Source organism: Eretmochelys imbricata, chromosome 24 (assembly GCF_965152235.1).
Source record: "Eretmochelys imbricata isolate rEreImb1 chromosome 24, rEreImb1.hap1, whole genome shotgun sequence".
Taxonomy (NCBI): Eukaryota; Metazoa; Chordata; order Testudines; family Cheloniidae; genus Eretmochelys; species Eretmochelys imbricata.
In genome coordinates, this window is record NC_135595.1 from 17,371,179 (window position 1) to 17,498,055 (window position 126,877).

General features: G+C 60.9%; 5 protein-coding genes across 8 annotated transcripts; 4 read left to right on the plus strand and 1 right to left on the minus strand.

Moving 5' to 3' along the window:
- The first annotated feature begins 8,510 nt into the window (after window positions 1-8,510).
- Window positions 8,511-11,482, plus strand: LOC144279660 (protein NKG7-like). 2 transcript variants are annotated; one of them, XM_077841245.1, is made up of 5 exons: window positions 8,511-8,652; window positions 9,608-9,825; window positions 10,270-10,416; window positions 10,700-10,834; window positions 11,210-11,482. In XM_077841245.1, the coding sequence occupies exons 2-5, from the start codon at window positions 9,651-9,653 to the stop codon at window positions 11,260-11,262; spliced, it is 510 nt and encodes a 169-aa protein (XP_077697371.1). In that variant the 5' UTR covers window positions 8,511-8,652; window positions 9,608-9,650; the 3' UTR covers window positions 11,263-11,482. The 2 variants fall into 2 exon arrangements, with proteins under 2 accessions (XP_077697371.1, XP_077697370.1); XM_077841244.1 differs by lacking the exon at window positions 8,511-8,652 and having other exon boundaries at window positions 9,559-9,825.
- Window positions 11,483-14,990: 3,508 nt separating this feature from the next.
- ETFB (electron transfer flavoprotein subunit beta) lies at window positions 14,991-24,121 on the plus strand. Of its 3 annotated transcripts, none has more exons than XM_077841298.1 (7): window positions 14,991-15,086; window positions 15,745-15,900; window positions 16,850-17,008; window positions 21,570-21,632; window positions 21,905-22,063; window positions 23,415-23,596; window positions 23,927-24,121. In XM_077841298.1, the coding sequence occupies exons 1-6, from the start codon at window positions 15,030-15,032 to the stop codon at window positions 23,583-23,585; spliced, it is 765 nt and encodes a 254-aa protein (XP_077697424.1). In that variant the 5' UTR covers window positions 14,991-15,029; the 3' UTR covers window positions 23,586-23,596; window positions 23,927-24,121. The 3 variants fall into 3 exon arrangements, with proteins under 3 accessions (XP_077697424.1, XP_077697426.1, XP_077697425.1); XM_077841300.1 differs by lacking the exon at window positions 14,991-15,086 and adding an exon at window positions 19,863-19,995 and having other exon boundaries at window positions 15,763-15,900; XM_077841299.1 differs by lacking the exons at window positions 14,991-15,086; window positions 15,745-15,900; window positions 16,850-17,008 and adding an exon at window positions 17,197-19,995.
- A 7,017-nt stretch (window positions 24,122-31,138) lies between these two features.
- Window positions 31,139-36,645, plus strand: VSIG10L (V-set and immunoglobulin domain containing 10 like). Its single transcript, XM_077841680.1, is given in 11 exon segments — window positions 31,139-31,340; window positions 31,714-31,977; window positions 32,132-32,199; window positions 32,201-32,417; window positions 33,046-33,300; window positions 33,841-34,113; window positions 34,271-34,559; window positions 34,756-34,869; window positions 35,664-35,725; window positions 35,854-35,998; window positions 36,299-36,645. Coding segments are annotated over 11 exon segments (2,037 nt in total). The 3' UTR covers window positions 36,447-36,645.
- Window positions 36,646-54,395: 17,750 nt separating this feature from the next.
- On the minus strand, window positions 54,396-68,575 carry IGLON5 (IgLON family member 5). The gene is made up of 7 exons (XM_077841681.1): window positions 68,391-68,575; window positions 62,358-62,590; window positions 59,920-60,039; window positions 59,003-59,134; window positions 58,721-58,841; window positions 54,964-55,115; window positions 54,396-54,496 (listed from the first exon to the last, which is right to left on the minus strand). The coding sequence occupies exons 1-7, from the start codon at window positions 68,573-68,575 to the stop codon at window positions 54,396-54,398; spliced, it is 1,044 nt and encodes a 347-aa protein (XP_077697807.1).
- Window positions 68,576-97,308: 28,733 nt separating this feature from the next.
- Window positions 97,309-98,412, plus strand: LOC144280007 (putative G-protein coupled receptor 33). The gene has a single exon (XM_077841698.1). It carries the CDS (start codon window positions 97,318-97,320, stop codon window positions 98,410-98,412), a length of 1,095 nt encoding a protein of 364 aa, XP_077697824.1. The 5' UTR covers window positions 97,309-97,317.
- The last annotated feature ends 28,465 nt before the right edge of the window (window positions 98,413-126,877 follow it).

The window sequence follows — 126,877 nt, forward strand, 5'->3', positions numbered from 1 at the left end:
GCACCCGCCGGGTCCCTCCTGTGCCCGCCGGGTCCCTCTGCTGCCAGGCTGCACCTGCCAGGTCCCTTCTGTGCTCGCCGGGTCCCTCCTGTGCCCGCCGGGTCCCTCTGCTGCCAGGCTGCACCTGCCAGGTCCCTTCTGTGCCCGCCGGGTCCCTCTTGTGCCCGCCGGGTCCCTCTGCTGCCAGGCTGCGCCCGCCGGGTCCCTCCTGCACCCGCCAGGTCCTTCCTGCGCCCGCTGCCACCTGGCCTTTGTGCCCAAGGCTGGCAGTTTGGGGGGGCAACACCCGCTCTGCGTGGGCATGGCCCCCCCCAGCTTCCCCTGTCCTGGCGCTCCTGGGCTCCCAGGTGGCGGGGGGGAAGAAATGTTCTCTGTGCCCAGGGCCCCTATAAATCTTTATCCACCTTTGCCCCCACCATCCCTCCACCCTGGGGGTCAGACCGGAGGGGGTGAGCCCTGCCCCCCCAGCTGGGGGGCTTCTGCCATCTAACCCTTTCCTCTCCCCCACAGGGATCCTGTCTCTGTTTGTCCACAGCTGCCCCCCGGTGCTGAGCCCCCGCGTGGGACCCTGGGGCCAGCCCAGCCAGGACCTCGGGGAGACGCTAGCCCAGGGGGAACTGGAGGGGGGGCCGGGGGCAGAGCCCCTCCCGCTGGGGCAGGTGACGCTGGTCCACTGGGGGCTGGAGGGGGGGCCGGGGGCAGAGCCCCTCCTGCTGGGGCAGGTGACGCTGGTCCACTGGGGGCTGGAGGGGGGGCCGGGGGCAGAATCCCTCCCACTGGGGCAGGTGACACCAGCCAAGGGGGAACTGGAGGGGGGGCCGGGGGCAGAGCCCCTCCCACTGGGGCAGGTGACACCAGCCAAGGGGGAACTGGAGGGGGGGCCGGGGGCAGAGCCCCTCCCACTGGGGCAGGTGACACCAGCCAAGGGGGAACTGGAGGGGGGGCCGGGCAGAGCCCCTCCCGCCGGGGCAGGTGACGCCGGCCCAGGAGGGCCTGGACGGGGGGGCCGGGGGCAGAGCCCCTCCTGCTGGGGCAGGTGACGCCGGCCCAGGAGGGGCTGGACGGGGGGGCTGGGGGCAGAGCCCCTCCTGCTGGGGCAGGAGGGGGCAGCCCAGGAGCCCGAGGGCGAGTTCAAAGGGGGTGTTTTGCCATAAGCCCCTTTGGAGCCAATTAGCCCCAGGGTGCAAAGCGGGCACTGGGCGGGGTGCACTTGTGGGTGTGAGATGGGGCGATTGTGTGATTGCGTGGGGGGGGGGAGGTGGGAGATTGTGGGGTTGTGTTGCTGGGGGCGAGTGTGTGTGTGTGACTGGGGTTTGCTGCCCGGCGTTGCCCGAAGCCGGCGAATCACCCCCGGGACGCACGTGGCCCCGTTGTCTGACCGGAGAGGCCGTTTCTCCTTATTCCTAATTATTGCGATTCATTCGTTCTCAATCACTCAGATGAAGGCTCCGTTTGCGACACAAGTGGCCCCTGAGCTTTGTGCGGGGGGGAACCGACGCCAAATTGGGTGTCCTGGGTGGGACCCGCTCCCCAGAGGGATTTGGGTGCCCAACTCCCCTGGGCACCCTCGCTGAAAACGTCACCCCATTGCGCCGTGGCGGCCGACTGGGCTGCAGGAGAGTTGGGAGCCGTTGGGCCAGGGAGCGAGAAGGAGGCAGAAAAGGCCGGAGCGCGGCTCCCTAAAGCCAGGGTCCACCCGCCCCCGGGACACGGCGCCGATCGGGCCGGCCCAGCGCCAGAGAGAGACCTTAGAAATGGAAAAGGGGCAGAAAGGGGCAAAGGCCGAGCCCGGGTGCTGGGCGGCTTCCATGTGGAAAGAGCCGGTAAAGCCGGTGCGGGTCAGCGTAGGAACGAGATGGCGAAGGGGAAAGGTGACGGAGGGCGAGAAAACCATGCAGGGGCTGGAGGGTGGCCAGAGAAATGCGCCTGACCCATCCCATGGGACGAAAGCAGGGGCTGCCCGATGATGTAAGCAGGCGGTTGGTGTTGTCCAATGAGATGGAAGCACCGTTAACCTGGGGAATGCCTCGCTGGAGGACGCCGCGAGGGCCAACGGGGTTCACAAAGGAATCAGATGAGCTCAGGGAGGAGCAGCCCATCGATGGGTGTTAGCCAGGGTGGGCAGAGACACAACCCCAGGCTCCAGCGCCCCTCAACCTCCGATGGTGGGGTGGGGACACAGACCTACGCAAGCTCACCACAGTGTTCTCCTGCAGCTGTCTTGAGATCCTGGGGGGTTGCTGTTCCCAGGGGAGGAGCGGACGAGGGGGTGTCCTACCCATTCCCATCTCCAGGGCCCATCTCCAGGGCCCTCGTAGGAAACCCAATTTGCAGGGGTGGCTCCCCTAACTCCTTTGCTGGCCCGAATCCTTCCAAGAGTGTGTGGGAGCCGGTCCCCAGGACAGGGACAGAGCTACCGTGTCGCACTAAGCCCCCCCCCATCGCCTTCATAATGGCCCGCCCCCAAAGAGATGAACCCCAACGCGCGGCTGCCCGGGGCCAGCAAAATTCCTTGGGCTGGTGTCAGGCCGGCGCCCATGAGTCCGTGGAAGGAAAAGACCTAAAGGGGATGGGAACCCACCGCCAGGGCCTGGAGGAGATTGAGGACGTCGAGGGTGGGGTGCTGGCAGAACCGCCCCCCCAGCCACTAGGGGATGTGACCAGGGACTGGGCGCTGGCAGAACCCCCCCAGCCACTAGGGGGTGTGACAAGAGACTGGGCGCCGGCAGAACCCCCCCTCCCCGCCACTAGGGGGCGTCACCAGGGACTGGGCGCCAGTAGAACCCCCCATCCAGCCACTAGGGGGCGTGACCGGGAACTGGGCACCGGCAGAACCCCCCCCCCCCGAGCCACTAGGGGGCGTGACCGGGAACTGGGCACCGGCAGAACCCCCCCCCGAGCCACTAGGGGGCGTGACTGGGGACTGGGCGCCAGTAGAACCCCCTCCCCCAGCCACTAGGGGGCCTGACTCGGGACTGGGCGCCGGCAGAACCCCCCCCCCAGCCACTACGGGGCGTGACCGGGAACTGGGCGCTGGCAGAACCCCCCCCTCAGCCACTAGGGGGCGTGACCGGGAACTGGGCGCCGGCAGAACCCCCCCCCGAGCCACTAGGGGGCGTGACTGGGGACTGGGCGCCAGTAGAACCCCCCCCAGCCACTAGGGGGCGTGACTGGGGACTGGGCGCCAGTAGAAACCCCCCCCAGCCACTAGGGGGCGTGACCGGGAACTGGGCGCCGGCAGAACCCCCCCCAGCCACTAGGGGGCGTGACCGGGGACTGGGCGCCGGCAGAACCCCCCCCAGCCACTAGGGGGCCTGACTCGGGACTGGGCGCCAGTAGAACCCCCCCCGCCAGCCACTAGGGGGCGTGACCGGGGACTGGGCGCCGGCAGAACCCCCCCCCCCCCAGCCACTAGGGGGCCTGACTCGGGACTGGGCGCCAGTAGAACCCCCCCCCCCCAGCCACTAGGGGGCGTGACCGGGCAGGCCCCCCGCACACTCCGGCGTGACTCCGACTCAGCCCCGCTGCGGAGGGCTCTTGCGTTGGGTGCGGGACGGGCTCCCGCGGCGCTGAGACGCACCATGTCCGGGGCGGGTCGGCTGGGGACCAGCCGCACATAACCCCGCCCGGGGCAGCTCACCGGGGCAGGGATGCACCCACCTCTGGGGCGGGGCAGCTGGGCCCTGCCCCACAGCGATGCCGCCCGCGCCCTGCAGTGCGGGGCCCCCTGGTGGGGGACGGTTCCCTGGCAGTGGGGGGCAGCTGCGGGGGGGGGGGGTCTGTGCGCAGCGGGGGCTCCTGGGAAGGGAGTTTGGGGAGATCGGGGTGAAGACCCCAGATCCTGCTGCCGCCCTAAGAGGCCCCGGGGTCCCCACAGCGTGTGGGGCGGGGGCCACGCCCAGGCTCCCCCGTGGCGCCCCCATGTGGCTGACAGGGACGTCGCCCTACAGAGCCGTCAGCAGGTTCTCTGCCTGCCTCAGTTTCCTGCTGCTCTCGGCCGCCCTGCTGGGCCCCAGCTGGCGGGACGGGGGCCACCCCCAGGACGCCGGGGTCCTCGCCGGGCTGTGCACCAAGCCAGCCTGTGGGAACAGGAGACAGGCCGGCGGTAAGGGGGGGAGGCGCCCCTCACTCCCGACCCGCAGCCCCCCGCCAGCCCAGCCCTGGGTCCACCCCCCAGCTCCACCGGTGCCCCTCACTCCCGACCCACAGCCCCCCGCCAGCCCAGCCCTGGGCTCCCCCTCCCCAGCTCTGCCGGTGCCCCTCACTCCCGACCCGCAGCCCCTGCCAGCCCAGCCCTGGGTCCACCCCCCAGCTCCACCGGCGCCCCTCACTCCCGACCCGCAGCCCCCTGCCAGCCCAGCCCTGGGCTCCCCCCTCCCCAGCCCTGCCGGTGCCCCCCACTCCCGACCCGCAGCCCCCTGCCAGCCCTGGGCTCCCCCCTCCCCAGCTCTGCCGGTGCCCCTCACTCCTGACCCGCAGCCCCCCGCCAGCCCAGCCCTGGGCTCCCCCTCCCCAGCCCTGCCGGTGCCCCCCACTCCCGACCCGCAGCCCCCTGCCAGCCCTGGGCTCCCCCCGCCCCAGCTCTGCCGGTGCCCCTCACTCCTGACCCGCAGCCCCCCGCCAGCCCAGCCCTGGGCTCCCCCTCCCCAGCTCCACCAGTGCCCCTCGCTCCCGACCTGCAGCCCCCACTAGCCCAGCCCTGGCACCCCTCTCGCCCACAGGGACTGGGCAGGATGGTGGGTCTTTAGCCCCACGTTGCCCTTGGTGTCCCCCTAGATCTCCTGGGGGCCGCTGGCATTTGCCTGACCTTCGCCGCTCTCGCTGGCTTCGTTCTCAGCTGCTGCTCCAGGCTCGCCTGCGACCTGCTGATCTCCGCAGCAGCCAGCTTCACGGCAGGTAGCCCCGCGTCTCCTCCCTGCCCGGTGCTGGCACGCAGACGGATGTGGGGCGGGGCGTGGGGCTGGTTATACAGGGACCCCTCGCCGGCGCTGAGATGCGGCTGCCTCTGGGGCGGGGCGTGGGGCTGGTTCTATAGGGACCCCTTGGCCAGCGCTGAGATGCGGCTGCCTCTGGGGCGGGGCTGGTTATACAGGGACCCCTCACTGACGCTGAGATGCGGCTGCCTCTGGGGCGGGGCTGGTTATACAGGGACCCCTCACTGGCGCTGAGATGCCTCTGGGGTGGGTGCGGGGGCTGGCTGAAAAGCAGGTCCCTGGGGACGGCCCTAGGCAGTTGTAATTCTGCCCCACTTGGCTCTAGGGCTGTCTGGTTTAACTGCCATGGTGCTGTATACGCTGGCTGAGCCCGGCCATGCGGCCACGCTGAATATCACCTGGACCTTCTGCCTGGCCAGTTCACGCTGTCCACAGTGAATGGTGAGGGAGGGAGCGGGGGGTTGGGGGGGGCAGGCCATGGGGGCAGGGCTCCCTCATCTGTCATCTCTACAGCGGAGCACCTTCCCAGGGCTGGGGTATCTCCCTCTCCAGCCTCCAAAGCACCTTGGGGGCTGGTTATCCAGGGATCGTTCACTGAGCACTGAGATGCGGCTGCCTCTGGGGTGGGGCATGGGGGCGGGTTATCCAGGGACCCCTTGCCCGGTGCTGAGCTGTGTTCTTTTCTCTCATCTATTCAGGTGTTTTCAGCTTGCTCATGCATGTCCTGTACCCCGAGCCGGGGCCCCAGCGCTGCCCATGCCCCGTCCCCGGCGGGCGAAGCCAGTGACCGGCCTGGAGATGGACCCTGGGCGGGGGGCGGGGGGCGGGGTGGGGTGTGTGTGTCCCTGCCGCCCCCTGCTCGCCCTGCTCTATGTGTGTGCGACCCCTCCGCTCCCAGGGCCCCGGCTCAAGGGGGACCCTGCAAAAATAAATCACTGGCAGCGACCTGCAACTCCGGGCCGCTAACAGCCCCCTGGGGCAGCAGGGCTCAGGCCGGCTTCATGCCCTGGCCCCACGCTGCTCCCCGAAGCGGCCGGCTGCTGGCACGTCTCTGTGGCCCCCGGCACCGTCCCCGGTGGTGCTTGTGGGCACAGGCAGCGTCCCCCCCCGGCAGAGGCAGGGCCAGGGCAGGCAGCCGGCTGAGCCCTGCTGCACCACCGGCCGGGAGCCACCTGTGATAAGCACCTCCCGGCCCGAGTCTGCACCTCGCACCCCAACCCCGGCCCCAGGGTCAGCATCCCCCTCCTGCACCCAACTCCCTCCAAGAGCCCACACCCCCTCCTGCACCCCGGCCCCAGCCCGGAGCCCCCTCCTGCACCCAAATCCCTCCCAGAGCCCGCACCCCCTCCTGCACCCCAACCCCGGCCCCAACCCGGAGCCCCCTCCTGCACCCAAATCCCTCCCAGAGCCCACACCCCCTCCTGCACCCCAGCCCCGGCCCCAACCCAGAGCCCCCTCCTGCACCCAACTCCCTCCCAGAGCCTGCACCCCCTCCTGCACCCCAGCCCCAGCCCGGAGCCCCCTCCTGCACCCAACTCCCTCCCAGAGCCCGCACCCCCTCCTGCACCCCAACCCCGGCCCCAACCCGGAGCCCCCTCCTGCACCCAACTCCCTCCCAGAGCCCGCACCCCCTACTGCACCCCAACCCTGGCCCCAGCCCGGAGCCCCCTCCTGCACCCAACTCCCTCCCAGAGCCCGCACCCCCTACTGCACCCCAACCCCGGCCCCAACCCAGAGCCCCCTCCTGCACCCAACTCCCTCCCAGAGCCCACACCCCCTCCTGCACCCCAACCCCGGCCCCAACCCAGAGCCCCCTCCTGCACCCAACTCCCTCCCAGAGCCCGCACCCCCTCCTGCACCCCGGCCCCAGCCCGGAGCCCCCTCCTGCACCCAACTCCCTCCCAGAGCCCGCACCCCCTCCTGCACCCCGGCCCCAGCCCGGAGCCCCCTCCTGCACCCAACTCCCTCCCAGAGCCCGCACCCCCTACTGCACCCCAACCCCGGCCCCAACCCAGAGCCCCCTCCTGCACCCAACTCCCTCCCAGAGCCCGCACCCCCTCCTGCACCCCAGCCCCAGCCCGGAGCCCCCTCCTGCACCCAACTCCCTCCCAGAGCCTGCACCCCCTCGTGCACCCCAACCCCTGCCCAAAGCCTCCTCCTGCACCAAGCTCCGTCCCAGAGCCTGCACCCCTCACCTGCACCCCAACCCCCTGCCCCAGCCCGGAGCCCCCTCCTGCACCAAGCTCCCTACCAGGAAAGACTTGTACACAGGGGCCTCACCAAATCTCATCACCCCTGGCCCACGGGACAGTTAATCCGGCCCTGTCCATCCCGGCCGGCGACTGGGCCCTACGACACCCAAGGTGCTGCGCTGGGCCCACCCGGTCTCTCGGCCCTTGGGGGGAGGCTTTGGCTCCACTTCCCGGCGGTGACGTGTCTCCCTCGCTTTGGCAATTTTCTCACCCTCCCCACCTTGGAAACGTGTATTAGCCACAGAACAGCAGCGGCGGCTCCGGCTGGTGTCACCCAAACACCCCCCCAGGAGACCCCACTCCCTGCCCAGGGAGAGAACCCAGGAGTCCTGGCTCCCAGCCTCCCCTGCTCTAACTACCCAACCCAACTCCCCTCCCAGAGTGAGGAGAGAACCCAGGAGTCCTGGCTGCCAGCCCAGAAGCAGCCATCATCCCATTGAAGCCAGAGTGGGGGGGTGGGGGGGATTTCTTGTCCCCTTGTAACTGGCGAGTCACTGAGCTGTTTCTGCGAAGCCCCCCCAAGAATCACAGAGACAGGAAGTGGGGGGAGGCGGCCGGGTGCAGAGAGAGAAACAGCTCAGAGAGCCAGCGAGAGAAAGGGCGGGGTGTGAGAATGGACAGATGGGTATGGGGGGGGGGGAATAGGTTGATAAAGAGGGTGTCTGGGGAAGGATAGATATGGGGTACTCAGGGATGGATGGAGTACAAAGGGATCAGGGTACACAGGGATGGATGGATGGGGTACACAGGGATCAGGGTACACAGGGATGGTTAGAGGGATGGATGGGGGTACACAGGGATTGGGGTACACAGGGATGGTTGGAGGGATGGATGGGGTACACAGGGATTGGGGTACACAGGGATGGATGGATGGGGGTACACAGGGATCGGGGTACACAGGGATGGTTGGAGGGATGGATGGGGTACACAGGGATTGGGGTACACAGGGATGGTTGGAGGGATGGATGGGGGTACACAGGGATAAGGGTACACAGGGATGGATGGATGGGGGTACACAGGGATCAAGGTACACAGGGATGGATGGATGGGGGTACACAGGGATCGGGGTACACAGGGATGGTTGGAGGGATGGATGGGGTACACAGGGATCAGGGTACACAGGGATGGTTGGAGGGATGGATGGGGTACACAGGGATTGGGGTACACGGGGATGGTTGGAGGGATGGATGGGGTACACAGGGATTGGGGTACACGGGGATGGTTGGAGGGATGGATGGGGGTACACAGGGATCAGGGTACACAGGGATGGATGGATGGGGGTACACAGGGATCGGGGTACACAGGGATGGACACATACTGCCTCCTCGGACACTCACTCTCCTCACCCAGCCCCACAAGTTGCTTCCTGCTACATATCAGCCCCGCCCCCGTGACCCCACCCGCCGGGGAGGGACAGCCAGGACGTGGGTGCAGCCGCACAGACTGTGCAGGGGACACCCAGGAAGGTAAGGACACATCACGCTCTGCTCCCCCCAGCCCCTGCCATCAGCTACGCTCTGGGACCCTCTACACTACAGATGCCTGCAACCATTAGACCCCGCTCCCCTTCCAGAGCCAGGGAGAGCACCCAGGAGTCCTGGCTCCCAGCCCCCTACTCTAACCACTAGACCCAACTCCCCTCCCAGAGCTGGGGACACAACCCAGGAGTCCTGAGCCCTGTGGGTCATGTGGTGGGTCCCCAGTAGCGGAGAGGGGCTGGGGGGGGAGAGTCCATGGGGTGGTCATCCGGGGCAATGTGAGGAAGAGGGATGAGGAGCCAGATACTGGGCTAGGGGGGTCCATGGGGCTGAGCCGGGGCAGCAGGGAGGGGGCGGAGTGGGATACCAGGCTAGGAGGGTCCATGGAGCTGATCTGGGGCGGCAGCGAGTGGGCGGGATACCGGGCTAAGAGGGTCCATGGGGCTGATCCCCAGGGCGGGGGCCGCAAGCTGGCTGAGGGGGGCTGGGTTTGCGTGGGTCCCAGGCTGACAGGAAGGTGTAAGAACAGCTCGGGGAAGTGGCTGGGGTGTGAAAAGCAGTTGCGGAGAGCTATGCTAACCACTAGAGAACACTCCTCCCTGCCCCCACTGGGGCTAGAGAGAGACCCAGGCGTCCTGGTTTCCAGCCCCCCTCACTCCCTCTAGCTGCTAGGCCTCACTCCCGTCCCAGAGCCAGGGAGAGAACCCAGGAGTCCTGGCTTCCAGCCTCCCTCCCTCTAACCACTGGCCCCCACTCCCCTCCCAGAGCTGGGGATAGAACCCAGGAGTCCTGGCTCCCAGCCCCCACACTGCAGCAGTTTGACTCAGCGGGGCCCAGCTGGGATGCTGGGCTGGGGGGTGGGGAAGGGGCTATGACAGCAAAGGGGCAGGGGGTGTCCCCCGATGCCAGGGCTCATGCGCCCAGCTCGGGGTTCCTCTTGCAGGTCCGGTAGCCAGGACGCTGCCCGGTGGCCCGGCTCGCGGGAGATGCAGGCCTGCGGCGTGGGGAGCTGCCTCCTGGCCACGCTCAGCCTGGTGCTGCTCTGCGTGGCTCTGTCCACCGACTACTGGCTCGTGGCCTACGGCCCCGGGGGCACAGCCCACAGCGGGCTCTGGCAGAAGTGCGTGGCCGATGTGTGCGGGAGCCCAGACCGCATCACCGGTGAGGAGACGGCCGGGGCTGGGAGACGGCCGGGGCTGGGGTGTGGCGTGGGGGGCTGATTTTCCAGGGGCCTCTCACCCAGCGCTGGGATGCGGCCACCTCTGGGGTGTGGCGCGGGGGGTGTTTATATGGGATCCCAGGCCTGGCGCTGAGACATGGCCATCACTGGGGTCAGGAAGGGGGCTGGTTTTCCAGGGGCCCCTACCCAGCTCTGGGATGCGTCCCCCTCTGGGCTGGGGCGGGGGGGCTGGTTACAAAAGGACCCCTCACTGGGCGCTGAGTTGTGGCCCCTCTGGAATGGGGCTTGGGGGCTGGTTACACAGGGGCCCCTTGCCCAATCCTGGAGCGTACACAGACAGCTCTGCCGATGCCCCTCACTCCCGACCCGCAGCCCCCCGCGCTCCGCCCCCCTCGTTAACCCTTCGTGTCCCTGCCCCCCCACAGGGTATATACAAGCCACACGGGCCTTCCTGATCCTGGCCACGCTGGCCACCGCCGCGTCCGTCCTGTTCCTCCTGGTCTCCCTCACGTCCTGCATCCACAGCCCTGTGAGCACCTACCTCCTGGCTGCCATCACTGGCTTCGCCGCCGGTAGGGACTGGGCTCGGGGCCTGTCCCCTGGGGGAGGCGGGGGCTGGTCCGGCCACAGGGCGGGAGGGGGGTTGGCCCGGGGGTGGGGGCAGGGAATGGGGCACGGGACCTGTCCCCTCTAGGGGGTGCCAGCTCCCATCCGGCCTCAGGGTGGGGGACTGGCTGTCTCAGGGGGTCTGATCTGGCCCCACTGGGGGAAGGGGTGCTGTCTCAGGGGGTCCGATCTGGCCCCATGGGGGGGAGACCGGCCGGCTCGGGGGCTCTAACCCCTCCCCCCTCGCAGGCAGCTGCACCCTCATTGCCATGGGGGTGTTCAGCGGCGAATCGTGGCACAAGAACCCGGACAGGATGATCCAGCTGACCTTCGAATGGTCCTTCTACCTGGGCTGGGCCGCCCTACCGCTGCTGGGCCTGGGCGGTGAGCGCCGGGCCGGGGAGGGGGCGCTGTGGGGAGCGGGGTGCTAGGGGGCATGGTGGGAGGGGGCGCCCTGGGAAGCCAGGGCAGGGAGTCACGGCAGGGCAGGGTGCTGGGGGGAAAGGCCAGGGGATGGGGTGCTGTGGGGAGCGGGGCAGGAAGCCATGGGGGAGCAGGCGGCGGGGGAAACTGGGGTAGTGGGGGGCAGGGGTGCCGTGTTGGGGGGAGGAGGCTGGGGGGCTGCAGGGAGGGGATGCTGCGCAGGGCGAGGGGAGGAAATCGGGGGAGGGGGCGGCACTGTGAGGGCAGGGCGCTGTGGGGCAGGGGGTACTGGAGGGGGCTGGGGGGCTGTCTCCAATCTCCCCCATCTCCCCCCAGGTGCCTTCGCCCTTGTGGCCCACAAGCGCCACTCGGGGTACGAGAGTGTGTGACCGGAGACCCGGAGATATGGGGGACTGGATAGACCCCCCCAAAAGGCCGCTGCTGTCCCCTGCTGGAACGGAGCCGGCAGCCCTAGAGGGGAAAGGCCCCGTGCCCCAGTCCCTGCCCCAGCCAGTCCCCACCCGCTGCCGTGGGGCTGGAGGGCTCCCGTCCGTTGTTTTAGGGTCTGTTCTTCCTCGGGCCTTTTCCTGCTTTGAAATAAATTGTACCTCTGCATCCAAACCCCGTCTCCCCCCACTTACTGGCCCCAGAGCGGGGATCGGGCCGGGCGGGCCCCGGGGCTGATCGGGGGGCAGCCTGGAGCACGGGGGTTCCAGAATCTTGGGGTTACCATGGGAGTCAAGATGTGATTAGAGCCAGGGGAGGGGGAGCCTGGCTCTTTGGCTCTAACGATTAGGACAGACCCCGAGGGATACCTGTCCAGTGCCCAGCGGTGGGGAGTCCCGGGGGTTAACCCCCCACAATGCCCAGTGGCAGGGAGTCCCGGGGGTTAACCCCGCCAGTGCCCAGCGGCAGGGAGTCCTGGGGGTTAACCCCACCAATGCCCCGTGGTGGGCAGTCCTGGGGGTTAACCCCGCCAATGCCCCACGGTGAGCAGTTTTGGGGGTTAACCCCGCCAGTGCCCAGCGGCAGGGAGTCCTGGGGGTTAACCCCGCCAATGCCCAGCGGCGGGCAGTCCTGGGGGTTAACCCCGCCAATGGCCCGCGGTGGGCAGTCCTGGGGGTTAACCTCGCCAATGCCCCATGGCAGGGAGTCCTGGGGGTTAACCCCGCCAATGCCCAGCGGCGGGCAGTCCTGGGGGTTAACCCCACCAATGGCCCGCGGTGGGCAGTCCTGGGGGTTAACCCCGCCAATGCCCCATGGCAGGGAGTCCCGGGGGTTAACCCCGCCAATGACCAGGGGCAGAGAGTCCCGGGGGTTAACCCTACAGGTTTTTCAGCGTTTCTGTGCCTGGTCTCCCCTGTCTATGATGGGCTCCAAGCTGGGGGCGGCCGGGCTCTGTTTCTCCTGCGTGGCGACCGTCCTGCTGGCGGTATCCGCTGCCACCGAGTCCTGGCTCCGGCTCTGGGTCCTGGGCATCATCATTCACCGGGGTCTGTGGAGGGAGTGTCAGCTGGAGGCCTGCACCCCCCTCCAGGGCCAGCGAGGTAGGGACATCGGGTTAACCCTGCTCTTATCCAGTGGCAGGGAGTCCCACTGGTTAAACATGCTCTTATCCAGTGGCATGGAGTCCCACGGGTTAACCCAGCTCTTACTTAGTGGCAGGCCGTGACCCGGCTTAACCCTGCCAATTTAAGGCCCAGTGGTGGGGAGTCCCGCATGCTCCATCATCAGGGAGTAGCTGCATGGGGAAGCTGACTGAAGGAAGAGTGGGGGGCTCAGCTCTGCCCCCAAGGAGCAAGCCCTGGGTTCGGGGCGGGGCAGCTCCCCCTTTTCCTCCCCACTTTGCTGCTGTCAATGCCCCGTGCATGGAGTGTTGGGGCCATCCACATGGGGACAGGGCAGGGCATGGGGAATAGTCCTGGGGGCTGGGTCGAACCCGGACAGGTGCGGCGGGACCCCAGGGCAGGAGTTGGGGGGGGCCCCGGGGTGTACAGACGGGTGGGGGTGACAGGGCGAGCTCTCACTGACCCCCTCCATTTCTGCTCCCCCCCGCCCGCAGCATATGTGGGAATATCACGGGGCTGCCTGGTTCTGGCCGTCGTGGCCAGCTACCTCTCCGTGCTGTGTGGGGCCCTGGCGCTCGCCCCCCGCCCGGCCCCCAAGAGACTCGACTGGGCCCGGGGGGCTGCTGCTCTCTGCTTCCTCACAGGTAAGGGGAACCCCCCAAATCCCTCTCCTGCCCTCTGACCCCCAAACTGCCTCCCCCCTTCCCAGCCCTCCTGACCCCCAACATCTTGCTTTAAGATTAAACTCGATAAGTTTATGGAGGAGATGGTATGATGGGATAACATGGTTTTGGTAATTAAATATTCACGGTAAATAGGCCCAATGGCCCAATGGCCTGTGATGGGTTTTAGATGGGGTAAGATCCAAGTTACCTGGGAAAGAATTTTCTGGGAAAGAATTTTCTGTAGTATCTGGCTGATGAATCTTGCCCATATGCTCAGGGTTTAGCTGATCGCCATATTTGGGGTCGGGAAGGAATTTTCCTCCAGGGCAGATTGGAAAAGGCCCTGGAGGTTTTTCGCCTTCCTCTGTAGCATGGGGCACGGGTCACTTGCTGGAGGATTCTCTGCTCCTTGAGGTCTTTAAACTACAATTTGAGGACTTCAATAGCACAGATATAGGTGTGAGGTTTTTTTTGTAGGAGTGGTGGGTGAAATTCTGTGGCCTGCGTTGTGCAGGAGGTCAGACTAGATGATCATAATGGTCCCTTCTGACCTAAATATCTATGAATCTATGAATCTTTCTACCCCCCCACCCTCTGACCCCAACTCCTCCCCTGCCCCATCCCCTCTTTCCACACTCCTGATCCCCACCCTCCTGCCATCTGACCCCCCCCCCCCCAGTTTCTCCAGTTCCCCCCACCTTGACTTCCCACCCCCCAGTTCTCCCCAGCCCCACATCTTGTGTCTCGCAGGCACCTTGGCCGTGGTGGCTCTGGGCTGTTTCATGGGCGGATCGGCCGGGGAAGCTGGTGGCAGCTGGGCCTGGTCGCTGGCCGTGGGCTGGGCAGCGGTGCCCGCGGCCGGGGTGGCAGGTGAGCGCCCGGGGGCCCGGGGGGGCGAGGTTGTGGGGGGCACGGAGGAGAAGCGTCTTTCAGCCACGCTGACCCCCGCGATCTGTTCCAGGCACCTGCCACTGCCAGGCCCGGCGCAGGGAGCCACGCTGGCACAGCGGCCCGAGAGGATCGCCGGGCTCGGCGTGATGCCCCCCAAGGCGCTGGGTCCCCCCGTCTGGCCCCGCAAGCGGAGCTATTAAACCCCGTCTGCCGGCCAGAGGCGCCCCGCGGGACTCGGACCGATTCGGCGCCGCTGGCGGTGGGATGCAGCCACCTCTGGGGCGGGGCAGCTGGGGAACGGCCGCGTAGAACGGGCACGGGGGGGTCGATTGCCCGGCGCTGGGGTGAACCCGGGGGCAGCAAACGGACCCGGCTTGGCGGGGGGGCCGGGGGGGCAGGAACCCGGAGGGGGGAGGAGCAAACAGCCCGGACGCCTGGGTTCCCTCCCGAGGGGGCGGGGCTCCAGGGCTCAGGCAGGGTCCCGCCCCGTCAATCTTCAGCCGGGGGCGGCAGAGGCCCGCCCCTCGTGAGTGGCCGCTGGCGCCTGCGTCACGCCGCGCGGCCCGGCGCGTCACGAGGTCAGGCAGCCATTGAGCGGCCGGGGCCCATGCTGCACGCCGATTGGCCGGTGGGTTGAGGCCCGCCCACGGGGCACGGTGATTGGTTTTGTGAGAGGCTCTGCCCCCTTCGGGATTGGTCAGAAGTTTAAGGCCCGGTCTGGCCGCCCCGATTGGCTGTTTTCGAACCTGTAAACGTTCTGATTGGTCGGCTTCGCTCCATCCACCCAATGATAGCGCGGATTGGATTCTTTCTCCTGATTGGACTACCGCGCGGCCTGGCTGCGACTGGCTGAACGCCCCACATGCCGCGTTCCCATTGGCGGAGCCTGAGGTCGCGCCTCCGATTGGATCGCTGGGCTGCCTGCCCTTCAGCCTATTGGCCGGAGTTCTCCAGCCCCGCCCCGGCTCAGGACCCCGCGCCCTGATTGGCTCAGATCCCAAAAGGGGGCGTGGCCAGACGCGGAGCGGGGCAATGGCGGCGTTGCGGGCGCTGGTTGGGGTGAAGCGGGTCATAGACTATGCCGTGAAGGTGGGCGGGGCTCGGATGCCTGGGTCCCCGTCTCGGGGGTGGCACTCGGACGGCTGGGTCCCTGTCTCGGCCCCTGTCTCGGGCGGGGGGGCGCTCGGACGCCTGGGTCCCTGTCTCGGGCGGGGGGGCTCTGGGACGCCTGGGTCCCTGTCTCTTGCGGGGGCGCTCGAACGCCTGGGTCCCTGTCTCGGCCCCTGTCTCGTGCGGGGGAGGGGGGTCGCTCGGACGCCTGGGTCCCTGTCTCGGTCCCTGTCTCGGGCGGGGAGGGGGTGGGCGCTCGGACGCCTGGGTCCCTGTCTCGGCCACTGTCTCGGGCGGGGGGGGGGGGGGGGCGCTCGGACGCCTGGGTCCCTGTCTCGGCCCCTGTCTCGGGCGCTCGGACGCCTGGGTCCCTGTCTCGGCCCCTGTCTCGGGCGGGGAGGGTGGGGGCGCTCGGACGCCTGGGTCCCTGTCTGGGCCCCTGTCTCGGGCGGAGGGGGGGGGCGCTCGGACGCCTGGGTCCCTGTCTCGGGCCGGGGGGGGCGCTCGGACGCCTGGGTCCCTGTCTCAGGCGGGGAGGGGGGGGGCGCCCGGACGCCTGGGTCCCTCCCTCGGCCCCTGTCTCGGGGGCGGGGGCGCTCGGACGCCTGGGTCCGCGCGGTGACGCTCTGCCCCCCAGGTGCGGGTGCGGCCGGGCGGCGGGGTGGTGACGGATGGGGTGAAACACTCCATGAACCCCTTCTGCGAGATCGCGCTGGAGGAGGCCGTGCGGCTGCGGGAGCGGCGCCTGCTGCAGGAGATCGTGGTGGTCAGCTGCGGGCCCCCCCAATGTCAGGTACCCCCCCGCCCCCTCCCGGTGCTTCCTGCCCCCCCTGCCCCCCCGGTGCCAGGTACCCCCGCCCCCCCGATGCTTCCTGAGCCCCCCGTACCCCCCCGCCAGGTACCCCCCCAGTGCCTCCTGCCCTCCCAGTGCCAGGTTCCCCCCGCCCCCCCAGTGCTTCCTGACCCCCTGTCCGTCCCCCCAGTGCCAGGTACCCCCCTGCCCCCTCCCGGTGCTTCCTGACCCACTCCCGGCCCCCCCCGGTGCCAGGTACCCCCTGGCCCCCCAGTGCTTCCTGATCCCCTTCCAGCCGCTCCCCAGTGCTTTCAGACCCCCTACACCCCTCAGTGCCAGGTACCCCCCCCGTGCTTCCTGACCCCCCCCCGCTCCTATAGACCCCCCCATTCTTCTACAGTCTCCCCCTCCGGCCCCCCCAGTTCCAGGTACTGACCCCCTTATCCTATAGAACCCCCCCCACACACATCCTTTTACAGCCTCCCACTCCCAGTGCCAGGTACCAGCCCCCCTAGTGCCTTCTGAACCCTCCTCCACCTTCTCTGGGCAATGTACCCCCCCAGTGTCTCCTGACCCCCCTCCATCACTCCCAGTGCCAGGTACCCTCCTCTTCCCCCCCACCTGCCAAGTACTGGTCCACCTCTTGCTCTTCCTGACCCCCCAGTTCCAAGTACCAGCCCCCACCCCCTGCCCTACTACAGTCTCCCCCCTGCCCTCCCCCCTGATGCCAGGTACTGGCTCTCCCCCCACACCCACCGCATCAGCCCCATTTGCACAAGGACAGGCATTGACCAGCCAGAGGGGGCAGAGAGGCCAAGGGCTGGGCAGGCCCTGGGGAGACAGCCCCCGTTCTGGGGTCGGGGGTTACATTATGGGGACCATATGTTGGGTGGGTCAGGATCCAGGGGCTGCCTGGCCTCCCCCTGAATTCTAACTCCGCCCCCTTCAGGAGACCATCCGGACCGCGCTGGCCATGGGGGCTGACCGGGGGCTGCACGTGGAGATCCCAGCCCCCGAGTATGAGAGCCTCGGCCCCTTCCAGGTGGCCAAGATCCTGGCGGCGCTGGCCAAGAAAGAGGGGGTCAATCTGGTGCTACTGGGCAAGCAGGTGAGTTCCCTTCCCCCACTCAGCCCCATGGGTCCATCTACCCCAGTATCCCACCTCCTTAGTTGAAACAATAGTAAAGAATGAAATTGTCAGACACATAGAAGAACATAAATTGTTGTGCAAAAGTCAACATGGTTTCTGTAAAGGGAGATCAAGTCTTACTAATCTATTAGAGTTCTTTGGGGTGGGGGGGGGGGGTCAACAAACGTGGACAAGGGGGATCCAGTGGACATAGTGTACTTAGATTTCCAGAAAGCCTTTGACAAGGTCCCTCACCAAAGGCTCTTACGTAAATTCAAGTGTCATGGACTGAAGATAAAAAATCCATTGCAATCGACATACTACACTGGCGAGGGTAAGAGACTGTGCCACACACACTCAAAGAAACTGAGGGACCACCTGATCAGCATCCGGTACAGCAGACAGGAGAAGATCAAGAAGGAGCTCTCAAAACTGGAGTGTCTCATACAAAACCAACCTTCCACACACACTTCCACAAGGCTGGACTTTACAAAAATGAGACAAGCCATTTACAACACAGATGTCACTTCTCTACAGGGGAAAAAGGACAGTAAACTATCTAAACTCCTACATGCCACAGGGGGCTACAACAGTGGTACCCTCAACTCATTTAACAATACTGTTAATCTGTCCAATCACACGCTTAGCCCGGCAGAAGAGTCTGTCCTATCTCAGGGACTCTCTCTCTGCCCCACTACCCCCACGAACATGATACAGTTCTGCGGTGATCTGGAAGCCTACTTTCATCGTCTCCGACTTAAGGAATATTTTCAACAGTGCACTGACCCACAGGAACCCTCCTACCAGCACTACAAGAAGAAGAATTCTGCGTGGACTCCTCCTGACGGTTGAAATGACAGATTGGACTTCTACATAGAGTGCTTCCGCCGATGTGCACAGGCTGAAATTGTGAATAAACGGCATCACTTGCCCCATAACCTCAGCCGTACAGAACGCAATGCCATCTACAGCCTCAGAAACAACTCTGACATTATAATCAAAGGAGGTGCTGTCGTATAATGAACAGGTCGGACTAGGAACAGGAGGCTGCCAGGCAACTCTCCCACACCACATTCCACAGGCCACTATCCTCTGACCCCACTGAGGGTTACCAAAAGAAACTACACCGTCTGCTCAAGAAACTCCCTGCTATAGCACAGAAACAAATCTACATGGACACACCCCTAGAGCCCCGACCAGGGGTATTCTATCTGCTACCCAAGATCCATAAACCTGGAAACCCTGGACGCCCCATCATTTCAGGCATCGGCACTCTTACAGCAGGATTGTCTGGCTATGTAGACTCCCTCCTCAAACCCTATTATACCAGCACTCCCAGCTATCTTCGAGTCACCCTCAACTTCCTGAAGAAACTACAATGCGTTGGCTGTAAAGGGTCCTGTGGCACCTTATAGACTAACAGACGTATTGGAGCATAAGCTTTCGTGGGTGAATCCCCACTTCGTCAGATGCATGTCATTGCATCGGTGACCTTTCTGAAAACACCGTCCTGGCCACCATGGATGTAGAAGCTCTTTATATCAATATTCCACATGAGGATGGACTACAAGCTGTCAAGAATAGTATCCCTGATGAGGCCACAGCACACCTGGTGGCTGAGCTTTGTGACTTTGTCCGCACCCACAACCATTTCAGATTTGGGGACAACTTGTACCTTCAAGTCAGCGGCACTGCTGTGAGTACCCACATGGCCCCACAGGATGCCAACATTTTTATGGCTGACCTAGAACAACGCTTCCTCAGCTCTTGTCCCCTCCTTTACTCGCGCTACATTGATGACATCTTCATCATATGGACCCACAGGAAGGAGGCCCTTGAAGATTTCCACCTGGATTTCAACAGTTTCCACCCCACCATCAACCTCAGCCTGGACCAGTCCACACAAGAGATCCACTTCCTGGACACTACAGTGCAAATAAGGGATGGTCACATAAACACCACTCTATACCGGAAAACTCCTTCCCACTATACTTACCTACATGCCTCCAGCTTCCATCCAGGACACATCACATGATCCATTGTGTACAGCCGAGCCCTAAGATACAACCGAATTGTCTCCAATCCCTCAGACAGAAACCAACACCTACGAGATCTTTATCGAGCATTCATAAAACTACAACACCCACCTGGAGAAGTGAGGAAACAGACTGACAGAGCAAGATGGGTATCTAGAAATCACCTACTACAGGACAGGCCCAACAAGAAAAATAACAGAACTCCACTGGCCAGCACGTACAACCCCCAGCTAAAACCTCTCCAACGCATCATCAACGATCTACAACCTATCCTGGAAAACGATCCCTCGCTCTCCCAGACCTTGGGAGACAGGCCAGTCCCTGCTTACAGACAGCCCACCAACCTGAAGCAAATACTCACCAGCAACTACACACCACAGAAACACCAACCCAGGAACCAATCCTTGTAGCAAACCTCGTTGCCTACTCTGTCCCCATCTCTACTCTGGCAACACCATCAGAGGGCCCAACCACATCAGCCACGCCATCAGAGGCTCATTCACCTGCACATCTACCAATGTGATCTATGCCATCCTGTGCCAGCAATGCCCCTCTGCCATGTACATCAGCCAAACCGGACAGTCCCTACGTAAAAGAATAAATGGACACAAATCAGACATCGGGAATGGTAACATGCAAAAGCCGGTAGGAGAACACTTCAGTCTTCCTGGACATTCGTTAACAGATTTGAAAGTAACTCTATTTGAACAAAAAAACGTCAGAAACAGAGTTCAAAGAGAAACAGCAGAACTAAAAATCATTTGCAAACTTAACACCATTAATTTGGGCTTGATTAGGGGCTGGGAGTGGCTGACTTATTACAAAAGCAGCTTTGCGTCTCCTGGAATCGACACCTCATCTATTACTGGGAGTGGACGACATCCACCCGGATCGAATTGGCCCTGTCAGCACTGGTTCTCCACTTGTGAGGTAACTCCCTTCCCTTCATGTGTCGTTACATTTATGTCGGCATCTGTAATTTTCCCTCCATGCATCTGAAGAAGTGGGGTTTTTACCCACAAAAGCTTATGCTCAAATAAATCTGTTAGTCTTTAAGGTGCCACCAGACTCCTTGTTGTTTTTGTGGATACAGACTAACACGGCTACCCCCTGATACATGAGATAAGAGGGAAGATCCTTTCATGGATTGAGAACTGGTTAAAAGACAGGGAACAAAGGGTAGGAATAAATGGTAAATTTTCAGAATGGAGAGGGGTAACTAGTGGTGTTCCCCAAGGGTCAGTCCTAGGACCAATCCTATTCAATTTATTCATAAATGATCTGGAGAAAGGGGTAAACAATGAGGTGGCAAAGTTTGCAGATGATACTAAACTGCTCAAGATAGTTAAGACCAAAGCAGACTGTGAAGAACTTCAAAAAGATCTCACCAAATTAAGTGATTGGGCAACAAAATGGCAAATGAAATTTAATGTGGATAAATGTAAAGTAATGCACATTGGGAAAAATAACCCCAACTACACATACAATATGAAGGGGGCTAATTTAGCTACAACTAATCAGGAGAACGATCTTGGAGTCATGATGGATAGTTCTCTGAAGATGCACACACAGTATGCAGCAGCTGTCAAAAAAGCAAACAGGATGTTAGGAATCATTAAAAAGGGATAGAGGAGAAGACGGAGAATATCTTATGGCCCTTCTATAGATCCATGGTACAGCCACATCTTGAGTACTGCGTGCAGATGTGGTCTCCTCATCTCAATGATGATATACTGGCATTAGAAAAGGTTCAGAGAAGGGCAACTAAAATGATTAGGGGTTTGGAACAGTCCCCATATGAGGAGAGATTAAAGAGGCTAGGACTTTTCAGTTTGGAAAAGAGGAGACTAAGGGGGGACATGATAGAGGTCTATAAAATCATGAGTGGTGTGGAGAAAGTGAATAAGGAAAGGTTATTTACTTGTTCCCAGAATATAAGAACTAGGGGCCACCAAATGAAATAAATGGGCAGCAGATTTGAAACAAATAAAAGGAAGTTCTTCTTCACACAGCGCAGTCAACCTGTGGAACTCCTTGCCTTAGGAGGTTGTGAAGGCTAGGACTATAAGAGGGTTTAAAAGAGAACTGGATAAATTCATGGAGGCTAAGTCCATTAATGGCTATTTGCCAGGATGGGTAAGGAATGGTGGCCCTAGCCTGTTTGTCAGAGGGTGGAGATGGATGGCAGGGGAGAGATCACTTGATCATTACCTGTTAGGTTCACTCCGGGGCACCTGGCATTGGCCACTGTTGGTAGAGAGGACACTGGGCTGGATGGACCTTTGGTCTGACCCAGTATGGCCATTCTTATGTTATGTTCTCCCCGCTCAGCCCCATGGGCCCATCTACCCCAGTATCCTGCCTCCTCCCTGCTCAGTCCCATGGGGCCATCCACCCTGGTATCTCGCCTGCTGTGCCATCCTGGCTTGTGACAGTGCTGCCTGCAGTGGTGGGAAGGGGCCCAAGGAGCCCGTCCAGGGTGTGACTCTTTTTCTCCTTCCCAGGCCATCGACGACGACTGCAACCAGACAGGGCAGATGACGGCTGCGCTGCTGGACTGGCCCCAGGTGCCTGCCCCCATGGAGGGAGGGGGGACAGTGTCCCAGCAGCAGGGGGCTCTGGAAGCTGGTGTGGGGGCTCTTGGCAGCAGGGGGCTCTGGAAGCTGCGGGGGGGCGGGTCCCGGCAGCAGGGGGCTCTGGAAGCTGCGGGGGGGCGGGTCCCGGCAGTGTAGGATAGTAAGGGCTGGGGGCGAAGGATCCTGGGCCTGTGGGGGCGAGCGGGGGGGGGGGGGTCCTGGGTGGGGGGCGCTAACACCCACCTCCTCCCTGTGCCCTGCAGGGGACCTTCGCCTCTGCGCTGACGCTGGAGGGGGAGCTGCTGACGGTGGAGCGGGAGGTGGACGGGGGGCTGGAGAACATCCGGCTCAGGCTGCCGGCCGTGGTGACGGCCGACCTGCGCCTCAACGAGCCCCGTTACGCCACCCTGCCCAACATCATGGTGAGGGGAGGCCACTTCTGGGGTGGGACGGGGGGCTGTTTATGCAGGGACCCTTCCCCTGGCACGGAGATGCAGCCACTTCTGGGGTGCAATAGCCAGGTAACTGTGACAGGATCCCCGGGGTGCAACCTGGAAATAGCTTTCGGCTGACCCCCTTTCACTCTCCGGCCTGGGCTCTCTCTCAATGCTTCGCTAGTGACAAGCCCCAAACCCCTCCGGGCCCTGGCGCCCCCCACCCAGCTAGGTCGCGGGAATGCTCCCAGAACCGCTCACCCAGGGCAAGGCCCCGCCTGGCCCCCCACAGCTGTACCCTCCCACCCTGCGTAGCCACCTGGCCCGTGTAAGTTCGTTACCCAACCGGCCCCTCCCTCGATGTGGCGAGGACATGCACCAGCCTTTGCAAAGCGAGCTGCAGGTTCCCGAGCGCCCCGTTTGAGGGACGAACCCCCGAGAGCTGGATGGTACGGGACTGTAAGTGCTCACCATCAAAGGGCAGAGAGCAAAGAAACGGGAAGCTAAAGGCCCAATGTCCATCTGACACCGTCTCACCCTGGGCAGAGTTGAGATCTGCCACTTTCTCACCCCGCTGCACGTTCCCGGCCGTAACGCGCCGGTTTCCCTCCGAGACCAGGGCCAGGCTCCTTGGTGGAAGTTGTCTCTTCCCTGCGCCCTGGGTGCTGCCAACGTTGGCGGGGAGGAGAAAGGCCGAGGCAAGGTGCCACCGTCCACTGTTGTGTCCCCTCAGTCCGTGTGCCCAGCAGACACAGGCCCAGATGCGGCCTGAGCGGTCCCCCGGTGGGGTCGCGTCCACCTGAGCCATGGGGTGGGTCCGTCCCCATTGAGCTAAATCCCTTGACTGCAGCTCCCCGGCTGAGCAGGGGTCGGTGAGCGGCCTCCTGGGTGGGGGTCCCGTGTGTGTCACCAGCGTATTTCACGCAGTAAAATCCCATAACCCCCCTACCCTGGGGGTTGGAGGGGGGCGTTTGGACAGAATAGCAGGTTTCAGCAGGTCGGACAATACCGTACCCGGCCCGCTCCCTGTGGAACATCCCAGCCACGCTTGAGCGGTGAATACGGGGGTCAGCAGGGGGCATGTCACCAGGGCAGCCACATGACACCAGACCACAATATCGGAGTTTGCTGTGCGGGAAATGTCAGGAACTGGATCCTGATGGGACTCCTGGGTTCTATCCCTGGCTCTGGGAGGGGAGTGGGGGGCAGCTGGGAGCCAGGACTGCTGGGTTCTGTCCCCAGCCGTGGAGGGGGGTGGGGGGGGGGGTGGGATCTAGTGGCTAGAGCAGGGGGGCTGGGAGCCAGGACTCCTGGGTTCCACGCCTGGCTCTCTCCCCAGAAAGCCAAGAAGAAGAAGATCGAGGTGCTGAAGGCGTCGGACCTGGGGGTCGATCTCTCCTCCCGGGTGGCCATGCAGCGTGTGGAAGAGCCGCCCCAGCGCCAGGCCGGCGTCAAGGTGGAGACCGTGGACGACCTCGTGGGCAAGCTGAAGGAGGGGGGCCTGATCTGAGCCCCCGGCCGGTGAGTGCAGCCCCTTCCCCGGCAGGGCTGGGCGCGTTCTCCCCTTGCAGATACCGACAGTCCTGGGGAGAGAACCCAGGAGTCCTGGCTCTCTGCCCCACCCCCCGCTCTAACTACTAGACCCCACTCCACTTCCGGAGCTGAGAGATCATCCCAGGAGTCTGGGCTCTCAGCCCACCCCTGCTCTAACCACAAGAGCCCACTCCCCTCCTAGAGCCAGGGGTAGAACCCAGGAGTCCTGGCCCCTCCCTTCCCTCCCCCCCCCCCCACCCCCCCGCCCCTGGAGTCGTTCCCCCAACTCTGGCACTGATCTCTCTGTTTCTCTTCCAGCCCCTCCTGGAGCCACTGCACCCGGCTCTCCTGCTGCTGTGACGGGCGGTGCCTTGGGGGTCCCCATCCCCGCGACCTGGCACTGCCCCCCATGATTGTAACCGTGCTGCCTTCCGGCCCTGCCGGCTGTCCCCCGAGCCGCTGCTCCGTCAGCCCTGTGCTCGGGAACCATAAACCCCCCTGGGTCTTCGGAGAGTCGCTGTCCGTCTGTCCTGCATCCACCCCCCTCTTCTGCCCCAGCCGTGCCTGGGGAGGGGCCTTGGCTTTGGGGTCCCCCCAGGCCCAGAGGGGGGACTGAGGGTGGGTTTTGTGGAATAAAGGTGGGGTGTAAGGGACTGGGGGTGGGATTATGGGCAATTATGGGGGTGGGGTTTATTGTAGAATGGGCGTGGCTTGGGAAGACAAGGTCAGGCTGCAGGGGGAAGAGGTGCAGATTATGGGGGGGAGTGGTAGGGGTGGGGCTTATTGGAGGATTGGGGGTGGGATGCCTGGGGGTGGGGCTTATTGGAGGAATGATGCCCAGGAGCTGGTGCAGGCCCCCCAGGGAGGCACGGACGGGGGCCCCTCACCAGAGCTGGGAACAATCCCTGGGTGGTTTGGCCAGGTGCCTCCTCCCCTCGCTCGCAACCCAGGATCTGGGGCCATTGGAGGAAAAGCAAAGGAGGCGGATCTTGCTGTTCCCCTGTGGAACTCCCTGCCACTGTGAATGTTCATCCTCCTGCAGGGCTCCACGTGCTGGGCGTAGCAGAGCCCCTGGGGGCGGCAGCCCGGCTCCCACCTCTTCCTCTGCCACAGTTGGCCCAGGTCAGTGCCCATCCTGCATGAGATGGGCCTCAGCTCACCCCGGCTCCGGGGCCCTGCCTGCTGCAGCCAGCTCCGGGCTGAATTCGTGGGGGGGGGGAGAGCACTTTAAAAATGGGTCCATCAAATCAGTGCTCAGGAGGGGAGGATCCCCCCAAATCCAGTGTGAAAAGGGGGGTTGCAGAGTGTCCTGGCAAGCAGGGGCTGGCCTGGGGGGGGTCCCCAGGGGGCCATGGGGGGAGCCCTGCAGGGCAAAGGAGGGGGGGAAGAGGTTTTGGCTGAACTCAGTGCTAGGGCAGGGGGGTGAACGGCTGCCATGGCCCCTTGAACGGGCCCCCTGCTGGGGGGGGGGGGCTGAGTCCATCTGCTTCCAAGCCGAAGAGGCTGATCACCCCCCCCACACGCACACAGGTTTCCCTGCCCTGCATGTGGCTGCTGGGGGGGCTCGGGTGAGCTTGGCTGACGCACGGATGCAGCCACCTCTGGGCTGGAGCAGCCACATACAACGCTGCGGGGACGGCTTGCCCAGCGCTGAGCTGCTGCGGGGGGGGGCAGCTGGGGAGCGGGGCAGAGAGATGCTGCTGGTTGCTAATTACAGCAGCTGCCGCCTGCGCCGGTGGGGGCTGGTCCCCCCCGACAGAGGAACAACGCCCCCCCCCCGAACCTATTGCTAGAAAGGGCTCGACCCCTCCCCAGCAGCCTCCTTCCGCCCTCCCAGCCCCCCCGCCTATGCCCGGCCCTCTGCCCCACCCGTCCCCGGCCCCCCCGCCCGTGCTCCGCTCCCTGCCCCTCCCACTGCCCAGCCTCTCCCAACCCCCCGTTCCCCGCACCCTGTCCCCCCCGCATCCTGCCCCTCCCACTGCCCAGCCTCTCCCAACCCCCCGTGCCCCGCTCCCTGCCCTCCGACCCCCCGCCCCTCCCGCCCCCCGCCTCTGTTCCGCACCCTGCCCCTCCCACTGCCCAGCCTCTCCCAACCCCCCGTGCCCCGCATCCTGCCCCTCCCACTGCCCAGCCTCTCCCAACCCCCCGTGCCCCGCACCCTGTCCCCCCCGCATCCTGCCCCTCCCACTGCCCAGCCTCTCCCAACCCCCCGTGCCCCGCACCCTGTCCCCTCCCACTGCCCAGCCTCTCCCAACCCCCCGTGCCCCGCACCCTGTCCCCCCCCGCAACCTGCCTCTCCCACTGCCCAGCCTCTCCCAACCCCCCGTGCCCTGCACCCTGTCCCCCCCCGCAACCTGCCTCTCCCAACCCCCCGTTCCCCGCACCCTGTCCCCCTCCGCACCCTGCCCCTCCCACTGCCCAGCCTCTCCCAACCCCCCGTGCCCCGCACCCTGTCCCCTCCCACTGCCCAGCCTCTCCCAACCCCCCGTGCCCCGCACCCTGTCCCCCCCCGCAACCTGCCCCTCCCACTGCCCAGCCTCTCCCAACCCCCCGTGCCCCGCACCCTGTCCCCTCCCACTGCCCAGCCTCTCCCAACCCCCCGTGCCCCGCACCCTGTCCCCCCCCGCAACCTGCCTCTCCCAACCCCCCGTTCCCCGCACCCTGTCCCCCCCCGCAACCTGCCTCTCCCAACCCCCCGTTCCCCGCACCCTGTCCCCCTCCGCACCCTGCCCCTCCCACTGCCCAGCCTCTCCCGCCCCTGCCTCTGCTCCGCACCCTCCCCCCCGCTCCCTGCCTCTCCCAACCCCCCCCATGCTCCTCACCCTGTCGTCCCCCCCGCCCCTCCCACCCCGCCGGCTTAACCGGTTCCCCGCCTGCAGCGCCGGGAGAGCTGAGCCTTTGTCCGCCCCCCCCCAGGTGTTTGTGTCTCGGCCCCACTGCCCCTCCCCGCGCCCGGCCAGGTCCCCCCCCCGCCCCTGTCATGGCTGGCGCCGCCCGGCTCCTGCTGCTGCTGGGTGAGTGTGGGGGGGGGGCCCGAGCTAAGGAGGGTCCTGCGGGGTGAGGGGTGAATGGGGGCCTGGCCCCTCCCCCCGGACCTACGCGGGGGGAGACACGGTCCCGGAAACGTCAACACGGGACAGAATCGCTCAGGGAAGATTCACCGGAGCCTCCAGGGCTCCCCGGGACCTGCCCCCCCCCGCCCCGTACTGATCCCCCCACGGGCGAGGGATTCGGTGCCCACGGAATTGGGCTGGGGGAGGAAAAGGTGCGGGAGAGAACCCAGGAGTCCTGGCTCCCAGCCCGCCCACCGCCCAGAGAACCCAGGAGTCCTGGCTCCCTGCCTCCCCCACCAGCCCCCCATTCCAGAGAACCCAGGAGGGCTCCCTGCCTCCCCCCCCCAGCCCCCATTCCAGAGAACCCAGGAGTCCTGGCTCCCTGCCTCCCCCCCCTCCCCGCCCCAGCCCTCATTCCAGAGAACCCAGGAGTCCTGGGTCCCAGTCCCCCCCCAACCACTAACACCACTCCCCTCCCACATCAGCAGGCCCCATTTGACCCCCAGGGACCGGATGAATCAGAGCCATGGCTCGCTGCGAGGGCCCCCCATCGCTGCCCCCCAGCCCCGGCTCGGCCTGACGCAGCCTCTGGCCCCAGGCCCAGCCCACGGCCAGGCTGCAATAGACTGGGGCTGTTTCCAGGGGATTGGGGGGGGGGGGGGCTCATCCAGCACAGAGCTGCAGCTGCTTCTGGGGTGGGGCAGCTGGGGAACAGCCACACATAACGCCTCACGGGGACGGCTCGCTAGAGATGAGAGCGGGAAGGAAGAAGGATCCTGTGTCAAATCCAGCCACAGGAGGGATCAGGCAGCAGGAAATCCCCCTCCTTGGCTATTGCCAAATAACCAGGGCCAATGCACGGGGGCCTGATGGCCACGAAGGAGCCGGGGGCTGCGGGTCGGGAGTGAGGGGCACCGGCAGGGCTGGGGGGTGGACCTGGGGCTGGGCTGGCAGGGGGCTGCGGGTCGGGAGTGAGGGGCACCGGCAGGGCTGGGGTGTGGACCCGGGGCTGGGCTGGCAGGGGGCTGCGGGTCGGGAGTGAGGGGCACCGGCAGGGCTGGGGTGTGGACCCGGGGCTGGGCTGGCAGGGGGCTGCGGGTCGGGAGTGAGGGGCACCGGCAGGGCTGGGGGGTGGACCCGGGGCTGGGCTGGCAGGGGGCTGCGGGTCGGGAGTGAGGGGCACCGGCAGGGCTGGGGGGTGGACCCGGGGCTGGGCTGGCAGGGGGCTGCGGGTCGGGAGTGAGGGGCACCGGCAGGGCTGGGGGGTGGACCCGGGGCTGGGCTGGCAGGGGGCTGCGGGTCGGGAGTGAGGGGCACCGGCAGGGCTGGGGGGTGGACCCGGGGCTGGGCTGGCAGGGGGCTGCGGGTCGGGAGTGAGGGGCACCGGCAGCGCTGGGGGGTGGACCCGGGGCTGGGCTGGCAGGGGGCTGGGGTCGGGAGTGAGGGGCACCGGCAGGGCTGGGGGGTGGACCCGGGGCTGGGCTGGCAGGGGGCTGCGGGTCGGGAGTGAGGGGCACCGGCAGCGCTGGGGGGTGGACCCGGGGCTGGGCTGGCAGGGGGCTGGGGTCGGGAGTGAGGGGCACCGGCAGGGCTGGGGGGTGGACCCGGGGCTGGGCTGGCAGGGGGCTGCGGGTCGGGAGTGAGGGGCACCGGCAGCGCTGACCTTCTGCCAGGTTTCTCTCCGCATTGATCTATTTTGGGACGAGGCAGCTGCTCCCATCAAGGCTCCTTCTCCCCCCGTCCCCGGGCCGCTGGGTCCCTGACTCATCCAGAGGTGGGTGGGGAGGAGATCTGAGGCTGGGGGCTCTGCAGGGAGCTGAGGGGGCCAACGGGGAGGAGGGGGCCAGGATGGAGGCTGCAGAATCCAGGCCAAGAACCGGCTGCCAAGGTCATCGCCCTGGAAAACGGCCTAGATAGAGCTTAGCCCGTGCCCCTCACTCCCGACCCGCAGCCCCCTGCCCGCCCAGCCCAGCCCCCCCTCTGCTCTGCCGGTGCCCCTCACTCCCGACCCGCAGCCCCCTGCCCGCCCAGCCCAGCCCCCCTCTGCTCTGCCGGTGCCCCTCACTCCCGACCCGCAGCCCCCTGCCCGCCCAGCCCAGCCCCCCCTCTGCTCTGCCGGTGCCCCTCACTCCCGACCCGCAGCCCCCTGCCCGCCCAGCCCAGCCCCCCCTCTGCTCTGCCGGTGCCCCTCACTCCCGACCCGCAGCCCCCTGCCCGCCCAGCCCAGCCCCCCTCTGCTCTGCCGGTGCCCCTCACTCCCGACCCGCAGCCCCCTGCCCGCCCAGCCCAGCCCCCCTCTGCTCTGCCGGTGCCCCTCACTCCCGACCCGCAGCCCCCTGCCCGCCCAGCCCAGCCCCCCCTCTGCTCTGCCGGTGCCCCTCACTCCCGACCCGCAGCCCCCTGCCCGCCCAGCCCAGCCCCCGCTCTGCTCTGCCGGTGCCCCTCACTCCCGACCCGCAGCCCCCTGCCCGCCCAGCCCAGCCCCCCTCTGCTCTGCCGGTGCCCCTCACTCCCGACCCGCAGCCCCCTGCCCGCCCAGCCCAGCCCAGCCCCCCTCTGCTCTGCCGGTGCCCCTCACTCCCGACCCGCAGCCCCCTGCCCGCCCAGCCCAGCCCCCGCTCTGCTCTGCCGGTGCCCCTCAGTCCTGACCCGCAGCCCCCTGCTAAACCAGCTGCCCTGCCCCACACTGTTCTGCCGATACCTGTCAGGTCTAGCTCTGGGTGGGGAGTGGCGTCTAGTGGTCAGAGCACAGGGGGCTGGGAGCCAGGACTCCTGGGTTCCATCCCCAGCTCCAGGAGGGGAGTGGGGTCCAGTTGTTTTTGCTGGGGGGAGCTGGGAGCCCGGACTCCTGGGTTCTATTCCATCCATTCTGTGGATGAAGGGAAAGCAGTGGATGTATTGTTTCTTGACTTTAGCAAAGCTTTTGACACGGTCTCCCACAGTATTCTTGTCAGCAAGTTAAGGAAGTACGGGCTGGATGAATGCACTATAAGGTGGGTAGAAAGCTGGCTAGATTGTCAGGCTCAACGGGTAGTGATCAATGGCTCCATGTCTAGTTGGCAGCCGGTATCGAGTGGAGTGCCCCAGGGGTCGGTCCTGGGGCCGGTTTTGTTCAATATCTTCATAAATGATCTGGAGGATGGTGTGGATTGCACTCTCAGCAAATTTGCGGATGATACTAAACTGGGAGGAGTGGTAGATACGCTGGAGGGCAGGGATAGGATACAGAGGGACCTAGACAAATTGGAGGATTGGGCCAAAAGAAATCTGATGAGGTTCAATAAGGATAAGTGCAGAGTCCTGCACTTAGGATGGAAGAATCCAATGCACCGCTACAGACTAGGGACCGAATGGCTCGGCAGCAGTTCTGCGGAAAAGGACCTAGGGGTGACAGTGGACGAGAAGCTGGATATGAGTCAGCAGTGTGCCCTTGTTGACAAGAAGGCCAATGGCATTTTGGGATGTATAAGTAGGGGCATAGCGAGCAGATCTAGGGACAGGACTGTACCCCTCTATTCGGCATTGGTGAGGCCTCATCTGGAGAACTGTGTCCAGGTTTGGGCCCCACACTACAAGAAGGATGTGGAAAAATTAGAGAGTCCAGCGAAGGGGAACAAAAATGATTAGGGGTCTAGAACACATGACTTATGAGGAGAGGCTGAGGGAGCTGGGATTGTTTAGTCTGCAGGAGAGAAGAATGAGGGGGGATTTGATAGCTGCTTTCAACTACCTGAAAGGGGGTTTCAAAGAGGATGGATCTAGACTGTTCTCAGTGGTAGCAGATGACAGAACGAGGAGTAATGGTCTCAAGTTGCAGTGGGGGAGGTTTAGGTTGGATATTAGGAAAAACTTTTTCACTAGGAGGGTGGTGAAACACTGGAATGCGTTACCTAGGGAGGTGGTGGAATCTCCTTCCTTGGAAGTTTTTAAGGTCAGGCTTGACAAAGCCCTGGCTGGGATGATTTAACTGGGAATTGGTCCTGCTTCGAGCAGGGGGTTGGACTAGATGACCTTCAGGGGTCCCTTCCAACCCTGATATTCTATGATTCTATGATTCTATGATTCATTGCCACTGGCTGCCCATAGCTGGCACGGGGGGTGGGCTATGGGTGGGGATCTGAGCGGCTACTTAGCCTGTCTGGGGGGCTACAGCGGATGGGGGGTGACTGGCAGAGGAGAGGATTCAGTCTCCATGTTGGGGGTGGGGGGAGCTGGACCTGCCCATTGGACAGGCGGCGGGGGAGGGGGAGGGCAAAGACTCCCTGGGACCCCTGGCCGGGGGGGGGGGGGAAGGGGGGTGGAACCGAGCCCGGAACTAACCAGCCTCCCTCTCTCTCCCCCCCAGGCACCGCGCTCCCCTTCCCCCTCCAGCTGCCCCCTGGCCCCCCTGGCGGTGCTGCTGGGGGGGAACCTCTCGATCCCACTCTCCTACCCCCCGGCCCAGCCGCCCCCCCGAATCGTGTGGCAGAGGAACCAGATGGCGCTGGCGGACGGACACCTGGGTCCCAACGGCTCGGTGGCCGTGGCCCAGGTGTACCAGGGCCGGCTCAGCGTGGACCCCCAAGGGGGGGCGCTCACCATCACCCCCGTGGCCCTCCAGGACACCGGCATCTACACGGTCGAGGTCTTCCCACTGGGGGGCCAGGTGTGGCGGGGAGACGTCCAGGTGGAGGTGTATGGTAAGCGAGGACGGCCCGGATGCCTGGGTTCTATGCCGAGCCCTGGGAGGGGAATGGGTTTCAGTGTTGTGGGGGGGAGCTCGGAGCCAGGACACCTGGGTTCTCTCCCCCCTCTGGGAGGGGAGCGGGGGTCTAGGGGATAGAGAAGAAGGGGGAGGGGCTGGGAGTCAGGACACCTGGGTTCTCTCCCCCCTCTGGGAGGGGATTGTGGTCTAGTGGATAGAGAAGAGGGGGGAGGGGCTGGGAGTCAGGACACCTGGGTTCTCTCCCCCCTCTGGGAGGGGATTGTGGTCTAGTGGATAGAGAAGAGGGGGGGAGGGGTTGGGAGGCAGGACACCTGGGTTCTCTCCCCATGCCTGTTTCCTTCCCGCAGAGCTGGTAGGGAAGGTCTCTGTGACGCCCCCTTCCCTGGAGGTGACCGAAGGCGCCAGGTTGGCGGTTCTCACCTGCACCCCCATGCGGGGCACCATCACCTGGACCAAGGATGGGCAAAGCCTGGACCAGGACCCCCGGTTCCGGGTCTCGGCCGGGACCCTCCAGATCAGCTGGCCCGAGCGGAACGACACCGGCAGCTACGACTGCACCGTGTCCAACCCCTTCAGCAACGGCATCGGCATCGCCCAGATCCGGGTCTATTGTGAGCGCAGGCCGGACGCCGGGGTAGATGGGCCTGAGCCGGGGGGCGGGCGGGCTGGGCCCCTCCGGGGCGGGGATCCCGGGCTGCCTGGGCCAAGGGGGCAGCAGGGGAGACCAGACTCGCTCCCCCGGTTCTGACTCAGTTCCCTTCCCAGACGGGCCGGACCCCCCCACGATCCACATCTCGTCGGACCGTGACCCGGAGCCCCAGCGCTACGTCCGGGGTGAACAGCACGGTGGGGCTCTCCTGCCGGGCCCCGTCGGACCCCCCCGCCCAGATCTACTGGAGCCTGGCCGACGCCAGCGACCCCCTGGTCCCGGCCCAGCCGGACCTGACGCTGCCCCGGGTCCAGCTCAGCCAGGCCGGGCCCTACTCCTGCCTCGCCAGCAACCCGCACACCCAGCACCGGCTCCGCACCACCGTGACCCTCACCGTCACCCGTGAGTGCCCTGGGCCCTTCCCCTCCAGGGGGCGCCAGCCCCCATCTGTCCCCAGGGCGGGGGCAGGCTGGCTCAGGGGGGCGGGGAATGGGGCACGGGGCCTTTCTTCTCCAGGGGGCACCAGCCCCCATCTGTCCCCAGGGCGGGGGCAGGCTGGCTCAGGGGGGCGGGGAATGGGGCACTGGGCCTTTCTTCTCCAGGGGGCACCAGCCCCCATCTGTCCCCAGGGCGGGGGCAGGCTGGCTCAGGGGGGCGGGGAATGGGGCACGGGGACTTTCTTCTCCAGGGGGCACCAGCCCCCATCTGTCCCCAGGGCGGGGGGCAGGCTGGCTCAGGGGGGCGGGGAATGGGGCACTGGGCCTTTCTTCTCCAGGGGGCACCAGCCCCCATCTGTCCCCAGGGCGGGGGCAGGCTGGCTCAGGGGGCAGGGAATGGGGGACGGGGTCTTTCCCCTCCAGGGGGCACCAGCCCCCATCTGTCCCTGGGGCGGGGAATGGGGCACAGGGCCTGTCCCTTCCAGGGGGCACCAGGTTCCCAGCCAGCCCCGGGGCAGGGGATTGGCTGGCTCGGGGGCGGGGGAGGGGTTATGGGGCTGATCTGTTTCTCTCTCTCTCCCCCCCCGCCCCAGAGATCCCCCCCGGTTCCCCCTCCTGCTCCCTGGACTCCGTGGCCAATGGCACGGCCCTTCGCTTCCGCTGCTCCTGGCCGGGGGGCTCCCCGGCTCCCAGCCTCAGTCTGCAGGGGCTGCCGGGGGGTGGGGAGCAGGGCGTCGGCCCCGCCCTCGAGCGAACCCTGAGCTCCCTCCTGCCGGCCCTGAGTGGTACCCGGGTCACCTGCCTGGGGAGACACCTCGCCGCCGAGGGGACCTGCAGCATGACTCCTGGTGAGACCCCAGCCCCAACGCCGGGGGGCAGTACCGGCTTCGGCCACCGGGGGCAGCACCGGGCTTGGGCCCGATGGGTAGGGAGCACGGACCCTGACCCTAACTCTAGGGAGGGGCTGGCACCCCCTGGGGGGAGGGGCAGGGGGTCCCTGCCACATGGGTGGGGCGTGGGCCGTGTCGGCAGCGTTGGGGTCCATGGATGGGGGGATGGGAGGAGTGAATGTCCAGTGGGTGGGGCTAGCATCCAGTGGGTGTGGCCTGGAGTGTGAGGGTGGAGCTAAAGTCCAGCTGGTGGGGGGGCCCGGGCCAGGATACTATGGGCGGGGCTAGCATCCAGGGGGAGGGGCCAGATGCGACGGGTGGGGCTAGCATTCAGGGGGAGGGGCCAGGATTCTGTGGGTGGGGTTAGCATCCAGGGGGAGGGGCCAGGATGCTATGGGAGGAGCTAGCTCCAGGGGGGAAGGACCTGGAACGATGGGGCGGAGTTAACGCCTGGCAACTCCACCCAAATCAACCCCGCAACCCTCCCCCTCCCCCCAGAAGCCCCCTCTGGGGTCTCTCTCTCATTCCAGGCCTCCCTGGACCCCGGGGGCACCGTCCTGCTGGATCTGCAGTGCCAGGGCACCTACCGGCCTGTGGAGATCACCTGGGCCCGGCACGGGGAGCCGCTGGGCCCGGGTGGGCGGTACCGGGTCAGCGCCGGCGGGGCCCGACTCACCATCAGCAACTTCACGGCCCCGCAGGACCTGGGGGGCTACTCGGTGCGGTGCCAAAACCCACTGGGCTCGCAGGAGAGTAACCTCACGCTGACGGGTGAGAACCCAGGAGTCCTGGCTCCCTACCCCCCTCCGCCACTGCTGTAACCGCTAGACCCCGCTCCCTTCCCCGAGCTGCGGATGGAACCCAGGAGTCCTGTCCACACAGATCAGGGGCACAGGCCCCTCCCTCTAACCCTCCCTCCTCTGTGCAGGTCCCTCCATCTCCGGCTGGAGCCTGGCGCGTGGTTCGGAGCCCGGCTCGGCCCGGCTGAGCTGGGTGGTGCCGGAGGGCTCCGTGGTCACTGGGTTTTGGATCCAGGTCCAGGGGCCCCCCGGGGGGCCGGGCGGCTGGGGAGTGGCAGACGCTGCAGACACTAGGGGGCGCCACTCGCTCCAGCACCGTGGTGGGGCTCCAACCCCAAACCCCCTATTCCTTCCGGCTGCTGCCTCTGCTGGGAGACCAGGCTGGGGAGCCCAGCCACACGCAGACGCTCCCATCAGGTGAGTATGGGGGGGCTGGGAGCCAGGACTCCTGGGTTCTCTCCCTGGCTTTGGGAGGGGAGCGGGATCTAGTGGTCAGAGCAGGGGGGGCTGGGAGCCGGGACTCTGGGAGGGGAATGGGGTCTAGTGGGTTAGAGCAGGGGGGGCTGGGAGCCCGGACTCCTGGGTTCTCTCCCTGTCTCCTCTCTCCCTGCAGCCTCTACCCTGGGCCCCGGCGCCATTGCAGGCATCGTGTTGGGGTCGATCCTGGGCATGATCCTGCTCCTTGCCCTCCTCGTGCTCCTGATCTGGTTCCTCCGGGCGCGATGGGGTGAGTCCGAAGCCGGGGTCCCCCCACCCCCAGAGCATCCCAGGAAGGAGGTCTGGGGGCAGGATACACTGCTCTCGGCCAATCAGATGCAAGGGTAGAATTGCTACCCTGCTCCTAGCCAATGGGAGGGAGGGCTGGTTTTATCCAATCAGATGCAAAGATTGGAATCACTGCTATGCCCGCGGCCAATCAGAAGACAAGTGGGGGTGGGGTTGCTTAGGTATGTGCTGACCAATCAGATGCAGGGATGGACATTGAGCTGTTTCTAGCCAGTCAGATGCAAGGGGTGAGATTTTTCCCCAGCTTTGGCCAATCACACGGCAAGGGGGAGTCACTGTTTGTTGGGCCAATCAGTTGCAAGGGGGCAGTGTCAATTAGATGTTGTCCAATCACAGCCAAAAGGCAGAATTATTCTCCTGTTCTCAGCCAATCAGATGCCAGGATGGGCTTAGTGGCCTTCTACTGCCCAATCAGGAAGAAGGGGCCATTGTCATTGGCCAATGAGCACCAGCCATTGTCCAATCCAAATGCACTGGCTCTGGCATTATCCAATTGGAATTTGGGGGGAGACACAGGCCTTCGGGCACCAGCCAGTCGGAATTCACTGTTTCAGTTGGGGTGGGGGAGAGGGAGCTGGTACTGGCCAATCGAAATTCAGGGAGATGGGAAGGACGGGGGGGTGCCTTGGCACCAGCCAATGAAAAGAAAGGGAATCAGTCAGTGGTCTTACCACCAGCCAATGAGAATTGAGTGTTCCTGGCACCAGCCAATGGGGCTCCTTTTCTCTATCCTAGGAAAGCAGGAGAAGATGCCCCTGACCCCACCCGGGACCCACCAGCATTACCTTCCCCGTCAGGTGAGAGTGAGGGGGCGGGGCCAGCTGGGGGGCAGGGCCTAGAGCTGGGTTCTGCAGATGATGACTTGCCCGTGCCTCAGTTTCCCCATCCTGAAGTGGGACGCTGACGGCGGGTTGCTCTGTTCCAGTTCCCGAACGGGGAGAGAGTCTGACCCTGTCGAGCCCCCAGCACCCCCCTCCGGGGCATCTTTGCGCTGCTCCTGGGGGGATGGCAACCTGTCCTTCATCAGCTACGAGGACCATCTGCGCATCCACGGCCCCCCCGCCTCCGGGGTAAGTGCCCCCCCCCCGCAGCATGGCAAAAATCTACTGAGTCCCCACCCCACCCCCATTCAACCCTCGCCCATCCCCCCAGCACAGCGCCCCCTGCTGAGCCCCCATCCTGCCCCCTGAAGCACGGCGCCCCCTGCTGAACCCTCGCCCATCCACCCAGCACCCTGTTGTCCCCCCCTTGCAGCACAGCGCCCCCTGCTGTGCCCCCTAGCGCTGCTCGGGGGCATCGGGCAGGCCCTGACTGCTAGGGGAGAGCCCCCACCCTGCCAGTACGTCTCTCATTCACCTTCCTCTTCCCAGCCCGGGTGTCCGGGAGACGGCCGGGGCCCCGGGCTCCCATCTCTGGCCAGTGGGCAGGGCCCCAGGACAGCACGCAGCGCCACGCGGGTGTGACAGGCCCAGGAGGGAGATCCGGCGTGGGAGCCAGGCGTCCAGGAGAGCCTTATAGGGGCTGAGTGCCAGCAATGAACCCAGGCGTCCGGGAGGCACCTATAGAATGGACTGAGCCTGCATAGGACGAGGCTCCGTGGGCACGGTCTGGGCTCCCTGGAGTGTCCCCTGGCCCTGTGCTGGCCCCCCAACCTCCCCAGAACAGACTATGGGACTAGGAGGGATCCACAGGCCTCGACTGGGAGAAAGGGACTGGCCTGGAGGGGGGCGGGACTTCCTGTCTTTCTTGATGTGCTTGGGAAGAGGGTGGGACTTCCTGTTTTTGCAAATTATCTCAGGTTATACATAGCTCTGATTAGATCTCTGGAGAGAGAGAGAGAGAGAGAGAGAGAGAGAGAATTACGACTGTCTGTGCCTGCATCCCCCATCCCCATCCGTACCCCTCTGTCCACTCATCCCTCCATCCGCGTCCTTCCTTCCATCTCCATCCACCCGTCCCTCCATCCGCATCCATCCATCTCCATCCCCATCCGTACCCCTCCGTCCACTCATCCCTCCATCCGCGTCCTTCCTTCCATCTCCATCCACCCGTCCCTCCATCCGCATCCATCCATCTCCATCCCCATCCGTACCCCTCTGTCCACTTCTCCCTCCATCCGCATCCATCCATCTCCATCCCCATCCGTACCCCTCCGTCCACTCATCCCTCCATCCGCATCCATCCATCTCCATCCCCATCCATACACCTCTGTCCACTCATCCCTCCATCCGCGTCCTTCCTTCCATCTCCATCCACCCGTCCCTCCATCCGCATCCATCCATCTCCATCCCCATCCGTACCCCTCTGTCCACTTCTCCCTCCATCCGCATCCATCCATCTCCATCCCCATCCGTACCCCTCTGTCCACTCATCCCTCCATCCGCGTCCTTCCTTCCATCTCCATCCACCCGTCCCTCCATCCGCATCCATCCATCTCCATCCCCATCCGTACCCCTCTGTCCACTCATCCCTCCATCCGCATCCTTCCTTCCATCTCCATCCACCCGTCCCTCCATCCGCATCCATCCATCTCCATCCCCATCCGTACCCCTCCGTCCACTCATCGCTCCATCCGCATCCTTCCTTCCATCTCCATCCACCCGTCCCTCCATCCACATCCATCCTTCCCATCTCCATCCCCATCCATACACCTCTGTCCACTCATCCCTCCATCCGCATCCTTCCTTCCATCTCCATGCATCCATCCATCTCCATCCTCATCCTCCCACATCCCTCCCCCCATAACACCCCATCCATGCCCCCCCCCAGCTGTGACACCGTTGCAGACTCCTGGTTTGGCGGGGGGGGGGGGGCGGGAGGTTGACGGCGGGAGCTCGTTTCGGCGGCGGGTGCCGCTGTCACAGGGGTTGATCTATTTTGCGCGTAACAGCCATTTCTATTTTTAACAACATGATTTTGGAACTTTTCTTGCCCATCAAGCCCCTCCCTCCGGCGGGCGCGGTGGAGGCTGGTGTCTGTTGACTCCCTAGAGCAGCCTGAATCCACAGGGAAAGACTTGCCACTGAGGCACGTTTTCTTTTAAACACGATTAACCTGTGGAACTCCCTCCCACATGATATGAAGGCCAGGAAGAGCCTGAAAGGACAGGAGGTGCCCCCTCCTCGGGGCGGGAACGAGCCCTTCTGTGTGTGTTTTCCTAGCTGCAGCCCACGCTGACCCCCCCTCTCAGCACCTCCCCACAGGGTCCCCCAAACTCTAGCTCGCTGCACCCCCCTCCTGCACGGACAATCCGTCCCCTCCAGACTGACGGACCCTGGCTTTGAATCATGACCCCAGCGTGGAGGGTCGGGGCGGGGGGCAGCCCCCAGACTGGCTGATCCATGGGGCAGAAGGGAGTGTAACAAACAAGGGCAGGATGGAGGGGCTAATTCATTTAACCCCTTGGCTTCAGAGAGAAAGGAGGGGGGACCGACGCCAGAGCAACGCAGTTAGGAGAGATGAAGGGGAAATAAGAGAGACCCTGAAGTTGGAGCGGGGGGCTGCGGGTTGGGATTGAGGGACACCAGCAAAGGGGTGGGGGGCAGGACTGGGATATGGGTTATGGGATCTCTGCACATAGAAACAGGTGCAAACAACCAATAATAGAGCCCCAGAGTCCTGGCTCCCCCCCCCCCCCCGCCTCCCTCCACCACACTGGACCCCACTCCCCTCCCAGAGCCAGGGATGGAACCCAGGAGTCCTGGGGGTGGGGGGCTGGGCGAAGGGGGGTCTGTGTCCACGCCGTGGGGGGTTCCCGTTGTTAGGCCCCGCTGAGTGGCAGTTTCCTGCCAGCTTCTTGTCCCCCCAACCCCTGCCACCGTACTGCCCCCTCCCGCCCCCACACATGCTAGCCTCGCCCCCTCCCCCTCCCCCAGCCCCGAGCCAACAGTTCCCAGCATCCTGCAGGGCTCTGCCAGTGCCCCTCACTCCCGACCTGCAGCCCCCCTGCTCCCCCAGTGCTGGGCTCCCCCCGCCCCCCAACTCTGCCGATGCCCCCAACTCCAAACCCGCAGACCCTGCTAGTCCAGCCCTCTGCTCCCCCTGCCCCCCAACTCTGCTGATGCACCTCACTCCTGACCCACAGCCCCCCTGCTCCCCCAGTGCTGGGCTCCCCCCGCCCCCCAGCTCTGCTGATGCCCCTCACTCCTGACCCATGGCCCTTGAAGAAGATGGCGGCTCCCTTTCCAGTGGCTGGAAAAGCAAATTCTCTGGCCTGCTGGGCCCGATCCTGCCCCCCTGGGCTCTGCGGCTCGAGGGGAAATAGCCAGAAAGAGAAATACAGGGTGGGGCAGTGGGGGGGGGGTCGTCTCAGCTTGTGCACCCACCGGGCCCATGGCATCCCCCATCCGCCACCTCCCTGGGTGCCCCCTCAAATTCAGGGACCCCCACCCTATGCTGGTGGGATTCTGTGCCCCCCAGTGCCCGTCCCCATGCCAGGGGCTCCCCCCGATTTTATTCTCCTTCCCCCTCCTTTCTTGCTCCCCTCCTGCTTCCCCACCCCCCTTTGAGTGCCCCTGGGGGCACTCACACAGCCCCTCCCCCGCCTCCCCCACCGCCCCCCCCAGGGCGGAGTGGGTGTTGGGGGTGACCCTCACCCTGGGGCGTGTGACTGTGACACCCAGCCCCCCCAATGGACGTACCCACGTCCACCCTCCAGCCATCCTCCCTCTGCCCCCATCCAGCCCGCCCCACCAGCCAGCCCCTCCCCCCACTATCCATCCACCCCCCCCCCCCCCGCAACCATCTATCTCCATACACACCCCTCCATCCAGCCTCCCCCCCCCAGGAACAGAAGAACCGCCACACGGGGTCCGACCAAGGGGCCATCCAGCCCAGGGTCCCGTCTGCCGACAGTGGCCAGTGCCCGGTGCCCCAGGGGGAGCGACCCGAACAGGGAATCATCCAGTGACCCACCCCCTGGCGCCCATTCCCAGCGGCTGGTAAACTGAGGCTCGGGGCCCGACCCCCCACACCAGACGCCAGGCCTGCGTTGCTGCTTTTATTGCATTTTATTGGAAAAAGGATTCTCGGGATTTATTTTTTATGGTTTTTTTTTCACGTCGTCCCCCCTCCCCACGGAGTTTTGACAAATGAAATGAAAGGGGGTTTGGATCAAAGGAAAATCGAGCGAGAGACCCCAGAGAGTCCCTCGCGAGGGGAGCATGGGTGGGGGGGGAAGAAATGAGCCGCCCCCCACGGCCCCAGACCCCCAGTGGCAATGGAAGACAAAGTGGCTTTTTAGTGGTTTCTTGCAATAAAGTCCCCCCCGCCCTTTTTTTTACAATAGTTTTTTTGTCGTTTTTTCCCATTTGTGTTGCAAACGTTGAGGTACAGAATCGAGCTGCATGGCCCTGTCCCCCGTGAGCCTCTGGGCTGGGCCTGGCCTCCTTTGGGGGCTCTGCTGCGGACCCTGCGGCCTGCCCCAGTCCTTCCCTGCTGCATTCCTCCTCCCCGGTCCCTTCTCCGTTCCCTCTCTCCTGGGCTACCCCTCCGCTCCCCCCTTCGCCCATTCCTCCTCCCGGTTCCTTCTCCGTTCCCTCTCTCCTGGGCTACCCCTCCGCTCCCCCCCTTCGCCCATTCCTCCTCCAGGTCCCTTCTCCGTTCCTCTCTCCTGGGCTACCCCTCCGCTCCCCCCTTCGCCCATTCCTCCTCCCCGGTCCCTTCTCCGTTCCCTCTCTCCTGGGCTACCCCTCCGCTCCCCCCTTCGCCCATTCCTCCTCCAGGTCCCTTCTCCGTTCCCTCTCTCCTGGGCTACCCCTCCGCTCCCCCCCTTCGCCCATTCCTCCTCCCGGTCCCTTCTCCGTTCCCTCTCTCCTGGGCTACCCCTCCGCTCCCCCCTTCGCCCATTCCTCCTCCAGGTCCCTTCTCCGTTCCCTCTCTCCTGGGCTTACCCCTCCGCTCCCCCCTTCGCCCATTCCTCCTCCCGGTCCTTTCTCCGTTCCCTCTCTCCTGGGTTACCCCTCCGCTCCCCCCTTCGCCCATTCCTCCTTCCGGTCCCTTCTCCGTTCCCTCTCTCCTGGGCTACCCCTCCGCTCCCCCCTTCGCCCATTCCTCCTCCCGGTCCCTTCTCCGTTCCCTCTCTCCTGGGCTACCCCTCCGCTCCCCCCTTCGCCCATTCCTCCTCCCGGTCCTTCTCCGTTCCCTCTCTCCTGGGCTACCCCTCCGCTCCCCCCTTCGCCCATTCCTCCTCCAGGTCCCTTCTCCGTTCCCTCTCTCCTGGGCTACCCCTCCGCTCCCCCCTTCGCCCATTCCTCCTCCCGGTTCCTTCTCCGTTCCCTCTCTCCTGGGCTACCCCTCCGCTCCCCCCTTCGCCCATTCCTCCTCCCGGTCCCTTCTCCGTTCCCTCTCTCCTGGCTACCCCTCCGCTCCCCCCTTCGCCCATTCCTCCTCCAGGTCCCTTCTCCGTTCCCTCTCTCCTGGGCTACCCCTCCGCTCCCCCCTTCGCCCATTCCTCCTCCAGGTCCCTTCTCCGTTCCCTCTCTCCTGGGCTACCCCCTCCGCTCCGTCCTTCGCCCATTCCTCCTCCAGGTCCCCTTCTCCGTTCCCTCTCTCCTGGGCTACCCCTCCGCTCCCCCCTTCGCCCATTCCTCCTCCCGGTCCCTTCTCCGTTCCCTCTCTCCTGGGCTACCCCTCCGCTCCCCCCTTCGCCCATTCCTCCTTCCGGTCCCTTCTCCGTTCCCTCTCTCCTGGGCTACCCCTCCGCTCCCCCCTTCGCCCATTCCTCCTCCCGGTCCCTTCTCCGTTCCCTCTCTCCTGGGTTACCCCTCCGCTCCCCCCTTCGCCCATTCCTCCTCCCGGTCCCTTCTCCGTTCCCTCTCTCCTGGGCTACCCCTCCGCTCCGTCCTTCGCCCATTCCTCCTCCCGGTCCCTTCTCCGTTCCCTCTCTCCTGGGCTACCCTCCGCTCCCCCCTTCGCCCATTCCTCCTCCCGGTCCCTTCTCCGTTCCTCTCTCCTGGGCTACCCCTCCGCTCCCCCCTTCGCCCATTCCTCCTTCCGGTCCTTCTCCGTTCCCTCTCTCCTGGGCTACCCCTCGCTCCCCCCCCCTTCGCCCATTCCTCCTCCCGGTCCCTTCTCCGTTCCCTCTCTCCTGGGTTACCCCTCCGCTCCCTCCTTCGCCCATTCCTCCTTCCGGTCCCTTCTCCATTCCCTCTCTCCTGGGCTACCCCTCCGCTCCGTCCTTCGCCCATTCCTCCTCCCGGTCCCTTCTCCGTTCCCTCTCTCCTGGGCTACCCCTCCGCTCCCCCCTTCGCCCCATTCCTCCTTCCCCCCGGTCCCTTCTCCGTTCCCTCTCTCCTGGGCTACCCCTCCGCTCCCCCCTTCGCCCATTCCTCCTCCCGGTCCCTTCTCCGTTCCCTCTCTCCTGGCTACCCCCTCCGCTCCGTCCTTCGCCCATTCCTCCTTCCGGGTCCCTTCTCCGTTCCCTCTCTCCTGGGCTACCCCTCCGCTCCCCCCTTCGCCCATTCCTCCTCCCGGTCCCTTCTCCGTTCCCTCTCTCCTGGGCTACCCCTCCGCTCCCCCCTTCGCCCATTCCTCCTCCCGGTCCCTTCTCCGTTCCCTCTCTTCCGCCTCACCTCACGTATTCCATTTCTCCTTCCTCCATTCCTCTTTTCACTCCCTGCTGCATTCCCTTCATCCTGCTGCTCGCCTTTCTCTCCTCCATTCCTCTTTCCTCGTTCTCCACCCCCCTCCCAGTGCAAGGTGCACCCCAGCTTCTCCAGCCGCCCTCCCACCCTTAACCTGCCCCCCCGGGCCTGAGATTCTAGCAACACCCTGAGGTGGAGAGAACAAGGACTCCCCCATCTAGGTCACCTGCAGCAGCCACTCAGCCCTTCAAAGCTCTTGCCCCCCCCCATCAGCTACTCCCACCCCTTGCCAAAACCAGCCCACCTCCCTGGCTCTGGGAGAAACCAAGTCAGGAGCCAGCCACTGCTTTGCACGAGCTCCAAGCGTACAAACCAAAAAGGGGTCAAGTGGGTGGTTTCCCCTTCGCTATCTGTGTTTTGCACTGTGTTAACACCTGGCTTGCACAATGCTAATTTCTGTTTCCACAGTCCGCACACCCTGATCACACCGGCTTTGCATCGTGTTGACACCTGTTCATACATTCGGTACACCATGGTTACACTTGCTTTGCACAATGTTTACACGCTGTTTACACATACTTTACATGAGGTTTACAGATGTCTTGCCCCAGGTTTACACTCAGTTTACATGTGCTTTATGCATGTTTACATACGCTTGGCTGAGAGTTTACACCACATTTACCCGTACTGGCCACGCCGTTTACCTGTGCTTTGAAAACAGGGCGTGACATGTATTTTGCACAGAATAGACACACTCCCTGCACCAGCCTTGCACAGTTTACCTGTGGCTGACACTTTACACCTGGCTTACATGCAGGTTGCAAAACCTTTACACCCAGTTTTACATGTTCACACGTTCTGTGGGTGCTGTTCTATACCTCGTTTACACAGAGTTGACAAGTAGTTTGCACAAAATTACCATTTGGCTTGCACGTACTGTACCCGAAACATACACCATGTTTACGTGTGGCTTACACTTGGTTTACTCATGTTTACATGCTCTTGTGCATGTGGTTTCAACCCTGTTTAGATGATGGTCACAAAGTGTGTACACCCTGTTTCACATGCTTTAGCCAGGGTTTAGGTATGTGTTTTTTTTTGTTTTTTTGTTTTTTTCTTTGCCACTAGCTCCCACACTGCTTGCACGTGCTTTACACAGCACTTACATTTGGCTTGCATGTAACTGACTCATGCTTTACACAGACTGTACAACTCATTTACACGTATTTGCATCTGCTTTACACTGAATGTACACACGCTTTACAGTGATACTGCATGCCCTGTACATAAGCTGGTATACGCAGAAGTTAGGCCTTGCTCCCCCATTGTTTGCACTTAAGTTACTCAGAGTTTGCACCTTGTTTACCTAGGTTTGACCTGTAGTTTACACCTTGTTTGCATGCAGTTTACACCTTGTTCACCCCTGCTTTACAGACAACTTATGCCATGGTTACACATTGCTTGCACCTCCATTGCACAGAGTTTGCTCCTTGTTTGCACAGGCTTGACACCTGGTTCATGGCTGTGAGCACTTCCTGAGTCCCACGTGAACAGCTGTAAATCAAATTCACAACATCCATGTGCTGTAACACCCACCAAACTCTGCACTCACTCACAACAGGGTGTAAATAGAGTGTAACCCCGACGGAGTCACTCCACACTCCCACTGAAAGCAGACGCTGGCTCACATGGGTCTATAAGGACTAGCACTGACATGTACTACATGTGATTCGTCATGTTACATGATACCGTACGGCACATGGTTTGTACAGATGTGCATATTTACTATCTATAGCTGGCACATGGAGCTCACGTGCTTAGCATGTGTTAGTACACACGAGCTCCATCCCTAGGAATCTCCTTCCTTAGAAGTTTTTAAGGCCCGGCTTGACAAAGCCCTGGCTGGGATGATTTAGTTGGGGTTGGTCCTGCTTTGAGCAGGGGGTTGGACTAGATACCTCCTGAGGTCTCTTCCAACCCTGATAGTCTATGCTTCTATGATCTCTGTGCATGGCTGTGGCTGACATATTGTTTACATGTGATTTCCACACAGTTAACACGCTTCACTCATGGTTAATGCATGCTTTGCTCATGCTTTACACAGTGGCTTACCCATGATTTGCACGAAGTTTGCACATAGTTTATTTGTGTTTTGCACTGTGTTTACTCATGGTTTGCATATGGCTTACTCATGATTAGCATGTGTCTTGCACATATGGCTTTCAAATGTTCACTCATGAATTACACATGCTTTGCATATGATTTTACACACTGCTCACTCATTGTTTGCAGGTGGTTTACTAGTCTACACGTGATTTACTCATGGTTTACCCACGCTTTACACATTGTTTGCACATGGTTTACTCATAGCATACATGTACTTAGATCTTATTCATTGCTTGCAAGTGCTTTGCATTGTTTACACATCATTTACTCATAGCTTTCATATGCTTTGCACACTGTTCACTCGTGCTTCACATATGGTTTACTCATTGGTTACATGATTCACTCATCGCTTACATATGCTTTACAAATTGATCGTAGACAGTTTGACACCGTTTACCAGTACGTCAGCCAGCACTTTCATGTGGCTTGCACACGCTTACAAACTAAGCAGCTAGTTTTGCTGTAAACACAAGGTAAACGTGTGTAAAGCAAGTTAACAACCTCGCAAAGATGATATAAATAGTTACTTCATTCATGTAAACTCAATATTAACACCAAGGGCTTTTAGCAACGGAAATAACAAAGGGTCAGAAGCCAGGTGCCAGGGAAAGAATTCAGAAGCTGTATTCTGGTCTACATGCTAGTGCCCCAAAGACACAGGAATGTTGCCAAGTTATGTGGAGTGACTCCAGATTCCCCTGAGGGAAGCTAAGATCCGAATCCAGCCCTGAGCTCTGAACCCTCTTGTAACTTGGGCTTTGATCATTCCCACACTGTCCTGGGCGGAGGAAGCCATGTTTTGATCCCATAATGCCATGCAAGCAGCACGAGCCTTCAGGCTGGCGACTGAACCCATTTACACACCCGAAGTAGGTTGAAATCTGCTCCCCTGCCTCAGAGGAAGAGCCCCCATTGCCAGGAGCCAGATCTCAGCTCCTCCCAAGTGCAAGGCCTCGGTTGCCTACCTGGCTTGAGACAGGCCCGACGGGATGGGACGGAGGAAGGAAGGATGGACGGGGGAGCATGGGGGTGGATGGAGGGGTGGATCTGTGGCTAGAGGGATGGAGGGGTGTGTATGGGGATGGATGGACAGACAGAGGGGTAGATCTATGGATGGATGGATGCAGGGGGTGTATGCAGGTGGATGGATGGAGGGGTATGTGGGGATGGTTGGAGGGGTTTGTGTGGAATGGATAGCGGGGTGTGGGGAGGATGGATGGATGGAGGAGTACGTATGCAGATCGATGAATGGATAGACAGACAGAGTAGTGTCTGGGGATGGATGGAGGGATGGAGGACGGGGTTGAGTGGGGATGGATGGATGGACCAACAGACCGAGGGGCGTGTGTGGGAGGGAGGGAGGGGTGTGTGGGGGGATGGATGGGGTATCTGGGTAGGGTGAAGCTTAGCTCCCTGTCCCGCCTCTCTGGCCCCGCCCACAGGCCAGCCCCACTCCGCCCCAGACCCTGCCCACTTTCCAACCCGCTCGGCCCCAGGCCCCGCCCATACCCCACCCCTGCTCTGCCCCAGGCCCCGCCCACATCCCACCCGCTCTGCCCCAGCACCCTGCCCACACTCCCCCCCAGGCCCGGCCCCCGTGTGTCCCCCTCCCCGCTCGGCCCCCCCTCCCTCCTCTCCTCCCCCCTCTCCCGCAAGCCCCCCCCCGGGATGCGGCGAGTGGCGGGCGAGGGTGCTCGTGGGGGAGGGGTTGAGGTTGGCCATTATCTTTGAAAACTCGTGGCGAACCGGGGAAGTCCCGGATGACTGGAAAAAGGCTAATGTAGTGCCAATCTTTAAAAAAGGGAAGAAGGAGGATCCTGGGAACTACAGGCCAGTCAGCCTCACCTCAGTCCCTGGAAAAATCATGGAGCAGGTCCTCAAAGAATCAGTCTTGAAGTACTTGCATGAGAGGAAAGTGATCAGGAACAGCCAGCATGGATTCACCAAGGGAAGGTCATGCCTGACTAATCTAATTGCCTTTTATCATGAGATTACTGGTTCTGTGGATGAAGGGAAAGCAGTGGATGTATTGTTTCTTGACTTTAGCAAAGCTTTTGACACGGTCTCCCACAGTATTCTTGTCAGCAAGTTAAGGAAGTATGGGCTGGATGAATGCACTATAAGGTGGGTAGAAAGCTGGCTAGATTGTCGGGCTCAACGGGTAGTGATCAATGGCTCCATGTCTAGTTGGCAGCCGGTGTCAAGTGGAGTGCCCCAGGGGTCGGTCCTGGGGCCGGTTTTGTTCAATATCTTCATAAATGATCTGGAGGATGGTGTGGATTGCACTCTCAGCAAATTTGCGGACGATACTAAACTGGGAGGAGTGGTAGATACGCTGGAGGGGAGGGATAGGATACAGAAGGACCTAGACAAATTGGAGGATTGGGCCAAAAGAAATCTGATGAGGTTCAATAAGGATAAGTGCAGGGTCCTGCACTTAGGACGGAAGAATCCAATGCACCGCTACAGACTAGGGACCGAATGGCTCGGCAGCAGTTCTGCGGAAAAGGACCTAGGGGTGACAGTGGACGAGAAGCTGGATATGAGTCAGCAGTGTGCCCTTGTTGCCAAGAAGGCCAATGGCATTTTGGGATGTATAAGTAGGGGCATAGCGAGCAGATCGAGGGACGTGATCGTCCCCCTCTATTCGACATTGGTGAGGCCTCCTCTGGAGTACTGTGTCCAGTTTTGGGCCCCACACTACAAGAAGGATGTGGAAAAATTAGAGAGTCCAGCGAAGGGCAACAAAAATGATTAGGGGTCTAGAACACATGACTTATGAGGAGAGGCTGAGGGAGCTGGGATTGTTTAGCCTGCAGAAGAGAAGAATGAGGGGGGATTTGATAGCTGCTTTCAACTACCTGAAAGGGGGTTCCAAAGAGGATGGCTCTAGACTGTTCTCAATGGTAGCAGATGACAGAACGAGGAGTAATGGTCTCAAGTTGCAGTGGGGGAGGTTTAGATTGGATATTAGGAAAAACTTTTTCACTAAGAGGGTGGTGAAACACTGGAATGCGTTGCCTAGGGAGGTGGTGGAATCTCCTTCCTTGGAAGTTTTTAAGGTCAGGCTTGACAAAGCCCTGGCTGGGATGATTTAACTGGGAATTGGTCCTGCTTTGAGCAGGGGGTTGGACTAGATGACCTTCTGGGGTCCCTTCCAACCCTGATATTCTATGATTCTATGAGAGGGGGGTAGGATGGAGCGGCAGGGAGCTCCGGAGGGGGGTAGGATGGAGGAGAGCGGCTCAGACAGGCAGGGCGGGCGGAGGGGGGGGGGGTCTCGGAGAAGGGGCGGAGCAGGGGCTGGAAGGGGCGGGGCCACCACGGGTGGGTGGCAGCCAGAACGCATCGCACTCCCAGAGGAGCCGGTTCCAGACGCCTCGGGGTCCCTTGGGGCACCCCACCGCGGAGGGGCCGGGCAAGCACATCGCGCGGTGGCCGCTTCCGTGCCACGGGACGCAAGGCGGGAGGGGAAGTACTCGGAGCAGCGAGTTTCCCCTTCCGCCAGCTCCCCGGCCCGCGGTCCCTGCGGGGGGGGGCGGGGGGGGGCGCTTCGGGCGAACGGAGCCGTGACGGCCGCCGGGGGCTGGCGGGCGGGGCACAGCGTCCAGACGCTCTGCCCCGCTTTCTCCTGACCACGCAAGAGCACCGCCGGCTTTCCAGCGAAGCGGGCCGGGAAGACGTCCCCGGAGCGAATGGGGCGGCACCCGGATTCGTGATGTGCTGGGGCGATTTGAAAGGCCCGGGCAGATCAGGAGAGGCGCGGCGAGGAGCTCGCTCCAGATGCCAGGCCAATGGGCCACACCGCGGAGCATTATCGCGGGCTCCGTCGCTCTACGGGCAGGAAGGACAGAGTCACGCTGAGCTCGAAGGCAAAGAAGGCGGTGGTGGGGCCAGAGCTAACCGCAGGCGGGTCGGCGTTTGCCGGCCGTGCCCACAGCTCGGCGAGATGCGACGCTGGGACAGGACGAGTTCGCCAGGGCGCCACGCTTGCGACGGACAATGCCGTGGCTGCCGGGTGGAAAACGTCCGACACCCGCACCGCGGACGGTACCTTGTTCCCGCCGAGCCCTGTCCGCGGGGCCGTCGTGGACGGTCCGGGTGAGGGACAAGCGCCCGGCAAACCAGGAACCGCTAAGGCCAGCGGAGATTCGTCTGCGACGAGGCGCCAGGGAAAACCCTGGCCCGAGGACGAAACGCGCCTGGCCCGTGAGGCGGATGCAGAGCGATCAGTGGAAACTGCTCCCCGACTCCGCCGTGCGGCCCCTGCCCGGCCCAGAGCCGGTGCCGCCGCGAAGGTCCCCAGCGGCCCAGGCGAGGCGGGGTCCCCTCGGATCTGGCAGGACGGCGGCTCCAGCGGGGGACTTGTCGCCTGGAGAATTCGGCTGGCGCGTGGCGTGACGCAGCCGCTTTCAACCCGGGGGCGCCCTGGGTTCAGGGAAGAGGGGGCTTTCCAGCGACACCCAGCCCGCCCCATCGCCGACGACAGGGTGTTAGCAAACCTGCCACCACCCGCCGGCCACGGAGCCGGGGGGGGGGCAGCGGAGGGAGTGTCCCCCCCCTCCGCCGGCCGCAGAGCGAACACCATTGAAAGGACGGACCTGCAGACGTTTACGACTCCAGTGACCCCCCCCCCCCCGGCCCCTTGCTTTGCCTAGATTATCCTGCCCGACCGATGGCGGGGGGGGGGGGGGGGATGTGGGGATGGAAGGATGGAGGAGGTGTATGGGGATGGAGGGCGGGACGGACGGACAGAGGGGTGTATCTGTGGATGAATGGAGGGGTGGGGAGATGGATGGGTGGGGGGGCCTGGAGAGATGGATGGATGTGTGGGAGGGATGGATGTGGTGTGGGGGGGATGGATTGGGGGATGGGGGCATATGGAGCATGGATGGAGGGATGCATTACACCTATATACAGCAAGATCTGAAGCTGGCCCAAGGGGGCCACACACATGAGGAAGGGAGCAGGGTCCCCCTAGGGCTGATCGCGGAAGGTCGGGGGTGGGGGAATTTCTCTGGCGGGGGGTGGGGGGGAGACGTGAAATTCGTGAACAGAAACTGGAACGATGGGAGATTCTAGACCTCGTGTCTTGACCCGCAGCCCCCAGCGATCCCAGCCCTGGGCTCCCCCCTCCCCCAGCTCTGCCGGTGCCCCTCACTCCCGACCCGCAGCCCCCTGCCGGCCCAGCCCTGGGCTCCCCCCTCCCCAGCTCTGCCGGTGCCCCTCACGCCCGACCCGCAGCCCCCTGCCAGCCCAGCCCTGGGCTCCCCCCTCCCCAGCTCTGCTGGTGCCCCTCACTCCCGACCCGCAGCCCCTGCCAGCCCAGCCCTGCCGCCTGCCGCCTGCCCCCCAGCTCTGTGGGCGGAAGGGGTTAACAGGACCCATGAGCAGTGGGAGGCTCGTGGTTTCTGGGCACTCAGCAGCTGGCGCGTCAACACCGCCCGTTGATTCCTGCCACCCCCAGCCCCAGCGAGCGGCCTGACAATCGAGCCCGGTGTCCTGCCCTCTGCAGCACAGCGCCCCCTAGTGCCACACTGGGACATCGGGGCCAGCCCTGTCTGCCGGGGGAGAGCCCCCCACCCCACTCCCTGCAGCACGGTGCCCCCAGTGCCGGGCCTAGAAACTGAGGCAGGGGGCGACTTGCCCAAGGTGGCCCAGGAAATCTTTGGCAGAGCCAGAAATAGGACCCAGGTGTCCGGAGGCCCACGCACCTTCCCTCTCTAGCTGGGGTTCTGGCTGACAACCGTAATACACCTAATAAATAGCACCCTTGGGTCCTAGGCCGTGACTGCAGGGCCTGGGTGTTACCGTAACACACCCAATAAATGGCCCTCGTTCGTACAGTGCCTGGTGTGATGGGGCTTTGGTCCAGGACGGGGGGTTCTGGGCATGACCGTCACCCACCTAATCAATAATAATGGCCGCTATTGAGCGAATCGTCTTCGTTACACAAAGCTATGTTTGCTGGTACCATGAAAACAAATAAAATAAAAAAAAGAACGTCGCTGAATCTGGCGCCCGGGCAAGCTCCCGGCACTCGGACAGACACACTCGGAACAAAAGACATTTGCCATTGTTTTAAAAAACCCCCAAAACAAAGGAAACTCCCAGGCCAAAAACCTGGGGACATTTGTTCACCCCTCACTCGAGGTGACCAAGAGTCTCTTTGTCAACCCAGCCCCACCCCACGTGTCTGATCTGATGACGGTTTTACTCCTGTTCTGTGCTGAGAAAAAATCCGGCGGGGGGAAAACTCCCACTGGGGTTTCAGGGTGTCCCCCCGAGCAGATGGAAATTCTCAAGTGGAACTTTCTCTTTTTTCATTTAAAAATTTTTTGCTTTTGTAGCATGGTTTCAGAGGAGCAGCCGTGTTAGTCTGGAGCCGCAAAAAGAACAGGAGGACTTGTGCACCTTCGAGGCTCGCACATTTATTTGAGCAGAAGCTTTCGTGAGCTGCAGCTCACTTGCTCGGCTGCATGCAGTGGAAAATACAGTGGGGAGTATATAGCAAAAATATAGTGTGGAAAAACAAAGTTAAAAAAATATTTATGTACCAAAATGGGATCAGAACGAGGTGATCGACCCAAAATGACCCCCTCCCCTTCCAGAATTTCATTTCACAGAAAGTTTCAAATTTCGTTTGGTTCCATTTCGGGAGTTTCAAAAATTGTGGATTTTCCTGCGAAAATGGATTCCGATTCCCACCTGGCGATCCCAGAATCGCGGGGTCTTTTGCTCCGTTCTCTGAAACGGCAGCTTCCTGTGGGAGACATGCCCACCCCTCCGAGCTGATCCACTGGGAGGGAGGCGGGATACCGGCCTCGATGGGCCCAGGGGTCTGATCTGGGGTCACATGGAGTGAGCTGCTTACACATCTAGATGAGCCCATGGAATAACCCATCATCCTAGGACCTTAGAGGATCAGCAAAGGAGACGTTTACCAGGTAATATGCCTGGAAGGAGCTCCGCCCTCATGGTTTATGCACACACACCCCTCTCCCAGGAGGCCCTATAATAACAAACCAAGCCTGCATAGGCCCTGGCTCCCAGGAGACCCTACAATAATAAGCCAAGCAAGCACAGTCCCGAGCACTTTCTGGCGACCCTACAATAATAATCCTAATTTGCACAACCCCCAGCCATCCCAAAGGACCCTACAATAATAAGACAAGCCTGCACCGCCCCCCAGCCCTCCCAGAAGACATTGCAATAATACGTCAAGCCTGCACAACTCCTGGCATTCTCAGGAGACCCTACAATAATATACCAAGTCTATACAGCCCAGCCATTCCCAGGAGGCCAAATAATAACAAGACAAGCGAGCAACCTCCAGCACCCCAAGGAGACCCTGCGATAACAAACCAGTGTGTAATGCCTCCCAGCCAGCCCAAATCCTTATGACAAAGGATGAAGGAAATTCCTTAGTCGGGTTCATTAACTTAATTTCATTAAGGTGATAAATACCCATCTGTTATTGTAGGGTCTCTCAGGAAAGTTGATACTCTCAGGACAGGTAGGGCTGTATACATGCTGGTTTGTTATTCTAGGGTCTCTCAGGAGGGGTGGAGCTGTACGCATACCAGTGGTTATTGTAGGGTCTTTGGGGAGGGGGAGGGCTGTAAACATGCTGGTTGTTATTGTAGGGTCTCTTGGGAAGGACAAGGCTGTACACATGCTGGTTGTTATTGTAGGGTCTCTCATAAATGCCAGGCCTGCATTCCCATTCTGTTACTCTAACAGCTCCCACAAGCAGAGGGGATCGGCAAACCGGTGCATCATTGCAGCAGCTGGGACTGAGTGGGCCCCTTTGTTATTGTAGGGACTCCTGGTCTCCTGCCGCCAGGTCCCCACTTTGTGAACAACGACACCAACTTTGCAAATGTTTGTCAGGCTCCAGGAGAAGCCCCCCCCCCCCCCCACTCCCCGCCCCCCGGCAACTGCTTGAAGCCTGAGCCCCCCCATGAAGCCCATCCCAGTCAGTTCCCTCCCGGTTGACTCACTCTGGCTCGGTGGGGATGGAGAGCAGCAGATGAGACGTCTCGGACCTGACCAGCTGCGCCCCCATGCACGGCGAGAGGGAAGGGGAGCTCCTCAGTCGAAGAGACGGGCAGTTCCAATGCTCAGCTATGAGCCTTCCTCCGTCCAAAGCTGGGAAGCCAGACATCTGAGCAGGGCATGTGAGCCCCCTCGTGTCCAGAGTGCAGGGAAGTAGCAGAATCAAGGTGCTGAATCCAAATCCCCAGGCAGCAGCCAGCTTCCAGTTCTGTCTTCTCCGAGCCAGGGGGTGGGGAAACGATGGAAAAATGAAGAACATTCTCAGCCCCCAAAACTTTGTGATCCTGGGGAATTCCCAGGCAAAACTGGCACCAACTGAAGGCAATTTGCAGGCCACAAAACTTCATGAACGATGAAAATTGCCAGGCAAAGAATTTGTTAGGTGAAAAAATTCCCACTGGGGCAAATCGCTGGATTAAGTGAGGCAACTGACAGCTAAAAGGGGGGTATATTTTGGTTTGGTTTGTTCACTAAGGAAATTCACAAAAAACTCGCTGGATAAAGGAAAGGCTCACCTGAAAACTCAGTAAACCAGGGAAATTCTCACCCCAGAAAACTTTGTGAATGAAATAAATCTGCACCCCAGAACTGGGGAAATTTTCAGCCCACAAAACCCTGTGAACTAAGAAAGCCTGAAACGTGCACAAACTAGGGAAATTCTGAGCCCCTAAAACCTTTGTGAACTAAGGAAACTCTCAAGCCAAACCCAGTGTAAATTAGGATAAATCTCAGCCCACAAAATTCTGTGAACTAAGGACATTTCCAGCTTCAAACCTGTGTCAATCAGAGCCATTCTCAGCCCCCAAAAGGTTGCGAACTAGGGAAATTCACAGCCTCAAACCTGTGTAAACAAGGGTCATTCTCAGCCCAATTTTTTTTGTGAATTAAGGACATTTTCAGCCCAAAAACCTTTGTGAATTAAGGGCATTTTCAGCCTCAGACCTGTGCAAACCAGAGTAATTCTCAGCCCCAAAAAACTTTGTGAAGGAAGTAAATTTTCAGCCTCAGACCTGTGTAAACCAAGGGAATTCTCAGCCCGGAAAACTTTGTGAGCGAAGGAAAATCTCAGCCAGGAAAGCTTCATGAAATCAGGAAATTCAGAGTCCAAAACCTGTGTAAACAAGGGTCATTCTCAGCCCAAGAAACTTTGTTTGCTGAGGAATTTTTCAGCCCCAAACTAGGGAAATTCCCCACTCAAAAACTCCATGTGCTACAGAAAGGCCCAGCCCCCCACATTTGCGAATGCCACCGAAGCTCGTCTTTCATGGCAGCTGAGAACCCCAAACTCTCCCAGAGAAGGGGAACAACCCCTCACCACAAGCCCTATTGCGGGGGCCCCCATGGGGCACAGAAGCACTGGCCGTTAACCCTTTAAAGCCCTGTGTCTTTGCAGGTCAGTTTGTTTGTCCCTTTAGAACAAGTCCGGCTGGAAGTGTCTGGGATGGAAAGTGACGGAAAATGGCCGTAGAAAGAAATGCATATTTTTTTTGTCGTTTTTCTTTTTTTCTTTTTTCACATTTCCCTCACAGTGCTGGGGTTCTCGATAAGATTTGTTTCTTTGTTTTTTCTCTTCGTCTCTCCCGGAAAGGAGAAGGTCTCTCTCGCGCGCTCTCCCTCTCTGCCCGAGCCTCCTCTCCTTCCACTGCGTCCGCCGAACACGCTAGATCTTAAACAAAAGAGTCACAAAGGCAGACGACAGCAAGCCCAGGAACAAGGGGGACTCCATCCCGGTCACTGCTATGTTTTCCAGAGAACCGGGTCCTGGCAAGAGAAGAAAGAGGATTTCAAAGCCAGGGACTAGACTTTCAAGGGTCTGCGGGCACCACGGGTGATTTTCAGAAGCATTTAAAGTACCTCACTGGCCTTCAGCATTTTAGAGAAGGGTGGTTTGGATTGCTGGGGGGGGCTGGGAGCCAGGACTCCTGGGTTCTATCCCTGGTCTGGGAGGGGAGTGGGGTCTATGGGTTGGAGCAGAGGGGTGCTTGGAGCCAGGACATTCTATCTAAATGTTACTATACCCCTTTGGGGGTTTGTGGCTGGGCCAGTCTTCGAAGACAGGGGGCAGGGCCAGCTGTGAATTATGGGCGGGGCTGTTGGGAACGGTGGGCAGGGCCAGTGGTGAAGGAGAGTGGGCGGTTCTGAGGGGAATGGTGGGCGGGGCCAGCGGTGAAGGACAGAGGGTGGGGCAGTGGGCGGGACGAGCCGTTGCACGGGGCGGGGGGACGTACGTATCAGCCGCAGGCTTGCGTTGGAGACTCCCAGCTTGTTGGAGGCCAGGCAGCTGTAGTTCCCATAATGCCGAGCGGTGACGTTGTCGATGAGCAGCATGGAGCGTGTGCGCTCGTTCTGGATCTGCAGCCCCTCGAGGCCCCCAAAGAGTCTGCAAAGATGGGGGAGCATTACCAGATCTCACAGTTTCACACCTGGTAGGGAGTTTATCAGCCAACCAGCATGAAACACGACAAACTACAGAACTGGCTGGGTTAGTAGGGGGCTGTGGGTCGGGAATGAGGGTCACCAGCAGATCTGGGGGAACGCAGGGCTGGGCTAGCAGGGGGAAGTGGGTCAGGAGTGAGGGGCAACTGACAACCGACCTGATAAAGTAACAACCCACCAAACAAACAACTGACCCAACACACCAACAATCAGCCCAAGAACCAACCTAACCAACCAACAAACAATAGACCCAGCAACCAACCCAAACTGCCAACAACCGATGTGCCAAACAAAACCAGGAAGCCCCCAGCAACCCAATAGACCAACCAACCATTAAACCAGCAACCACCAAGAACCCTGATATCAAAGAGCCAACTAACCAATCGACAAGAAACTCAGGTGTCAAACAACAATTGTAGCCTACAAACCAACAATCAACCCACCTGCCAACGAGCAATCTGAATAAACCAACAATCAACCGACCCAACACACCAACCATCAACCCAATAACCACACCAACAACCAACTCAACAAACCACCAATTCACTAACCCAACAACCAACCCAACACACCAACAACCAACTCAACAAACCACCAATTCACTAACCCAACAACCAACCCAACGCACCAACAACCAACTCAACAGACCACCAATTCACTAACCCAACAACCAACCCAACACACCAACAACCAACTCAACAAACCACCAATTCACTAACCCAACAACCAACCCAACGCACCAACAACCAACTCAACAAATCACCAATTCACTAACCCAACAACCAACCCAACATACCAACAACCAACTCAACAAACCAGCAATTCACTAACCCAGCAACCAACCCAGCACACCAACAACCAACTCAACAAACCATCTGTGATAAATGAAGGGGGGTGGGTAGCTCCTTTGATGGACACCCACCCAGCCAGTTAGCTGTAAAATCCCTCTTGGTAGTTGTTCTCGACTTGCTTTACCTGTAAAGGGTTAAAAAGTCCCCGAGGTCAAGAAAAGAAAGTGGGCACCTGGCCAAAAGAGCCAATGGGAAGGCGAGACCTTTTTTTAAAATGGGGAAAGAAACTTTCCCTTTGTCTGTTGTTCTCTGGGCTGCAGGGACAGGGAGCAGCCCTGCGAGAGGCAGGGACGCTGGGTGAGGTGTGAACCAAGTCTGAAAAATTATTTCCCATACCTGGAAGGAATCACTGGGACAGGGAATGTTTAAAGAGACGTGATCAGGTTTATTTCTTTATTTTGGCTCCTGGACTCCTCTGTGCTAAACCCCAGATGCTTTTATTTGCTTGTAACCTTTAAGCTGAACCGAGTTCTGACTGCGGAAGACAGGGATTTCTTTCGACAGATGATGTGCTTGGAAGAGGAGGACAAAAGAGTAGCGAAGCCCTTGGAGGCGGTGTCAAAGCTGAAGTGCTTAGAGCTGGAAAGGGCTAAGCTGGGTCCACCAGGTACAGTCCTTCTCCAGGTCCCGCTCCCCATTCCAAGAAATCCCCCACATACGAGGCAGGCGATGATACAGAGGCCTTAGAAAATTTCGAACGGGTCTGCCTGGGGTCCAACGCCCCTCCAGACCAGTGTACGGTGGAGCTGAGGCCACAAATCAGTGGACCCTTAGCAGAGGTGGCAGCTGAAATGCCCAGAGAACCCATGGACGAGTACGAACTTTTTAAACAAAAGGCCAGAATCAGAATGGGGCTAACACCCGAGCAGGCCCATCGGCAGTTCAGAGCCTTAAGGTGGAAACCAGCCGTGGCATTTTCCCAACACGCCCACCACACTGTGAAACATTGGGATGCCTGGCTATCAGGAGCAAGTGTTAAATCTCGGGAAGATCTGTCTCTCCCAATGCAAATGGAGCAGTTCTTAGAGCGTGTTCCTGAGGAAATAGAAAGGTGCACCCTAGATGGGAAGCCCAAAACTGTAATCGAGGTGGGGCAGATTGTAACCAAATGGGTGGAGGTGGCGGAGAAGAAGAAGGCTAGTAGCAGTTGGCGGGGATACCACAAGGGGCAACCCGAGATGACACCCCACCATCGAAGTCAGCCCAAGGCCCCACCTCGCGAGGAGGAGCCCTCCACACAGCCAGGGAGACCCCAGCTGCCCTCTCGCCCTACCACCCCACTCTCCAACCACTCACCTTGTCCCAGCCCACAGACAGCTGGGTGATGCTTTAAATGTAATGAGCTGGGGCATGGGAAGGCCAACTGCCCCAAGAGCACCAGCCGACTGCAACTCATCACCCCAGAGTCTCACCAAGAGCCTTCAGGCCCAGACGTCTTGCAAACACCTCCAGAGCAAAGGGACACTGTGAGTGTGGGTGGGAGGAAGATTACTGCGAGGCGAGACACTCAGCATGCACCAATCCCTGGTGGATCCCAAATTCATTGACCCAGAGGCCCACGTGATGGTGCAACCCTCTAAGGCCAACTCTTTTAACTTGTCTACAGCCAGGTTGCCTGTCCAGTACAAGGGCTGGTCAGGGATATGGACTTTTGCCGTCTATGACGATTATCCCATTCCCATGCTGCTGGGAGAAGACTTAGCCAACCATGTGAGGGTAACAAAACGGGTGGGGATGGTCACCCGCAGCCAGGCTAAACAGGCCTCCACACCTAACCCCATTCCTGAGCCTCCTACAGGGACCCAGCCAGAGGTGGTGGAACCAGACCCCAGACCAGAGTCTATGACAGCGGTTGTAGATCCGGATCCGCCCAAGGATCGGAACCGGTGGAGCAGACAGCACCAGAGCCCGTGCTTGCAACCCCACCAGAGTCAGGGGAGCAGCACCAAAGGGGGCCACAGAGGCTGCCCCTGCAGCCGCTGCTAAACCGGCGCGAGAGGCTCAACCGGAGCCCGAACCGCCCTCTAGCGCACCCGCGGCGAGACACCCCCATCCCTGCCTCGCTTCCAGTGGGACCAAGCCCAAAATCCATTTTTTTGCACTGATCACGAATTTTTTGCCAAGCCAAGGTCCGAGAGAAGCTGGAACCGTGGGAGTTCAATACAAGCCCGGAGTGGCCGGTATTAACGGTTAGAATCCTTGCGGGCCCCACTTCCTGCCCTCGAAGTGCCAGAGCGGGGAATCAGCCTGACACCATCAATTAACTAACTCAACAACGAACCCCGCAAACCAGCAACCAGCCAACAACCGACTAACGACACAAACCATCCGTCAACCAGCCCAACGACCAACCCTACAAATCAACAGACCCAACAAATTAACACCAATAATCAACCCTTCAACCGACTCCACAAACCATCCATCACCCAGCGTAGCAACAATCATCCAACAACCAACACAAACCCCCAGCAACGACAGAGAGCCCCGGAAAGGGGATTAAATCTGTCCTGGAGGAGACCGTCACAGCTCAGATCTCACTGGGAGGGGAAATGTGACATCCAGTCTACCACAGATCACATGACACTGCATGGCCAATGAGAGGTCAGAGGGTCGCTGATTGGACGTCAGTCACTCCAGGGCAGGGCAAAGGGGCCCGTTCCTGGAGGCGGTGGGTGGGCCGGTTAGGCGGGTCACTCACTGCTTGTCATCCTTGAACCACTCAAATTCGGCAGGTGGCACGGCCATGGCCTCACATCTCAGCAGTGCCGGCTTCCCCATGGTGGGATAGGCGTCCTTCACGTCCTTGATGGTGGGAGGATCTGAGAGGAGAAAGCAAAGGAAAAAAGGAGAGGAGTTGGCGCCCCCTAGAGGGGAAAGGCCCCATATTCCATTGCCTGCCCCACTGAGCCAGCCAGTCCCTGCCCTGAGGCTGGATGGGAGCCGGCGCCCCCTAGAGTGGGAAGCCCAAAGGTTGACTCACAGTTGACTGTGATCAGGACCCTCTTGCTGTCGGCCACAGAGACTCCGTTGGCCGTGACACACTCATACTCCCCGGCCTGCTGTCTGTTGATCTCGGTGATTTCCAGATATTCCCCTTCACTGGTGAAGCCGTCTGTGTGTGGGGAGGAGGTGTGGAGCGGGGGGGAGACAGACACAAACACAGACTTACACACGAGAGAAAAGACACACAACAACACAACAGTTACAAACACCTCCTGAGGTACGGCCACCGCCTGCCAGGGCTGGGCCAGCAGGAGGCTGCGGGTCGGGAGTGAGGGGCACCGGCCAAGCTGCAGGGTGTTGGGGTGCCCAGGGGGCTGTGGGTCGGGAGTGAGGGGCACCGGCCAAGCTGCAGGGTGTTGGGGTGCCCAGGGGGCTGTGGGTCGGGAGTGAGGGGCACCGGCCAAGCTGCAGGGTGTTGGGGTGCCCAGGGGGCTGTGGGTCGGGAGTGAGGGGCACCGGCCAAGCTGCAGGGTGTTGGGGTGCCCAGGGGGCTGTGGGTCGGGAGTGAGGGGCACCGGCCAAACTGCAGGGTGTTGGGGGTGCCCAGGGGGCTGTGGGTCGGGAGTGAGGGGCACCGGCCAAGCTGCAGGGTGTTGGGGTGCCCAGGCGGCTGCGGGTCGGGAGTGAGGGGCAGCAGGTCAGGCTCCTGTCTGATTCCTCCATGACAGCTCCAGCCCCCCCAGCCCCCAACTCTACCCAGATCCCCCTTTTCCTCAGCCCGACCAACCTCCCTCCCCCCATATCCCGGCAAATCCGCCCCAATATCCCCCTACCTTGATCCACCCCACAACTGTCCCTTCCCCAAATCATTCCCTGCCTCCTCCTCCTTCCCTCCCACTCTCGCCTTCCCCCCCCATCTGCAAATCGCCCCCTCCCCGGCCCGCTCCCTCTTACCTCTCAGCTGTCTCCAGGTCACAGTGGGCTCCGGTTTGCCCGTGGCCACGCACAGCAAATTCACGTCGCTCCCTTCGTTCACCGTCACGGCCGAGGAGATGTTCGTGATCCGAGCTGGCACTGTGGGCGGGGGGCGGAGAGCAGCGTCAGCCTCTGTCCCCCGAGGGGCGCCCTCCCCTCTGAGCCCCCCATGCCTGGTGCTAGGGGTTGACCGAGTGGGGTTGGTACCCAGACGCCCCACCTCAGAGGTGGCCACATCTCAGAGCCAGGCGAGGAGTCCCCATATACCCAGCCCCCACGCCCCACCCCAGAGGTGGCTGCATCCCAGGGCTGGATGAGGGGTCCCCGTATAACAAACCCCCCACGCCCCACCCCAGAGGTGGCTGCATCCCAGGGCTGGATGAGGGGTCCCCGTATAACAAACCCCCCACGCCCCACCCCAGAGGTGGCTGCATCCCAGGGCTGGGTGAGGGGTCCCCGTATAACAAACCCCCCACGCCCCACCCCAGAGGTGGCTGCATCCCAGGGCTGGGTGAGGGGTCCCCGTATAACAAACCCCCCACGCCCCACCCCAGAGGTGGCTGCATCCCAGGGCTGAGTGAGGGGTCCCTGTATAACAAACCCCCCACGCCCCACCCCAGAGGTGGCTGCATCCCAGGGCTGGGTGAGGGGTCCCTGTATAACAAACCCCCCACGCCCCACCCCAGAGGTGGCTGCATCCCAGGGCTGGGTGAGGGGTCCCCGTATAACAAACTCCCCACGCCCCACCCCAGAGGTGGCTGCATCCCAGGGCTGGGTGAGGGGTCCCCGTATAACAAACTCCCCACGCCCCACCCCAGAGGTGGCTGCATCCCAGGGCTGGGTGAGGGGTCCCCGTATAACCAGCCCCCACGCCCCACCCCAGAGGTGGCTGCATCCCAGGGCTGGGTGAGGGGTCCCCGTATAACAAACTCCCCACGCCCCACCCCAGAGGTGGCCGCATCTCAGTGGCAGGCGGCGCACGGGGTGTTAACATTGGACTCACCCTCCCCCCCCCCATGGGACAATTTGGTGGAAAAGCCAAAAAAAGCCACCCCTTGACGCGAGTCTCCCCCAGCCCCGCTAACAAGGCCCATTGTGCGAGCTGATTGGCCGAACGACGAGGGCCGCAGCCAATCAGGGCAAAGTGGCGAACAGCTGCAGCAGGGACCCCGCAATTGTCCCCCCGGAGCCAATCAGGGCCCATTGTCCCCACTTCCTGGTGCCGCGGACACCTGGGGGGGGGGCGGCTGAGACGGCAAAATCTCCTCGGTTCCTGGCTCCAATCACGGGCCTGACATGCGGCCACCTCTGGGGCTGAGTATCCAGAGCCCCCTGGCCCGGGCCTGACATGCGGCCACCTCTGGTGCTGGGTATCCAGGGCCCCCCGGCCCGGGCCTGACATGCGGCCACCTCTGGGGCTGGGTATCCAGAGCCCCCTGGCCCGGGCCTGACATGCGGTCACCTCTGGGGTGCGGCATGGGGGGCTGGGTATCCAGGGCCCCCCGGCCTGGGCCTGACATGCAGCCACCTCTGGGGCGCAGCACGGGGGGCTGGGTATCCAGGGGCCCCTGGCCCGGGCCTGACACGCGGCCACCTCTGGGGCAGGGCACGGGGGGGACTAAAATCGCAAGCTTAGCCCCAAATCACAGGGCCCTGGGCAGGGCGTGGGGGGGGATTCGGGGGGGTCGCAGGCACTAGGGGTGGACTCATACATGGGTCCAGCACAAGCCCTACAGCAGGAGACAGCCCCGCCCCCGCTGCCCCCCCCAACTGGCCATAGATCTCTGTGCAGCCCCTCCTCATGGCCCAGCCCCCCAGCTCCCATCCCCACCACATGCACCTGCCCCCTCCCCCAGCCCCCAATCCCCCCTCCCCTCTCAGCCATGCATGCCTGCACTGACTCCCCCCCCACCCCCTGCATGATGACCCAGCCCCCTCCCTGTCCTCTGCCCCCACTGGTCTTTGCTCCTCCATCTCTGCCCATCCCCCACCCCAGTCACTGCCCATCCCCCCTCCCCATCCCAGCCCATTCCCCTACCCCCAGGGCCCCCACCCTCCTCCCGCTGTCCCTGCCTATCCCCATAACCCCACCCCCACCACTGCCCAGCCCCCCACCCCTCTCTGCCCCATCCCATCCCATCCCCCTCCTTGGGCCCAGTCACTGCCCAGCCCCGCCCCCTGCTCCTCCATCTCTGCCCATCCCCCCACCCCAGTCACTACCCATCCCCTCACCCCCCCCATGCCAGTCCCCCCCTCGGGCCCAGCCCCCCGCCCAGTCTCTGCCCAGCCCCCTACGCCTCTCTGCCCCAGCCCAGCCCCACATCCTCATCCCACCAGCCCAGCCCCCAGGGCCCTCACCCTCCTCGCCCTGTCCCTGCCTATCCCCCCCTCGGGCCCAGCCCTCCCCCGGCCCGTACCGTGCACGATGAGGTAGACCTGGGCCGTGTGGGGCCTGGCCTGGGTCTGGAAGGAGCAGGTGTACAGCCCCTCGTCCCACACGTCCACCTGGGCCACGAGGATGCTGAACTCGGCCGGGCTGTTGGTGAGGAGCCGGACCCGCGGGTCGATGGACCACTTGTCGTTCCCCGCAAACAGGATGTTGGAGCGGTTGAGCCAGGCCACCCGGGTCACCTGCTCGTCGATGTAACAGCTGGGGGCAGAGACAGCGGGGGCTGCGGGTCAGGAGTGAGGGGCGCCGGGGAGCCCGGGGCTGGGCTGGCAGGGGGCTGCGGGTCGGGAGTGAGGGGCGCCGGGGAGCCCGGGGCTGGGCTGGCAGGGGGCTGCGGGTCAGGAGTGAGGGGCGCTGGGGAGCCCGGGGCCTGGCTGGCAGGGGGCTGTGGGTCGGGAGTGAGGGGCGCCGGGGAGCCCGGGGCTGGGCTGGCAGGGGGCTGCGGGTCGGGAGTGAGGGGCGCTGGGGAGCCCGGGGCTGGGCTGGCAGGGGGCTGCGGGTCGGGAGTGAGGGGCGCCGGGGAGCCCGGGGCTGGGCTGGCAGGGGGCTGCGGGTCGGGAGTGAGGGGCGCCGGGGAGCCCGGGGCTGGGCTGGCAGGGGGCTGCGGGTCAGGAGTGAGGGGCGCCGGGGAGCCCGGGGCTGGGCTGGCAGGGGGCTGCGGGTCGGGAGTGAGGGGCGCCGGGGAGCCCGGGCTGGGCTGGCAGGGGGCTGCGGGTCGGGAGTGAGGGGCGCCAGCAGGGCTGGGCTGGCACGGGGCTGCAGGTCGGGAGTGAGGGGCACCGGCATGGCTGGGGGGGGCAGGGCTGGGCTACCAGGGGCTGCGGGTCAGGAGTGAGGGGCGCCGGGGAGCCCAGGGCTGGGCTGGCAGGGGGCTGCGGGTCGGGAGTGAGGGGCGCCGGGGAGCCCAGGGCTGGGCTGGCAGTGGGCTGCGGGTCGGGAGTGAGGGGGCGCCGGGGAGCCCGGGGCTGGGCTGGCAGGGGGCTGCGGGTCGGGAGTGAGGGGCGCCGGGGAGCCCGGGACTGGGCTGGCAGGGGGCTGCGGGTCGGGAGTGAGGGGCGCCGGGGAGCCCGGGGCTGGGCTGGCAGGGGGCTGCGGGTCGGGAGTGAGGGGCGCCGGCAGGGCTGGGGGGGGGCAGGGCTGGGCTGGCACGGGGCTGCAGGTCGGGAGTGATGGGCACCGGCAGGGCTGGGGGGGGGCAGGGCTGGGCTACCAGGGGCTGCGGGTCGGGAGTGAGGGGCGCCAGGGAGCCCGGGGCTGGGCTGGCAGGGGGCTGCGGGTCGGGAGTGAGGGGCGCTGGGGAGCCCGGGGCTGGGCTGGTAGGGGGCTGCGGGTCGGGAGTGAGGGGCGCCGGGGAGCCCGGGGCTGGGCTGGCAGGGGGCTGCGGGTCGGGAGTGAGGGGCGCCGGGGAGCCCGGGGCTGGGCTGGCAGGGGGCTGCGGGTCCGGAGTGAGGGGCGCCGGGGAGCCCGGGGCTGGGCTGGCAGGGGGCTGCGGGTCAGGAGTGAGGGGCGCCGGGGAGCCCGGGGCTGGGCTGGCAGGGGGCTGCGGGTCGGGAGTGAGGGGCGCCGGCAGGGCTGGGCTGGCACGGGGCTGCAGGTCGGGAGTGAGGGGCACCGGCATGGCTGGGGGGGGCAGGGCTGGGCTACCAGGGGCTGCGGGTCGGGAGTGAGGGGCGCCAGGGAGCCCGGGGCTGGGCTGGCAGGGGGCTGCGGGTCGGGAGTGAGGGGCGCCGGCAGGGCTGGGGGGGGGCAGGGCTGGGCTGGCACGGGGCTGCAGGTCGGGAGTGATGGGCACCGGCAGGGCTGGGGGGGGCAGGGCTGGGCTACCAGGGGCTGCGGGTCGGGAGTGAGGGGCGCCAGGGAGCCCGGGGCTGGGCTGGCAGGGGACTGCGGGTCAGGAGTGAGGGGCGCCAGGGAGCCCGGGGCTGGGCTGGCAGGGGGCTGCGGGTCAGGATTGAGGGGCACCGGGGAGCCCGGGGCTGGGCTGGCAGGGGACTGCGGGTCAGGAGTGAGGGGCACCGGGGAGCCCGGGGCTGGGCTGGCAGGGGGCTGCGGGTCGGGAGTGAGGGGCGCCGGGAAGCCCGGGGCTGGGTTGGCAGGGGGCTGCGGGTCGGGAGTGACGGGCACCGGCAGGGCTGGGGGGGGTCGCCCAGGCCAGCACTTTCCCCCTCCAGTCTTTGCCCTCCTGCTGTCCCACGCACCCTGGTTCCTGGCCCAAAGGCCATTTCCATTCTACCTCCTGGAAACCTCCCCTGCGGTGGCTGGAGGAGCCGGTGTCCAGCTTTGCCTCTCAGCTCTGCTACGGTGCGGCTGTGAACCAGCTCCCCCCAGAGGTGGCTGCATCTCAGCACCAGCTGGATAAAGAACCTTGAAAGAGTCATTGGAGCCGGGAGCCAGGACTCCTGGGTTCTCTTCCCAGCTCCCGAGCAGTTGTGTCCCCAGACCCAAGGAAGGCGAGATGTCGGAGCTTCTACAGCTCATTTTATCCCCCTGCCCCCCACCCCGAAAACACGTGATCGGCTCCCAGACCTGGGACAGAAGGATCAGCAAAGCTTGGAAAGAAACAGCAGCCTGTCAACTGAATCCCTACGTGGGCATGTCCCAAAACTGGGCCTGCTCTGCCGGTGCCCCTCACTTCCCGACCCGCAGCCCCTGCTAGCCCAGCCCTGCCCCCCCAGCTCTGCCGGTGCCCCTCACTCCCGACCCGCAGCCCCTGCTAGCCCAGCCCTGCCCCCCCAGCTCTGCCGGTGCCCCTCACTCCCGACCCGCAGCCCCTGCTAGCCCAGCCCTGCCCCCCCAGCTCTGCCGGTGCCCCTCACTCCCGACCCGCAGCCCCTGCTAGCCCAGCCCTGCCCCCCCCAGCTCTGCCGGTGCCCCTCACTCCCGACCCGCAGCCCCTGCTAGCCCAGCCCTGCCCCCCCAGCTCTGCCGGTGCCCCTCACTCCCGACCCGCAGCCCCTGCTAGCCCAGCCCTGCCCCCCCAGCTCTGCCGGTGCCCCTCACTCCCGACCCGCAGCCCCTGCTAGCCCAGCCCTGCCCCCCCAGCTCTGCCGGTGCCCCTCACTCCCGACCCGCAGCCCCTGCTAGCCCAGCCCTGCCCCCCCAGCTCTGCCGGTGCCCCTCACTCCCGACCCGCAGCCCCTGCTAGCCCAGCCCTGCCCCCCCAGCTCTGCCAGTGCCCCTCACTCCCGACCCGCAGCCCCCTGCCATTCCTGCTCACTCCTGCCTGTGAGTCCCCCGATCAGCAGAGTGAGATTGAATCGGGGGGGGGGGGGGGGCTGTTTTCTCTCTGTTAATGCCACAGTCACTGAATAATTCCAGGTGTCAGGAGCTCCAGGCACCAGCACCCGGCAGCTGCAGGACGCGGATGGGTCAGCGCTCGGCGGAGCGGGGTGGGGGCTCTCCCCTGGCAGGCAGGGCTGGCCCCATGCCCCAGGCGGCACTAGGGGGCAGGGTGGGGGGTCTTGTTCCAAGATCTGTGCGGGGCAGGCGAGGGAGGGGGTCGGGGAGCGCCCCCGGCTGGGTGGGTGAGGCACCCAGCCTGCCTGTGACTGGCTCAGTGTCGGTCGGGGTGGGGAAGTCACAGACGATGTTAGGGGCCTGGAAGCCAGCCTGGCGGGGTGGAGAGGGGGGTAGGGGTTTTGAGAAGAAGATATGGGGTAGGAGGGCCCTGCGGGGGGGCCTGTGTGGGCTCCCCCTTTCCCTTCAGCACCCACCGCACAGCCCCACTCCCAGCCGGCCCCCAACCCACTTACCCCCAGTGTCTAGGTCAGCCCAGCCCCATCGCCCCCGGGCAGAGCCGCTGGAGGGCTGCGGCGCGGGGCGGGGGAAGCCGGATCTAGGTCAGGCTGAGCATGACTCAGGCTGGCTGGTGCATTGCAGGAGGGAGCGGGGGAGAGAGAGAGACAAGGTGGTGTGGGGCTAGAGAGAGAGATAGAGAGATAGAGGGGGAGGATGGAGATAGATAGATAGATAGAAGGGGTGTATGGGGGGATGGATAGATAGATAGATAGAGGGGGTGGATGGGGATAGATAGATACAAGGGGTGTATGGGGGGATAGATAGATAGATAGATAGATAGATAGATAGAAGGGGTAGATGGGGATAGATAGGTAGATAGACAGATAGATAGATAGTGGGGGGAGTATGGGGGGATAGATAGATAGATAGATAGAGGGGGTGCGTGGGGATAGATAGATAGATAGATAGTGGGAGGTGTATGGGGGGGATAGATAGACAGAGGGGGTGTGTGGGGATAGATAGATAGATAGTGGGAGGTGTATGGGGGGATAGATAGACAGAGGGGGTGTGTGGGGATAGATAGATAGATAGTGGGAGGTGTATGGGGGGATAGATAGATAGAAGGGGTGTATGGGGGGATAGATAGATAGAGGGGGTGCGTGGGGATAGATAGATAGATAGTGGGGGGAGTATGGGGGGATAGATAGATAGATAGATAGATAGAGGGGGTGTGTGGGGATAGATAGATAGTGGGAGGTGTATGGGGGGGATAGATAGATAGATAGAAGGGGTGTATGGGGGGATAGATAGATAGAGGGGGTGCGTGGGGATAGATAGATAGATAGATAGTGGGAGGTGTATGGGGGGATAGATAGACAGAGGGGGTGTGTGGGGATAGATAGATAGATAGAAGGGGTGTATGGGGGGATAGATAGATAGAGGGGGTGCGTGGGGATAGATAGATAGATAGTGGGAGGTGTATGGGGGGATAGATAGACAGAGGGCGTGTGTGGGGATAGATAGTGGGAGGTGTATGGGGGGATAGATAGATAGAGGGGGTGCGTGGGGATAGATAGATAGATAGTGGGAGGTGTATGGGGGGATAGATAGACAGAGGGGGTGTGTGGGGATAGATAGTGGGAGGTGTATGGGGGGATAGATAGACAGAGGGGATGTGTGGGGATAGATAGATAGATAGAGGGAGGTGTATGGGGGGATAGATAGACAGAGGGGGTGTGGGGGGATAGATAGATAGATAGAAGGGGTGTATGGGGGGATAGATAGACAGAGGGGGTGTGTGGGGATAGATAGATAGATAGTGGGAGGTGTATGGGGGGATAGATAGACAGAGGGGGTGTGTGGGGATAGATAGATAGAGGGGGTGTGTGGGGATAGATAGACAGAGGGGGTGTGTGGGGATAGATAGATAGATAGTGGGAGGTGTATGGGGGGATAGATAGACAGAGGGGGTGTGTGGGGATAGATAGTGGGAGGTGTATGGGGGGATAGATAGACAGAGGGGGTGTGTGGGGATAGATAGTGGGAGGTGTATGGGGGGATAGATAGACAGAGGGGGTGTGTGGGGATAGATAGTGGGAGGTGTATGGGGGGATAGATAGACAGAGGGGGTGTGTGGGGATAGATAGTGGGGGGTGTATGGGGGGATAGATAGACAGAGGGGGTGCGTGGGGATAGATAGATAGATAGTGGGAGGTGTATGGGGGGATAGATAGACAGAGGGGGTGTGTGGGGATAGATAGTGGGAGGTGTATGGGGGGATAGATAGATAGAGGGGGTGTGTGGGGATAGATAGATAGATAGAAGGGGTGTATGGGGGGATAGATAGACAGAGGGGGTGGATGGGGATAGATCGATAGATCACAACTTTTCACATCCCGTACTGATGCCCAGAAGGGGACACCCACCCACCACCCGGCTTTGTTATCGTCGGGTCTCTCGTCCCAACACTGCCGCGCTCAGCTCTTCCGGTCGAGTCTCCCCAGTGTGGTGTGTCCCTGTGGGGTCTCTTGGCCGTTATCGTTAGGGTCTCTCAAGCACAATTGATCACCACCGGGTCTCTCATCAGAACCCTAATGTGGCTCACGCCTGTTATTGTAGGGTGCTGGCAAACACCAAGCAACGCGGGGATGTGGTGAGACGTGGGGTGAGTGGCATTGGGGGGGGCCCTGCTGCAGGGGTCCGCAGGGACAGAGACACCCAGCCACACCCTCCCAGCGTGGGGGCCGCTCTGGCAGGGTCTCACCTTAGCGTGGCGTTGTCCCCTTGACACACAGTGTAGTTGTCGGCCGGCTGGTTATACTCCAGGCTCTGCACCAGCAGCCCTGAGGGCAGAAAGAGAGAATGGATAAGATAACGCAGGGGGGCGGCTTGCCCAGGGCTGAGATGGAGCCACCTCTGGGGTGGGGCAACTGGGTAACAGCCGCACATCACAACACACGGGGCTGGTTCACCTGGTGCTGACATGCAGCCACCTCTGGGGTGGGGACACAGCGGCTGGTTAATTCACAATTCCGTGCGATTTCAGATGGGAAGTGAATGAAAATCGCAGTTTGAGGAGTTAGGGAAGCTGAATGGAATCGCCCCAGCTGGGGTTTGGCCCAGATCCACGGGTTCAAGCCCAGCCTCTTGGAGGAAATGCTAGGGTGCCCCCTAGCGCTGCCCTGGGGCATTGGGGCCAGCCAGGGGAGCCAGGGGAGCCCCCCCCCAGCACAGCGCCCCCTAGCAGTCATTCGCTTTGGGGACAGAGGGGATTATAACGCAGTCGCTCAACCCCCCTGGAAGGTGAATTCAGCTGAGCCAGCAGGGGGCGCTCACAGGACTCGGCCCCCGACGCGCAGGCCGCTCTGGTCTTCGTGGGGCAGAGCTGGCGCTGGGGGATTTTAAAAGCCCCAAAGATCCTCCCCACTAAACAGCAGGAACATACAGATACCCCAGGAGTCCGGGCTCCCAGCCCCCCCGCCTCTAACCACTAGACCCCACTCCCCTCCCAGAACCGGGGAGAGAACCCAGGCGTCCGAGTTCTGATCCCAGCCCCGGGGCTGTTTGTTCCATCGCCCAGCACCTGTCTGGCTCCGTCAGGGGATTTCGGTGATGGATCCTCCTCTCCCGCCTCCCCGGGACACGGAGTCAGAGGCCAAGAGCCCCTCCTGCTTGTCTCATTTCAACCCCTCCTCTTCACTGCCCCCCCCTCCCCACACCATGTAACAACCACAGGGGAGCCCAGGGCTTGGATCACGGGGGGCTGTGGGCCAGGAGTGGGGGGCACCGGCAGGGCTGGGGGGGGGGCTGAGATCATGGGGGGCTGTGGGTCGGGGAACCGGGGGTCAGAGGCTCTTTTCCCTTCCCGGCTCCCCCAGGGCGATATGGACCCTCGGCCACATGTCCCCCAGGCTCAGCAGGGACGTGACTCCAGTGGCGGGGGGGGCTGGGCCCATGGGGTGAACCGGCTATTGCCCCGGGTAGGAGGGGGGGTCCGGGGGGTGGGGTGAGACACCCCTGGGCTGGGCTCGGAGCTGCAGCAGGGACGCAACTAACCGAAGCCGGAGAGGAGCCCCCCCCCCTCAGTGACCCGCCCTGCCCCGGGGTGTGATGGGGGGGCACGGCTGGGGCAGAAGGGGGCTGCCGGTCGGGACTGAGGGGCACCGGTGGGGGGTGGGGGACCTGCCTGACGAAGTGGCTGGGGGATGGGGCCGGACAGGCTGGGGGGGGGGACAGGAGGGGGGGGTCTGTCACTTTGCATTCAGAGCCCGCGACAAGGTGACAGGGGAAGACGGGCACAGACAGCGATCGATCATCGCAGCCGGCAGCCCGGCAGCCCCCCCCCAGCCCCTGCCAGCCCCCTGCCCCCCTCCAGCTCCCCCCCCCAGCCCTGCCAGCCCCCCTGCCCCCTCCAACTCCCCCCTCCCCAGCCCTGCCCCGCCAGCCCCCTGCCCCCCTCCAGCTCCCCCCCCAGCCCTGCCAGCCCCTTGCCCCCTCCAACTCCCCCCTCCCCAGCCCTGCCCGCCAGCCCCCTGCCCCCCTCCAGCTCCCCCCTCCCCAGCCCTGCCCGCCAGCCCCCTGCCCCCCCCAACCCCAGCCCTGCCAGCCCCTCTAGCTCCCTACCCCTGCCAGGCTCCTGCCCACCCCCTCCAGCCCCCAGCCCCAGCCCTGCCAGCCCCCTGCCCCCCCTCCAGCTCCCCCCCAGCCCTGCCAGCCCCCCTGCCCCCTCCAACTCCCCCTCCCCAGCCCTGCCCGCCAGCCCCCTGCCCCCCTCCAGCTCCCCCCTCCCCAACCCTGCCTGCCAGCCCCCTGCCCCCCGCCAACTCCCCCCTCCCCAGCCCTGCCCCGCCAGCCCCCTGCCCCCCCTCCAGCTCCCCCCCCAGCCCTGCCCGCCAGTCCCCCTGTCCCCCTCCAACTCCCCCCCTCGCCCAGCCCTGCCTGCCAGCCCCCTGCCCCCCTCCAGCTCCCCCCCCAGCCCTGCCAGCCCCCTCCCTCCCGATCCACAGCCCCTGCTAGCCCAGCCCCCCGCACCCCGCTCTGCCCCTCACTCCTGACCCTGCAAGCCCAGCTCTTACTGGGGTATTAAAGCGGCTCTCGGTGTTTGACTAATAACACCCACGGCCCCCCCCCCCCCCCGCCTTTGGCTAATTCAGGTGATTTATGGAGCCTGGCCAGGATGCACACTGAGGTGCAGCGAGGTCTAAATGCAGGAGCGGGCAGGGGGCGGGGGTGGGCTGGACGCCAGGACTCCTGGGTTCTCTCCCGCCTCAGGGAGGGGGGTCCGTACAATGATCTGAGGCAAGGCCTCGAGCTGGTAAGACAATGCAGCAAATAAAAATGGAGACCGCGTTTGTAATGATGATCTTCAGGGTGTCCTTAGGCAGCTCTGACCGTGTGTGTGTGCGGGGCTGGGGGGTGCCCCTGCTGCCCTGTGTTACATGCTGCACCCATGCCCCCGATCGCCCCCCCCCCCCCCGCAGGGCTTTCGGTCCCCTGCCGCAGGGACACACACACCCCGGGGCCCAGCCCCTCCAGCAGGGACACACACACACGCTTCCCGCGGGCAGGGGAACCCCATTTAAATGCCGCCCCTCCCCTCCCCCTGTCTCAGTCCAGCACAGAAATGGGGTGCTCAGCTCAGCCTAGACGTGGGGGAGGCAGTTGTCCCCCTGCCTCCCTGAAACCAGCTCAGGGCCACACACTACCCCCACTGTCACCCCCCAGGGAAACTGAGGCAGTGAGTGGGCCAGTAGGTTCCCACTTCTCCTTTGGGCATTTTCAGGGGGTGAGTTCCGATGTTAGTCCGGAGTCACCCTCTGACCGCACCGGGGACAGGGCCGGATTTCGACAGCTAGCGAGAGGGGGTGTCTGCAAACAGGTGGACGGGGCAGGAGAGAGAAGGTATGTATGTATTCACCCACCCCTCCCCATCCCCTCCCCCGAGCTACCTGATAGATCCTTCCCATCCCCTTGCCCCACCCCTACGCTTCTCACCTGCCTGGCTGTGTGTTCCCCATTTGGGGGGAAGGGGACAACGAGGCGGTCAAGACTGGGAGCCTCAGTTTCCCCTCCCATCCCTCCTCTCTCACTGGCTTTTCCCCAGTCGAGGGATTGCTCCGGGTTCTTCAGTCCCTCGCGTGCTGCGGTGGGATCCCAGCTGGGTGGGGCTGGGGAGGGGGGCGGGGAAACAATTCTGGAATTGGGTGCAAAGAACCGGGCGCGGGGGGAGGAAATTGTTGTCTGCCTCCGAAGCCGGAGGACGCTGATGGGAGCTGGCAGGGCTGCTTCCCGTCCCAGTGGCCTTTTCAAAATCAATAAGCTCTTTCTGAATCGCTTGCTCAGACGGGGTGTCATGTCGGTGTCTCAGCCTGTGTGTCTTGGCCCTGGTGACCCCCCCCGGCTGGGAGATCACCATAAAACCCACAACACCGCCTTCCCCACTGCGGGCCTGCCCCCCACGTCGGGTCACGGCCTTGAGAATCAGGAGACTCCTGCCATAAATCATGACCATGCCCTCACAGCCGCGGGACTGTGCCCCCCCAAATCACCAGACCACCTTCAAACCCAACCACTGCCCTGCAAAAGTCACAGGCTTACTGTCAAAACCACGGGCTCGCCTCAGAGTCCCCCAACTGCCCCGCTAAATCGTACCAGTGTCACGGAGAGCAGGAGATGCTCCCCCAAAATAGCAAATTTCCCGTCAAAATCCAGAGATGGCACCGAAATCCTAACGATCCCCCCGAGGCCAGAGACTGCACCCAAATCACAACGCCGGCCCTCGAAATCACAACTGCCGTCAAGACACAAGGTTTTAAACCGTCATACATGTGGGGTCTTTATTTGCCTGCTGGGTTCCTCGCCCCTGGGGGAGAAAAAATCACATCTTCACCCTTTCCTCCCCGACCACGGGAGATGGCAACGGACAAATTTCATGAGCTCAGCTGCGCCGAAATCACAGACTCCAGGGGGAGTCACGTCTTGAAACAACTCACCTGTATTGAGGTGTGATGAAGACATGAAGCAGACAGTTCACTACTGTACAGGATAGATAGAGGGGGTGGAGGGGATAGATAGAGAGATAGATAGATAGAAGGCGTGTATGGGGGGATAGATAGATAGATAGATAGATAGATACAGGGGGTGTATGGGGGGATAGATAGATAGATGGGGTGTATGGGGGATGGATAGATAGATAGATAGATAGAGGGGGTGTATGGGGGGATAGATAGATAGATGGGGTGTATGGGGGGATAGACAGATAGATAGAGGGGGTGTATGGGGGGATAGATAGATAGATAGACAGATAGATAGAGGGGGTATATGGGGGATGGATAGATAGATAGATAGATAGATAGATAGATAGATAGATAGGGGTGTATGGGGGAATAGATAGATATGTATGGGGGGATAGATAGATAGCGGGGGGTGTATGGGGGATAGATAGATAGCGGGGGGTGTATGGGGGATAGATAGATAGATAGATAGATAGATAGATAGAGGGGGTGTATGGGGTTAGAGGGGGGGTGTATGCGGATAGATAGATAGATAGATAGATAGATAGATAGATAGATAGGGGTGTATGGGGGAATAGATAGATATGTATGGGGGGATAGACAGATAGCGGGGGGTGTATGGGGGATAGATAGATAGCGGGGGGGTGTGTGGGGGATAGATAGATAGATAGATAGATAGATAGATAGATAGATAGATAGAGGGGGTGTATGGGGTTAGAGGGGGGGTGTATGCGGATAGATAGATAGATAGATAGATAGATAGATAGGGGTGTATGGGGGAATAGATAGATAGAGGGGGTGTATGGGGATAGAGAGAGAAGGGGGGTGTATCTGGATAGATAGATAGATAGATAGATAGAGGGAGGGAGTGGAGCGGATAGACAGACAGCTGTGTAAGGGAACGGATGGATGGATGATGCAGTGTTAATCTCTCTCTCTCTCTCTCTCTGTGTCTCCTTTATCTCTCTGGACCATTGTCCTCAGTTCCTTTGTTTCGATGCCGAGATCTCAGCCTCCCCACCCCCACCGGGCCCTTCCAGAGGCAGCTGGCCTGAGAACCCCGAAGCCCAAGGTGGCAGAACTCCCTTGGTGCTTATTTCTCAGTTCGCTTCCCCGTCCCCCCCCTTCTGTGGGGGGGGGGGGTCCCATCACTACAGGGGGCAGCAAAGGGGACCTCATGGCCCTGCGGGAAAGCGCCTGCCTGGAGCTGCAATCCCAGGGACTATGAACAGTGTGTGTGTCCCTGCTGCTGGGGAGAGAACCCAGGACTCCTGGCTCCCAGCCCCCCATCTAACCACTACACCCCCACTTCCCTCCCAGAGCTGGGGAGAGAACCCAGGAGTCCTGGCTCCCAGCCCCTCCCCCACTCTAACCACTACACCCCACTTCCCTCCAGAGCTGGGGAGAGAACCCAGGAGTCCTGGCTCCCAGCCCCTCCCCCACTCTAACCACTATACCCCGCTCCCCTTCCGGAGCTGGGGACAGAACCCCCCCCGCCACCCCCAGCCCACCCAACTGAGGCTCATTTCGGGGACTGGTGGGAATGGGGAGGATCGGGGAGGGATCCCGGCAGCGGAGAAGAGGGCGACCCTCCAGCGCACAGCCCCACGGGTTCTGAGAGAAACCACAATAACAATAGGAACAGGGGGACTTGTGGCACCTAGAGACTAACCAGTCTATCGTGGGCTACAGCTCACTTCATCGGCTGCACGCAGTGGAAAATGCAGCCCTGCCAAGTGACCCGACCATAACCAGGGTATCTGTCCTGCCCCCAGATGCCTGGCCCCTCCCCTCCCCACGGCCATCCAGTGGGGCAGGTGGGATCCCCCAGCTGTGTCCCCCCTAAGAGAGATCTAGCTATTAATCCACCCTCGCTTTTTATCAAGCTGTCCACCCTTTCTTTCTCTGGTCCTCCCTTCCAGATCGCTCGCCACTGTCTGTAGCCAGCCATCCTCCCCGGCCTGTCTAGCCACCCTCCCTCTGCCTTCGCTCTTCATCCATCACCTCTTCCCCCTCCTTGCACCCAGCCACCCGCTCTGTTTCTCTCTCCGTACCCCCCAGATTATGTCTCTGCCCACCGGGGGACAAGGCCCGTGGACCGGCCCGTTGGGCCATGGGACTCCACAGAGGGGAAGCTGATGGACTGGTTTGTGGCTCCATCATAACGCCCCCCCCCATCACCCCCCCGGCATCAACCCCGAGGGTCAGTGGGTACTTGGAGGGGCCCTGGGCTCCCCGTCCCGTCAGGTTTGCTGCCCCTTCCCCACTGTGGTCAGAGCCCCAACCTGCCGGGCGCAGCCAGAGAAGGGGCCAAACCCCATCGGGGCGGCAGGAGGGGCCTCTGAGGGTTCAGCTACGAGACTGAAGAGGTGAGAGGGGGGTTGGGGGGGGTCTGGGGATAGATAGATAGATAGATAGATAGATAGATGGGGTGTATGGGGATAGATAGACAGACAGATCTAGATAGAGGGGGTATATGGGGATGGATAGATAGATGGGGGGTATATGGGGATGGATAGATAGATAGATGGGGGTATATGGGGATGGATAGATGGGGGGTATATGGGGATGGATAGATAGATGGGGGGGTATATGGGGATGGATAGATAGATAGGGGGGTATATGGGGATGGATAGACAGACGGGTGTATATGAGGATGGATAGATAGATGGGGGGGTATATGGGGATGGATAGATAGATGGGGGGTATATGAGGATGGATGGACAGACGGGGGGTATAGGGGGATGGATAGATGGGGGGTATAGGGGGATGGATGGACAGATGGGGGGTATAGGGGGATGGATAGATGGGGGGTATAGGGGGATGGATAGATAGATGGGGGGTATAGGGGGATGGACAGATGGGGGGTATAGGGGGATGGATGGACAGATGGGGGGTATAGGGGGATGGATGGACAGATGGGGGGTATAGGGGGATGGATAGATAGATGGGGGGTATAGGGGGATGGATAGATGGGGGGTATAGGGGGATGGATGGACAGATGGGGGTATAGGGGGATGGATAGATGGGGGGTATATGGGGATGGATAGATGGGGGGTATAGGGGGATGGATGGACAGATGGGGGGTATAGGGGGATGGATAGATGGGGGGTATAGGGGGATGGATGGATAGATGGGGGGTATAGGGGGATGGATGGACAGACGGGGGGTATAGGGGGATGGACAGACGGGGGGTATAGGGGGATGGATGGATAGATGGGGGGTATAGGGGGATGGATAGATAGATGGGGGGTATATGGGGATGGATAGATGGAGGGTATAGGGGGATGGATAGATGGGGGGTATAGGGGGATGGATGGACAGATGGGGGGTATAGGGGGATGGATGGACAGATGGGGGGTATAGGGGGATGGATGGATAGATGGGGGGTATAGGGGGATGGATAGATGGGGGGTATAGGGGGATGGATGGACAGATGGGGGGTATAGGGGGATGGATGGATAGATGGGGGGTATAGGGGGATGGATGGATAGATGGGGGGTATAGGGGGATGGATAGATGGGGGGTATAGGGGGATGGATGGATAGATGGGGGGTATAGGGGGATGGATGGACAGACGGGGGGTATAGGGGGATGGATAGATGGGGGGTATAGGGGGATGGATGGATAGATGGGGGGTATAGGGGGATGGATGGACAGACGGGGGGTATAGGGGGATGGATGGACAGACGGGGGGTATAGGGGGATGGATGGACAGACGGGGGGTATAGGGGGATGGATACGTATCTAGATAGACGGATGGATGCAGGGGGTGGACGGGGGTGGATAGTTAGATGTGCACTGAAATTAACCCTGATTTCTCCTCTACACCTGCACTTAGTACCTGTTAGCATCTCCCTCTAACCCTAACACACACACACACACACACACACAACCTATCCACAAACACACTCACGCACAGGAACGCTCAATCACAACACAACCACACCACGACACTCACACAAACACAAACACCACACAGATGCCCGTGCTCACACAAACGTGCACTGTCTCAGAGACGCATGCACCTGATACGAGTCCTCCAGACACACACTCTCAGTCACACACAGTCTCACCAACACACAGACTTACACAACCACACAGTCACACGCACAATCACACAACACAACCACCCACCTTCTCACAAGCGCTGTGACTCACACAGACACAGCCAGAAAACCGCACACCTTCTCCTGAGCTCAGAGATCCACGAACACCACACACCTTCAGCTCACACAAACGTGCACACGCCCGGCGAGGCCACGCTGCTGTCAGAGCCAACGTCGCTGTGCCGGGGCAGGGAGGCAGGGGAACAACATCGCACCGACCGTCGTCCACCCCACTGCACCGATCGCTTCGATGGCAACACTCCCGAATCCGCCTGTTCCCTCTCGTGGTACACGCCGCCGGGGCTCCATCTGGGACAGACACTGGGGGTTTTGTTCTGGCTCCGTACAGCGCCTGGCGCAGGGGCGTCCTGGACAACAACAGGCACTGGTGGTGCGATGGTAACACAAACTTCAGTCAGAAAGATCAAGAATTGACCCAGTCCTCAGAGGCTGGTTTAAAGGATCCCAGAGGCCCCGTCAGCGACGGGTCCTGGGCAGCAAGGGGCGGGATGTGGTGCGAAACGCCGGGATCTGGCCGCGGCTCCCTGCTTTCCCGAGCGGCAGGACGGGCAAAGCCACCCGGCACAAGGTGAGCTGAAACTCTCCCTCGACGGGCGAAGGGGCGCCCGCCCTGAGCCTGCCTGGCGCTGCCCCGGGACTCACAGTCGCAGGGTCGGCTCAGCTCTGAGACCGCCAAGATGTCCGGAGTCCCCCTGGCTGGCGCGACGGCCCCCGGAGACGCCGCACGTTTGATTTCATGATTCAGAGGCCAGGGCAGACGCTGAGCATTCCCCGTCCCCTCTGAGCCCCGAGTTTCCTTAGTAATTGTAACCGGATCAACCAGACCCATACCGAGAACAGCAACCCCCAAAGCCCCCGTGAGCAAACCGGTCCCGAGGGCGTCGCCCCAGGGCATTTCAGTGGGTGGGTTTTATCCCAGGGCGCCCGTCTCCCCTCCAGGACCCCCGGCGCCTCGGGAAGCAGAACTATCCCAGCTGGGAAATTGAGGCACAGAGGGACGAAGCGACTGGCCCAAGTCACCCAGCAATCCGTGGTGGAGCGAGATCTCACCGCGGCAGCCTGCACTTCACGCCGGAAGCCAAAGCTCTGGCCCACCCTCCCTCGGCATCAGAGCCCCCGACCCAGTCACGGCAACGCTGCCGGCCCCGCCCGCGCCGACGGGGCCCGCCGACCCCCATGGGCTCAACCCGCCGACCCCGCCCGCGCCGACGGGCCCCACCGACCCCCATCGGCTCAACCCGCCGACCCCGCCCGTGCCGACGGGGCCCACCGACCCCCATGGACTCAACCCGCCGACCCCGCCCGCGCCGACGGGGCCCACCGACCCCCATCGGCTCAACCCGCCGGCCCCACTCGCGCCGACGGGGCCCGCCGACCCCCATGGGCTCAACCCGCCGGCCCCACTCGCGCCGACGGGGCCCACCGACCCCCATCGGCTCAACCCGCCGGCCCCACTCGCGCCGACGGGGCCCGCCGACCCCCATCGGCTCAACCCACCGACCCCGCCCGCGCCGACGGGGCCCACCGACCCCCGTCGGCTCAACCCACCGACCCCACTCGCGCCGACGGGGCCCACCGACCCCCATCGGCTCAACCCGCCGACCCCGCCCACGCCGACGGGGCCCACCGACCCCCATCGGCTCAACCCGCCGACCCCCCTCGCGCCGACGGGGCCCACCGACCCCCATCGGCTCAACCCACCGACCCCACTCGCACCGACGGGGCCCGCCGACCCCGCCCACGCCGACGGGGCCCACCGACCCCCATCGGCTCAACCCACCGACCCCCCTCGCGCCGACGGGGCCCACCGACCCCCATCGGCTCAACCCACCGACCCCACTCGCACCGACGGGGCCCGCCGACCCCGCCCACGCCGACGGGGCCCACCGACCCCCATCGGCTCAACCCGCCGACCCCGCCCGCGCCGACGGGGCCCGCCGACCCCCGTCGGCTCAACCCACCGACCCCACTCGCGCCGACGGGGCCTCCAACCCCCGTCAGCTCAACCCACCGACCCCACTCGCGCCGACGGGGCCCACCGACCCCCATCGGCTCAACCCACCGACCCCACTCGTGCCGACGGGGCCCACCGACCCCCATCGGCTCAACCCACCGACCCCACTCGCACCGACGGGGCCCGCCGACCCCGCCCACGCCGACGGGGCCCACCGACCCCCATCGGCTCAACCCACCGACCCCACTCGCACCGACGGGGCCCGCCGACCCCCATCGGCTCAACCCGCCGACCCCGCCCGCGCCATTTCCCCAACCATAGAACGCCAACGCCACCGATCCAATCAGCTCATCTCACCGACCCCGATAATGGCAGCCAATCCCAGCAACGTAATCGCACCATTGGACCCCACCGACCCCAATCGCGCCCACGCTCTGACCCCAGTAACCTCAGCCCCGACCCAAAACTGCGTCTCACCAACCCCATAACGTCACCTCTGCAAGAACTTCAATCACCCATCTCAACAGAGCCAGCTCCCCCAACCGAGCCTCTGACCCCCATCCTGCCGACCGACCCCCATCCTGCTGACCGACCCCCCCGACCCCCATCCTGCCGACCGACCCCCATCCCGCCGACCGACCCCCCCCGACCCCCATCCTGCCGACCGATCCCCCCGACCCCCATCCTGCCGACCGACCCCCATCCCACCAACCAACCCGACCCCATCCCTCCAACTGATCCCCCCGACCCCCATCCCGCCGACCGACCCCCCCGACCCCCATCCTGCCGACCGACCCCCATCCTGCCGACCGACCCCCCCGACCCCCATCCTGCCGACCGACCCCCATCCCACCAACCAACCCGACCCCATCCCTCCAACTGATCCCCCCGACCCCCATCCTGCCGACCGACCCTCATCCTGCCGACCGACCCCCCCGACCCCCCCGACCCCCATCCTGCCGACCGACCCCCATCCCACCAACCAACCCGACCCCATCCCTCCAACTGATCCCTCCGACCCCCATCCTGCCGACCGACCCCCCGACCCTCATCCTGCCGACCGAACCCCCGACCCTCATCCTGCCAACCGACCCCCATCCTGCCAACCGACCCCCCCGACCCCCATCCTGCCGACCGACCCTCATCCTACCAACCAATCCCCGACCCCCATCCTGCCAACTGACCCCCATCCCACCAACCAAACCAACCCCCATCCCACCAATTGATCCCCCCGAACCCCATCTCGCCAACTGACCCCCCAACCCCCATCTCGCCAACTGAGCCTCTGACCCCCATCCTGCTGACCGATCCCCTCGACCCCCATCCTGCTGACCGACCCCCCCGACCCCCATCCTGCCAACCAACCCCCATCCTGCCGACCGACCCCCCGACCCTCATCCTGCCGACCGACCCTCATCCTGCCAACCGATCCCCCTGACCCCCATCCTGCCAACTGACCCCCATCCCATCAACCAACCCAAACCCCATCCCACCAACCGATCCCCCCGAACCCCATCCCGCCGACCGACCCCCCCAACCCCCATCCCGCCAACTGAGCCTCTGACCCCCATCCTGCAGACCGATCCCCTCGACCCCCATCCTCCCGACCGACCCCCATCCTGCCAACCGACCCCCCGACCCCCATCCTGCCTACTGACCCCCATTCTGCCAACCGACCCCCCGACCCCCATCCTGCCTACTGACCCCCATCCCACCAACCAACCCGACCCCCATCCCTCCAACCGACCCCCCCGACCCCCATCCTGCCAACTGACCATCCTGATCCCCATCCCGCCAACTGACCCCCCGACTCTCTTCCCACCAAGTGACCAATACCAACCCCATCCTTCCAACACCCGCAATATCAACCCACCCACACCAGCAACAGGTGCCCCACAAATCCCATCGCCAGCACGTCAGTCCCACAGATCCCAGCGCTTCCCATCCCACCACGGGCTTGTCGTTAACGCCCCGCGGCCCCCCGACCCTCCTGCTCTGGACGGCGGATTTCAACGCCACGGTCGGCCTGGACCCCGAGCCGCTTTCAGCAGCCCAGCGAGGGGCTGCGGTGGCGCCGGGGGGCCGGGCTCAGAGCCACGTCGCAGGGACCCCGCTCGAGAGCGGGCACCCTGCAAACCTGGACAGCAGAGTCCCCGCTGCACCCTGGCCCCCAGGGGCTCGCTCAGGCTCCCCACGGCTGCAGCAGAGTCCCCAGGTAGCAGGACACAGACAGGAGCAGAGGAAATTAACTCTGGGGTCGCCAGGAGAGCAACCGGGCGGGTCGGGGCCAGCATCCGCCCACCCCCCCGTCCCCCTGCCTCCGTACGCACCTCGCGACCCACCCATCCACCCACCCCCCACAGCCCCCTCTCCATCCCCCTGCCCCCGTACGCACCTCGCGACCCACCCACCCACCCCCCACAGCCCCCTCTCCATCCCCCCCGCATCCACCTGCCCCCGTACGCACCTCGCAACCCACCCATCCACCCCCCAAACCCCTCTCCATCCCCCCGCATCCACCTGCCCCCGTACGCACCTCGCAACCCACCCATCCACCCCCCACAGCCCCCTCTCCATCCCCCCTCCATCCCCCTGCCCCCGTACGCACCTCGCGACCCACCCATCCACCCCCCAAACCCCCTCTCCATCCCCCCCGCATCCACCTGCCCCCGTACGCACCTCGCGACCCACCCATCCACCCCCCAAACCCCCTCTCCATCCCCCCTCCATCCCCCTGCCCCCGTACGCACCTCGCGACCCACCCACCCACCCCCCTCTCCATCCCCCCTCCATCCCCCTGCCCCCGTACGCACCTCGCGACCCACCCACCCACCCCCCTCTCCATCCCCCCGCATCCCCCTGCCCCCGTACGCACCTCGCGACCCACCCATCCACCCCCCACAGTCCCCTCTCCATCCCCCCGCATCCCCCTGCCCCCGTACGCACCTCGCGACCCACCCATCCACCCCCCACAGCCCCCTCTCCATCCCCCCCACATCCACCTGCACCCATACGCACCTCGCGACCCACCCATCCACCCCCCACAGCCCCCTCTCCATCCACCCCACATCCACCTGCCCCCGTACGCACCTCGCGACCCACCCATCCACCCCCCACAGCCCCCTCTCCATCCCCCCCGCATCCACCTGCCCCCGTACGCACCTCGCGACCCACCCACCCACCCCCTCTCCATCCCCCCCGCATCCACCTGCCCCCGTACGCACCTCGCAACCCACCCATCCACCCCCCAAACCCCCTCTCCATCCCCCCCGCATCCACCTGCCCCCGTACGCACCTCGCAACCCACCCATCCACCCCCCAAACCCCCTCTCCATCCCCCCCGCATCCACCTGTCCCCGTACGCACCTCGCGACCCACCCATCCACCCCCCACAGCCCCCTCTCCATCCACCCCACATCCACCTGCCCCCGTACGCACCTCGCGACCCACCCATCCACCCCCCACAGCCCCCTCTCCATCCACCCCACATCCACCTGCCCCCGTACGCAGCTAACGACCCACCCATCGACCCCCCACAGCCCCCTCTCCATCCACCCCACATCCACCTGCCCCCGTACGCACCTCACGACCCACCCATCCACCCCCCACAGCCCCCTCTCCATCCCCCCCGCATCCCCCTGCCCCCGTACGCACCTCACGACCCACCCATCCACCCCCCACAGCCCCCTCTCTATCCCCCCCACATCCACCTGCCCCCGTACGCACCTAACAACCCACCCATCCACCCCCCACAGCCCCCATCCATCCCCCCCACATCCACCTGTCCCCGTACGTACCTCACGACCACCCATCCACCCCCCACAGCCCCCATCCATCCCCCCCACATCCACCTGCCCCCGTACGCACCTCGCGACCCACCCATCCACCCCCCAAACCCCCTCTCCATCCCCCCTCCATCCCCCTGCCCCCGTACGCACCTCGCGACCCACCCATCCACCCCCCAAACCCCCTCTCCATCCACCCCACATCCACCTGCCCCCGTACGCACCTAACAACCCACCCATCCACCCCCCACAGCCCCCATCCATCCCCCCCACATCCACCTGTCCCCGTACGTACCTCACGACCACCCATCCACCCCCCACAGCCCCCTCTCCATGCCCCCTGCATCCCCCTGCCCCCGTACGCACCTCACGACCCACCCATCCACCCCCCACAGTCCCCTCTCCATCCCCCCTCCATCCCCCTGCCCCCGTACGCACCTCGCGACCCACCCATCCACCCCCCACAGCCCCCTCTCCATCCCCCCTCCATCCCCCTGCCCCCGTACGCACCTCGCGACCCACCCATCCACCCCCCAAACCCCCTCTCCATCCCCCCCGCATCCCCCTGCCCCCGTACGCACCTCAAGACCCATCTGTGAGGATGGGACGCAGCGGGGAGGGGGGAGTGTTGACCTGGGAATGTGCCCTGGGGATGGGAGACCTGAGAGCCTGTCACCTGAGCCAGGAGGGGGAAGGGGAGGTGACACCTCTGACCAGGAATGTGGATGGAGACTGCAGGAGGGAGCCTGCTGGGGGGGTTTAGTTTCCGTTTGGGGCTGGGTGGAGGAACACAGGGAACCCCAGGGCTGGGGTCTAAGCTCCCTGCTCCCCCAGAAGGACTTGACTGAGGGGTCCTGGGTGTACCCACAAGCTCTGTTGGGGACTGTGTTCCTGTTGTCCAATAAACCTTCTGTTTTACTGGCTGGCTGAGAGTGTCAGTGAATCCCAGGAAGAGGGGTGCAGGGCCTGGACTCCCCCACACTCCGTGACAACTGGTGTCAGCGGTGGGATGTACTGCACCCCGTGGACGGCACTTCCTGCAGTAAGTGACTGGGGAGCAGTAAAACGAAGGGGAACTGACGAGGACCAGGCGAGCTGAAGGCTCAGAGAGGAGCGGTTTCGGGGGGCAGTTAACCCCTTGGAGTTTGTGACCAGCGAGAAGGAATGTACAGTAATGGGGTCCCCCTGCGGACTGCAGTGAGCAGTCTCCGGGGCGGAGGAGCCTGCGGCCTGGCCCTGGGAGAGGGAAGGACTTTTGCAGTAACAGGGTCCCCGGGGGATTGCAGCGAGCGGTCCCAGGGGCGGAGGAGTCTGCTGCTCGACCCTGGCAAAGAGGGGGTGACCTCGAGAAGGGCTGGCACACGAGGGGTTCTCCCTGGAAACCGTGGGGAGCTGTGAGCACACAGGCCTGTGAGTCCACAACAGCTTGGGAAGAGCAGAGTGATGGCCTGTCACCGTCTCCTGAAGAAGGACATTGTAACCCTGTGCAGAAAGAGAGGGTTGAGCATTGGAAAGTTCACCAAGGCACAGTTCATCGTGCAGCTGGAGGAGGATGACGGCTCTAAGGAACAGATTCCTGACCCCAAATGGGGCTACAGCAGGATCTGGGAGCAGCTGGAGTGGGAGCCAGGCATCCCCAAGACTCCTGTCCCCGACCAGACGAGGGTCTTCACGATCGGGTTCCCCATCGGGGGATCGGAGACGGACGGGATTGGAGCTGAGTCCAAGAAAGCAAGAGGACTGTGAGAGCCAGCGAGAGCCCAAGAAAGAGCTGCAGCAGCAGCATGAACTGGCGGTGGGGGAGCGGAGAGGCCTAGGGGACCTCCCGGGGTGAGTGGGGATAGACCTTGGGGGGCCAGTTCTGCAGGGAACCTCGAAACTAAATTGCTGCCCCTGGTTAAGGAGTGGGGAGGAATGTGGATGCCACCCCACTGCCTTTGAGCAGGCTGGCGATTTGAACCAGGGGGACCCTGCGGAAAAGCCCCGGTGTCTAGCTCCCTTGCTGGGTCCCAAGGCCATAGACTCCGTCAGCCAGATGGGTGGGGAGGTGGACAGGCTCCCACTCCTGACCCCAACCTATCTGTCTGTGTGGAGTTTCCTGGGGCTAGGCCCCTCGGACCCCCAGTGGGAGCGGAAGGGGATGGTCAATGGGGAGACATTCCTGGGGTGGCGAGATCCTGGGACAGAGAGAACTGTTGTCAGGCCCTGGGTGGTGCAGCTTCAGAGGCTGAGGGGCTGTGTGAGCTGGGTGAGGGTCCCAGGGACGAAGCCCCTCGCCCTGCCTATGGCCCAGATCCCTGTGCAGACCCAGGAGGGGTGGGGCTGGCTGGTCGTTGGGGTTCTCCAGGATACCAGCTGCGAAACCCTGTTGTGGGGTGACTGTGTCTCTGTGGGGCAGGATCCAGGCCTTGCTCCTGTAATGGCCAAGGGTTTGAATTTGAATCCAGGAAACCTGTCGCAAGAAGGAAAAGATTCCTGAGCTTGTATGTGGCAAAGGGAAGGAGAATGCTTCTGACCTTTTCTCTAGGAAGTCTGTGAGTTTGCCTGAAAGGGGATTGTGGAGGAATCCGCCTGATGGGCCAGAGGTAATTCTGGATTTGAGTGAGACCCAGAAAGAGTCTGTCGTTGCTCAGGAAAGTGTTCCTCTAGAGCAAGCCCTCGGTGAAGAGGGTAAGAGCAGAATTTCTGGGAGGGGTGAATTGTTGCATAGAAAAGCCCTAGGGAAAGGAATCCTCATGGAGTCTTTGCAAGCAGTTTACTGCCACTGAAGGGTGTGAAAGTGATTTAATGAAGAAAGTTTCAGTTCCTAACAGCCAGAAATTTTCTGTTGTGAATGGATCCACCGACTTTCCTGTTGAAAGATCCAGTGTGGAGAGCTTTGAGAGGGTCTCAGATGAAGTGAAAGCTGTTAAGAAAGTTAAATGGTCCTATAACCAAGTGGCTGTGTTTGGCCAGCTTGTTGGGGAGAAGACCCAATCCCAGTTTGACCCCCTGGAATTCTGGGGGTGGCCAAAGGGCACGGGCCGCATAAACCTTCCCACATGAGGCCTGCGAGTGCTATCGACCATCCCTGACCTAAGGGAGGGCGTGAAACTGGAAGGGCCTGGTGTAACTCCTACCAAGGAAAGGGAGAAATGCTGAGGCATCCATGGGAACTTTGGTGGCTTCAAACTTCCCCAGGTCACTGGCTAAAGTGACCCCGCTCAGTTCGATCTCGAAGGGGGGAGAGATGTGATGAAGTGGGACTGTTCTTAATGTTTCCTCTGAATAGTGTGGGGGTGCCTCAGTTTCCCCTAAGCAGTTCTTAAGTATCTAGGGGGTGGAGTAAGGGTGTATGATCCTTGCAGAGCCCTAGAGGGCAGGTGTGTGCAGGGGTCTGGAGACAGAGAATGGCCGACACCCTGTTTCCTGGCCACTGATGGCCTGGGCCCATCCCCCCTGCAAGGTGAGAGCTAAAGGGTTGGAGAACAAAGGAATCTGGTGGCCAGGGGAAAGGGACAAAGCCCAGAGGAGGAGGGGCTGGAGCAAGTTTCAGTTTGGGGCTGGCTGGAGACATGGAGTGAAGGGCAGACGTGGTTGTCTGACTCACTGCCCCCCAAAATGGACCCAGCTGAGGGGTCCCGTTCTCTGCACCTACAAGCTCTGTGTTAGACCATGTCCCTGTCGTCTAATAAACCTTCTGTTTTACTGGCTGGCTGAGAGTCACATCTGACAGCGAAGTTGGGGGGCAGGACCCTCTGGCCCCCCAGGACCCCGCCTGGGCGGACTGGCTGTGGGAAGCGCACGGAGGGGCAGAGGAGGCTGAATGCTCCGAGGTCAGACCCAGGAAGGTGGAGCCGGGTGAGCTGTGTGTCCTGCAGACAGGCTCCTCCCAGAGAGGAGACCTCCCCAGAGTCCTGCCTGGTTTCATGGGGAGCAGTTCCAGAGCATCAACCGGGGACGCCGTGACACCATCCACCCCCCACAACCCCCTATCCATCCCCCTCTGCATCTACCTCCCCCAATGCACCTCTCTACCCATCCATCCACCTCCACAGCCCCCTATCCATCCCCCCTCCATCTACCTAACCCCGTACGCACCTCTTGACTCGTCCATCCACCTCCACAGCCCCCTGTCTATTCCCCCCCTCCATCTACCTGTCCCCGGACGCACCTCTCGACCGATCCATCCACCCCCACAGCCCCCTGTCCATCCCCCCCGCATCTACCTGTCCCCGGACACACCTCTCTACCCATCAATCCATCCCCCCACAGCCTCCATCCATCCCCCCCTGCATCTATCTGCCCCCAATGCACCTCTCTACCCATCCATCCCCCCACAGTCCGGTATCCATCCCCCCTCTGCATCTACCTGCCCCCAATGCACCTCTCTACCCATCCATCCAAACCCCGAGAGCCCCCTATCCACCCCCCCCCGCATCTACCTATCCCTGTACGCACCTCTCGACCCATCCATCCACCCCCACAGCCCCCATCCATCCCCCCCCGCATCTACCTATCCCTGTACACACCTCTCGACCCATCCATCCACCCCCACAGCCCCCATCCATCCCCCCCTCCATCTACCTATCCCTGTACGCACCTCTCGACCCATCCATCCACCCCCACAGCCCCCTATCTATTCCCCCCCGCATCTACCTGTCCCCGGACGCACCTCTCTACCCATCAATCCATCCCCCCACAGCCCCTATCCATCCCCCTCCTGCATCTATCTGCCCCCAACGCACCTCTCTACCCATCCATCCCCCCACAGTCCCCTATCCACCCCCCCGCATCTACCTGCCCCCAATGCACCTCTCTACCCATCCCCCCCCCGCATCTACCTGTCCCCGTACGCACCTCTCGACCCATCCATCCCCGCACAGCCACCATCCATCCTCCCCTCATCTACCTGTCCCTGGACACACCTCTCTACCCATCCATCCACCCCCCCACAGCCCCCTATCCATGCCCCCTCTGCATCTACCTGCCCCCAATGCACCTCTCTACCCACCCATCCCCCCCCACTGCCCCCATCCATCCCCCCCGCATCCATCTGTCCCCGTATGCACCTCTCGACCCACCCATCCCCCCCCCAGCCCCCATCCATCTCCCCCACCATCTACCTATCCCTGTACGCACTTCTCTATCCATCCATCAACCCCCACAGCCCCCTATCATCCCCCCCATCTACCTGTCCCCTTACGCACCTCTCTACCCATCCATCCACCCCCCAACAGCCCCCTATCCATGCCCCCTCTGCATCTACCTGCCCCCAATGCACCTCTCTACCCACCCATCCATCCCCCGACAGCCCCCATCCATCTCCCCCTCCATCCACCTGTCCCTGTACTCACCTCTCTACCCACCCATCCACCCCCCACCGCCCCCATCCATCCCCCCCGCATCCATCCCCCCCCGTATGCACCTTTCGACCCACCCATCCACCCCCCACAGCCCCCATCCATCCCCCCCACCATCTACCTATCCCTGTACGCACCTCTCTGTCCATCCATCAACCCCCACAGCCCCCTATCCATCCCCCCCCATCCACCTGTCCCCTTACGCACCTCTCGACCCATCCATCCCCCACAGCCCTCTGTCTACCCATCCACGCGTTCCCCCAACCCCCCATCTCTCTATCCATCCAGCCACCTTTCTATGCCCCCGCACCCCTATCTATGCATCCATCCCCCCCACCTCTGTCTAACACATCTCCCCCTCCTTCCTGTTCTTCCAGGGCCATACACCAGGGTCCCTGCGTCTCTCTCTTCCTGAGTCGTTCTCTCCTTCTATCCATCACCCGACCCAGCCCTTCCACAGCCAGCGGGCTGCCTCCCCGTCCCCCCACACCAGAGCCACACACTCCCCCCTGCAGTGCATGTGCGTCCACACGGACGCACTCACAGAGGGACTAGTTTGTATGCCAAGAGGTAGAGAAAGCGCCGCGGGGGGGGGGGCGGGTCTGGATCCCAGGGACACACACACATAGAGGAGAAAATTGGATGATTTCAGAGAAACACCAACACTCCACAATTCTAATTCACCCGTGTACACACACCCATTGTGTGGGCCAGTGATCTAGGGTAATAGATCCAAACTGCCTGTTCCAGAGATAGGTATGCATAGTGGTAGAAAATTCGTCAATATTCCAGTAGCGTGCCCCCCCCCCCACACACACACAAATTGTGTCTACCAGAGATATAAATGGACATGGAGATAAAATATCATTTTCCCAGTGGCAAAACACACACAGATCAAATGTGTGTCTCAGTGTTAAATACACACACATCAAATTGTGTATTCTGATGAAAGACACACAGATCAAATTGTGCATCCCAAAGGTACACACACACACACAGAGAGAGAGACGCGACTCCAGAGATATACACACAGCAAAACAAAAAATTCTGCATTCCAGAGGTGCTCACACACAGACACACAGAGCAGGGCTCATTCCCTCCAGCAGGAGGCAGCCGGGACACACACACAGACACACACGCATCACATTGTGTACCCCATTTGCAAACCCAGATCAGACTGTGCATCCCCCTTGGATACGTGCAGTCAAAGAGAGAAAATTGTGTATCCCTCCGTCTGAGACACACCGAGAGCAAACTGTGCACCCCAGAGGCGCACACCCACCCACCAAATTGCGCATCCCAGTGTCTCTCTTTCACACACACACAGAGATCAGATTGTGCACCTAGTGTTTCACACCCAGAGCAAAATGTGCACCCAGAGGTAAACCCCCAAGGTGTGTACACACACACACCCTGCAGGGCACAGCCCCTCCAGCAGGGGGCGGCAGGGTCACACCCCCCCCCCCCGCAGGGCACAGCCCCTCCAGCAGGGGGCGGCAGGGTCACACCCCCCCCCCCCGCAGGGCACAGCCCCTCCAGCAGGGGGCGGCAGGGTCACACACACCCCCCCGCAGGGTGCAGCCCCTCCAGCAGGGGGCGGCAGGGTCACATACACCCCCCCCGCAGGGCACAGCCCCTCCAGCAGGGGGCGGCAGGGTCACCCCCCCCAGCAGGGTGCAGCCCCTCCAGCAGGGGGCGGCAGGGATACACATACCCCCCCCCGCAGGGTGCAGCCCCTCCAGCAGGGGACGGCAGGGGGACACCCACTCCCACCCCGGAGATCACAGCCCCTCCAGCGGGGCCAGCAGGGGGACACATCACCCCTGCAGGGCGCAGCCCCTCCAGCAGGGGGCGGCAGGGTCACACCCCCCCCCCGCAGGGCACAGCCCCTCCAGCAGGGGGCGGCAGGGTCACCCCCCCCAGCAGGGCACAGCCCCTCCAGCAGCGGGTGGCAGGGGGACACCCACCCCCACCCTGGAGATCGCAGCCCCTCCAGCGGGCCAGCAGGGGGACACATCAGCCCCGCAGGGTGCAGCCCCTCCAGCAGGGGGCGGCAGGGGGACACCCCCCACCACCGCAGGGCGCAGCCCCTCCAGCAGGGGGCAGCAGGGGGACACCTCCCACCCCCGCAGGGCGCAGCCCCTCCAGCAGGGGGCAGCAGGGGGACACCTCCCACCCCCGCAGGGCGCAGCCCCTCCAGCAGGGGGCGGCAGGGGGATACCTTCCACCCCCGCAGGGCGCAGCCCCTCCAGCAGGGGGCGGCAGGGGGATACCTTCCACCCCCGCAGGGCGCAGCCCCTCCAGCAGGGGGCGGCAGGGGGACACCCACCCCCACCCCCGCAGGGCGCAGCCCCTCCAGCAGGGGGCGGCAGGGGGCCGCACACACACTCCCCCCCCTCCGGGCCGGGCACTGCGGTACCTCGGCAGAGCAGGACCAGCCCCAGCCTGCAGAGCAGCCAGCCCGGCCAGGCGCCCCCGCTCATCGCGCCGGCGGCTCCCCCTCGCGCGCTCCGGCTCCGGCCCCGGCTCCGGCCCCGGGGATGCGGCAGGACGGGACGGGACGGGACGGGCCCGCGGGGTCCAGCCCACCAGCCCTGGCGCATCAAATCCGGGGCTGCGGGGGGGAGGGGGGGGAATGGCTGGAATGTTAACAGACAGCTGATCGAGGGGGAGCGACCAATCAGGGGCCAGGAGCAGGAGGGGCGGGGTCAGGCACGCAAATGAAGCCAGAGGAGTGGACCAATGGGAGAGGGGAGAAGCCGGGGGCCGGGGGGGGGGGGGCGCTGATTTATGAGGCGTTCTTTGTTACTGCAGCACTGCTGGGGGGAGGGGCCGGGGGGGAGCTCCCCGCACCTGGGATCCCCCCCCCGCAGCCCCTCCCCCCGTCGCCAGCCCCAGCGTCACAGGGGCTGGGGGGAACCTCATTGCCCCCTCCAGCCTCTTCTCCCCCCCACCGCAGCATAGCGCACCCCCCGGGCATGGGGGCCAGCCCTGACTGCTAGGGGCGAGCCCCCCCACCCCCTGCCACACAGCGCCCCCGCCGCTCAGGGGCTGACTGCCCCCCCACCTCGCCCCCTGCGGAACCCCCCCTCCCGGCGACCAGGGGCTGACTGCCCCCCCACCACACCCCCTGCACCATCGCCCCCCAGCCCCCGCCGCTCAGGGACTGACTGCCCCCCGCCCCACCTCGCCCCCTGCGGCATCCTCGTCCCCCCCCACCCCGCCGCTCAGGGACTGACTGCCCCCCCCCCCACCTCGCCCCCTGCGGAACCCCCCCCCGGAGACCAGGGGCTGACTGCCCCCTCGCCCCACCAGGCCCCCTGCAGCATCGCCCCCCCACACCTCGCCCCCTGCGGCACCCCCCGGAGACCAGGGGCTGACTGCCAGGGGAGCATATTGATTGTTCTTTCTCTGCCTACGCGGGGGCTGGCGATGCTAATTACCTGGGGTTTAACTCCGCCTCCTAACCCCGCTCCTGAGCCGGGAGGCCAGGGGGATGGGCAGAGGATCCTCAAGAGGGGCAACTTCCACACACTGGTGAGGGGTGAATGTTTCCCAGGAGGATGCAGGCTGGAAGATTTTAGCTGTCCTGTTTACTAGGTGTATTACAGTAGCCCTGCCAACGCGATTGGGCCCTGTAGTGCTGGGGCCCCATTGGGCCAGAGACAGACCCTGCCCCAGCTGAGATCGGGCCCCCTATGTAGGACGCTGCTCAGACAGAGCGAGAGCCAGCCCCCAAATAGAAAGAGGCAGGAGTATGCTCCCTGCTTTATGGGTGGGGAAACTGAGGCACAGAGTGATGCTGTGAACCCAGGAGTCCTGGCTCCCAGACCCCACGCCCCTCCCGTGGTCAGGGATAGAACCCAGAAGTCCTGGCTCCTAAACCGCACTCCTCTCCCCTTCCCGGGCTGGGATAAAATCCATGAGCCCTGGCTCCTAGACCCCCCCTGTTCTAACCACTAGACCCCACTCCCCTTCCCGAGCTGGGGATAGAACTCAGGCGTCCTGGCTCCCAGCCCCCCCTGCTCTAAGCCTTAGACCCCACGCCCCTCCCAGCAGCTGCAGTGGGTCAGGGAGTCCAATTTTGTGACCGTTAATAACATTTGTTACCATGGCAACAAGGCTAATGATGGAGGCAGGGTAATCAGATGTCCTGCCGTAGGGGGAAGTCGGTTACCCATCCTGGGGTGGGGGGCAGGGAGCTAGGACTCCTGGGTTCTATCCTGGCTTGGCCGCAGAGTGGGGTCTAGTAGGCTAGAGCAGGGGAGGGCTGGGAGTCAGGATACCTGGGTTCATTCCCCAGCTCTGGGAACGGGGCGGAGGGTAGTGGTTAGAGCTAAGGAGAAGCGAGGATTCTTATTTCACCTACATGTTCATGGTAAGTCCCTTGGTGAAGGACTTTATGGAACTGCTACCACTTCCCTTTCTAGTTTAACTGTCCCAGTAATTCTCGGCTCTCCCCGGCGGGTCTGTTACCCAGACCCCAGCCTTGGGGCTGGGACCCTGCGACCCCCAACAGGACCCCAACGCTCCTGGGAAAACAGCCCCCCAACCGCAGGGTACACAACAGCACTGGGAACTGGGAGGGGAGTGGGGTCTAGTGGTTAGAGCAGGCAGGCGGGCGGGCTGGGGGCCAGGACTCCTGGGTTCTAGCCCCAGTTCTGTGCAGCAGTTCCACCAGCTTTTGTTCCCCTAACAGCCATGGTGCGTGTTCAGCTTCCCTGCTCCAGTTTTCGGCCCTGACTATTTCTCTGACCCAGATGAGAAATGGGCCTCAGCAGGTGGCCCGGCAGCTCCCGGCATCCTGGCACCGGGGGGGCTCAGTCACCAGGCAGGACTGAACCCAGCCTCCCCCTCCTAGAGCTGAGGAACTGGAGGCACAGAAAAGGGAAGCAATTGCTGCAGGTCACCCAAGGAGCCCCAAAGGGAACCCAGGAGTCCTGATGCCTAGCTCCCCCTTGCTCCAACCACTAGACCCCACTCCCTCCCCAAAGCTGTGGACAGAATGCAGGAGTCCTGGCTCCCCGTGACTGTAACCACTAGCCCCCACTCCTCTCTCAGGGATAGAACCCAGGAGTCCTGGCTCCCAGCCCCCAATCCTCTAACCCACTAGCCCCCACTCCCCTCTCAGAGCCAGGGATAGAACCCAGGAGTCCTGGCTTCCAGCCCGCCCCCAGCTCAGATCCATTCTGTCTCCCGTTGCGGCACTCAATTCAATTACGTTTATTACCCACAAACAGCAAATATAAACAACCAGGAATAATTGGGAGCATCGCCGTGCTGGTTTCATCTTGACTGGAAGCCCTGGGGTGATTGACTTGGGGAGGGGGGAGTCATGGGGTTGGGGTGGGGGTGGGGGGTTGTGAGGTGCGGGAGTGCCCCCCCCCCACACACAGCCAGGTTATACCTCTCAGACCCCAGGCTCAGGTACCCCTGCAGGAATAGCAGGGGGCTGCGGGTCGGGAGTGAGGGGCACCGGCAGAGCTGGGGGGAGGGGGGAACCCAGGGCTGGGCTGGCAGGGGGCTACAGGTCAGGAGTGAGGGGCACCGGCAGAGCTGGGTGGGGGAGCCCAGAGCTGGGCTAGCCGGGGGCTGCGGGGCAGGAGTGGGGGGCATTACGCGGTGTGACTGCCAGAACCAAACCTATTGCCTCTCACTGGCCCTGTTTAAAGGACACTCCCACCCCCAGCCCCAGAGCCCAGGCCAGCTGTTTTCCTAGCCCCAGCCCTGCTCCTGCCAGCCCCTTAGCTCACTTTCAGTTTCAAGTTACAGCAAAGGGGGAACCTGGACTCCAGTTCCTCACATCTTCCCAGGCCTTGCTTGGGGCCGCAGCTGCAGAGCTGGGTCAGGCGGGGACAGATCCAAGGGCCCTGATCTCCCACCGCCCGGCTGGAGGTGAGTCCGGCCAGCAGGTTCCTGGGTGGGTGGTAGGAAGGCTCGAAGCCTGGCAAGAGACAGGCGGACTGGGTTGGGTGGCGGGGGGACAGGGAGGCAAAGAAAAGGCGGGTGCAGGGGTGGGCGTGAAAACCGCCACCCATGTCTCATGGCTCCAAGAAGGCTGATTCCCCGCATCTCCCGGCTGGGAAGGACCCAGGAGTGCTAGGGCACCAACAGCCCATGAGCTCCCCCAGCGATGCTGTGGCTAAGAGGGCGAGCGCACTCCTCAGCTGGAGAAGCTGGTGAACAGCGAGTGGGAGCCAGGAGGTGGGGTCCTCTCTGGATACAGTATGGGGGAACGCTATGACTGGAGACTGCGCCCAGCTCTGGGGGGCCACACATCAAACAGGTAGTCAGGAAATCATGGAGGGCTCAGAGAAGAGCAACGGGGACAATCCGAGGGCTGGAAAACCTGTCTGAGAGCAGAGACTGAAGGAGTTTGATCTGTGAAGTTTGTCCCAGAGACGGCTCAGAGGGGACTAGATCCCGGTCTGTCAGCTTCTCCCTGGGGAGAAGATTTCAGGGAGTAGAGGGCTGGTTAGCCCAGCTGGGCCAGGCAGAGCGAGAGTCGACGGCTGGGGTGTGAGGCCAGACGAATCAAGACTGGAAATAAGGGGCAGATTTTCCCCAGAGTGGGGAACAGATCCTTGGAGCGACTGTCCCAGGGACAGGGCAGATTCTCCATCCTTGTGCTTTCCATCGAGAGCAGGTACCTCTTGCGGCAAACTCAACCATCAGATATGGGCTGGATGGAGGAGTCCCTGGTTCTCTGGCCTCGGCTACGCAAGAGGTCAGATGGGATGATCAGAACAGGAATAGAACCCAAAAGTCCGGACTCCCAGCCTCATGCCCCCCCAATCAAATCCATGACCCAAGCAGGAAGGGCCGGGGGTGTGATTGACATGTGGCAAATCTGACACCAATCAAATCCAATTTCGAGACCATCGACCTGTGGAACACCTTGCCGCTGGATGCTGCCATGGCCAATTGCTCAGCCAAAGGAAAGGATGTTGGGTCAGACGACAGGGAATGCCTGGAATTAAAGCGGTGGCCTGGGGGACTCTGTGCCACAGGAAACTCATTGCTAGTCACAGCACAGAAGAAAGCAAGAGGTGTTCCTATGAGGCCAGCTGCGTGTCTGTCAGAAGCCAGGGAAGTCACAGGTTCCATGACTTTCCGTGACCTCCGTCACTTCTGCAGCCCCACGTGCTGGCTCAGGGGCTGCCCGGGCCAGACAACCCCTGGGCCAGCAGCAGCAGCAGCAGCTTGGGTATGGGAGGGGGCTCACGGCTGGGGCAGGCAGCTGGGGTGCAGGGCAGTGCTTACCTGGTGGGGGGCCTCCCCCCGGCATGTCCCTGCAGCTCCTAGGCAGAGAGGCCAGGGGGCTCAGTGGACTGCCAGCCCCGCCAACCCCACCCCGCAGCGCTAATGGGGGTCCTGGGCCACTCCCGAGCACCTGCTGCACCCCCCGAGCACCCTAGGCCCAAGGTTTAGTCAGGGGTATATAGTAAGTCATGGACAGGCCCTGAATTTTTGTTTACTGCCCGTGACCTGTCCATGACTTTTACTATACACCCCTGACTAAACCTTGGGCCTTACCTATGAGTAATGAGGACAAGCGGAGCCTTTAGAGCCAGGAGTTAAAACTCAGAGCAAGATGCTTGGAAAGGGGTTAGACCTACCTGCTTAGACCAGGAACCAACCCCGAGGCATTAGGGGCTGGCAGAGAATTTCCCCCACAGGGAGATTATTCCATCCTCATCCACTAGGGGGTGTCTTGCGCCTTCCTCGGAAGCAGCTGGGCTTTGCTAGAGACAGGACGCCGGGGTAGATGGGCCCGTTGAGCAGTTTCTCTGTCCTTGGGCGTTCCAGCTTTAGCCACTGGACCCCATCCCCCGAGCCAGGAATAGAACCCAGGGGTCCTGATTCCCAGCTCCCCATGCTCTAGCCACTAGATCCCATCCCCCAAGGCAGGAATAGAACCCAGGGGTCCTGAGTCCCAGCCCTTAAGAAGGCCCAAGGCTGCCAGGTGGAAAGCCCCTTCCAGGCACAGAAGCACGGCACTTTCTACTGCTGGGTTAGGAGTGTGTATTTGTGAAACCACTTCAGCTTTTGAGGTTTTCTGCATCAGCCAGACGGCAGTTCCCCTTCCCGTTGCCTGCCCCCAGCCTCCTGAGCCTCACGTGTGCCAGTTACACTCAGATCTGTGCCGGGGATCTGGCTGGCCAGATGTCACACGCATTTATCCCCAGAGAGAAGAGAACCCAGTGGAGAGGGCTCTGACCTGAGGGCAAAGTTGCTCTGAACTCTCAGCCTCCTGCCGCTGCTCATTCATAAATCCGTCTGTCTGGAAGCCAGACGGGCCCCTAGATCATTCCAGTCTCATCTCCGGCACAGGCTAGGGGTTCTCAATTAGTCCCCCCATACTGAGCCCAATCACTCTCATTTGCCAAGAGCATCTTCCGGAAAAGCCACCAGGTGTTTGTCCAGCTGTTCTTAAAACCCTCCAGTGATGGGGATCCCAAAACCACCCCTGGAAGCCAATTCTAGAGCTTCTCCCCCATGAGAGTTAGAAAGTGTTTCCTAACATCTGACCTAAAATGTACAAACTTTTAAATTTGGGGGGTAAAAGTGTTGAGTTTGCAGTTTAAAAAGAATCGTTTTTTAAAAAACCTTGAACTTGTTCTGTTTTTAACCAAACAGCCAGCCTGGCACGTGGATTTTTTAAAACATAAAAATCATTTTTTTTCCCCCGAAAACCAGTTTTCAAAAATCGAAGCTTGTGCTAAAAGCTGTTTTCTGTAAACTCAAGACGTTTACGAAGCCTCCGAATGGTTTTCATCAAAACTGACGGTTTGAATCAAACCCCAAATACAGTTATTGGAATCTGATTGGGTTTTTTTCCCTTACCAAAAATCCATTTTCAAAACCCGAGATTTGGGCTTAAAAGAGTTTATAAAAACTGAACATTTGACTCAAACCCCACGTTTTTTCTTACCAGAACTGCCATTTTTTATCCATCCCGCAAAACATTAACTCCCAAATTTTGACCCCAGTCAGTTTCTGAAACCTGAAAAAATCCAGTTTCCACTTTTTCCATTAACAACAACAAAAATTGCATTAAATTTTTGAAAAGGAACCTGACCTGGTTTGCAATTCCTGGTGATAAATGGCTGACATGTCCAACTGGCTCCATCCATTTCCCTATTACGCCAGGGTCCTTGTTCCCACTTAGGAAGGAAAGGGCCGTACGAGGGTGCTGATACTGCAGAAATCCTGGGCACAGAACGCTCAGTGCAAGGGGTGGCCCGTAGCTCTGTCTTGTAGCAGTGAGTTCCAGTGGCCATTTCCCAGTTGCTCTGAGAATACCCAGCCTGGATAGTCTGGAGGACCAGAGGGTGCCCAGAGAGGTCCTCTCCAATGGTACGTTCCTAACTCTCTGGTATTTCTCCCTTCCTTGTCGTCCACTCTCCCTTTTACCCTAGTCTGTCGTCCCTTCTAACCCCTCTTCTGTCTCTCCCCAGGGCACCATGGACCGAGGCAACACGACTCTCCAACCAACCGCTGGGGCAAATTCCAGCCAGATCCCAGCACCTGTGAGCGCCTCTCACCTCGCCGCAGCCGTGTTGCTCTTCATCACCTTCCTGGTGGGTGTGGTGGGGAACGGGCTGTATCTGTGGGTGCTGGGGCTGAAGATGAGGATGACAGTGACCACGCTCTTGTTCCTGCACCTGGTCTCCTGCTACCTTCTTTTCACCCTGCTGATCCCCTTTTTTGCTGTCTATGTCCTCCTGGATTTCCACTGGGTATTTGGCACGGCCATGTGCAAACTCCTGAATGCCTGCATCTCTCTGGGCATGTTCACTTCGGTCTTCCTTCTCACCCTCATCAGCCTGGACCGCTACATCCTCACTCACCATCCCATCTGGTGCCGGCATCACCGCACCGTGCCCCAGGTCAGGAAGCTGGTTGTGGGTGTGTGGCTGGTCTCCTTAGCTCTCAGTGCTCCCTACCTGGCTTTCCGGGAGACCCGCATGTTGGACAGGGGCAGAATCATCTGCATCAACAATTACAACTTCTCCAGAGACTGGAATGGAGTCGAGATGCAGGACCTGGGCAGACGGGTCCGCCTGGCCGTCTTCATGGTCCGGTTCCTTCTGGGCTTCCTGCTGCCCTTCTGCACCATCGCGGGATGCTACGGCTGCGTGGGGCTGGAGATGAAGGAGAAGGGGCTGACGCGGAGCAGGAAGCCCTTCAAAGTCATGGGGGCCGCGGTGGTTTCCTTCTTCCTCAGCTGGCTGCCCTACCATCTCTATCACGGCCTGAAGTTCTTCAAAGATGGGTGGGAGCTGGACAGCATCCTTGTCATTTACACTCTCACCTCCTGCTTCAACGCCTGCTTCACCCCTGTCCTCTACCTCTTCGTCGGGCGGCGGTTCCAGCAGGTGCTCAAGACATCCCTGCTTGCTCTGCTTCGGGAGACTTTTGCTGACGACCTCAGTGGCAACGGCGCTATCTCACATGAGAGCTCCGCGGTAGCAGCTGGCAAATGGGAGCTGCCTGACCAAGTTACGGGGCCTCTGGATTCAGGGTCAGGGAGCTTAGAACCCAGGGTTCTAGATTAATTGATGGAGAGGTTAATGGCCTCTAGCTCTCCCGGCATCAGAAAGTCTGGTGTGATGTGGCAGGTTCTAGAATAATGGTATGTTCTAAAATGTCACGGGTTCCAGATTTCTTGATGCTTTAACAAAAATCCAAAAGGTTCTTGACTGAGTCAAGAACATCATGGGTTCTCGATCATCCCCCTTCAAGCCTCTGGTGTGATTTCATATGTTCTAAATTCTCAATGTGTTCTATAACAGAGTGGGTTCTAGATATCTCCTCCTTTAAACTCCTGATATAGCCCTGTATGCTCTAGCTTCCTGTTTTGCCCTATAGCTTCATGAGTTCCTGACCTATTTTAGCTCATCTAAAAACCACAGTTTCTCTGTATGTTCTAGTTTTATGATTGGTCTAATGGGTTCTAGGTCACTCATGCTTTAAAACCCAGATGTTATCTAATTGGTTATGGATTCCTGACCGTTTCTGAGAAGTGTGCTGTGACGAAGTGGGACTGTTCTTAATGTTTCCTCTGAATAGTGTGGGGGTGCCTAAGTTTCCCCTAGGCAGTTCCTAAGTCTCTAGGGGGTGGGGTAAGGGTGTATGATCATTATAGAGCCCTAGAGGCAGGTGTGTGCAGGGGTCTGGACACAGAGAATGGCCGACACCCTGTTTCCTGACCACTGATGGCCTGGGCCCTTCCCCCTGCAAGGTGAGAGCTAAAGGGTTGGAGAACAAAGGAATCAGGTGCCATCCTGGCCCGGGAAAGGGACAGAGCCCAGAGGAGGAGGGGCTGGAAGAAGTTTCAGTTTGGGGCTGGCTGGGACATGGAGTGAAGGACAGACGTGGTTGTCTGGCTCACTGCCCCCCAAAATGGACCCAGCTGAGGGGTCCGGTTCTCTGCACCTACAAGCTCTGTTTTAGACCATGTTCCTGTTGTCTAATAAACCTCTGTTTTACTGGCTGGCTGAGAGTCACGTCTGACTGTGGAGTTGGGGTGCAGGACCCTCTGGCTTCCCCAGGACCCCGCCCGGGCGGACTCGCTGTGGGAAGCGCACAGAGGGGCAGAGGAGGCTGAATGCTCCGAGGTCAGACCCAGGAAGGTGGAAGTTGTGTGAGCTGTGTGTCCTGCAGACAGGCTGCTCCCAGAAAGGAGACTTCCCCAGAGTCCTGCCTGGCTTCGTAGGGAGCCATTCCAGAGCATCGCCCGGGACCCCGTGACAACTGGTGGCAGCGGTGGGATGTACTGCACCCCGCGGATGGCGCTTCCTGCAGTAAGTGACGGGGGAGCAGTAAAACGAAGGGGGATTGACAAGGACCAGGCGTGCTGAAGGCTCAGAGAGGAGTGGTTTTGGGGGGTGGTTGACCCCTAGGAGTGTGTGACCAGTGAGAAGGACTGTGCAGTAATGGGGTACCCCTGGGGACGGCGGTGAGCTGTCTCAGGGGCGGAGGAGCCTGCGGCTAGACCCTGGCAAAGAGGTGGTGACCTGGAGAAGGGCTGGCAGACTAGGGGTTCTCCCTGAATGCGTGGGGAGCTGTGAGCACACAGGCCTGTGAGTCCACAACAACTTGGGAAGGGCGGAGTGATGGCCTGTCACCGTCTCCTGAAGAAGGACATTGTAACCCTGTGCAGAAAGAGAGGGTTGAGCATTGGAAAGTTCACCAAGGCACAGTTCATCGTGCAGCTGGAGGAGGATGACGGCTCTAAGGAACAGATTCCTGACCCCAAATGGGGCTACAGCAGGATCTGGGAGCAGCTGGAGTGGGAGCCAGGCACCCCCAAGACTCCTGTCCCCGACCAGACGAGGTCTTCACGATCGGGTTCCCCATCGGGGGATCGGAGACGGACGGGATTGAAGCTGAGTCCGAGAGAGCAAGAGGACTGTGAGAGACAGCGAGAGCCCGAGGAAGAGCTGCAGCAGCAGCATGAACTGGCGGTGGTGGAGCGGAGAGGCCTAGGGGACCTCCCGGGGTGAGTGGGGATAGACCCCGGGGGGCCAGTTCTGCAGGGAACCTCGAGACTAAATTGCTGCCCCTGGTTAAGGAGTGGGGGGATGTGGATGCCACCTCACTGCCTTTGAGCAGGCTGGTGATTTGAACCAGGGGGACCCTGCAGAAAAGCCCCGGTGTCTAGCTCCCTTGCTGGGTCCCAAGGCCATAGACTCCGTCAGCCAGATGGGTGGGGAGGTGGACAGGCTCCCACTCCTGACCCCAACCTATCTGTCTGTGTGGAGTTTCCTGGGGCCAGGCCCCTCGGACCCCCAGTGGGAGCGGAAGGGGATGGTCAATGGGGAGACATTCCTGGGGTGGCGAGATCCTGGGACAGAGAGAACTGTTGTCAGACCCTGGGTGGTGCAGCCTCAGATGCTGAGGGGCTGTGTGAGCTGGGTGAGGGTCCTAGGGACGAAGCCCCCCGCCCTGCCTATGGCCCAGATCCCTGTGCAGACCCAGGAGGGGTGGGGCTGGCTGGTTGTTGGGGTCTCCAGGATACCAGCTGTGACACCCTGTTGTGGGGTGACTGTGTCTCTTTGGGGCAGGATCCAGGCCATGCTCCGGTAACTGCCAAGGGTTTGAATTTGAATCCAGGGAACCAATCGGCGGAGAGGGAAATGGTCAGTGAAAAGGCAGATGACCTGGCTGGCAGCAGGGAGGAGCGGCTAGGCTCAGGCTACCTGCCTGCCTGTAACCAGCCCCCTGGGGCTCCCCGCCCCCTTGCACACCGGAGAGGGGGCTCCCGCTGGTCCTGATGCAGTGAGGAAAGCAGCGAGCTCGCTGCCTACCCCCACTGGGACAGCAAGGGCAGCGCTGAGCACAGGGGGAGCTGAGACCCCAGCTGAGTGGGGGAAGACACAGGCAGGGCAGAGTATTTGTTGGGAGTGGCAAGGTGATTGGTAAGGAAAGTCTGGATGAGCCGAGGCAGCCTTGTGAGCTGATGGCTGTGTCTAGTCAGCAGGGTGGGAAGGAGAGGAGAGTGGAAGATGAGTGTCCCTGGACCTTACCTGTTAGCTGGGTGGAGAATTGGGACAGTGAAGGGAACGTGCCCGTGTCTGTCAGGGGTGTTGACTTGCCTGTGGAGGGAGCTACCCTGATCTCCAAGCAGTTGTCTGTGACCAGCCTTGTGTGCTGGGACAAGGGGAATGAGATCCCAAGCTGGGTGTCTGGGAAAGGAGAAAGTGTGTCCGGCTCTTCTTTGTCTGTGGAGCAGACAGAAGGGGCCTTGCAGCCTGTGATGGTTGAGGGTCGTGCAGTTGTCCCAGAGTTGGTTCTGGATTCAGCTAAAGCCCAGGAAGGGAAGGGCCCTAAGTTTGTGTCTGCTCGGGAGAATGGCCCTGTAACTAGGTCGCATCCAGTTAGTGTCTATGTAAAATAGAATCATAGAATCATAGAATCATAGAATATCAGAGTTGGAAGGGACCTCAGGAGGTCATCCCGGAGAGCAGACAATTCTGGTGCTTGTATTTTGCCCGTTGCTAGTGTGTTGTTGGGAAAGGGTGGAGCAACTCTGTCTAATCAGGGTGAGATCCTAGCCAGGGCACAAGGAGAGTATGAAGGTGTGTGATTGTGTTACTTACTGAGGGTGTGGAAACCTGTAGCAAGAAGGAAAAGATTCCTGAACTTGTGGGTGGCAAAGGGAAGGAGAATGCTTCTGACCTTTTCTCTAGGAAGTTTGTCAATTTGCCTGAAAGGGGATTGTGGAGGAATCCGCTGGATGGGCCAGAGGTGATTCTGGATGTAAGGGAGACTCAGAAAGAGTCTGTTGTTGCTCAGGAAAGTGTTCCTCTAGAGCAAGCCCTCGGTGAAGAGGGTAAGAGCAGAATTTCTGTGAGGGGTGAATTGTTGCATAGAAAAGACCCGATCCCAGTTTGACCCCCTGGGGTTTTGGGGTGGCCAAAGGGCACAGGCCGCATAAACCTTCCCACGTGCGGCTTGCGAGTGCTATTGACCACCCCCGACCTAAAGGAGGGCGTGAAACTGGAAGGGCCTGGTGTAACTCCTACCAAGGAATGGGAGAGATGCTGGGGCATCCATGGGAACGTTGGTGGCTTCGAACTTCCCCAGGTCACCGGCTAAAGTGACCCCGCTCAGTTCGATCTCGAAGGGGGGAGAGATGTGACGAAGTGGGACTGTTCTTAATGTTTCCTCTGAATAGTGTGCGGGTGCCTCAGTTTCCCCTTGGCAGTTCTTAAGTATCTAGGGGGTGGGATAAGGGTGTATGATCCTTGCAGAGCCCTAGAGGGCAGGTGTGTGCAGGGGTCTGGAGACAGAGAATGGCCGACACCCTGTTTCCTGGCAACTGATGCCCTGGGCCCTTCCCCCCTGCAAGGTGAGAGCTAAAGGGCTGGAGAACAAAGGAATCAGGTGCCCTCCTGGCCCGGGAAAGGGGAAAGCCCAGAGGAGGAAGGGCTGGAGGGAGTTTCAGTTTGGGGCTGGCTGGGACATGGAGTGAAGGGCAGACGGGGTTGTCTGGCTCACTGCCCCCCAAAATGGACCCAGCTGAGGGGTTCTGTTCTCTGCACCTACAAGCTCTGTTTTAGACCATGTTCCTGTCGTCTAATAAACCTCTGTTTTACTGGCTGTCTGAGAGTCATGTCTGACTGCCGAAGTTGGGGTGCAGGATCCTCTGGCTTCCCCAGGAACCCCGCCTGAGTGAACTTACTGTGGGAAGCGCCCGGAGGGGCAGAGGATGCTGAATGCTCCGAGGTCAGACCCAGGAAGGTGGAGCCGGGGGAGCTGTGTGTCCTGCAGACAGGCTGCTCCCAGAAAGGAGACTTCCCCAGAGTCCTGACTGGCTTCGTGGGGAGCAGTTCTAGAGCATCGCTGGGGACTCCGTGACATGTGCATGTCCCAGATCTCACAATACTCAATAACTCAAGGGTTCCTAGTTCAGTCTAGAAGTACATGGATTCTAGATCACTCACCCTTTAAAACCCTGGTGTGACCCTGTGACCAGGGTCCTAGTGGGGAGTCAGCTGTGGTCACTCAATTAGGGTGAACTGCAAAGAAGGGGCACCCAAACCCCAAAAAGCTGGTGGATATTCTAACACCTAGATTCACCAAACCAGCATAAACCAGCTCTTTATTACCTCACCGGTTACTCAGGTGTCCAACAACACAGTTCCCTTAAAGGATCCAGCCTCAGGCCTCCATCCAGGTACCCACATTAAATATGATGAAACTTTTTGTAAATCGTATTTCATCGTATAAAAGAACAGGTTCTACCAACCCCAAAGGATCGGACACATCACCTTCCAGGTTAACGAATGTTTCAGATCTCACCCAGATACACGCTCCCGCCAATTCTTATTAACTAAACTAAACTCTATTAACAAACAAGAGAGAGAGTAAGGTTAAAAGGTCAATATACCTACAGATATGAGTTCAATCCATTGGAGGTTCAGATTCACAGCAGAGATGGGGAGCTTCGTAGTTGCAAAGAGTTCCTTTAGAATTCAGTTCATAGGTCATAGTCCGATGTCCGAATCTCATATTTGGGCTGAGCCAGCTTAACTGGGACCTCAGTCTTGCGACTCAAACTTCCCCTGATGAAGTCTAAGCAGATCTGAGATGACAGAATCAGGACACAAGGATCTTTTATACAATTTCATATCTTTTGACAAGTTGGAATTAATTCCTCAGGGAACAAATGGTAATTAAGATGACTTTGAAGGAGGTCCATCACCGGTACTTAGCTATACGAATTAACATAAGGCCGTTTGCTTGTTTCTCCACCATTCATAGTACAGTTCAAAGAGAGATGAATACTGAAATGTCCTGTGTTTTATGCTAGGATGTTCTTTTGACCCCTGAATGATCAGAATACAGCACAGACAGGGACTGTTGATTACATTGTCCACCCTACTCATACATCATCTCCCCACATGTCTTCTGTGGGTTATTTATTTTGCAGGATGGTTAACCCTTTCTAGCCATGCATCACACCCCCAACATGAGACTGGTGTGGAAGGGTGAAATGAGAGCTCCTGTATACACCTTAAGGACCTTACCACATTGATATGAGCTGTGTTTATATTGAATTCTTAGTGAGGCCAAATTATTGATGCATGCTCTGGCCCAAGTTAAAAACTTAGCCCATACTTTGAGAAACACTTTCGAGATTCCAGGGTTTGGTCTATGTGTTAACTTAACCTAGTCATTAATGTTCTTCAGAGAGCACTTACTCCGGCATTCAGCCATGAAGGCTGTGAGGTGTGGTACCTCAGTTTCCCTTTGTGCACAGCCGTTCAAGCTTGCAGTGGCTTTTCTGATGTGTACAGTTTGAAGTTTAGATACAGGCACTAACTGTGGAATATCAGCATCACCAGGCCTTTTAATGTAGTTTGTGTTGTCATCTCATGAAAGAGTCTAACCCATGCAGGCTTGTACAACATAATGAATTCTTATGTATCACCCCCAGCACGTTCAAGGGATTTTCCCAAACCCCTGCACACTGTACATTTTTACAGGTTTTGGTATCAGCGACAAGTTAGTTACAGTCATTAGCAATGACATCAGGTCTATCACATGTGAACATCTACAATTAGTTTTGTCACGCCAAGCCTTTGGGTTTGACAAACCATTCCTTAGGTCAGCTTGTTCCGGGTCACTTCTTGAACTTTTGTAGCTTTTTCTTGACCTCAGGGTCTTCCTTAACACCGGCTTTCAGTTTAACCACTTCCTTGGGGTTTGGGTATTTGAGGGTTAACCTGTGGCTTTTATTTACATGATCAACTTTTTCCCTTTCTCCCAATTCTGGAGGGTCAAAATCTGAACTCTTTTGTGTAACAGAATGCATTGGCTGGCTGGGTGCGTCCTCTTTGCTAATGGCCACAGGTGCCAACTTTTGTCGGTGCGGGTGGGTGCTCGCACCCCCCCAGCCCCGCCCCAACTCCTCCCTCCCTGACCCTATTGGATCCCTCCCCAAATCCCCACCCTGGCCCCACCTCCTCCCACAAGCGTGCACTGTTCCCCCCCCCCCGCAAGGCTTGCCACACGAAACAGCTGTTTCGCGGTGCAAGCGCTGGGAGGGAGCGGGGAGAAGCAGGACCCAGCGGCGCGCTCAGGGGAGGAGGCGGAGGTGAGCTGGGGTGGGGGGGGCTGACTCCGTGGGTGCTGTTTAAATTCCCTAACCATTTTAATTCCATTTGAAGCCTTTTCAAAGCTATCCACTCTGGGTCTTTCTAAAGCAAAGTCAGTGGATCTACACACCTCAGAAAGACTCTGGCAGTTAGGAACTGGAACAAGTCTCCCAAACAAACTGTTGATTTCTGGACACAGTGATTCATCCGGAGTTAACTTGATCAAATCACTTCCACACCCATCAGTTGCAGCAAACTGCTTGCAAAAACTACCCTGAAGATTTTTCTCTTTAGGAATCTTTCTAACCAACAACTTTTTTCACAGAAATTCTGCCCTTACCCTTTTCATAGAATCATAGAATATCAGGGTTGGAAGTGACCTCAAAAAGGTCATCTAGTCCAACCCCCTGCTCAAAGCAGGGCCGATCCCCAATTAAATCATCCCAGCCAGGGCTTTGTCAAGCCTGACCTTAAAAACTTCTAAGGAAGGAGATTCTACCACCTCCCTAGGTTACGCATTCCAGTGTTTCACCACCCTCCTAGTGAAAAAGTTTTTCCTAATATCCAACCTAGACCTCCCCCACTGCAACTTGAGACCATTACTCCTTGTCCTGTCCTCTTCTACCACTGAGAACAGTCTAGAACCATCCTCTCTGGAACCACCTCTCAGGTAGTGAAAAGCAGCTATCAAATCCCCCCTCGTTCTTCTCTTCTGCAGACTAAACAATCCCAGCTCCCTCAGCCTCTCCCCATAAGTCATGTGTTCCAGATCCCTAATCATTTTTGTTGCCCTTCGCTGGACTCTTTCCAATTTATCCACATCCTTCTTGTAGTGTGGGGCCCAAACTGGACACAGTACTCCAGATGAGGCCTCACCAGTGTCGAATAGAGGGGAACGATCATGTCCCTCGATCTGCTGGCAACGCCCCTACTTATACATCCCAAAATGCCCTTGGCCTTCTTGGCAACAAGGGCACACTGTTGACTCATATCCAGCTTCTCATCCACTGTAACCCCTAGGTCCTTTTCTGCAGAACTGCTGCCGAGCCATTCGGTCCCCAGACTGTAGTGGTGCATTGGATTCTTCCATCCTGAGTGCAGGACTCTGCACTTGTCCTTGTTGAACCGCATCAGATTTCTTTTGGCCCAATCCTCCAATTTGTCTAGGTCCCTCTGTATCCTATCCCTACCCTCCAGCATATCTACCTCTCCTCCCAGTTTAGTTCACCTTGGGCTTGCACTAAAGGAACATTTTCCTGAGCAAGAACAGACTCTGGGTTTCACTTAAATCCAGAATCACCTCTGTCCCATCAGGAGGATTTTCACAACCCCCCCTTTCACGTAAACTGCTAGAATTCATAGTCACAAGATTAGAAGCATTCTCTTCCTTGTTACAAGTTTCCACACTGTCAGTGGGTAACAGTCAAATCACCTTCATGCTTTCCTTGTGCCCTGGCTATATTATTGTGATCAGACAAGGTTGTCATATCTTTACCTAGCAACACACTAGCAACAGGCAAAATAGAAGCACCAGAATCGCTTGGTCTCTGGGAGTTATTTATGACATTAATTGGATGAAACCTAGTTACAATGTCATCATCCCTAGCAGACACAAATTCAGGACCACTTCCTTCCTGGGCTTTAGTTGTATCCAGAATCAGCTCTGGGTCAATTAATAAATTTTCAACCATAATAGGCTGACAGGCTTCTTCTGTCTGCTTTACAGAGAGAAAAGAGCTGGAGAAACATTCCCTTTTAACAGACACACAGCTTGGGATATCCTTTCCCTTGTCCCAGCACACATGGCTGTTCACGGACAATTGCTCAGAGACTGAGGTAGCTCCCTTCATGGGCAAGTCATTACCCTTGACAGACACAGGAACATTTCCGTCACTGTCACAGTTCTCCACACTGGTAACAGGTAAGGTGTAGGGATACTCACATTCGACTGACCTTGCCTTCCCAAACTGGTGATTAGACAAAGCCATCAGCTCAGAAGGCTGCCTAGGCTCACCCAAACTTTCTTTGCCTTCCCCTCCCTTAACAGATAAACTGCTGTTTCCCACAAATAGTGTCTTATTACACTGAGCTACTTAAAGCACATCACTTTTACCTGGGCCAGGCTTACTTTCCCAAGCTTTACTAGCCAACATTCCATCACCCATAAAAAATTTACTCGTTTCTTCCTCAATCAGGACTTTAACCTAATCACCAACTTTAATTTGCTCCAGAGAAATCTTTTCCTGAGCCTTATCTAATGCCAGATTCACTTTTGAAATACCAGACAGGCAATTAGGAATTTTTCCCACATGTGCAGTGCTTCTTTGCAGAGACGAACAGCCACCTTCCTCCGACAAACATTTGGAGAAACCCTCCATAGGCAAATCCTTGCCCTCGGAGACACAGGTTCAGGATTATTTCTTTCTTGTGCTGGTTCATGTCATCAACTTGACCGAACAAAGGTTTAACATCATCCCCAATCAAAAGATCCTTAGGCAATAACTTCCTTACATCAGTGATAACTTCATGTTTAACACCATTCCATTTTAGATGGATTCTGGCTAAAGGCACACTTACAGTAAACTCAGAGGATTACAATATTCACACTCTGATTTGGTAAATAATCTTCCTCTTTGACAAAATCTGTTTTAACAAGAGCGATGTTAGAAGCTGTCATTTGCCCTAAACAGCTTTTCCCATTGACTTTTACATTCTCTGCACAAGTTATGGGGTTACCTTCACCTGAGCTCACAGTAAAAACATTTACATAGAAGGTGATAGTGTTGGGGTAAATTTGGTTACACACAGACAGCTGCTTAGAGTCAAACATCATACCAACATTGTTACAAACTGGATAGAGTCTTTCCCCATCTTTGTTGGGAGGAGCTGGCTTTTCAGGATGATACAGTTCCTGTTCCTTTATTCTCAGGAGTTGGAGCTTAAGTCTGTCCACTTTTGCCTTAGCTTCTAGTTCCTGCAATCGAATATATGCCATTCTCTGTTCGTGTTCAAAACACAGGTGTTCTCTTTCAGCAGCTTCTCCTGCCATATCAGCAAGTTTTTGCTTTTGTTCAAGTTCGAGCTGCTGGTTTCTCACTGCAAACATTTCCCTGGGTCTGCTTCCTTATTGCTGGCAATTAACAGATTTTTCAGTTCGTGCTCTGGGGCCTTTTGCTTAAAATACAGCCTTCTCTGTAAGCACAGTTCTCCCAGGCTTTTTCTTTCAGGATCTCGATCACAGGCCACTCACTCTAATAGATTTTTAACCCGTAAACTCTCCAATATCAAAATTAAATTTTGACAAGCGTGTGGTTCTGATCCAAAAAGCTAATTACCCTGTTGTAATGTGTATCCAAGCATGACTACGCCACTGTGACTGGGGTCCCAGTGGGGAGCCAACTATGGTCACTCAATTAGGGTGAACTGCAAAGAATGGGGCAGCCATTCTCCATAAAGCTGGGGGATATTCCAATTCTTAGATTCACCAAGCCTAGATTCACCAAGCCAGCATAAAAGAGCTTCTTTATTACCTTACTGGTTACTCAGAAGTGCAAACAACACAGTTCCCTTAAAGTGATCCAGCCTCAGGCCTCCATCCAGGTACCCACATCAAATATGATGAAAATTTTTGTAAATCGTATTTCATCGTATAAAAGAACAGGTTCTACCAACCCCAAAGGATCAGACACGTCACCTCCCAGGTTAACGAATGTTTCAGATCTCACCCAGATACACACTACAGCCAGTTCTTATTAACTAAGCTAAACTCTATTAACAAACAAGAGAGAGTCTGGTTAAAAGATCAATGTACCTACAGAGATGAGTTCAATCCATTGAGGTTCAGATTCACAGCAGAGCTTTGTAGTTACAAAATCTTCCTTTAGAATTCAGATCATAGGTCATAGTCCAAATCTCATACTCCGCGCATACCAGCATAACTGGGATCTCAATCTTGTGACTCAAATTTCCCCTGAAGAAGCTTAAGCAGATCTGAGGTGACAGAACCAGGAGCCAAGGATCTTTTATACAATTTCATGTCCTTTGACAAGTTGGAGTTCCTCAGGGAACAAAAGGTCATTAGGATGACTTTGAAGGAGGTCCATCAGTGGTACTTAGCTATATGAATTAACACAAGGCCATTTGCTTGTTTCTCCACCATTCACAGTACAGTTCAAAGAGAGATGAATACTGAGATATCCCATGTTTACAATTCATTTACATGCTAGGATGGTCTTTTGACCTCTGAATGATCAGAATACAGCACAGACAGGGACTATTGATGAATGAGTAGGGTGGACAACGTAATCATCTCCCCACATGTCTTCTGTGGGTTATTTATTTTGCAGGCTGTTTAACCCTTTCTAGCCATGCGTCACAGACCCCATGTGTGCTAGACTCCTAGCTGGTTCCATGGGTCTAGATCTCTCTCCTTTTTAACATCATGAGGTGAACTTCTAGGTGCCAGATTCCTTATTGAGTCTAGAATTTCACAGGTGCCGGCTCTCTGAGTGTTTTCAAACCCAGCAACATCCCATGGGTTCTAGATTTCCACCTGCCAGTCTATAGCTGGCTGTGGGGTCTAGACCTCTTGACAATTTTGGAGCCAGAGCCAAGAGCTTCTTTTACAAAAGCAACCTCTTCTTATGTATCTAGAAGCTTCTCCATGACAATTGAACTCCCCCAGTTTTAGACAGCGTCTCTCTCTAAAACTGGTACAGGACCACTTTGAAGAACAGCTGCGACTGGGACCCTCTTTAGCATTCTAGATGATCCAGATTTGAGGAGAGACAATTGCAGGAGAGATTGTAGCCAAAAACTCCTGATAAACTCCAAACCTAAGTACAGAGATAAAAACTAATCTGGATGAGGAGTAACTAGTGCTAAGACAATTTATGTTCTGGATTGTCTGTGATTGTAGCGGTGCGATGACTCACCGGCATGGTGCCTCCTGCTGGTGATCCTGGGAATTAGCTCGATTCCAACCCGGAGCATCCTGCCTCAGGCCCCATGACCCTCCTGGACCCCTGCGCCCTTTACCTTAGGGTTCTGCCCCAGCAGTACCCCTGCTCTCTGGGGCTCCCCTCCCAGGGGAACCCCCAACCCTCTAAACCCACCTTGCCTCAGTGGCTACTGCCCGTCATCATCTAGCCCCCCACTCACTGGGGCAGACTGCAGTGTAATGGCCACTCATCATTGGCAAGAGGTTAGGACCTACTGCCTTTGCCTATCTGCGGGCTGCCCCTCTGCAACCCCAGGACTTATGTAGGCCTTCACCAAAGCCTGCAGCCTGGGGGTTTACCAGGCTGGAGCTCCCCAGTTCCCTCTGCCCTTCCCCAGCTCCGGTTCAGGTACCTCACTCCCAGGCAGGCAGCCAGCCCTTCCCACTCCAGGGCTAGAGGGAGGCTCCTGGCCCACAGCCCCCTCGTTAGGGCCAGCTGGGCCCTAATTGAGCTGGCCACACCTGTGGTCAGCGACTCAGTCCTCTTCCCCCAGCTGCAGCCATCTCCAGGGCTGCTTTTCCTAGTGGTTTCTCGGGGCTGTTTTAACCCCTTCAGGGCCGGAGTGGGATGACCACCCCGCTACAGTGATCAGTAATCAAACAGGTTCCAGAAATGTTGTAAATATCCACTGAAAGCATCTGGAATTTAGAACCATCTGCAGTTTGCTTTCGAAGATGGCTGACATCTAGACTAATGCAAGACATGGGATTTTGTTGTTCTGCGGAACAATGTGGGCTGTAGTGGTCATTTTGATCCAGAATGCAGGGTGTTTCTCGTGGAGCTGGGGAGTTCCTAGGTTCTAAATCAATCCAAGCTGTCAGTGGTTCTAATCCCCTTCTGAATGACATGGTTCCAAGATTTCATATGATCTAGAATATAAAAATCTTTCTTTTAGAGCAGCGAGACATCTATATTCTAGATTAAGCCTAGCCCCCTCTGAATGACATAGATTCCAGTTTCCAGATGGTCTAGAACATGGGATTTTTCTTTGACAGTGTGACTTCTTCTAGATTCCATATTAACACAAGACATCGAGATTCTGAATACAGGGTTCATTCTGGCTAAATATCTTTATTCTCAGCACAATTTCTTCATTCTAGCTTCATTCAATGCAACAATAGTTCTAATCCCCTGCAGGATGCTGTTGGTTCCAGGTGCCAGTCAGTCTGGAGTGAAGGGCTTTTTGACTCATTCGGCTTATAAATTGTGCCCTAGATCAAACAGAAAGTCTGGGTTTGAAGTAGGAATTATTGGGTGTGGTTCTCTGGTCAGCGTTATACAGGAGGTCACCTGAGATGCCCATAAAGGCCTTTTATGGCTTTAAAATCTATGATTCACACATTTTAGATTTGTTCAAGGCACTAAAGAATCCCGAACAACACCTAGAAGAACACACACACACAGAGTTGTTGGATTACACCAATTCCTAAAAAAGAAAAGAGGAACAAAAACACTTCCAGTGTCCAGCTTTTTTAGAGTCACTTTAGTTATTTTAACGGGACACATTAGATTGTGCTTGGGGAGGGGAGTGGGGTCTAGTGGTTAGAGCAGGGGGATGGGGCTGGGAGCCAGGACTCCTGAGTTCTATCCCCAGCTCTGGGAGGGCAGTGGGGTCTAGGGGTTAGAGCAGTGGGGCCTGGGAGCCAGGACTCCTGAGTTCAGTCCCCAGCGCTGAGAGGGGAGTGAGGTCTGGTGGTCTTCAGGACTTTGTCCCAGCGTCAAGAAGAGAACCCAGGAGTCCTGATTCCCAGGTCTGTGGTGCACATTTTAGACACAGCAGCAGACAGAGAGTAGAAAACGTCAGATAGAGAGATTAATGGATTAGATTAAATGGATTAACAAAATCGTATTCAATTACAAAGATGTAACGGATTCTTGATGAGATTATCAGGATTATATTAAATACCTCACACCGGCTCAGATTGGACGTTTGCATGATTTTGATCCAATGGCTTGGCAGACTCACTGAACGGATTCAACGGGGTAATTGGTCAGGCTGCAGCTGGGTCTCCACCGAGGTGAAATGGGAGTTTAGATCACAGGGGCAGTGGAAATTAGCTGGTTTCCTTCTGGATAAATAGATTCGATTAACTGGATTAAGGGGCTTGATGAGATGAAAGAGACATATGGAGAAAAATGAAAAAATAGCAGCCAGAAATCAATAGGAAAATAGAAAATCACAGATAGAGCAGTGTGTCTGGGGAGAGACAGGTGGAGGCGGGGTACGGAGACGGATATATGGTGGGGTGTACGGGGATGGATAGAGGGGGGTATATGTGGATGGATAGACACAGCACCCCACACTGCGTGGGGAAGGGGCTGCCTGCCCAGAGATCTCACTGAGCCCCCTATGGATTGAGAATCCCGCTCTGTGGTCAGAGCCCCCATCCGCACATGCTCATGCCCCGGATATAGGCTGGGTGTACCTAGCTCTGTACTGCAGTTGTTATCCATAATCCCAGCCGCCCCCCGCCCCGCCCCCAGTCCTGCTCTTTCCACCAGACCCCGCTCCCCTCCCAGGGCTAGGGATAGAACCCAGGAGTCCTGGCTCCCAACCCCCCACCCCCAGCCCCGCCCCTCCGCTCTAACCACTAGCAGGAATCTCCATGGCTCCCCCTTGGTCTCGCTGCCTTGTGGGCGGTTGCAATAGGAAATCGATGGGCCAGTTTACAGCCTGGTCCATTCCCTGGTGGTTTATGGGCTTCTCTGTGCCTATTGATCGGGGGGGACAGAGAGCTGGGGTCAGTCAAAGCAGCATGATCCCAGGCCCCGACCTCTACACCCTGCCCTGGGGCCACAGTAGGGGGAGTGTCCCCTTTCCTGGGTCCGTTAGGGAGGGTTGCACTGAACAGATGGGACTGGGAGCCAGGACTCCTGGGTTCTATCCCTGGCTCTGGAAGGGGAGTGGGGCCTAGTGGTGAGCAGGGTGGGGGGCTCTCCCCGGCAGTCAGGGCTGGCTCTCATGCACCATAGGGTACAGGTCTCAGCTGGGCCCCTGGGCACTACCGTAATGCTTAGAACACTCGTGCAGCTAGATCCCCTCCGGGTTGGTGTTGCGGGAGCAGCTCCTGGCGCTGACGGGCCCGGTGAAGGATTCCGCCTGCCAGGGCTGGGAGGGAAGGTGGGAGGTGAAGGCAAAAATCAATGAGGCTGCAGCGTCCGTGGGGAGAGAGACAGATGGAGGCGGCAGCCCCAACATGCATCATCCTGGACGTGTTTCAGGTGCAGTTAGCCAGCCGGGAGGGGACAATGCAGAAATAAGAGATACCCTCTCCTCCTCTAACCAGTAGGCCCCACTCCCCTCCTGGAGCCGGGGAGAGAACCCAAGAGTCCTGGCCCACCAGCCCTAACCACTAGACCCTACTCCCCTCCTGGAGCTGGGTGAGGGGAAGACCCAGGCGTCCTGGCCCCCAGCCGCCACACGCTAACCACTAGACCCCACTCCCCTTCCAGAGCTGTGGATAGAACCCAGGAGTTCTGGCCCCCAGTCCCCCACTCTAACCACTAGACCCCACTCCCCTCCCCTCCCTGAGCCGGGGATAGAATTGTTCCCCCTAATTTTGTACATCCATGTGCGGATTGAATTTTGTTATTTGCACCAATATGGAGGTGATGTGTGGTGGGGGTGGGGCCGCGGGGTTTGGAGTGTGGGACAGGGCTCAGGGCTGGGGCAGAGGGCTCTGGCTGTGGGTGCAGGCTCTGGGGATGAGAGGATCGGGGTACGGGAGGGGGCGCAGGCTCTGGGGAGCGGGCTGCCCCAGGGCTGCAGCTGGGAGAGTACTCCTCCCAGCCCTCTTTCCCCGCCGTAGCTCTGGGCCAGGTGAGAGGCCCCTCTCCCTGGCTGCGGCAGCTACGTCTGGGCTGGGCTGGGGGATGGGCCCCCTTGATAGCCTGCTGCACGGCCCCACAGCTTAAAGGGAATTTAGGATTGAACCCAGGAGTCCTGGCTCCCAGCCCCGCCTTCTCTAACCACTCCATCCCACTCTCCTTCCAGAGCTGAGGATAGAACCCAGGAGTCCTGGATCCCAGCTCCCCCTGTCTCTAACCACTAGACCACACTTCCCTTCCAGAGCGGGGGATAGAACCCCGGAGTCCTGGCTCCCCACCCCCCCTTCTGTAACCACTAGACCCCACTCCCCTCCCCACAGTGGGGATAATTCTCCCATAAATCCGTCTCGGATCGGAGCACATATCTACGTCGGCCTGCCAGCCACCTGCTGGGCTGGTGGGAACTTTGCTTAAACCTTGGGAAGAAAAATAATTTAAATACTTAATTATTAATCTGTATCGAACTTGTAATAACTGTCCTGGTGGCTGTGGGGAAGCCGTAGATCTGGGCTGGGTGTTTATTCAAAGCTGTAATTTTATTGACAGGCTAAATTCTAATTAACAGACATTTAGCAAACAGGTTCTCACATCGATCAGCCCAGCCCAACCAGATTCTCCTTATCGCAGTCTGACGAGTATGGGGGCCTGGCAGAAAGTCTCCTTTCCTTCAAAATCTCATTTGGCATTTACCCAGGGCAGAGATGGGGCAGGGTGGCTGTGGAAGAGCCCCACCACCACCCCGCAGGGGGCAGCTCATCCAGCGCTGGGATGCAGCCACCTCTGGGGTGGGGTAGCTGGGAAAGAATAACAGAGCAACGCTGCACGGGGATGGCTCGCCCGGCTGCCAGTCAGATCCTGGAGTACTGAGGGTCACACACACAACCAAATTCGATGGTGGGGGGATGTGTAGGAATAGACTGAGAGATACGGGCTTCATTTGTACTGGGAGAGCCCCCGGGGCTCAAGCCATTTTTTTACTTTCATAACTGACGCAGCAAGTCCAGAGGTGCCAGAGCTCAGCCCTGGCACAAACTAGATAGAGAGATGGGGGGCGGGATAGATAGATAGATAGATAGATAGATAGATAGATAGATAGATGGGGGTGTGTGGGGATAGATAGATAGATAGATAGATAGATAGATGGGGGTGTGTGGGGATAGATAGATAGATAGATAGATAGATAGATAGATAGATAGATAGATAGAGGGGGTGTATGGGGGTAGGTAGATAGACAGATAGAGGGGGTGTGTGGGGATAGATAGATAGATAGATAGATAGATAGATAGATAGATAGATAGATAGAGGGGGTGTGTGGGGATATAGATAGATAGATAGATAGATAGATAGATAGATAGATAGATGGGTGTGTGGGGATAGATAGATAGATAGATAGAGGGGGTGTATGGGGGTAGGTAGATAGACAGATAGAGGGGGTGTGTGGGGATAGATAGATAGATAGATAGATAGATAGATAGATAGATAGATAGATAGATAGATGGGTGTGTGGGGATAGATAGATAGATAGATAGATAGATAGATAGATAGATAGATAGATGGGTGTGTGGGGATAGATAGATAGATAGATAGATAGATAGATAGAGGGGGTGTATGGGGGTAGGTAGATAGACAGATAGAGGGGGTGTGTGGGGATAGATAGATAGATAGATAGATAGATAGATAGATAGATAGATAGATAGATAGATAGAGGGGGTGTGTGGGGATAGATAGATAGATAGATAGATAGATAGATAGAGGGGGTGTGTGGGGATATAGATAGATAGATAAATAGATAGAGGGGGTATATAGGGATGGATAGATCAATCGATTCCAGTTCCCATTATTCACTACCTGTCCCGTTGTTTGTGTGGCTATCCCTACTCTGCCATGGAGAGTTTCCCATCTAATAGCTCTGTCTATTAACAACAAATTATTTTGGCTAATATTCAGCACTACAACTGCTAATAAAATAATAACAACAACCCTTTGATGTCCCTCCAGCCCCTTCCCAGTGCTGCACAACACGGGCATAACCTGCTGCCTCGAGGGGAGACTGTCGCTAGCTACAAATGGGGAACCTGAGACCAAGCAGAACGCAAGAATCCTGCCTCCCAGAACCACCTTCTTTAACCACTCAACCCCACTCCCGTCCTAGAGCTGGGGATAGAACCCAGGAGTCCTGGCTCCCAGCCCCCTGCTCTAGTCACTGGACCCCCCTTCCCAGCCCAGCCAGGAAGAACAGAAGGAGACAATGGAAGGATGGAGAGAAAAAGCCCTTTTTGCTCATAAACACTGTGGGAGGAAACTCTGTCCCTCACTTTTTCATCCATTCATTCTCTCTTCCAGTCACTTTTTCATTCATTCATCAGTTCCTTCCAGCTCGCTTATGTGGTTTCTCTCTCTCGCTCCCTCACTCCCTTTGGCGCCCCAGTCCCGTCTCTCTGCCATGCCCTGCAACCCCCTGGCATCTTCCTGGCCTACCCGGTCATTTCCCATCCGACTCCAGCTCGCTGGATCTGAGCGCTGGTGAGAAAGGGCCTGGATCACGCGCGCGTGTGTGTGTGTGTGTGTGTCCCTGCTGCCCTCCAGGGCTCGTCCCCTCCAGCAGGGGGCAGCCTGGGGACACACACACAAACACACACACACACAGAGCAGGTCTCATCCCCCCAGCAGGGGGCAGCCTGGGGACACACACACACACACACAGCAGGTCTCATCCCCTCCAGCAGGGGGCAGCCTGGGGACACACACACACACACACACACACACACACAGATCAAGTCTCATCCCCTCCAGCAGGGGGCAGCAGGGACACACACACACACACACACACACACACACACACACACACACAGCAGGTCTCATCCCCTCCAGCAGGGGGCAGCAGGGACACACACACACACACACACACACACACACAGCAGGTCTCATCCCCCCCAGCAGGGGGCAGCCTGGGGACACACACACACACACACACACACACACACTGGATCAAACTCCCCCCCTCACCCCGCTGAGTCTCTCTCCTTGACGTGTCTGTCAGATTTCTTCTGTACTAAGGAAATGAGCCGCGATCGGATTCCTTGCTCTGAAATGTCACCCCAAATATATATATTATCGGGGGGCGGGGGGGGGGGGGAAGAGAATATAGATAAAACGTACAAAAATTATGTTGTTATGGCAACATCTCCGGGCTGCCTCCTCCCCACAGGGCAGGGGAAATATTGTCCAATACATCATGCGCCCAGGGACCTGACAGCAATAAAATTGTCCCTAACCAGCTCCTGTCCGGGTGATTTATAAGTCCTTAATTTCCCGATGACACCAGGGTATTTAACTTCATTTGCTACCGTTCCCCCCCCACGACCGCGGACACCTGTCGCCCTGCTCCGGGGCAGGCGAGCCAGCCCTCTGCCCCCTTTCTTTGAATTGAAATACTCCTCCCATCTCCAAGTGGTAATTCCGCTCATCTGGAGGCAGGTGGCGGGTCGCCTCTAGGGGACACCACAGCTGGCTCAGCGGGGATGGGGAATGGGGCCTTTCCCCTCTAGGGGCACCAGCTCTGATCCAGCCTCAGGGCAGGACACTGGCTGGCCCTGGGTGGGGATCTCTCCCCAGTCCCCCCCGCATACCCCCCAGCTTGCCCTCCCCACACAGCCCACCTCCCGGCCAGCTGGGATCTCTCCCCGGCGGGTGCTGATTGGAATGAATTCCATTGGAGTCAATGGGGCCGGACCCCCAGCTGGGGTCAATCAGCCGTCGTTCCTTGGAGTCAGCTCTGTAGTGAACAGAGGCCTGGATTCCTGGCCCTTGTGAGCGCTGCTAAGGAATGAAACTCAGACGTCCTTTGGTGGCCGGTCGATCTGACGCACGAGAGTTTACTATGCCCCTCAGCCGGGCTCCCCCGGCTTTGCAGCTCTTCCCTGGCACGGGGAGTTAGGAGGCCGGTCCTGGGATCACACCGGCTCGTGATCTAGGTCAGCGGTTCTCAAATCGTGGGGTGGGACCCCAGAATCGGTCGCAATCTTGTTTTAATGGGGTCGCCAGGGCTGGCGTTTGACTGGCTGGGGGCAGGGATGAAGCTGAAGCCCGAACCCCACCACCCAGGGCTCAGGTTTTGGCTCCAGCCCTGGGCGGTGGAGCTCAGGTTACAGGCCCTCCACCCGGGGATGAAGCCCTTGGTGGTGGGGCTAGGGCAGGCTCAGGCCTTGGCCCCCCCTCCTAGGATTTAGTCAACGTTGGGCGGGGGGAGTACACTTAGCTGACTGGGGAGTCCAGCAATCCGCCCAGTCTGGGGAACTTCCCGTGCAGGCGGAAAGAGCTGGGGGGTCGGGGACAGGGGGAAACGGTGTAGTCAAATACCCCTGCCAGGACGTTTCCCCCTGAACGTTTTGCTGGTGCCCGGGCTGCAAAGTGAGGGCAACTCTGCACTAAGCAGGGACGGTCACGGCTGGGATTTGGCCGCTGGGGGGAAATGTTAATGCAGGACACGAGGGATGCTGTGATCTCAGAGTCAGGGCTGGTGCCGGTGCCCCAGGGTGGCGCTAGGGGGCGCTGTGATGCAGGGGGCGGGGTGGGGGGCTCTCCCCTGCTGGTCAGGGCTGGTGCCCCAGGGCGGCGCTAGGGGGCGCTGTGATGCAGGGGGCAGGGTGGGGGGCTCTCCCCTGGCGGTCAGGGCTGGTGCCCCAGGGTGGCACTAGGGGGCGCTGTGCTGCAGGGGGCGGGGTGGGGGGCTCTCCCCTGGCGGTCAGGGCCGGTGCCCCAGGGCGGCGCTAGGGGGCGCTGTGCTGCAGGGGGCTGGGTGGGGGGCTCTCCCCTGGTGGTCAGGGCCGGTGCTCCAGGGTGCCGCTAGGGGGCGCTGTGCTGCAGGGGGCAGGGTGGGGGACTCTCCCCTGGCGGTCAGGGCCGGTGCCCCAGGGTGGTGCTAGGGGGCGCTGTGATGCAGGGGGCGGGGTGGAGGGCTCTTCCCTGGCGGTCAGGGCCGGTGCCCCAGGGTGGCGCTAGGGGGCGCTGTGATGCAGGGGGCAGGGTGGGGGGCTCTCCCCTGGTGGTCAGGGTCGGTGCCCCAGGGCGGCGCTAGGGGGCGCTGTGATGCAGGGGGCAGGGTGGGGGGCTCTCCCCTGGCGGTCAGGGCCGGTGCCCCAGGGCGGCGCTAGGGGGCGCTGTGATGCAGGGGGCAGGGTGGGGGGCTCTCCCCTGGCGGTCAGGGCCGGTGCCCCAGGGCGGCGCTAGGGGGCGCTGTGATGCAGGGGGCAGGGTGGGGGGCTCTCCCCTGGCGGTCAGGGCCGGTGCCCCAGGGCGGCGCTAGGGGGCGCTGTGATGCAGGGGGCAGGGTGGGGGGCTCTCCCCTGGCGGTCAGGGCCGGTGCCCCAGGGCGGCGCTAGGGGGCGCTGTGATGCAGGGGGCAGGGTGGGGGGCTCTCCCCTGGCGGTCAGGGCTGGTGCCCCAGGGCGGTGCTAGGGGGCGCTGTGCTGCAGGGGGCGGGGTGGGGGGCTCTCCCCTGGCGGTCAGGGCCGGTGCCCCAGGGCGGCGCTAGGGGGCGCTGTGATGCAGGGGGCAGGGTGGGGGGCTCTCCCCTGGCGGTCAGGGCCGGTGCCCCAGGGCGGCGCTAGGGGGCGCTGTGATGCAGGGGGCAGGGTGGGGGGCTCTCCCCTGGCGGTCAGGGCTGGTGCCCCAGGGCGGTGCTAGGGGGCGCTGTGCTGCAGGGGGCGGGGTGGGGGGCTCTCCCCTGGCGGTCAGGGCTGGTGCCCCAGGGCGGCGCTAGGGGTCGCTGTGCTGCAGGGGGTGGGGTGGGGGGCTCTCCCCTGGCGGTCAGGGCCGGTGCCCCAGGGCGGCGCTAGGGGGCGCTGGGCTGCGTCTCAGCACCACCTGAACCATCCCCGTGTAAACACTTTTAAGCGGTTTCGATTAGTTCCCCTCCGGCCCCTGGACAGAACTAGCTCCAGAGCCGCGTTTTCCTCCCTCCAAGCGCTTTTCATTGGAAGCCTGGAGAATGGTTTTTAATAAGATTAGGAAGTCGTTTGTCAACTAATTAGTTGGCTTTTCCCTGGTACCTGGAGCCACTGGCTCGGAAAGGTGTGAGAGCAGAGAAGAGGGGGGTGTGCGTCCACGTGTGAGAGAGAATGAACGAACAAAGAGGGGTGTGGGTGTGTGTGATCTCCCTGGCTTCTGGTGCCTGAGTGCGGGTGTGCGACCGCCACAAGCCACACTGAAGGTTCAAAGGGCCAAGGTCACTTCTGACTTTCGGGGTGACTTGTGGTGAGCACACACACGACCCCACTGTCCCAGCACCCGGCCAAGGGCGCACGGGCCCGTGCCAAGGCCCGCTCGCCTGGGGTCACGCGGCCAAGGTCATACAATCGCATCAAAGGGTCACGTGACAGGAGTGGCGTCAACCAGGTCAATGTCTTGGGTCATAGGTCAAGGGTCACCCCCGGGCCGGGTATCACTGGCCTAGGCCATGTGACCAAGAGCACTGGAGCTAGGGGTCAAAGGGTGAAGTTCACGGAGATGCAGGTCAAGCTCAGGGGGGAAGGGACCTGTAGGGGGCGTTCAAGCACGTGGGTCAAAGATCAAAGGTCACACAGGAACGGGCTAAACATTGGGATCAGAGATCAAAGGTCGTCCAAGGACAGACAAAGCCTGGGGTCAAAGGTCACATGGAGCCAGCGAAGCAGGGGTGAAAGGTCATGTGGGGACAGGTCAGAGGAGTGGTCAGTCTGAGGTCCCTGGGTAGCTCCTTCCCTCCCAGTACAACCTCACCCTGGGGATGGGGGGGCCTGGATGAACCCCCATCACCCCATCTCAGGGGACAGGACGAGGGTTGAACAGGCCCCATAACCCCCCTACCCAGCTTTGGCATCTTTCTGTGCACCAGACCCCAGTCCCCTCCCAGAGCTGGGGAGAGAACCCAGGAGTCCTGGCTCCCAGCCCCCTCCCCCCGCCCCGGCCCCTGCTCTAACCCACTAGACCCCGCTGCTCTCAGCCAATTAATTCTAACCCCACTGCGGTGTGAATGATTTTATTTAGATTTTATTTTCCTTTGGAAATTGCCTGGTAATCTGCTCCCTAATCGCCGCAGAGCTGATTATGCAAATGGCATTCAAATGAGGCACGAATCAGAGGGAGGTGACAGGGTGTGGGCGCATTAAAGGCTGGGAGGTGTGGGCAGTGGGGATTTGCAGGGTCATTTAGTGGGTGAAGGCAAGGAGATGATAGAAGCAAAGCAAAGATAGAAAAAGAGGGGATGTATAGGGATGAATAGATAGATAGAGGGGTGTATGAGGATAGATGGATGGAGGGATGGATAGATAGGGGGGTAATGTCTGGGGATGGATGGATAGATGGGGGGTAGTGTCTGGGGATGGACGGATAGATAGGGGAGCCTATGAGGAGGGATGGACGGATGTATAGATGGAGGGTAGTGTCTGGGGATAGATAACGGGGGGGTGTATGAGGATGGATGGATGGATGGATGGGGGTAGTGTCTGGGGATGGACGGATAGATAGGGGAGCCTATGAGGAGGGATGGACGGATGTATAGATGGAGGGTAGTGTCTGGGGATAGATAACGGGGGGGTGTATGAGGATGGATGGATGGATGGATGGGGGTAGTGTCTGGGGATGAATAGCTGGGGTGTGTGTGAGGATGGATGAACGGATAGATAGGGGAGTTTATGAGGATGGATGGATGGACGGTGGGTAGTGTCTGAGGATAGATAGCAGGGGGGTGTATGAGGATGGACGGATAGATGGACAGATAGATGGGGGGTAGTGTCGGGGATGGATGGATGAACGGATGGATGGGGGGTACTGTCTGAGGATAGATAGCGGGGGGTGTATGAGGATGGATGGATGGATGGACAGATAGATGGGGGGTAGTGTCTGGGGATAGACAGCGGGTGGATAGATATTTGCAGCGTTGTTGTAGGGGGGTCGGTCCCAGGATCTGAGATGCGCTGGGGGAGGGAACAGCTCTTACTGGACCAATGTCTGCTGGGGACAGTCGAGCTGTCGAGTCCCAATGACTCAGAGAAGTTCTCTGTGGAGCTCGACAGCCCGTCCCCCCCAGCGCGGCTCCAACCTCACTGCAAATAGCCTGTCTGTCTCCACACCCCTCTGTCTAGTGCTACCCCCCCTCACACCAGCTCTGCTGGGTCACCAGGAGCAAGGCCCGTGCCTCAGTTTCCCTCCCTATTCTTTTTCTGTTCAGCCGGTAAGTTCTCTGAGGCTGGATCTGTTTCTCTGTGTTTGTGCAGTGCCCGGCGCGACGGGGCCCTGATCTTGGCCAGGGTCTGGGCAGCGCCCGGCGTGACGGGGACCCCGATCTCACTCCTTTCCTCTCTGACCTGTCCGGCCAGTGAAAGCCAGTACAGCGGAAAGCCATATCTGACATCAAACGAGGAGCCAGCAGCCAGAATCCATTAGAGCCCAGCGCTCCCCGAGGGGAGATTCCCACCACGCTGCGGACAGCTGAGAAATCAGGCCCTGACGCGGCTGGAATTGTATTTAGGGACCAAGGGAGAGGGTTTGGGGCTGGGGATCTCTCGGCTTAAAACCCTCCTGACTTAACGATCGAGGCAGAATAAAAACTGGGGTTGGAAATGAGCGGCTGTCAGAGACCAACGTCCCTTTTCCTGGTGTATCCACAGCACCCCCCACCCCAAGCAGGGCGCATCCTCGCCAGCAGGGGGCGATACACCCCCACCCCCCACAGCAGGGCGCATCCCCGCCAGCAGGGGGCGATACACCCCCACCCCAAGCAGGGCGCATCCTCGCCAGCAGGGGGCGATACACCCCCACCCCCCACAGCAGGGCGCATCCCCGCCAGCAGGGGGCAATACACCCCCACCCCAAGCAGGGCGCATCCTCGCCAGCAGGGGGCGATACACCCCCACCCCCCACAGCAGGGCGCATCCCCGCCAGCAGGGGGCCATACATCCCCCCCAACACACACCCATGCACACACTCACAGCAGGGCTCCTCCCCACCAGCAGGGGGCAATACGCACACCCCCACACCCACGGCAGGGCACATCCCCTCCAGAAGGGGGCGATACACACACAGAGAGACAAACACGGAGCAAATTTCATTCCCTCCAGCTCCAGAGCAAAGGACTGGCTGGCTCAGGGGGGCGGGGAATGGGGCAGGGGGCCTGTCCCCTTTAGGGGGCGCTAGCTCCCATCCGCCGTCAGGGCAGGGCCTGGCTGGCTCAGGGGGGCAGGGCACGGGGCCTGTCCCCTCTAGGGGGCGCCAGCTCTCACCCATGGGCTCTAGCCCCTCAGCGCAGGGGTTCACCGGCCCCCATGTGCAAATCGAGTGACCCTGGTCTCAGTCCCCCGTTCCCAGCAGGGACAGCCCCCTCCCCATGGGGCTGCACAGGCCACGGGGACCCCCCCCCCCGCAGTGGTGCGTTGGGGGCGCTGGGTCGCTGTATGGGTCTGGGGGTTCTTGTCTCCCCCACTCCAGCTCTGAGTGGGGGGCTGGAAACCGTGGGGGGGGGTTCTCCCCACCGGGCTGGGCTGCAGCGAATGGCTTTAACCCAAGGGCTATTCAACCCCGACCCCGGAGCCCCCGACCCACAGGCCCCTCCTCCGCGGAGCCCCGTGGCCCGGATCCACACGCGTGTGCCGAGCACACGTGCGGCAAATCACACGCTCCTTGCACGCGCCAGCGGGGCTCCTGGCAGCAGCTTGGCTGTGCGCCGGGCGCCACCTGGTGGCGAGCTCCGGTATGCAGCAGTCCCAATTCCACGGGGCTCAGGGCTGCGGGGGGGCTCTCCCCTGGTGGTCAAGACTCCCCCCCCAGTGCCGTGCTAGGGGGCGCTGGGCTGCGGGGGGGGCCTCTCCCCTGGCGGTCAAGACTGCCCCCCCAGTGCCGTGCTAGGGGGCGCTGGGCTGCGGGGGGGCCTCTCCCCTGGCGGTCAAGACTCCCCCCCCAGTGCCGTGCTAGGGGGCGCTGGGCTGCGGGGGGGCCTCTCCCCTGGCGGTCAAGACTCCCCCCCCAGTGCCGTGCTAGGGGGCGCTGGGCTGCGGGGGGGCCTCTCCCCTGGCGGTCAAGACTCCCCCCCCAGTGCCGTGCTAGGGGGCGCTGGGCTAAGGGGGGCCCTCTCCCCTGGCGGTCAAGACTGGCCCCCCAGTGCCGTGCTAGGGGGCGCTGGGCTAAGGGGGGGGTCACTCCCCTGGCGGTCAAGACTGCCCCCCCCCGGTGCCGTGCTAGGGGGCGCTGGGCTGCGGAGGGGGCTCTCCCCTGGCGGTCAAGACTGGCCCCCCCCCCAGTGCCGTGCTAGGGGGCGCTGGGCTGCGGGGGGGCCTCTCCCCTGGCGGTCAAGACTGCCCCCCCCCGGTGCCGTGCTAGGGGGCGCTGGGCTAAGGGGGGGCCTCTCCCCTGGTGGTCAAGACTGCCCCCCCCCAGTGCCGTGCTAGGGGGCCCTGGGCTGCGGGGGGGGCTCTCGTCTGGCGGTCAAGACTGCCCCCCCCCAGTGCCGTGCTAGGGGGCGCTGGGCTGCGGGGGGGGGCGGTCACTACACGGCCAATGGCGTACACTGAATGGTGCAATAAAAGGGCATCCGAAAACCGTGGCTTGCTCCCCTGGGAGGGGCTGTGGTGTGTGTCCGTGTCCGTCCGTCCCTGCCGCCCCCTGCTGGAAGGGACGAGCCCTGCTGTGTGTGTTTGTGTCTATTTGTGTCACTATTCACGTGTGTATGTTCCTGTCGGCCACTGATTGCGTCCCTGTTTTTGTGTCTCTGTGTGTTTGTGTCTCCGGCGGTGTATGAGTATTTGTGTCTCTCGGTGTGTGTTTGTGCATACTTGTGTCTCGGTGAGCGAGTGTGTCATTGCGCGTGTGTGCTGGAGGAGTCGGTGGCCACCTCCGCTCCCCGCAGCACAGCGCCCCCTAGCGCAGCCCTGGGGCATCGGGGCCAGCCCTGACTGCCTGGGGAGAGCCCCCCCCCACTCCCTGCAGCACAGCGCCCCCTAGCGCAGCCCTGGGGCATCGGGGCCAGCCCTGACTGCCTGGGGAGAGCCCCCCCCACACTCCCTGCAGCACAGCGCCCCCTAGCGCAGCCCTGGGGCATCGGGGCCAGCCCTGACTGCCTGGGGAGAGGCCCCCCCCAGCCCCCCTCCCTGCAGCACAGCGCCCCCTAGCGCAGCCCTCGGGCATGGGGCCAGCCCTGACTGCCTGAGGAGAGCCCCCCCCACACTCCCTGCAGCACAGCGCCCCCTAGCGCAGCCCTGGGGCATCGGGGCCAGCCCTGCCTGCCTGGGGAGAGGCCCCCCCCCCACACTCCCTGCAGCACAGCGCCCCCTAGCGCAGCCCAGAGCATGGTCGCCAGCCCTGACTGCCTGGGGAGAGGCCCCCCCCCACTCCCTGCAGCACAGCGCCCCCTAGCGCAGCCCTGGGGCATCGGGGCCAGCCCTGCCTGCCTGGGGAGAGGCCCCCCCCCCACACTCCCTGCAGCACAGCGCCCCCTAGCGCAGCCCAGAGCATGGTCGCCAGCCCTGACTGCCTGGGGAGAGGCCCCCCCCCACTCCCTGCAGCACAGCGCCCCCTAGCGCAGCCCTGGGGCATCGGGGCCAGCCCTGCCTGTCTGTGGCGAGTCCCCACCCTGCAGACGAGTCTCGGATTGGCTGGGTTGCCTAGTTTGCATTGCAAATTCCCTGGGACAATTTCTGCTCGGTCTGATCTCAGACCAGGGACCCGGCCGCCTGCGGTTTCCGGCCCTGACTCATATGCCTGGTGCTTTGGGGAAGCTTCTCTGCGGATCATGTTGGGAAGCTGACAAAGCACAGTCCCAGCTGTTGTGAAATGCATCTGCCCTCCCCAAAACACACCCACACCCCTCACTCCCTCTCTGAGCCTGTCCAGCCAGATCATGGAGGATCTAGGACAATGCCTGCCTGGAACTGGGATCGGAGGGACTTTCATTCACCCTGTGCCCCAGGACTGTGCCCCATGCTCTGGCTCTGCCTTCCCTGTGGCTGGGCCCCTCTTTCCTACCCACAGAGAGGCATTGGTGGGAGCGGTGGGATTCCACATTATTTGCTCCAGCAGCTGGGGGCATCACGTTCAGATACACTCGGGGCAACTCCCCCCGCTCCCAGTGATGGGCTCAGGCTCTCTGCGGACGCAGGCAGGGTGGCTGCTGTCCCCTGCTGGAAGGGATGAGCCCTTTTCTTCTCCCATGGAGGTTAGGAATTGACTTCATTTTTAAAATGAAACTGAGAATCTGATTGAATTATGGGGGTGCCTGGATGACTCAAGCTGAGATCAGGGTCCCGTTGGGTCGGGTGCTGCCCAGACACAGGGAGAGACAGTCCCTGCCCCAGCTGAGATCAGGTCCCTGTTGTGCCGGGAGCTGCCCAGACACACAGCAACAGACAGTTCCTGGCCCAATGAGACCACAATCTAACAAGACAAGGATTCCTCTTCTTCTTCCCACCCCCCATTTTACCAATGGGGAAACTGAGTCACAGAAAGGTGAAATGACTGGGCCAAAGCCACAGGTCAGAGACAGAAATCGAACCCAGGAGTCCTGAAATTCCCAGCCCCCCTGGCTCTAACCACTACATCCCACTCCCCTCCCAGAGCTG

What these genes read in the sequence shown, in the direction of transcription:
- LOC144279660 (XM_077841244.1), top strand. Translation starts at nt 9,567, where the DNA reads ATGCCAGGGCTCATGCGCCCAGCTCGGGGTTCCTCTTGCAGGTCCGGT. An exon ending in GAGCCCAGACCGCATCACCG is followed by an intron (nt 9,826 to 10,269) that starts GTGAGGAGACGG and finishes GCCCCCCCACAG; the next exon opens with GGTATATACAAGCCACACGG. An exon ending in CATCACTGGCTTCGCCGCCG is followed by an intron (nt 10,417 to 10,699) that starts GTAGGGACTGGG and finishes CCCCCCTCGCAG; the next exon opens with GCAGCTGCACCCTCATTGCC.
- ETFB (XM_077841298.1), top strand. Translation starts at nt 15,030, where the DNA reads ATGGCGGCGTTGCGGGCGCTGGTTGGGGTGAAGCGGGTCATAGACTAT. An exon ending in GCGGGCCCCCCCAATGTCAG is followed by an intron (nt 15,901 to 16,849) that starts GTACCCCCCCGC and finishes CGCCCCCTTCAG; the next exon opens with GAGACCATCCGGACCGCGCT. An exon ending in CGCTGCTGGACTGGCCCCAG is followed by an intron (nt 21,633 to 21,904) that starts GTGCCTGCCCCC and finishes TGTGCCCTGCAG; the next exon opens with GGGACCTTCGCCTCTGCGCT.
- IGLON5 (XM_077841681.1), bottom strand. Translation starts at nt 68,575, where the DNA reads ATGTGCGGCTGTTACCCAGTTGCCCCACCCCAGAGGTGGCTCCATCTC. An exon ending in GGGGACAACGCCACGCTAAG is followed by an intron (nt 62,591 to 68,390) that starts GTGAGACCCTGC and finishes CTCTGCCCCCAG; the next exon opens with CTGTTACATCGACGAGCAGG. An exon ending in GGTCCTGATCACAGTCAACT is followed by an intron (nt 58,842 to 59,002) that starts GTGAGTCAACCT and finishes TTCTCCTCTCAG; the next exon opens with ATCCTCCCACCATCAAGGAC.
- LOC144280007 (XM_077841698.1), top strand. Translation starts at nt 97,318, where the DNA reads ATGGACCGAGGCAACACGACTCTCCAACCAACCGCTGGGGCAAATTCC.